The sequence below is a fragment of the Thermobia domestica genome, chromosome 7 (genome assembly GCF_964235325.1).
Source record: "Thermobia domestica chromosome 7, izTheDome1.hap1.1, whole genome shotgun sequence".
Classification (NCBI taxonomy): domain Eukaryota; kingdom Metazoa; phylum Arthropoda; class Insecta; order Zygentoma; family Lepismatidae; genus Thermobia; species Thermobia domestica.
In genome coordinates, this window is record NC_137460.1 from 155,529,737 (window position 1) to 155,673,915 (window position 144,179).

At 35.4% G+C, this 144,179-nt stretch overlaps 2 protein-coding genes across 2 annotated transcripts; one reads left to right on the forward strand and one right to left on the reverse strand.

The window, feature by feature from the left end:
* Positions 1-3,941: 3,941 nt before the first annotated feature.
* Mcm2 (DNA replication licensing factor Mcm2) lies at positions 3,942-63,907 on the reverse strand. The gene is made up of 14 exons (XM_081765470.1): positions 63,752-63,907; positions 56,832-57,082; positions 39,160-39,329; positions 36,375-36,463; positions 34,183-34,357; positions 30,546-30,765; positions 29,836-30,028; positions 25,632-26,067; positions 24,547-24,797; positions 21,908-22,072; positions 18,853-19,173; positions 12,779-12,961; positions 9,574-9,732; positions 3,942-5,663 (listed from the first exon to the last, which is right to left on the reverse strand). The coding sequence occupies exons 1-14, from the start codon at positions 63,755-63,757 to the stop codon at positions 5,529-5,531; spliced, it is 2,754 nt and encodes a 917-aa protein (XP_081621596.1). The 5' UTR covers positions 63,758-63,907; the 3' UTR covers positions 3,942-5,528.
* A 9,867-nt stretch (positions 63,908-73,774) lies between these two features.
* LOC145690516 (uncharacterized) lies at positions 73,775-99,821 on the forward strand. The gene is made up of 2 exons (XM_081765471.1): positions 73,775-74,039; positions 96,541-99,821. The coding sequence occupies exon 2, from the start codon at positions 96,575-96,577 to the stop codon at positions 98,114-98,116; it is 1,542 nt and encodes a 513-aa protein (XP_081621597.1). The 5' UTR covers positions 73,775-74,039; positions 96,541-96,574; the 3' UTR covers positions 98,117-99,821.
* The last annotated feature ends 44,358 nt before the right edge of the window (positions 99,822-144,179 follow it).

Genomic DNA, 144,179 nt, shown 5'->3' on the forward strand with positions numbered 1-144,179 from the left:
AACAGTCCAAACAGTTATTCTGGTCATTTTAGACATACTCGGTAGTTTCAATATTAAAACTATTACGTATAGCCGAAAATTCGAAACGAATTTCTTGTATTATTGAACTAGCTCGTATTGTAAAACTCAATTTAATCATTCTTTGTAACTTTACTTTAAAAAAATGAATTTGTAACAATTCAAATCTTCCTTTACAGGATACAAAGTGAAAATGCATTAAAATTTGTACAGAAACTAAGATATTTATAAAATAAGTTTTTTCTGTATGATATTTTGTTAATCGACGGGGGGAGGGGAGCGTTAAACGCTTTTGAGCCTAGGGGCGGAAAGCATTAAATCCGGTTCTGGTCGAACACTAAAATAAATCAATCATCGGTGTTTGTCCGAAAAGATTACATAAATGGTATAAGTTATCTCCATTTTGGATAAAATATAGCTTTAGGAATACACGTGAGTTAGATGCATCCTCCTAAGTTGTTCCGCTCTCTGAACAACGATTAAAGGATTGTACGAAAATGAGTTAAGTGGTCGAGGACTGGCACATTTACCCTAGTAATACAAAATATTTATTTATGGCTGTTCTGCGTAGTTATATTTATACAAAAACAATTACTTGCTAACTATATGAATTTTATTTCCAAGTCGGTGTATATGAAATTCTATATACTTATCAAGATGTAATAATGTCTCTCAAATACTCGCCCAGAAAATATGTAAATTCTATTTTCTATTTGGAGCAGGCAGGGGTGCCCACAGGCTGGTTTTAGGGCGTTGGTTGCACGCATTAGAATTTTTTTGGGGGGAGGGCATATTTTCTTTCAAAATGACAGAATCGCACTTTTTAATTATACTATAATTTTCCTTTTAAATGAAATGAAATGAAATCTTTAAGTTTTACGTCCCACGGTTATGCCGCTTAGGCTAAAGAAGACGGTGATGATGAGAGATGAGTGAAATGGTGGAATGAAAAAAGTGGGAGGAAACGGGACAACCCCGAGAAAACCCATGAGCACGGTGTTTGTCCACCACAAAGTCCACACGGTGCGAGCTGGGATCGAACCAGGGACCCCAAGCACCGGAGGTGAACGCTCTACCACTGAGCCACCGCGCCCCCAATCTTCCTTTTAAGAACGGCAACTGTGAAGGTGAATGAATGTATTCTCTGTGGCTTAAAAGGATAAAATTATGACACAAGGTGGAATAAAATACTGTATAGACTGATCCCATTTAGAAAGAATGGACAAGGGCTGCTAAGTGATGTAGCCTGCAATGTATTCGACATGCAAACCAGTATGGAAACTCATTGGGGAGCGGGAATCTCGCTAAGAATTTAAGCACTCTGTTTTGAGGGGGGCGAATAGTATATTCGGGGGGAAATTGCGCCCAAGTAGTTGGAGAGATGGGCTCCCCTCGGCCGAGGGCGGGGGAGGGCTGCAATTATGTGGTTAACTGATAGCCCAAGATTCAAGATTCCTCTCCCCTCTAGAAAATTCGTAAATAAAACACTGACTTATCCTACAAAATCCCTATTAAACAATGGCAAGCGAAATCACAAGAGAAAACTATAGTTAAAGGGACAAAGGAAAATATTCAAACCAGTTTTGGCGGTAATGTATCTTTAAAAATGTATTTGGTCTAGGAATTAATTCGTGCGGGTGGACAAGAGATGGCGCAACGAACGGAGCGTCCCACAGTTCCATGTATCCACACGTGTTGCAAACCCCTGTCATCGCGTATCGTTCGTAGTAAAGGGCAGTGGATTAAAGCGTCAACAACACCAGTTTGTAGTTAAGTGAACATGGCGCAATTTGTGCCTGATAAAGTGTTTTTGCGGGGTGTCCTGCTGCATTACTTTAACATGCAGAAAAGTGCGACTGAAAGTCATCGTATTTTGGTGGAAGTGTATGGTGACCATGCTCTAGCTGAGCGAACGTGTCAGAAGTGGTGATTTCGGCTTGGCAGACCAAGAGCGAGCTGGACAGTCAAAAAAATTTCAAGACGAAGAGTTGACAGCATTGCTCGAGCAGGATTCGTGACAAACGCAGGAACAACTTGCAGCAGCATTAGGCGTTGATCAAACAACAGTCTCCAAACGCTTGAAAGCCATGGGAATGATTCAAAAGATGTCACATTGGGTTCCACATGAATTGAAAGACAGAGACGTTGAAAGACGAAAAACCATTTGCGAATTGCTGCTTCAACGACAGAGCAGAAAGGGGTTTCTGCATCGAATTATTACGGGTGATGAGAAGTGGATCCATTACGAGAACCCTAAACGAAAAAAGGCCTGGGTGAAACCAGGTGAACCAGGTCCATCACAACCAAAACGAGATATTCACTGTGCAAAGGTTATGCTGTGCATATGGTGGGATATGAAAGGTGTGGTGTACTATGAGCTGCTGCAACCGGGTGAAACTATGAATGGAGAACGTTATCGACGACAATTAATGCGTTTGAAGCAAGCTCTGGCCAGAACACGACCAGAATGGGAGAACAGACATGATAAACTTATTGTTCAACATGATAACGCTCGCCCACATGTCGCAAAACCGGTTAAAACCTATTTAGAAAATGTCGGATGGGAAGTTTTACCCCACCCGCCGTATTCACCAGACGTTGCTCCTTCGGACTACTACTTGTTCGATTGCATAAACAACGATTTGATTGGACAGCGGTTTACTTCTTCAGAAGATATCGAAACATGGGTCTCTGACTGGATCGCTTCCAAGGATGAGGACTTCTTTCGCCACGGAATCCGTACATTGCCTGACAGATGGGCGAAAGTGGTGGCTAGCGATGGACAATATTTTTCTTCAGGTATTTATGAATTTTGTGTTTGTACTACAGCTTCAATGTGTGCGTACCAACCGCACGAATTAATTCCTAGACCAAATAGGTAAATACAAAACAATTTAATTTAATTGGTTATTTTATGATACTAAATGATGAATATTCTTGACCGGGTTTCGAGGTCAAATACTCCAGTGTGCCTGACAAAACATCGAGACATTCCATGATTATTTCCTACTTGCTTCTAAGAAATACCTGATCACAAAGACACTAAAACTTCTATCCCAAGTTGGCCAATGGAAAAAGGTAGCGGACCAAAGATACTCCCTGCTTACCTATGGTCGTTTCACAGCAGGTGTTATCTTCAGATAGAGAAAAAGAAGCTTTTGTGTAGAGAACAAAAAATCTATGTTTTCGAATTACAATATACTTCTCCCTGCTATTGGAAGAACCAGGTGTCTACTTTGATCCAACCTCACGCTCACAAGCTCATTTCGACCTCACACACATCAGTCTGACCTAACCTCACTCAACCCCACCGGTCTGACCTCACGCTCACTTCGTGAGGTTGAGGTCGAGTTAGCGTGAGTTCCGAACTCGTGAGCCTTTGGCTGTGGCGTTTGTAGAACAGAATATTAGTGGTGAGTTCTCGTTTAATACGTAAATTTGAAAAAATTAATAACATGACGTGGTGCTTTCAGTGGTAGAGCGCTCAGCTCTGGCGCTAGAGGTCCCTGGTTCGATTCCAGCTCCCGACAAGTGGGCCTTGTGGTAGGCGAACACCGTGTGCGTCGGTTTTCTCGGGGTTCTATTTCCCCCTACTGCCGTCATTTCAACGTTATCATCTATCTCCCCCCCCCCTCCTTAGTCTCGATTCATAATCATCGGACGTTAAAACTAAAAACATGATGTAAAGGCATTTTGAAAAAAAATACATTTTTTATCCAGCTTGGCACTGGCAACACCGTTATCTGCTGGTATAGCAGAGAATGTCAAACATTGTCTCCCTATCGGTATTTTCATCGTACACTTCAACATCTTTAATCTATTAGTTAAAAAAAATTATAAGGGCGTTTCAAGATAAATGGCCCGTCCGGGAGATATCTTTATTACAAATTATTCATAGGTTGTAAATAACGATCTAAGGAATATAGGTTTTTATTACTGGGTTTTATTAGTAATTTTATACATATATAAAAATATTTTATAAATATTTCATTTACAACTACTGCCTTCTCATAAACAGTACAACTAGCGACTTGTTGGACAGCACACAAGACACATTCATTTAAAAAGTTCATCTTCATACAATATGCACACATTCTTTCAAATAGATTGAATTCGAATTAGCATATACAATGCAGTGGTAAAAGATGCTTGTACAGATAAAAGTAGCAACGAAAAAGTGTATCTACGAAAACGTTAAAATCAATAGTTTAAAAACTATATCACTCGGGAAAGAACGTTTAAGTTTTTAAAGAATATCAAAGTACGGTATGTTCTGTTTACTCTTCTAAAGTGAGCACAAATTTTTGAAAATAGAAATCCGGACAACTTTCTTAACTTTGCACGAAAGATTCTACCGCTTCCCTTTGTCTTTCGTAATATTGCACCCGCGAACATCTCTTACGTTGAACAGAGGAATAGGTTTTTCGTTGGCAAAACATGTTTTGCTATTTATGAAACAACTGTCTGTTATTTAGTCACTATTTCCAGCGTCGAAAAAGAAGAAAAAATATGTTACTGTCAAATAGAATTGAGAAATATTTTCAACCTAGTAACTATGCTAGATATTGCAATGAAACTATTTCGTATAGATGTTAATATTTTTCAAATTCAGGTACTTGTAGTCGGAGCTGCTCCAGAGGGCACAAAATTTGCGAAAGGGATTTTTTGAAGAGAAATTTTCCGAATTATCTTCAATTTCACTTTTCTCGTACACCATACACGCATGAACATGGTATTAGTAATCTTGTTTTATTCTGAAGAGAAGGACGTACGAATAATGATGCTCGGATGAATTGGGTTGAAGCAACAGCTACTTAAAAATACTACTACTTAAACTCAGAAAAAATACGGAAAAATATTTTGTCAGAAATTACACAGGGAAGGCGTTAAAGCGTCTTCATGCAATATACAGAAAAACAAGAATGCGCCATAAAATAATGAAGCCTAAAGCTAATCTTAAAAGTTTTTGAGTTTTACCTTTTGTACAAAATCGGATGAAGTTATAACAGATGCAGTCACAGTCACGAAGAGCTAGGACTGTACAAATCTATGTAACGAAGTACAATTGATATTCACGAAATTTTCTGATAATATTCAATAGTATTAATATTCAAAATAATCATAAAAAGGTATTTAAAAATTCTTCATGCATCAGTTTACACGCATTAAAAAACTGTAATTACAGAAAAGCAACAAAATGTGGTAAATATTCTATACCCAAGAATATGCTTGTGACAGTTTGCAAAAACTGTACGCATACAGTTTCAAGGCCAATACCTTCGAAATGAATAAACTGATAAGTGTTGTTCTGTGAATTTGGTAAGTGCTGCTCTTAAACATTACTCTATAATTGGATCAATTCATTCAGTACACAGGATTTTTCACATTTTTATTATTTTATTTACCTATTAACTGTAACGAATGTGTCCCACATGCTTATTTTACGAAGCTATTTTCTTACTCCAACCGTTTTTTTTTTTTTTTTTTTTTTTTTTTAATATTAACTTTAATTATGGTTCATGTTCAGGACCTCGGGGAACTACTTGCGTTATTGTCCCATTTGCAGCATCATATGTGAATTTATTTTCCAGGAACAGCTTACTATCATAGAATGACTTCACATCATGAATGCCTACTCGTTTCGCCTAAAAAATAACAGAAAGTACTGATAACAGAAACTCAAGGAAGAAAATAAATTAATTTTAAATATTGCATTTCATTACAAGGTCGAAATACATACTTATTTTACTAGAATAATGACTGTGACAAATAATAACCTTTTATTTCAACGAGTTGTTGAACCACCATCATTCGGAACTCGATTAACAGATAAAGTACACTGAAAAAGTATTTGAAACATGCAACACACAACAAATAGACCAAACAACCATTATATATAATGTTACTGTTAGATTTTCACACACATCTTGCTCCTCCATTAGTCCATATTATTTCAGATTCCAATGAACATGGTGAAAGTTTCACTGAAACCAGTCTAGTAGCGAGTTAAAATACATACACATCTGTAGTTTGTTCGCGGCTCTTTCGCCAGGATTCGAACTACGGACTCGTAAACCAAAGATATATGCTTTAACTACTGGACTAGCGAGGAGGGCGACAGGGTAATATTAGTTGGCATTCAGGTAAAATATTTGATAGCACTGCAAGACTTTAACAAATCTAACATATGGTGCTGTTACATATGGGTGGTCTTAAAGAGCGGAAATACCGAAAAAAAATTGAGTGATGCACACTTCATTTGTAATAGGATCGAGTGGGTGACAATATTATAGGACATACGACGATTATGGCCGCCACCATGAAAATTTTAAATGCTGTTGAGGTACTGCAGCTCCAACGTTTAAGAATATCTCTGTGTATCAGCATGGTTCATTAAACTATCACGTTGTATTTGTTTTTAATAAAGACACAAGAGACTTTCCCTTTCTTTAGCTGCCCAACCAACAAGATCAAACACTTCTCTTTCCTATCAAACTGTCATTGCTCTACTACGGAAAATCACCTCATTTCCTATTTACTGATTGTACGATTTGATTCAATCACATGTGGAAGACACGTAAGGAACTCACGTGAAACTAAATAAAGCACCTGTCAAGGATTGCTTAAACACAAAACCGACAAAAGCGGTACACATAAAACCGATCTTCACATAGACAATTGCTGTTTGGAAGTGCTAACAAGACCACTATTGGAGAAAATTCCTGAACTGGCTTTGCCCGATCATCGGTTCTCCTGAGAACGTGGAGTTGTTCCATTTCATAGGGAGAGGCGCCTGGATTTCCATGCCGGAATAAAGAAAACCTGGCTCAGCCCTGGGTCGATTCCAGGAGGAACTAAAGGACTATACATCATTTGGTCGTCATGCACCTTTATAGTTGTCAACAACACGACTACGAGGTTCATAACTATACACTGGCAAATCATAGTAGAATTTTTCATTTACGCCTTATTGCTCTTGCCTCTTAGCACTTGCATCCCAACAGTGCAATCTTTATCTGTTTGGCATGTAGCCTTATCACGTCTATGTATGTTATATTGGTGTGTTTGCACAAAATGTTCGCAACTCTGCTCTTTTGGTAATTATTTCTTGGGAGGGAGTTGTTCTAATTCCCAAACTTACGAAGAATTGTCCACCTCATACGAAGTACGAACGATGCCACTGTTATTGGCCCACTGGTGGGGCCTACATTGTACGAGATTATTCAGCCGAGAGCAATTAAGGCAAGAGATGACCCTGCATGCTTTCCACTAATAATGAAACACGTCTGCATCCAGTAATTGGGTAGAAGAATATCAATGGGGCCAATTGAACACTTAGAACCATTAAGAAAAATTTTTGCCCCTTCCAGGCAATGTAATGCAGGGTGTATCGTAAATTGTATAATCTATATGCATCACTCTTGTGACCAAAACATTGTGTGTATATTTTCCTTATAAATCAATGTTTCTCCCAGGCCGCTAGTGTTTATTATACCAGCAGGCCGGGTAAATGAAACTACCATAACAAACTGGTAATCGATATGCACACACAGTGGGTAGCTCGGCCTAGCAGCTTGGGTATAGGTAGGCTGTCCGGCGTCCTGGTATAGGGGTAGCCTACGGTGTGGAAAATACGGCAGTCTAAATGTGAATGAAGGGTAGGTCCGCCAGTTTCAATCCTATCAAACGCGGCCACTGAGCATTAGGATAGGGTTTGTTTTGGGAGATCAGAGGTCACGTTCCCATTGCCTCAAAAATTTGAGTTTGGAACTGTAAGTTCACCAATACACTAAGGTTCTACCTCCGTTCTCATTATGCCTGAAATTATCATTGATGACTTGAATGTTTGTAGTCCAAGCTTTTGGGCGCAGTCCTCGATAATAGAGTCAAGCAGGGCTTTGAACGGATGAAGCACACCATTTCTTCCCTTCACTTTGACAACAGCAGTGCACAATAAACATGCGTCACATTTGCTTCGGAATCAATATGTAACACGATATTTGATTCCTGTGCCGATGATGCTGGGTTCGAAGTTGAGTCACTTTTCTTTAAATATATCATTGTGTGACTTTTCTTGTCACATTTGCGGCAATTACGGGATAAACAAGTGTGCGTGCGGAAAAACTTGCGCTCGCAATTTGAACACAAAGTTCCTCTGTTTCACAAAAGCGACACCAACCGCCACTCACTGCTTCACGAATTCGGAAGACTTGAGAGAAGAGTAACTGGAGTTCCACAGCTCACACGAATATTGTGCTACTTGTGCTGTCGTCACGGAAGGAAGCTACTTTTTTTTCTCGGTTTGTCACTGTCTCGCTACTCACCGGCTGACGAAATTTGTCACTCACCGAGACAGCCCGAGCGCGGGCTCTTTTGTCGAGAAAAGGCATCAACTGCAGGCTCTTTTGTCGACGAAACGCGTCAACTATCAAGAAAGCTGCTTATTGTTGTTAAGCGAAAAATCCAATTGTCTTCTCGATAGTGATATTGAAAGTGGCAACCCACTACGTTAAGTAGTTTTTTTTATTATTATTCAGCCACTGATATATGTTGAGTTGTGGCTTGGGTAGTGGAATTGGTGTATCTTGGAGAGACTTTTCATTACTAAAAAAATATTGAATTCAATAACGATTTTTTAAACCTGTTTAGAAATTTGACAGTTATTTAGTTTAATATTATTTAATAACAGTAAAAAAAATCTGCAAATAAAATACGAAAGAAAGTAATGACATTAATTTAAAAGTGAAATGTCTAACATAATGAAGGAAAATTGCTTATAGTACATTTCTCCTCATTTAAAACTGTCACACAAGTGAACTTTATATTATTTATATTAATATTGAAAAACTACTTCTAGCTGATATCTGATTTGTTCTATCGAATTATTTTCGGCATGTTACATTTCCTACATTATACAGCTAATATTGTGCTACTGTGTACTCACAAACAGAAATGATGTAATCCACATTACTGCACGTATACGAGAACAGCAGCAACTGTAAGGCTAAATATGTGGTGAGCAGAAATGAGATTTTACTGAAGTTTAAAGCAATTTCGCAGCTTAAAAACCATCTTTTCAAAAACCAAAGAAACACTGAAATTATACTACGTATTTCAATTAGCATAAGAATGTATTCCCAATCTGGACTTTCCATAGCTTCAATCATTTACAAGCGTAAAAAACACGGGGAGATGAGAGGGATACCTGTAGAATTGAAATGGGAATACTTCACTATGTGCTCTTTATCACTGGCTTTGGGCCCTTCGGGTGAATACTTTCCCTTCATAGGAAGAACGTAATTTTTTGCACATTTCCGAAAACTACAAGAATTGGTCAATCCATTCCGAAATCATTAATGAAAGAAAATCGGGAAGTGAAAAGCACTTTTGCTGGCCACTGTCCAACCTCTCACATTATAGGCTTAGTCGAAAGGTAATAGTTTAGTATGGATCGACATAACAGGTAATCTAATTCGGGACATCTCCATTACAATGTACAATAATCCTACGTAACTGGACCTCTTTTATACTGAGGAGTTGCTTCAAGACGCTTACCCTTTGTACGAATTCCTTCTCCTTCATAACAATCACGGTTTGATCCCGTCCAGCTGGTCTACATCGTATGAACAACAGGTGATCCATTGCCATCTGACGTAAGATGTAATAAAGAAGTTCATTGTTATCTTTCTTATATGTGAGGTACTTCTGGAATGTCTGTAAAAATAAATAAATATGCAGATAAAAAATAAATATGTACTTTTTGTCTTACAAATGCATTTCAACAAATAACAAATCATACACACGATATATATATATCTTGTAATATACATATTTATGTACTTTGCATAAACATATCCTTTATGGTAAGAATCCATTATATTCAAGTTCGCTTCACACTTAAACACAATACACATTCTTCACACAGGAAGAATGTTAATGGAAAATATTGAAAGATATATTTAATGTATTTCTACTAGTTTCAAAATACTTTTTGGTGCAAGTTCGATTTCACAGTTCGTAAATCTCCATTTTACCACCAGTTTAGAGAATGTGGGAAAAATTTATATAAAAATTTCATAGTTCTGTGCTGAGTAGTTCGGAGATCTGGAGAACGGCATAAAAACTTTCCCCTATTACCTGTTTAGCTTTTGTAAAATCGATATTGAATTCAAAATCCTGTTTTGTCTGAAGCCTTGAGTACAAGATTATTTCTACAAAATTCCAAAGTGCTACGTCTAATAGTTTAGGAATTTTGGTGAACGTCAAAAAAACTTTCCAGTCCCCCGCCCATGGGTAATACTTTGCAAAATCCCATCTTATCTGCAATATAGGGTTCTACACTGGTAGTTTCGGAAACACAGTGTTGACTGAAACAATTGGTTTACTCTTTTATATAAACTGTAATTAAATTTTGTGTTCGTTACAGTCTATTCTATATTGCTATAGCTTTACAAAATCAATCAAAATATATATCTTTATTACATAATCAGCTCTGAAGTTTCACTCTTGAGGAAATCAGCAGCTCATAAACGCTCGGCAATTTTAATAATAGTTTAAAATTCTAATAATAGTAACTAGTTCCCCTATGGCGGGAACAATCCTTCATTGATTTTTAACAAATCTTAATTAAAAATACATACTGCATTTACTTCCCTTAACAGGCTCTAAGTCCAAGCCCGAAACTTTATAGCCAATAGCTCGGGAACTCAAGGTCTCCACTTGACCAAAATTTTAATTATTAGACCACAACCACTTTAATATGTGAGCGAAATATCGTGGTATGCAGACATTTGGTTTTAATTCTTGAGTTATAAGTTATCAAACAGGGTAACTCCAGACAACTTCGGTCGCAAATAATTCGAGGACCAAAGATCTGTACAACATATTTCATATACGCGCTAAGTTAATGGAGATCTACCAATGTCAAATTCGGTCGAGATCTGATGAGTTCCATCACCAAATTTTAGTGAAATTTCTTTATTTCAATGAGTTCAAACCCAACTTCGATGGCCAATAACTTGGAAACTAAAGACCTGTACACAGTAATATTTCATACTAGACTTAAATGTGTACAAAGCTCGTCAATCTTTACTTACATACCAAGTTTGGTCACGATCGAATGGGTTTTATCGATCGTCATTTAGTGAAATTTATTTCACTAAGTCCAAACCCAAATTTGGTGTCAACTCGAGAATTAATGATCTGTATTCATTTATTGTTTTGCTAAAACGACTATCCCATATACACAATTAAACCATCATTAGTAAACATGATTATTATCTGACGAATTTTTGTATAATGTTGCGCTTCTCGATAACAACCCCGTACGCAGTAGTATCTCGAATTTCATAAAGATAATATTTTATTTTGACTTTCAGATTGATTGACAAATCAGAGTAAACGATGTGACTACATGCCATGAATGACTACGTAACATAACTTCAGATACTTATTCCTTGTACGAATGTTTTATTAACAAGAATTTCGATAATATGGAATGACATATTCAATCTTATAATATATGATATGATTAATCTTAAGCTTGGCACACGAAGGAAAAGCTCCTTCCCAGTTTTGAAATATATCGTCTTTCCAACAATAAAATTCTTAACTTTTGCAAAATGAAACTATATTATATCTGTTATAGCTGTTCATATTATTGTGTGCAATTTTTCACAACAAACAATAATGCTTCTCTTCTTTACAGATTTCCAAATCTGTTGTATCGTTCTGAATTGTAAAATAGTTGCACTTAATCCCTGGAGAAGTATTAAGTACAATTACGTTATATTTAGCTAACAGCAGAAAGAACTGAAAATAAGTCAACTATGGTTTGTTCTTTCTTGTCATAAATTGTATCTCAAAGAAATCTTATAGCGTGCGTCTGAGGATGCGGTGGCGCACTACAAATTTTTTAGAAAAAAAAAAAGATCTAACCAAAGTAAAAAATCATAACTTGTGCTAGTTTCGCCACTATATCATTCCTTGCCTTTATCTGATGTAAGCAGGTAAGATAATGATGTTATAACGCAATTAACTTAGCTATCATATTTTGCTTTGGTCAGAATTTGGATTTAGAACTAACGTTCAATTTATTGTGGAAGAAGTGTCAATAACTTTGTGGGAAAAAAAAAAGGAGTGGGGCTGAAATTTTAAAGAACCCAATAATAGGACGGGATTCCTTTCAAATGAAGGGAAAATGTTCTAGCCGAGGGTACACTCATCTTGGCTGGGATTTTCGGGCTGATATACAAATGGTATTAAAAACGGCACTTTCCCTCCCCTAACTTATATCGATCTCCACTAAAAACTTCCTCATTTAACAATACTATCACGTGACTTCTCATTTCGTAACATTTTCTCAGCTTACTAAATTTACTTTGAAGTAAATATGTAAATAATAAGCAAGAGGAATTATCTTCTGTTCATTTTTCTATTTTTCCCTTCTTTCGTACATCTATTTTATTTATTTATTTGGTATTTTTTGTGAAACTTAATGACAATTATAAGATAATGCACTAGAAAGGGACCGGCTTTGTAGATATAAGTATTAACACTCAGCAAAGACTAGCATCAAAAGTTATGTACAAGAACGTATTTATTTTTCTTTACTTCTTACTTTCTTCCAAATAAATACATTCGTATCATTACAATCGTTCTCATTTATGTAACCACTTCAGTAATCTCATATTAAGTTCTAGCACGAATAATACTATTTTGTACTTATCATAACACGAAACGAAATTAGAAGAACACTTACATTTCTCATTGCTTTCATTACACTGTATTTCTGAGTTTCAACGAAACTTTCGAGCATCATCCGGATCGCCATATTGACGTCATGCTCTAACACATGTTCTCGCAAGTGCATCTTGGCATGAGCTTCGGCCATTCTGATTACACTCTCAATATGACGAACTGTGATTGGCAAGCTTCCTGTAGCCTGTAGTAGCAAACACAAGACGTTAATTTATGAATAATGGAGATCAAATACAGAATAAAATATATTCACATACTTATCTGATCACTTCTTATTTTATAAACACTAATGCAAATTTAAAATTTGCATTTCAAATATTAAAAAAATCAATTAAACACAATTTCAGAAGAAATATGATCGAAAAGTGATTCAGCCACTTACGAATACTATATATTAGTGAGAAATTATAGTATACACAACTAAATCTGCACAATATTATTTAAATTTCTTGTCTCTGCAGTGCCTCTCCGAAATATGGTACCTTTACAAACATTAATAATTTCGATCATTGACAGTAGTCCTTTCTTCAAGTTCATGGTGAAGTTTTCAAGATACATTGTTTTCTACATGTTGATGAAATAATGGAGACTGTCGCATATTGAAACTTAATAAGCGTTTCTAAGAAATAATAAAAATTACGTTGATAATATTTACATCTTGTAATCACTGTGACTTAAAATTATCTGGACAAGGACAATTATCAATACAAACACTATAATGAACTATTATAAAATTAGTTCTTCATTGTAACATCAGGGGCTAAAAGAACATTTTTCGAAATTTTCCTGTTATGTAATTAATCATACAGTCTTTCCCATGTTAACTGAAAGACAAGATCAACAAAACATCATAACTATGATACCCACGTTGTATATTTATACCAGGATTGGCAAAAACCATGCTTTTATTGAAAAAAGCAAAAAAACAGTTTTTGTTGTTGTTTAAACCCGGTTTTTTTTTTTTTTTTGTTTAAATAATTTACTCTATGTATTTATATTAGATATGGACAGAAATTAGTTTATTTCGCCTTGGTGTTATTATGCAACAACAAGGTTATGCTGGAAAGGGTCACATAAGCTTAAAGCGGAATCCAAACCGCTTCTCGGCTTTATCCAAGAAAAATTGTCCATTTCGACACGAAACTGGGGATAATTGGTCACAAATGCGATTGCCGACTCACTCACGAAAGACTCCTGATAAAAGGCCCAGTTGTCAGGAGTCATTTCAGAAGGACAAAAAGATAAACAGTTACACAAGTGAAAACATTATACAATTATATATAAATCGGGAAACTCCCGCCTTAACCATTGAGAAAATCCTGTTATTACTTTGCATATATTTGTATATAAAATTTTAAGGTCAACGTATCATAATCACTACGCTAAAACTGAGATATTAAATTACAAATTTGATATGTAGATATCATTCAATAAAATTAATACAAAGTCAAATTCAAGCTGATGTTGGAAGCTGCGTAGGCAGTTGATAAATTTTGCCAATTTCTATCAATATATTTAAGCAACCTTGGCTTCTTTATAAAACAACAGGCATTCAGGCAAATAGAAATATATAATTTGGTTTCGTTTCGTATGTTTAGGCTTAACATCCTTATGAAATACCAAGATTTTTACGGAGAAGACTTTCGCTTAAAAGGACACCTCGAATCGCTACTTGGTTTACACTTGAAAGATGGGTTGTGGTTCGACCGAGAATTGAACACGGGACCCCTTGATTAAAAGGTGAAAAGTACATAAACGTAATCAGATGGTTTCAAATGTGGAGACGTCACCATGAAGTTCACACGATTTAAAACATTTTTCGTTCTTTTTTTTGTTTGGTTTAAACCAGCCAACCCTGATTTATACCTAATCAACTATAAAAATAAATACAACGTATCTTATTATGCGGCCCCAGGAGAAAGGTGTTAATAGGTGAGTGATCGGCTATTAACTAATAGACTGCTCCTCTTGAAGTCTTTCATAGGTCTCTTCTTGTACGGAAGTCCATGCAGGGAGATTTGGCCTTCTTCGTAGGTTTCTCCGTATTCTTCTTCGTGTCTTCCTGGAGGTGTGTTCTTTTTACGATACTTACTATTGTTTATTTACGAGCGTAAAACCATGTGCTCATAGTAGACACGTGATTACGATGTGTGGGGGAATGAAACCTCTCAATATATAAAACAGCAATATAGAAAGAGGACAGGGATCCCAAGATTCCCCCCCCCCCCACACACACACATTAAAAGTATGAAGTAAACATTAAAACAGGGATTGCATATAATGAAATTTCATTACATCCATCGAGTACTGGAAAAAAATAAATATTGTTTTACGATAATTTGATTCAGAAATTCTAACTTCCCTTTTCTATTTTCCTTTTACATTTCACTGCGAATTGATTAACAAAGAAGTCTACTTTTTCTTACGTATTTTTGATGAGGGTAGCTGGGAGGGAATGTGAAGCAATGAAACACGGCAAGTGGTAATGCCTGTGTTATTCAATCAAAAACAGCAGTGCCGTGAAGTAGAGGAGGAAACTGGAAGCGCCATAACAACATGTTTTGGAAAGACAAACAATGTGTATGGATCAAGATTGAAGTGAAGTGACATGAGGACACAGTGCGCAACAATGTTTTCAGGGACTTTGTGATGATCTTTTTCGCTAAATCGCGGGAAGCACTACGACACAAGAGGAGTCATCATCCGTGCCGCATGGCGGTCCCCGAGAGACATCGACAAAGACTGACATTTATTGTGCTTCAGTAAGTAGATATTATCATTATTTCATCAAGACGTGAAAAACAACGTACCTTAAAACTCCGTCCATATACAAGATAACGACGACTATAGGAGTGGAAATTATTGGTATCTTTTAAGACACCATAATTTTTTTGAGCACTTCAGAAGTAAGAAATTTAATTGTTAGAAAATATTCTCTGATCCTATACAGTGTGTACAATTATATTTACTACTTTTATTAGTTTACTTATTTTAGAACAATAAATGCCAACATATGTAAAATTCATCAACAATTGTTTGGATTTAACTTTCCTTTTAAAGTTCACTTAGAATTCTGATATTTCATCCGGTTTTTTTTTTAATTTTTATTTTATTTATTTACTTCTTTTAACTCGCATAGAACATACTCAAAGTACAGGTATAAGACATGGAAACTTCACGGAAGTGTATAGAACATACTCAAAGTACAGGTATAAGACATGGAAACTTCACGGAAGTGTAAACTATTTGCTCTATATTTGGACAATTCTGTACTCACCGAGTCTTTGAGTTCAACAGAACCAAGCTCCCCAGAGGATGTTTGAAGCATTATTACTCTATTACTTAAGAAAGCTAATCATCAAATCCTGATAATTGAGCATTGTAAAATATGCATTTCCAAATATTCATAACGCACTAATACGCCTAAACACTCCAAATTCTACAAGACACGAAAATCTTGACAAAGTGGTTAGAACTTTGAGATCTGTCAAAATGCAATATGTTAACAGAAAATGTGTTTTACCAAACTATTGGCGAGCATGTTCAAGAAAACAGTTCATGATAAATTAAACAGTTATCTTTAGAATGACCTGTACACAATTTGGGGTGAAGTGCTCCCTCATAGTGATGTGAGTAGCGTAAGCCATTTCAGTACGGAGAAATGAATTGATTAGGTGGGAGCTCATATCGTTTAGATCACACGTCAAGCCGCTGATCCGTGTCTCATATACGTCGGAGCTGACACACTGAACTTCAACCTGGGTCGCATTTTGGGAAATTTATATTTTATACATACATACATACATACATACATACATACATACATACATACATACATACATACATACATACATACATACATACATACATACATACATACATACATACATACATACATACATACATACATACATACATACATACATACATACATACATACATACATACATACATACATACATACATACATACATACATACATACATACATACATACATACATACATACATACATACATACATACATACATACATACATACATACATACATACATACATACATACATACATACATACATACATACATACATACATACATACATACATACATACATACATACATACATACATACATACATACATACATACATACATACATACATACATACATACATACATACATACATACATACATACATACATACATACATACATACATACATACATACATACATACATACATACATACATACATACATACATACATACATACATACATACATACATACATACATACATACATACATACATACATACATACATACATACATACATACATACATACATACATACATACATACATACATACATACATACATACATACATACATACATACATACATACATACATACATACATACATACATACATACATACATACATACATACATACATACATACATACATACATACATACATACATACATACATACATACATACATACATACATACATACATACATACATACATACATACATACATACATACATACATACATACATACATACATACATACATACATACATACATACATACATACATACATACATACATACATACATACATACATACATACATACATACATACATACATACATACATACATACATACATACATACATACATACATACATACATACATACATACATACATACATACATACATACATACATACATACATACATACATACATACATACATACATACATACATACATACATACATACATACATACATACATACATACATACATACATACATACATACATACATACATACATACATACATACATACATACATACATACATACATACATACATACATACATACATACATACATACATACATACATACATACATACATACATACATACATACATACATACATACATACATACATACATACATACATACATACATACATACATACATACATACATACATACATACATACATACATACATACATACATACATACATACATACATACATACATACATACATACATACATACATACATACATACATACATACATACATACATACATACATACATACATACATACATACATACATACATACATACATACATACATACATACATACATACATACATACATACATACATACATACATACATACATACATACATACATACATACATACATACATACATACATACATACATACATACATACATACATACATACATACATACATACATACATACATACATACATACATACATACATACATACATACATACATACATACATACATACATACATACATACATACATACATACATACATACATACATACATACATACATACATACATACATACATACATACATACATACATACATACATACATACATACATACATACATACATACATACATACATACATACATACATACATACATACATACATACATACATACATACATACATACATACATACATACATACATACATACATACATACATACATACATACATACATACATACATACATACATACATACATACATACATACATACATACATACATACATACATACATACATACATACATACATACATACATACATACATACATACATACATACATACATACATACATACATACATACATACATACATACATACATACATACATACATACATACATACATACATACATACATACATACATACATACATACATACATACATACATACAAGTATATGATATGATATTTTTGTTTGAAAGATGAAGTTCTTCATCATTCCAAACATCAAAAGTAATTTTAAATGATATACAAAGTATTGTCTTAAAACTGTCTCCTATATCCTTAAAGATTCTAGCAGTCAATTTTCTACTTTTTCAAAAAAATACTACTCAGTATCTTAAGCTCTATTAAGACACCAAAATTTTAAGTTTTTGTTTTAATAGGGATTTGGAGTACTCTCTTACTGTTCCTCGCTTAAACTAACAAATATTTGTTAATACTAATAAAATTACAAACCAGGGATTCTTGTCTTAGCTCGCTATACATTTTAGCTACTTTGTCTTGGTCTATATTTTCTAGCTTTGGGTGAATATTTTCTCGAGCGTACACAATGTACTTCTTCAACAGTTGCTGTGGTATTTTCTGAACATCCCCAAGAACGATTTCTACTGGCTCTTCCAGTAATTTTGGATCTTCATTTTGCTTCTTGAGTGGATGATGGCGAATATGGGAATTTACTACAAAGCGGGCCAGCTGTTGGTCCTGCATGTAGTCAACCTCATCTCTTACAACACACAAAATGTCAAAACGTGACAGGATGGGTTCAGAAAGATTCACCTAAAAAATAGGAAGCGATAATACGTGTAAAAATAAAAATACAACAATACTTTATACAATTATATATCAAAGCGTTCGACAAGCATGTCCCAAATTTCAGTACAGTATAAGATTATTTATTTTAATTACAATAGTTGAATTTTATACGCTAAAAGACGAATGGATACCAATTATGATTGTACAGCGGTGGACATTTCTAAATGGTACACCTTAGCCGTAAATCTCCATATGGCTGTATCATTTAGAAGTGTCCACCGCTGTACAGTGGCAAAGTGATGAAAAGTACGCACCCATTACATAGGTGGAATTCGAACCTGGAATTGATATGTTTTGTAGTAATTTTGCACTCTTTTAAGTTTGCGGTATTCAAAACTTAAGAAACGCGGAATCTCACAAGAATCAAGCTCGACCATACGCACAAAGGATGCATATTAACCACTCAGCTATCCAGGAACGAATAGGCGTGAGTCATATTTTAGTTTCGTAATTTCCACTCGCAATCATTCACCTTTGATTTTTCTCAGTCCCATTACGCAACTGCTTCCTATCACAAGCAGTGCAAGGAATTATCCAGGGACTTGAATAAGTTTAATCTTAATATCTGTTTCAGAATTAATGGTGGAACTTTCAAATGGTATGTACGGGTTGAATCCGACCCATGCGTTACTTATCTTTCGTGCCGTTTTGTAAATAAATTGGTGAGTGACAATAAATCAAGTGTTGCTTGCAATTCTGCATTTTTTTCCCGCAAAGGCTATATAGAAGATATCCCTAAGTTGATAAGTATCAATACTTCACACATTTCACAAAAGACATGAACGATAATTTTATAGATCTTTCAATTCAGGCAAATATTTCTTCTTTTTCTTAATTTCTCAGTACAGTGTGTGCCTTTCTTGGTTCAAAGGAATAAAAGTTTATTTCATGTATCAAGAATTACTAAAATATATACGTTCTCCTTAAAGTACTCTTTTTGTTTTCAGCAATTTTTCAGCCAAATTCAACCCAACCATACAGTCTATAACCTCACAATGCACTATATCAGGAGGGTTAATTTTAATCAGTTATGCTACTACCCATACACAGCATATTTTATCTTCAAAGGAAGTCTGTGATAAATGGAAACCAGTGTTCATCGTAGAAATTATTTAGTATCATTAAAAGGTACAAAAATAAGACTTCAATTTAAGAGTTCAACAGCAATTCCACTTAAGAAATAAAATCAATATAGTGGAATTACAAATTAAACCCACTTTTATCATCGGTAGCAGAACTGTTAAAATGGGACTAGTAACCACGCGTGGACTATCGTCGTATTGTGCCATCGTTGTAGAGTTAGTCGCTTTCTGCACATCTTGAAGTATTTATATAACAGAGAATGACTGCTCTTTCATCGAATAATATTAACCTTTCATATCTTGATTTTGAGTTTAAAAAGCTTTATGCGAACTATGTAATTGTTAAATACTAGCAATGCTTTGCGTTTATTAAAGTATACGCGTAGAGAAAACCAAAAATTCGGTCGCTGAATTTGCAGAGATTTGAATAAACATCTCTTTATTGATGCTGGTTGTTCTACAACTGAATCACTAGTGACATCAAATTTTCACACACTGTTCCTTCCATTGAATTACACTAAATAATTTACAATTTAAAACAGGAAACATTTAAATTTAAAATGTACTTGAGAGTAGTTCGATGCCTCTGCAAAAATAACTGCCACAAACTATAACTGAGGCTCGGTGAGTAGAAGACACAGAAAACTGCCCATATTGCTGGTAGCTACTGATGGAGACAACTTGACACGCGAAAAATACAGATTCGACTCCTTGTTTGCGTGTTTCCTAACATTGTCCTATACACATTGCACATGAAAAACAGGAATCCAGTCAATTTATGTTTAAGGGAACTCTGGATATTCTTAATTGAACTGATGTTTGAAACTAAGGTAGTGCTAATACACAGTCAACTTGATATAAGTAAGTTAAAAAGAGTAAATTATCCTTCGTGCAATTTTCGACAAAAATGAATATGTAATATAGCAGGGATATTAACGAAACCATTACAGTCATAAAAAATCGTTTAGCAAACTACACGCCTTGGGTTTTTTCAGATATATATTAATTGTACAACATAAAAGGATCATTAACGAAATATGAGCTAATCTCTACAGCCGTTTTCGAGACAACCGACCCAAGAAAGCTAACTGCATTTTATTTTTCTAAGAGAACTATTATTATCACTTTATTGGCTTATGTATGAAAAAGCTATTTTCAAAAACCATTCGGTTTTCCCATCCAATTAATTACTCTTTTGGGTGTAGAGAAAAGTAAGTCCCTCTCCTAACCCCGGAAAAAAATCAAAATTAAATTCTTAGGTTTAAAATTTGATGTCGATATGTTGAACAGTGTGGTAGCTTCGAACGAGCAACCAGCACGAAAAACTTTTTGTTCATGAATATGACTTTTTTCACTATCATCGCTAGAAAGTGTATTTCCTTTCCTAATTTCCGCATTTCACATACCTACTTAAAACTGACATAGAGAGATGCTTCACCTTATGAGACTTTTTGTTTAATATGCTGAAACTGAGTGTACCAATATATTATTGATCACTGACTTGTGCTATCGATGACAGGTACAATAACTTCTTTACAATCTGCAGCAGAATTAGCTCACACATTAATACTTGCTACTTTACTTCATTATTATTAATGACGTAATAGTTTACTTACATTTTCTGAAAACGTTAAACTTGGCCTATAACGGCCTCCTATCGGGTTAGCTGCGGCTATCACAGAACATCGAGCTTGCAGTGACGTAACAATGCCAGCTTTGGAAATAGAGATCGTCTGTTGTTCCATGGCTTCATGAATTGATACTCTATCCTGATCATTCATCTGAAAGTAATAATAAAGTAACAAATAACACACACATTACTTAATACTTGCTACTGAATGCAAAGACTACAATTAGTGGAAGAAATCTGATTTAATGTAGAGAGAGCTCCCGTATATCCACATGATGGTAGACGTAGTTTGAGCTCGATTTCCGGTCATGGCTCAGATAATTTACTGTTCTTCTAGCACGATCAGGCAATTGAGAAGCTACTTGAATTCAAGAGCAGTAAATTTCTGTACAAAAAGCAAGGCATTACAGAAGTGAAAGCCAATGTGTTGATTCATAAATAAGTGCAGGAACTTCGCTATTTATTTTTGTTGGCATCTGATTTAATAATTCGCTTCTACATTCTAACCGAACGAGCGGGAATGAACAATTAGCATTCTCGCTTCGAAATGGGTCTTGGGTCAGAGTACAGCGTGCAGTTATTATTGTTTCCAGTGTAAAATGGTTTTACAGCTGTATGTAACTCAAATAAATTTAAGAAATTCCATTTACACTGTAAAGCATCATTTAAAAAAAATACCTTATTTGTATTTCTTAGTTTTCAGTTTCTTCCCCTCAAGATGGAAAGAGAACTGTTCCAAAAATTATGAACCGTTGTAGCTGTTGACAGCTTATAAGGTAGACTACATATAATTTGTATAAACTAATTTTACACTGATTTAATTCAATATGTTCTAAACGGCTAATGATCCTGATTTCGATTTGCAGTGGATTCCAGAATAAATATTGTGAGGACAAGTGAATAAAACGAAACAACATCCTGATCGTATACACAGGACATATATCTCATTTATCGAACATATCCTTAATAGGCAGGAGAGTCACAACTAATAACATTCATTTATTTTGAAGCTTCAACCTACGTATCTCAAGTGCCGGAAATTACATTTTTGGAAAGTCAATTTGTATTTTATCTAATTTACATTTCTGTATTGCTCTTTCTCTACAGTCTTAACTTACAGGTACATGTGGGATTTCTCATTTCTACACCACTTCTTCAGCCGAAAGAGATCGGTGAAGAACTACACAACACTATGATAGAATACTTCAAATATAACTACAATAAATTCTGAGGAAACTTCAACTAAGATAGCTAATTAGGACTTGACGTAATTTAAATTCCTAGTATCACACATACCATTACGACAACTTAGTTCAAATACTCTCTATTTTACAGAATCATAGGCAGCAGTACTACGGTATTATTGTACAAAAATTTCAATTAGTGTTTTGTCGTAAAATAGCTAGTGAAAGTGTGTTAACAAATCGTATAAGGTGAAAAATGAAAGAATGGAATATTTGCAGATATTGAATGCATCCTCTTATTTAGAAGTAGAAAATTAACACTGAAGTCTCGAAGTGAAACCGTATAGCACATCTGCATCATTCAGGAAAGTTTGCAATAGTATCAAGAAAAGTTTCAGAGTGGTTCTGTGAAAGTTCACATTTTTAAGAGTACAATCTCTGTCACTGAAATATCGAGATATTTGTACACATTTTTATTAATAGAAGAAATATTTTTGTTCTGACATCACAAAGATGGATGAAATATATAATGAGTTCACTTATAAATGTTTTAAGACGCTGCTGAAGATCATGATATTTCCCATTGAAAATTTTGGCAATTACTAAATGACAGATGTATACTAAGTATTCGAAATGAATATTGGTAATCATGCATGTTTGAATTTTCATATTTTATGACTTACATTACACTAAGGTTAGGAAAGACAGAACCTACTATTAATGTGCGCTCCGAATTACGCCACATTAAGTAGCTTGAATTCAGTGTATATGGTGAATCTATAATCATGCAAGATCAACCCTCTCAATATTGGACATTTTTCATCACACTATCTCGCGTCAACGTATGAAGGTAATCGTAAGATTAGCACGAAAGGAATATTGTCACAATGCAGTAAAGTTCAGGGTACACAAAGGGCTAACAATAATAAGTATAGTTGCTTAAGTTTGCTGTTGAGTACATGATTCAAAACAGTAACATTCCATAAAAACGAGGCCAATTAACAGATTTTACTCTGAGGCTAATTACGTTACATTATGTGCAATTATAATGGAATTTATATACAGTTCTAAACTATAAAAGAAGTGGCCCAAGAATGTTACTAATGATCACACTTTCTTGAATATTCATTCCACTTCATTTGTCGAACAAAAATCCCACGGGCTAATCCAGCCATTCTACGCAAACGACAGTCACTTGACGAGTGAACTTCAGGAATATATAGAACACACACGGTGTTTCTGTACCACTTTTCGCCGGTTACTGAAAAAACTTTTTACTTTAGTGAACAAAAGTCAAGAAAGAAACAGCAGAAAACTTGGAGGTAGAAGGATTATTCAGGAACTAAAATTTAAGTCAGTGAGTGAGGTGACCATTGTGTCTTCCCAAAATTTTAAACAGATATCACTGATATCCAAACAGAGTACGAACTTCTTGTCTTACCTTATCGAACTCGTCAATTAAGCAAACTCCTTGGTCAGCCAAAACTAAAGCACCGGCTTCAATGGTCCAGTCTTTCGTTCCCTGGTTTCTTCTGACGAAAGCTGTCAAACCAACCGCTGATGCTCCTTGACCTGTAGTAAACACTGCACGAGGAGCAACTTTTTCAACGTGTTTTAAAAACTGAGATTTTGCGGTGCCAGGATCTCCACATATTAGAACGTTGATATCTCCTCGAACTTTATGCTTCTGACCTAGTGAAGAAAAACCGAATAGTTTATAGTCGAATCCTACTTAACATTATGCACATATCCGGAGTTTCGAATCATTTTCCTGATCAACAAAACAATTACCACGTGAAAACTTACTTAAATTATTATTATTTAAGATGCCATTCTTGACGTTCCAATATTCCATAACATGCTGCTTTTAGATTATCTCTACAAACTTGGACATTATAAGCAATTGATAAATACTTCAGATACATCTAAAGCTGAAATTATATACTCTACACTCGGGTTCCCTACCTACTACTGTATTACAATATTTGGGCAACATATAAAGCAGGTAGTTTTCGTAACGACAGAACACAAATGAAAACAGGCCAGGTATTAAAAATAACAGTTATATCATGCATTCATTTAACTAGACTACACAGACATTTGGCTTAAACTTACATTCGTGCTTTATAGAAATGCGTATATCTGATGTACGAGTATATCTGAAAGCGAACAAATGAGCCGTTAATGGCTTCCGTTTATTGTATGTTTTGTCCGTTAAAACGTATTAACTTCCGACACAGGCTGCTCCATTTTCAGGTTTCTGTGTCAATGTTGAATCTTTCATAAGCAGTTGACTTTAACAGCAAGTTAATAATCATTATTTAATATACATATCGCTGACTTATGTAATATAATTTACAATTCGTGATAATGATCGTAAGGATTACAGAAAAGGATAAACTGGTTTGTTGATAAAATTTGACACGATTCGTAAACACAACAAGTAGTACACCACAGAACACATACAGCCTAACCTGTATTTCGTTTTCTAGAAAAATAAGTGATACATTTTGGAACAACACTCACCTGGATTCTTGGGTTCTCCGCCGAACAGTGAAAGAGCAATAGCTCTTTTAATATAGTCATGTCCATAAATCGAAGGACCTATGCTGGCAACTATTCTATCTGCAATTCTGTGATCAGTACTCAATTTCGTGATAGCAGAAATATCATCTTCAGTCAAAGATTGGACGATCTGTTTGCAATCTTTAACAACTATGTAATTCGCTACAAGCACAGTGGAGAATACAGGAAATCCATGTTCGGTGTTCAGCGAAGACTCGAAGTTGCTTGTGTACACACCAGTGACATCTATTTCGTCACCAGGTTTACATCTATCACACAGATCTGCCAACAAAATACAGTCTTTGGCTCTAGGTATTCGTCCTGCAGGCATCTTGCCTGGTGACTCTTGAATAGTGATTTTCTGGTAATTCCTATACACGGTTTGCTCCATATTAACCTAAAGTAAAGAGAGATGACAGTAGAACATGTATAATTTTACAATTACGTTAATGTGATATTTATATAACACTATTCCCATCCAAGTAGTATCAACTGATCGTCCATCAGATGCCGTAAGAACTTACAGCAGATGGCCGTAATTTTGTAGTACAAATATGGGTAGGAAAGATTACCTCAATTTGTGTCAACCACTTTTAAGCCTTTTTTATACGCAACATAAAAAATATATACTCAAATTCATTTGCTGTCATTTGTGTATTATACAGCTAACGCATGTAAGTTTTAAGCATACAGTACTTACTCCGTTCATGGTTTAATAAAATTAGTAACTTATAGGTGATCTCGGATAATGCGTACTATTAATTGAGATAAGAATAATCGCGGCCTTAGTAAGCAACTTCTATCTTTATGAAATTTTCTCCAGAGGCTCTCCAACAAATATTTTCTATATGAGGAAAGCGCTCCTGACAATCTTATGGCATCTCGATCGAGTTATTCGCATACTATAGCTATAGTTACAAATCCTGAAACTTTATTTTTTTCTTTAGGATAGTTTTCTTTAATTTTTTTCTCGGAATCCTTCAGTCTATGTTTGCCCTTCGAGTTAGCACCTAGTCTTTGCAGAAACAATACAAGGAAGAAAATTATCCTTATGTTTTCAATTCTTCTTCTTTCTTCGCTACTAGGATTGCATCTACAAGTTTTTAATTTTGCTATTTCAAGAACTATACTGTAACGGAAGTTGAAATCTTGACTATTATTATATATTTGAATACGTTTTGAGATAGTTACTGTGTATATTTGCTTTTTTATATAATAAAATTGAACATATAGAAGAATGTTCATGTCTGCAATGTATCATGAGTTTTCTCGACTCATGGCTGAGAACGTGGCGCATTACTTGTAAATACTGTGGAAGCTGGACGAGAGAATGAGCTGATTAGGATCGACAAGAAGATAATATTAGAATTGGAGTACATAAATATCTCCCTCGACTAAGAATTGAAGTTAATGAATTAATAAGCATTAGCATTAATTTTTCCATTCTATTGGCAGTTAATCCCTACATTGTACAATGCCTGCACTGGAATTATATTCGAAACGAATACACACAATATATTTAGTTCGTTCAATAATGATTAGCACTCTCCCTATAACTGGTGCCAAGTAGCAGTTTGAAATGTTTGTTAATGTATGCATTAAGATGGACTATAATACTATCAAACCCCACTAAATGGCTTTGTTTCTTTCCGTAGGTAGCACATTGTAGCAGCAGTTGTTCCAACTTGCCAGGACGCTGGTGGACAGCGAAAATACAGCATGGAAGCAGACACACATGGGCAACGGTGGACAGTGTGGTTTCTCTGGAGGGAAGGAGTGAATACTTCAGACATTCACAACAGATTATTAGCCGTATGTAGGGACACAGCACCAAGTCGCAGATCCATGTTTCGTTGGGTATCCGAATTCAAAGAAGGCAAAGACAGTGCTGCAAAAAAACAAAAGCACTTGGGATCCTGCAACTGCACGCAGACCAAGCAATGCCGCGCGAGTGAATGATTTGATAATGCAGCACAGGAGAATCATGTTTGATGAACTAGACAAAGAAACAGGTCTATCACGGGATTCCCTCTACACTATCATTCATGAGGATTTGAAGCTGCACAAGGTGTGTGCACAATGGGTGCTTAATGACCTCACCGTTGCACAGAAACAAAAGCGTGTGGAGATTTGCCAGCAGTTGATGCAACAGTACAGTGAAAATCTGGCCGAGTTCTTTGAGCGTCTGGTCACCGTCGACGAAACTTGGTTCGAGACTCCAGAAAAGAAACACCACTCCATGGAATGGAGACATACTGGAAGCCCTCGTCCCAAGAAGGCACGGATGGGACTATTCGTGCGGAAACAAATGGCGACCGTTTTCTGGGATTAGGAAGGGATACTGCTGGTGGAATGTCTCCCTCCCAATACGTCCATCGACAGTGAGAGCTACTGCAGTTCACCGCATAGACTCCGCCGACAAGGAAAATGGGACCGTGGCGTTCTTCTCAAACACGACAATGCACGACCACATGTCAGTCGCCAGACAATTGCCACAGTGCATGAACTAGGGTTTAGTGTACTGCCACATCCTCCATATTCGCCGGATCTGGCTCCTAGCGACTATGCTTTATTCGACACAATAAAAGAGGGCATGAGAGGTAAAAGGTTCAACACAAATGATGAACTCCACGCATTTGTCCGCCAGTGGCAGAGAGATACCCCCAAAGAATGGTTTGCTACACAAATAAAGAAGCTTCCAGAACGCTGGCAAAGGTGCATACACATTGCCGGGGAATACCTCTAAAATAAACTGTAATCGTTTGTTCAACAAGTGGTTCCTGTGAAAACAAATTAATTGTAGTGCCAATTATTTCTGAACGCCCCAAGTAATTACATTCGAAAGAACATGAACTACACTTGGATAATTGAAAAACGTATGGACCTCGTCATACTCCTATGAGTTACTTGCAGAACTCTCCGATAATAAGCGGATGACTCTCGGTTAACAGGTTTTTTTTTTTTTTTTTTTTTTATTATTTTTATTCAACTTCATATACAGAGCTAGCAGAAGTCTTCGTTTCTAATAACAGTGGAAAAATGTATAATGTAATCCCTTTTTTCTATCCTTCTAGGTCAAATACCAAAAACAGCTGAAACACGTGTTTATTTATCTTAAATAAAAAGCCTAAATATGGAATTTCATCTTTCTAAACTTCAGGGGCTCCGAAATAGGTCAACATAAAACAATATCAACCTCTATTTTCTCTCCTTCCAAGTCGAATTCTCAAACATCCTTCCTCATTGGTACCTTATATCTCAAATTGTATTCAAATTTCAAATTTCAAGCTTACGCAGTTTAGTCTTGGCGTTCAGTCAAGACTTCTTTTATATGCAAGAAATCTCAACTACATTATTATCATTATTGAAAGTATTTATGAATCCTAGTTTCAGTTCGAACAAAAGACATTTAAAAATATCGTTAGATTAACAAAGTGGGATGAATGGTCTTTACTTTTAGTTGTACTATTTACTTAGGCTGGCAGTCAACTGTCATATTTGCCGACGCTCATGCGCTATATTCTCGATCTTGAGCGAAAAAAACGGTACAATTACATGTGTAATTGGGCTAAGTAAGGCTGTCCAAAATCCAGTCTTTCACCGCCCGTGGTACTGACTGTACATTCCAGAGAACGACGAATTTTGACACCTTTTCCGTCGGATATACCGTTAATAATATATTCGAATTCTGCATTATATACTGATTATGCCAATATTATTTGACTTACGAATAAAATATAAACGTAACAATGCCACATAACGGTTTCAAATTGGTTTTGGGCTCTATCAACGTACAGAGCTATCTAATGACCAGTTAAATAAATACAAGAACTACTCACTTTATTCGCTTCTACTGTTTTTCGAATTTATTGATCATCAATTTTCGCCGCCTCTATTGGCATTATTAAGATACAAATAACTTACATTAACGATGTATAATAAACTGATTATTCCAAAACAATTTTCTTCTGAATATATGTAAGATTCAAGTTATATTTAACCCTCCTTTCAAAATGTAACGTTAATAGGAAAACTAATAATAGTCTCTTGATGGAATATAAAAGTAGACAGAAATCTAAACACAAAGTAGCAAATATTTTTTTTTTAACTATCAGATTCAAAGCGGATACAATAATCCTAAAATTCATTCCACTGTTATACTTACCATGAAAGGTCCAGTACTTTGACATTCGGGACAAGAACCTGGTTTCACTTCTTTATCCATTGACTGAACATACGGACCCAAAACATAGCCACACTTATTACAATCGTACTTCACAATTGATAACTGTGGAAGCACACCTGTTGCTGCTGCAACAACACCCTGAGTACGAACTAACTGATTCAGATGAACATTCCTGTAAACAGACACGAAGTTAAGTGAAAAATGAGTCTCTTCATTACAGGTAACACTTATAAGCGTTAGTCGTGTACCTTTGCTTAAGTAATAAAAATAAGCAAAGGAATTGTTTCTTTCTCACAAACGAAGTTAATACAGTTTTGTCAGATTCGTTAAATGCAGAACGATATAAAACATGCATGTACAAAAATCAAAACTAAATTTGAACAACAAAATTATAAAAAGTGTAACGAAATAGAGTATTCAGAATTTTCGATATGTTATTTAATGCTAATGTCATGAATCATAATTAAAGATATCAACACAATTAGTCGCACTTCCCACCTTATCATCACCAAAATTTAACTAATGCACTTTCTAAAGTTCTAAACTGTAAAATCTTCTGAACTGTTATTTAATTGCTTATTTGATAATTACTTGTACTTCAAAATGAATTTAGTTGGAATTTTCCTAACGAATACTATTTATTGAAATCTGAAAAACTATTATAACCTACCACTCAATAAGGTACTTACCTGAAGTCACGTAGATCTTCAATAAGTGGAAAATCAGTCAATCTAACATGGATCTCATTAGTTACTCTCTTGTACTGAGGGAAAATGAGAACTGCCAAGTCCATTATAACTTCTCCAAAAATTTTCAATATCTCAAATGGAGCTGACGGTATAAAGAGACCCAGAACTTCATGCTTTAGAGCCAAATGTGTAAAGTCAACGAGAAAACTAATACCGTTTGCTGAAAATAAACGAATTGCAATGAAACGATATACATATTTAGAAATTAATTTCTTATCTTGAACATAATGTTAACTTTACTTGTTTAGATTAAAATTTGGAGGACATAGCAACCTGGAACGTAACTGAGTTATTCTTCAAAATAATCCAAAATACTCACTATTAAATACCAATGGTTCTTATGTGGTTAGTGTACGCATTTTTGGCGCGGGAGACCTGGTTCGATTCTCTCTGGCGCGGAAGCTCATGTGGTTAGGATCGCACGTTCAACTGTAGGTCCATGTGTCATATAGCCGACATTGAAAAGGATACAAAACTCCAACCCAATCAACCGACCAAACAGCATTTTGTCTAACTTTACAAGACCTTTTCCAAGTAACAAAGCTATAATTAAAAACAATGTGTATATATAAACATATAACTGAATGACGAATCAAAGATAATCTATCCAAGTTTACGAAATATTAGTATAATGTCACAGTATGCTAAGTGAAGTAAGGCTACTCATTTACATCCAGAAGGTGAGTTGGCATATCAAATTACAGTTTAGAGAAACTGATTTATTTTATTTGTCGTCTTTCCCGTTCACCAGTACGAAATTTGAATATAGTTTTAGATTTCTTATGTACAAAATTTGTCTTTCACTAATAAAAGAAATAAAGAAGTGATTTCAATTATAGTTGCACTTAATAGTAGCATGTCTAACTTTGTAAGTGTGCTGAGGAGAAAGTAATAGATTGGTGTAATTGAAATATCATTTTTACAAGTAGTGGCAAACCACTCTGTAACGCAACCAATGAATGAGCTGTTCGAACTTAGTATATGTTCAGAAAACAGGCTAGGATGCAAAATCATTAAGGAGGTAGTAAGTCCTTATAAAAGTGCATTACGGAGCGCGCACAATTATAAGTGATTTAGTGATTTCCGTAACTGGCGCATTCTGCACATCTGGCCGAGAAAAACAGCAATACTGAATCTGGCCAGGCATGGTGAATCAACTCCCATATGAAGTTGGTTTGTCCAATTTCATGCCAGTAGCACATTAAAAAAAATGAACCCAGCAGTTACAGACTAACATATTCTCATATTCTGAATTTCTCAGGGAACATCATGAGACTTTCGGAGAAAAGTATTCGTGCTATTGCAGACGAGTTTGCCATACAGCATACCATTGTCATTCGGCGGTTTCTCGCAATTGGCAAAGTAACACAGTTGGACTCATGGCTACCACAAGTTGAAACCAGAAAACCCGGTTCGCAGTCCTGAGTTGTACAATTCTCTGAGTGTACGGAATAACTGGTAATTTCCAGCAGTGGGCCGGCACTTCTGATGAAAAATGGTCTGTTATAACAATCGTAAACGATCACGATAGTAGTTCGATCGTAATCAAAGTCTAGGACATTTTCCAAAACTATCCACTCCACCTGCGCGTGGTGTTACTACTGGTAACGTGGTTGGTCTGTGGTAGGGGTGATTCGTGAAGTCATTCTCTGTTCAGGCGAAAACGTCACTGAGTATCGTTACAGGGTTGAAATCCATGGAGTGCATCGCAAACCTGTCCGTACGTATTCAGCAACGAAAAATACAGTACCCTTATGTTGTTACGACAATGTACTCCATGTCACTCAGAGGAGGATCTATAACCTCCACAATCTACAGTATGAAAATGTTCACCCACCCTCTTGTGATCTGTCTCCCACCGCTTCTTCATCTTTATCACTTTCGTAATCAAGAACTCCGATGACAGTAGTGCAACGTGCAGCTGAGGACTTTTCTGCATCACTGACTCCGAACTTCTTTTTTCTCAGTATCCAATCGTTCGCTGAGCTATGTCAAAACTGTAGCTATTTCACCAGTCAGGAACTGTAATTTTCACTTTTAGCTTTCAATGACGTATGTCAATCAGTCATTTCAATCGCACCAACCCAATGAAAATAACGACGAAGCTCTTACGAGACATGTAAAGGACTCAACCGAGCTGAGTTCAGACAGTTATCAGCCATACTGATCTTCACAGGCTAGCTTAACAATGAACTTTTAATGTCTTCATTACAAATATAATTAAACGTACTATCTGCAGTGATGCCTCAAAATAAATTAGGTCCCTTTATTTGAATTATCAGTAAGTACTTTCGTCTGATCACATAATCAAAAGAATGTTTTAGATAAGTATATTTGAAATGTGTAATTTATAATAATAATATTCTCTTCTACCCTGGGTAAATTTTAATTTTTACTAACACTTCCCGGACGAGCGACGAGCTATGGACGTCATGAAACTAATGTCCAGTAAAACGAACAAACCTGCCCATTGCTTCACATTGTTATTCGGAACGAACTATGGAGAATATCCACAATATGTTTTCTGTGTATATTTTATTGGCACCACTTCGTTCAAAGTAGAAGAGCTAGATAAAACGTTTTTTTTTGTTGTTGTTGTTGTTGTTGTTGTTGTCACACAGGAAGCTTACTTGAATACGTACAGTGCTCACGTTGATTAGATTTTGAAACTTCATTAGGATTCGGTTCTGATAATTTTCTACTGAATAAATACTGAAACAGGTTCAATTTTTAACTCTTTACATCAATTATCTCTACGATTGTTGCCAATATTTTTACAAGTTCTAGTAAATGTATTTTTTACCCACAAAAATGGTAACGAAAAATATTTCCAAATGTTTGAACAATTATTGTAAGTACAACAAGTTATATATCTTTTCAAAGAGCAAGCTTTGTAATTTCAGAAATGCTATAAAATAAAAACAACTTAGACTAATCACTTTCTACGAATTAAAAAACCTCCTATCTCTGCTGACGAAACTGTGATATTTTAAACTGTCATAAAGAGCTAAATTAATTTTTCTTAACTCTAACCTTTATTTTTTAAAGGTAAGCATACGGATGTGAAGAGCAGAGATTAGAAGGAAAACCCATACAAAGCGCAATTGCTGTCAGTTGTGTTATACAGTTGTTAAAATTGATAAGTAACTTGCAAAAGAACAATAAACGTCAGAAAAACTAGGTAAATGTTTGGTTTTGTTGAAAGTTCTAGTTCGAAAACCACAACAAAGTTTCCGTTTGGTAAATAGGACTTATTCTCATCTCTTACACAATAGGATCCAACGCGATCTTTCGTTTATAGGGAGAGAACTTTTGGTTTTTGATACCTAACTGTTAATTAAAATTGCAGCAAAAATATCCTATGCTCTTTGTCCCTTCAAGCTTTGCATGTAGATCTGCCAAAACATTCTACGTAAATAAAGAACTTTCGAATGATGTGAAAGTATAATGTTATGCTATTTAAACTGCACATATGACATGACTGCTTTTATTACCCATTCTTCCAAGCTATATTTCGACTTTGACAAAGTATATGATGGAAAATGAACATGTTTAGAACGGTATTTAATATACATACCCTGACACATCTGTCTGAGCCTTTCCTTGTAAATAAAGCGGCCTTTCGCATTTTGAAAGGTTTGAACGAAATTTCGGAATCGATTGGCTATTTCCTTCCGTGGTGCAATCATGGATACCCATTCTTTGATTGAATAGCCTTTTGTATCTTCCAAATCATCAATGGATTCAATTGCCTGTAATACAAATTAATCAGCTTCTAGTTTTAAGTAAAATAAACACTAAACTTTTAGTAATAATAATAATAATAATAATAATCGCATATTCATCAAGAAATTAAATTTGAAATTGTCGAAAAAATTACATCGAAACATTTAAAGCTCCGGGAAAAAATCATATAGAAATCGCACACCCGGTGGAAGAGTGTTACAACTCAAAAAATGGAAATATTGAGTTCTCATCGCTCAAAAGAGAACAGAGAAGAGAATACTACTTCTACCTGTGGTATTTTCACATAAACGTAACTAAACACATTAACCTCTACACACAGAAATATCAGTATTCCAGGTAGCGATTTTAGTACAATAACAAACTTGAAAAGTCATATTCCCACAAATGTGTAATTTTGACTTGTAAACAGTCTTCACCGGGTGTGCGAAATGTATATTACAACAAAAGTTGTATCTACTATAATTAGAAAAGTCATTACAAATATTCCGTTTCTACTACTTTGAAAAAAAAAAAAATTGCTGTATCAAATATGGAACGATATTTTAACAATGAAACAAATGCAAAATCGTAATGTGTTATTTATGTGGTTTTTATTAACTAGGTATTTTACAAATTAATAATTAGGTATCAAGAATTCATATGTTTGCGATTAATATGATGCAACACTTGTAAATAAGTAGTATGCTTTAAGCAAAGAAAGTGTAAAGTCATGTAGGGTTTCATGATTTAGTGATAATGGCATCCTATTAACTTTTGCCTTCTGTTGGTAAAACACGATTTCGTTGCCACAATACGGTGTACATCACACTTTAGCTTTTTAAAGAAACAATAAGTTTTGAGGCTGATACACAAAGAGAAGAAATGCATTATTTGATTGAAACTGAACCAAGGTCTCCAGCATACCGTGTCGATGCGTTAAGCAAAGCGCTACCAAATCCGCTCCATGAACTTTATCATTCTTGAAGTTAGTAGTCAATCGCTCAACACGGACTGTACTACAACTCTGTGCTTGGACAACCTAGTGTCAGGATATGTACAGTTCATATGGTTTAAATGCACAAGCATCGACTTCAAGAATGACAATGTATGGCTGGCTGTTTAGGAGAGCAGATTGAGTAGCGCAGTGGTTAATCAGGGTGTCTACTAAAATTACAAAATGAAATTTCGTGACCTTTTCTTTACCAAACTGTAAAATTACGTGACGTTCACAAGACCGAATTTCAGTGCGAATTAGACCGAATGTTCATGCAAGAAATAGAAGTGTTCTCTGCTTGCGATTTAGCAGCATCTAAATCCGACCATAGAAATTTTTGGTGAATTTTGATGTTTTATGGAACAAAATTAAGTGACCAACAACTAAATTTCTTGACTTTTATGACCGTTTCCTGATTTCGTGACTTTCGTGATTGATACGACACCCTGTTAATTCATGCATTTTTTTTCACTTGTGTATATCACTGAATTTGCACCTATAGAGGATCTGGTGTGTTATAAAATTGCTTATTCGCTACACTTTTTATATGAGATTTGAAGCAGTCGAACGAAAACATTATTGGAATTTTAATTTATAATTCCACTCCAGCTGATCATGTCGCTAAAACAGGTAAAGACGAAGAAGTTACTTAACCGTAGTGACTGGATGTTCTCTGTGCGGTATGTGACCTGGTTGTCATAACATAGTATTTACAACGTTGGTTAAATCTGACACACTTGATTCGAAAGTGAACAAGTATAGATATGTGGAAATAAGTCAGTGCACCATAGAAATAGTCATCAACAATTCCTCAACTATTTAACATGCTAGTGAACACATCGAGTAAAGAAACTGATACTTTATTGTTATCTTCAATACTTTAAAGGAGTTTTAAAAAAATAATTAAAATGCATGTATTAAACATATATTCCTATAATTTAATTAACGCTCCGTTTACGATTTCACGTATTACTTAAAAATTTGTGAATCTTTCATTTATAGTTTAGAGTCATTATGGTAAATGTTACTTTCAAAGTTGTGCTACTTACATCTGTATCATACAGCGTGCCAATCGCCTTTTCGGCTAACTCACGTTTCCTCTTTGTAAGGTCATCGATATCTTCCTCGTCACTTTCATCTGGAAAGACAGGGAACTATTATCAAATGAAAAACTGAACATCACTTTTAATAAGCTGTGGTATGGTTTAGTTGAAAGTTTATTAAAAATGGAAAAGTAACACTGGTCAAACTATATCTCAAGTATTCTGCCAGCTAAACAACAACACAGGACCCTCTGAAAACCAGAATATTGCGCCTTACACCATCAGTGTTGCTGCTATGTTTCACGGTTGGGCAGAAACATTGCGGATCACATACTTCTTTGGGAGCTCGCCACACAAACATGGCTCGTGACTTAGAAATAAGCTGAATGGTAACTTATCAGACCACACCACATTTCCAGTCATCAGCAGTGCCTGTTGCATGTTGGCCACACCACTGGGGTTATGCTAAAACGTGACAGTTCCTTATAAGCGGTTCCCCCGTGCAACCTCACCCCGAATATCCACGTCATGTAACAGTGGATCGTGTTCGTCAGCAGAGGCTTGAGCCCCTTCGTCACTTGCACCGCAGTCACATGACGGTTTTGAGTAACAATCCACTTTAACGTTCCGCAGGATCTGTCACTGAGGGTTTTCTTCCGACCACTGTTCCTGTTCGCTGATGTGGTTTTGCCATTTTGTAGGCCGTCATCACCTTGAATACAGTCCTTTCGCTACACCCCACACACCTGCCACTTTCGTTACGCTCGAACTACATAACTGAGTGCCAAGAAGAATTGTCCTCTTTGGAAATCAGAGACTGCCCATTTCACACTATCACAGTCTCTTCAGTTCTTTGCATACTGCCATTCTACTGCTCCCACGTAATACGAAGCTTGCTCTAATATTCCACCAGGGTGTCTACTAAAATTCCAAAATGAAATTTCGTGACCTTCTCTTCACAAACCAATAACATTTCGTAACATTTTTAAGAGGCCCCACCACGGCGAAATTAAAATACCGCTAATTTTACAGTAATTATGTGATATCTTCAAATAGATAAAAGATAATCAAAATGTGGAACAAGATCGCCCTAGACAATATTATTTTACATGAGATACCGATATCATGACTCACTTATCTGCTTCGATTTCCAATCATTTAGAAAATCGGCATTTATTTTCGCGTTTCTAAATGGCTGCAAATGGTAAGTTACTAGGGGACTCGTGATAACTGTACCTCATGCAAAATAATATTGCCTAGGGCGATCTTGTTCCACATTTTGATTATCTTTTATCTATCTGAAGATATCAGACAATTACTGTAAAATTAGCGGGTGCGAATTAGGCCGAATTTTCATGCATGCGATAGAAGTGTGCTTTGCTTGCGATTTGGTAGCATCTAAAGGCGACTATAGATATTTTTCATGGTGAATTTTGACGTTTTATAGAACAAAATTCTTCAGTCTGTACTAATATTCGTACTTTTTTTTTTTAAATCGTGACCCAAAAGCTAAATTTCTTGACTTTCACGACAGTTTTCTGACTTGATGACTTTTTCGTGACACTCGTGACAGATAGACATCCTGTCCATTATCAACAGCTTGACGCTGCGATCGCCGGCTGACTGTTGCCAGCCCAGACATTGACCTATTTCTTTGATTTGATTTGAAGATACACGTCACAATTAAACTGGTATTTGTATAGTTTCAAAGATTTAAAAATTCTGGCAGTTGATGGAATAAAAATGCACGGGATTCGCACAATAAGGACTGGGTGACGAATAGGATATTGTAGTAAAACAGAATACCTAAATATAAATAGAAACACACTAAGTTCAGACTGACTGCTTACGGGAAGTAGTTTCTTCGGTTAACTTTAGGTTAGAGAGGTATACGTGTAAGTACAAATCGAATACTGCGAGACTGCACAGAACCTGTAAAGGAAGAACACAAGTTATTCTGAATTTGTAATATATATAGTGACCATACATACCATATTGAGCCGAATATATTACGGTATTTTTACTATTCAAGTTTCGTTAAGGAAAAAAAAAAAAAAAAAAAAAAACTCGTATTATGATCGTACTCTACCCCTTTTTTACACACTAAAAAAATTGTCATTGTACCAGTCATCAGTCTTTTACAACTGTGCCATGCTGTTGCGTAACTCCCCAAGGTCCTACGTATACAGGAAACAGGTAATGGTAATGCGTCATACTACTATTGTACTTGACTGACACCAAACCTTACTAATGTACCTTCACTACCTACCACAAGGTATCCAAATCACAGTATAAATCGAGAGTAGTAAATACGGAGTGATAACCTCCAGAATATAATGATGCAACGAAGATTTGAATTGAAATCTTAAAAGAAAAACTAAATTAAATCTTTCAGCTTAACGTCATACAATTATGCCCTTTAGGCTAAGGGAGACAATGATAAAAGCAAGTGAATGATGGAATAATTAGTAGAATGAGATGGTGGGAGGAAATGAGAGTACCACGAAAAAAACCCACAGACACGATGTTGTCCACCATAAACTCACTTGGCCGGGAATCGAACCAGGGATCCCATACATTAGAGGTAAGCACTCTACCACTGAGCAACCGTGCCCCCCTCATATCTTCCAAGAGCTTCAAGTTTCCTATTATATAACATTCTGAAAGTGAGTACAGTATTTAAAGCTGGGCAAGTTTATTTTTCCATTAAAATAATCATAAAAACTTGAGGTCATATGATACTCGGGCCAATACCGTATTCTAAAGGTAGAAAGTGAGAAAAAATACGTACCATAGGCAAGATCTTGTGCATAGCGCCGAGCAATCAAATGATCTTCCTCTTCTCTATTTCTCATAGCTTTCTCAGCAGCTCTTCGCACTTCCGGTGCTAATTCCTCATATTCATCATCATCCAGTCCTGTTGCTTCGTAACGATCTAAAGCTGGAATGGCACGATAGTCCCTGTAAAATGACGATAAACAGTGTGAAAATACATTTCTCACATGTCACAGAAAAAGAGGCGAGATCATTACTGGACACTTGAAATTACAGACCATTACTTGACACTTGAAATTAAACGTCACTTTTAGCGGACTTAAGTTTAACCTTAATTTTATAAATAAGACTATCTGTTTTTACATTGACTATTTCGAAAATAAATGATCAAATACATTAAGTCGTGAACTTTTGCTCCTCTTAATTTTTTGTTGCTTGAAAGAGTATCAAGTCGCGAGTCACGCTCAAAACCTGGCACAAAGATTTTTATTTCAACACATTTTGGTACAGCAACATACGGTTATCGTTAGCTTTTTAAACAAAGTACTTTACTTCACGTCATCCTTCCATCTGAACTAAACCTACTATTGACATTAAACTTCTTCAAGTTTTTTTTTTTTTCTCTAGCGATAACGGCGTCGAAAACAGAAATAATAAAAACTAGAGGAAATTATGGTATAGGTATCTTCCATTTCAACTCAGGCAATAAATAAATAAATAAATAAATGAAAAATAAATAAATAAAATTGTACCATCACCATCTCAGATATTGTTGAAACTTTTTTTTATAGCAACTAGACATGTTTTTAAGGAACCTTTTTTTGTTTTTTGTTTTGTGGAATAAAAATTTTCCCGCCAAGTAATGGGCTATCAAAGACAGGGAGTACAATTTATGATATGTAGAAAACATGAAAAATAGTCAACTTCGGAGCTCCACTATTCAGCTACGGAGACAGAGTTAAAATTCTTGTTGTGGTATGTACTTCTATGAGCAAAATAAATGACGCGTCTCTTTATTTTGAAGTTTTTTGAAAATATCTCTGTTTTCTTTATATGTTCGAAATTTCGGAAGGTTTTCCCAGCAGGACAGGTTAATAACAAACCCGTTTTTAATATTTGTGTTAGATATTAGCTTAAAATAAATAAATTAGAAGCAAAAAACATTAAATCGACATAAATCTCGAGAATTACCAACTCTGCTAAAGTGGGAAATTTTCAAGAAGGCGAGGGAATTCTGCAGTTAAACACGAAGCAGTGAGATCTATGTTATTGAGAGAAATGTGGATTAAATCTACAGACGAAACTTTTAACGAAATATTTCTAATATGTCTTATTACGTGCATTATCTGCAAACTCCAAATATATGAATCTATGCCAAGTATTAACGTAAAGATAGAGCAAATAGTGGAAATTATCTATGGAAAAGGACGAATTGGTAGCGAGACCGTAATGAAAAATGGTCTTTACCGGAACAAGTTCAGTTCACGTAAGAAAACAAATAGCTCAGTTAATTAACGCAACGAGTCTGTATACCGAAGGTAGTGGGTTCGAATCTCCCTCGAAGTGTCGTTGTCATTTTTATTAGTATGGTTATTTATTTTTATTTTTTATGTGGGAAAGAATCAAATTGCAACATATGTGTAAAACTCATGACGATACCAAAAAAGATAAAGAAATGTCGTTGTCGCACTTGCATTAGCGTCCCTAATTTTGTTTGCAAACAGTTTCGTAATTATTTCCCCTGTGCTCACTGCTCACTATACGTTATGCTCCCTGGCGCATAACGAATGTTTCCCAGTAAATGTTAATTCTAATTTGGAGAATTTTATAAAGTTTCACAATATTTCTCACTAGATAGTCTTCTATCTACTTGTTTTGATATTTTGATAACAGATTTCCCTATTAAATGTTTAATTTTCCCTAGATTTTTAATTACGGAAAAGTTTTATAATGTATTTGTATTAAATTGAAATTGTTTTGAATTTACCACATGAGATAAGTAGCTCGAAGGAGGAAAACTCAAGTAATTGATATTCTACGTAAAAGCAACCTATTGTAGAATGATGATACTTCTTACCTTCAGCACATAATACTTACGTTAGAGAGTCAGGCAGAAAAAAATTCTGGTTTTTCCTCCCTATGACCACCCATCTTAAACCTCTACATTCCATTGTTCGTCTCACAAAATTTCGGTGCTTCAAAAACATTCATATAATAATAATAATAATAATAATAATAATAATAATAATAATAATAATAATAATAATAATAATAATAATAATAATAATAATAATAATAATAATCCTGAATATGTCATCCTTACATAATGTTAGGATATCTTAATTTCTTAGTTTAAATCTTAGATATCTTAGTTTAAAGTGCTTTCTTTAGTAATTATTTGAGCAAACATGTAGGAGGGGGTACGACTTTTTATTTTGCCCCTCTCGTTTTAGTATCCTTCTAACAGAAAGTAATTTCTGATAAGCAGGGCAGTCAAAATGAATAAGAAATATATTTACAGCATCCTCTCCCCTTTCATGATTGAATATCACGTAGCATTTTTTATTTTACCAAAGATGGCCCTGTGCGGTTAGAGGTAGGTAACTAAAGAAATACCTAATATATAGCGCCCCTTGATTGTAATATTACCGCTTCTTTATTTGTACGAGGGAGCCCTTACAAGGGTGGCAAAAAGAATAGGAAAAGTGTCTATTGATTCCAGTGGCGGATCCAGCACAAATTTCTGGGGGGAGAGTGAAAGATTCTTTTGATTATGTAAAGCTGTCACAAATTACCACTTAACTAAACTAAACATAATAGTGGGGTGAACCGGAACCCAGTCAGTTTAAATTGATGTAAAAGTTTAATTTTTGGCTTCATATTAAAGTTTTGGTTTCAAATGAGAATTTCAGTCCAAGTGGTCAATGATCAAATCTCGTGGGGCTCTTCAGTGTAGGCTAATACGTCCCCCTTATGAGAAAAGTCAATAATATTAAAATGTTTATAACTTTCGAATTTTTCGTCTATTTTAAAGAAATGTTGGGCTTCGTATTAAAGTGTTGGTTCCAAATCACAATTTCAGTCCGAGTGGACAATGATCAAATCCTGGGGGGAATCTTCAGTATAGGGGGCTACGGCTCCCTTATGGGAGAAGGCAAAAATATGAAAATGCTTATAACTTTCGAATTTTTCGCCTATTGTAAAGAAATTATTGGCTTCATATTAAAGTCTTGGCTTCAAATGACAATTTCAGTCCGTGTGGACAATGATCAAATTTCGGAGGGCTCTTCGGTGTAAGAGTTTCGGCTTCTTTATGGGACAAGATTCTCGTAGTTGATATTGCAAAATTGTTTTGTATACATGAGTGGAAACTTGCACCATTTGGTTAATTTTACCTCTTATATTTTGCAGATTCAAATTCCAAGCAATAGTTACTTCTCAAAGCTAAAAGAAGGCACATACTACATAGATTGATTAAAATGAAATGTCTTTTATGAGAGGTTGTCATGGTGCAGACGAACGAACAGGCACCCAAACATTGGTTGAGTCGGACGGTTGAAACTCGTTAAGCTCATTTCAATTATTATTATTATTATTAATAATAATAATAATAATAATAATAATAATAATAATAATAATAATAATAATAATAATAATAATAATAATAATAGAGCATTCGTCTTTGGTGCATGGGATCCGCGGCTCGATTCCGCTTCGCGCCAAGTGAAATTTGAGGTGGACAAATACCGTGTGCATGGGTATGGGTTTTCTTGGGATTTTCCATTCTCCTCCCACTTTCTTAATTTCACCATTTCATTCATCATCATTCTTCCTTAGCGTAGGTGCATAATCGTGCAACTAGATATTCAATTTAATTTTAATTTCAATAATAATAATAAAGAATTAATTCAACTGAAAGGACTGTAATTTATGTTGACGGCAATTATCATAAATATGCAACTATTATAAAAACAATTCTTTGAGTAGAAAGATAATCCTTTCCAAGTGTTAACGAATGCGCACGAGATAAGACATGTCTCGAGGAAGAGACGAGGCGCGCTTTGTGACATCCAAAATAAGACGTGACAAATGTTTTGGACACGAGATAGATTTTGTCTCGTGCCTCGTCTTGTCTGGAATGTCTCGAAAACAAAAGTCTAAGTTTTAAAATTATTTTTCAAGATCTATTCTCTCAAAAGTAGCTCTCTGCCTTAAAATTAAGGAAATAAATTCAACTCCAAGAATAAACTACTATTCATATATTTTTCAGGTCAATTGACTTAGGCCTATACCATGTTGCAAGGTTAAATATTTATTTATGAAGTGTGTACAAAATTTGCCAGTGTCTTTTCTGATAAAATCGTCGAGAAAAAGTCACCTCCAAGAATAAACTACCCCTCGTAAATTTTTCTAAGAGAAATATCTGATATTGCAATATAGGGTTGTTAATTAAATATTGATTAATGAAAAAATAAACAAAATAGTTAAAACCATTTTGGAGAAAATAGCTTTCTTCGATTTTCGGCTGTTAGTAAACCACACTTAGGCGGTAGGAAAAAATTGGAAAATCTCCTGTAGGAATACTGTGTAAACCCTAAGTTTAAAATTTGGTGTAGATACGTTGAACGGTATGGTCTCTAGGCGAGTGCACAGAAAAGTGTACCGAACGGACGGACCGGAAGGACGGGTATCGAAAAATTACATTTTCGGTACGTAGACGCTATGAAGTATGTAAATCTGTTGAAATCTGAATTTGATATACTATTTTCACAATCACCATATTTTCTTCTCTCTTTTGTCGCTCGAAAAAGAAAAGCCTGAGTTTACCACAAAAAGCTAGGAAGTTTACCAAAAAATATTCAATTACAGGGCCTCCGCACTAAACTTTTTCAATTCAATTTCTTAACTGTGTTAGGCCGCAGTTGTTACTGAAGTGTGTATTTGGATAATACGAATAAAATTATCGTATTATTCAAATACATCGAATGTCAGATTATCGAATAAAAATCTTCGATTGAAGAAAATCCACACTACAAAACTAAGTCACACTTTGAGAATATTTTCATTAGACATATAATAGAACAATTGATGCAATAATTGTTTATGAAATATGAAAAAATCAAATTAGTCATTTTTGAGAAATTCGTTCAAAAAGAACACGTCAGGAGCAACCTACCTCTTGTGAATTGTTTCGAACAATGAGTTAAGATATACTTTTGGTTATTAATGAAATATTTATTTGCGAAATTTGAACAAAATCGCCTGTCGTTCGAGAAAATTGTCGGGAAAAACCTTGACTCCCAAAATAAACAATCCGTCGTAATTGTTTTTCATAGAAATGACTTACACTAAAATATAGGGTTATTAATGAAATACTTATTTATGAATTATCAATAAAATTGTCCGAGTAATTTTTGATAATATCGTGAGGGAAAAATAACTCCCCGAATAAACTCTCTCTTGAGGATTCTTTCAGGGTAAGCGAGTTATTCCATATTATTAGGTTTTTAATGAAATATTTATTTCTGAGTACGAACAAAATTGCTTGACTCATTTTTGAGAAAACCGTGGAGGAAAAACACCCCCAAGAGTAAACTACCCCTCGCGTATTTTTTCAGGACAAACGAGTTTTGCCATATTGTTAGGTTATTAACGAAATATGTATTTTTGAAATATGAATAAACTCTTTTGAGTCGTTTTTGAGAAAATCGCCCAGACAACACACTCCACCCCTCGCATTTTTTTTTAGGACAAACGAGTTATGCCATATTGTTAAGTTATTAATGAAATATTTATTTATGAAATATGATCGAAAACACTTGAATCCATTTTAAGAAAATCACTTAGAAAAAACTCACTCCTAAGTATAAACTACCCCTTGTAGATTTTTCTCAGATAAATGCCTTATACCACAAAATAGGGTTGCTAATTAAATATTGATTTATAAAAAAAGAAAGAAAACAAGATCGTTAGAGCCAGTTATGAGAAAATATTTTTCTTCTATTTTCATCGTACAGGAAACTATCCTTGTTTCGGGAGTAGGAGGGAAATAAAAGAAACTATAGGTAATACTATGAAAATCTTAAACTAAAATTTGGTGCAGATAAGTTGAACGGTATGGCCTTTAGGCAAGTGCACAGAAAAGTGTAGCGAACGGAGGGACGAACCCCAGATGGACATGTATCGAAAAATAACTTTTTCGGTGTTAGGGGCTATAATACGTGTAAATTGGTTGAAATCTCAAATTTGATTTTTTTTTTCGAACACCATACTTTCTTCTCTCATTTGTCACTTCAAAGTAAAAGGAACTCAGAACTACGGATAAGAGACACCTACTTTTACACATAGACATTTATTGATTTAAAACTGTTTTAGTTTGTGTCATTTCACTTCCGATTGAAAGGTTTTACAATGACTAAACGGCATACCAATGACGAGACGGAAGTTTTCAGGAAGTAAATGCATTCAGAAGTCTAGACTGCATTACACCTATCAACCTGTTTTTACTTCTGCAGTTGTTGACAGCAGTAATTTCGTCCAAACGCTACATGAAATAATTCTTGGTTGACGTCATTGTATTACTATTTTAGTATGGTTCTCTTCAGACTTGGTTGAAGTTTTGTCTTAACGGATATACATTTTTTTCTTTCTTATTTCATCGTTACACATAAGAATAAAATGTTGTGGTGAGTGGATAGATTCGAACGTACGAACATTGAGTTTTCATTCTTCCAACACTTTACCAATGAACCAAGCTTTGTCTCCACGTTAACACATGGTTACAGGGTTTATTACGATTTAAATAAAATGGCTGGCTGTTAGAGTTTCCTGCTCACATATTTCGATAAAAAATTTTCATTGCTTCGTAGATACGTAGAGCAATGTTTAGATACACATTTTAGGAGAGTGCATTTTGATGTATATAATAATTTCATGCCAGATAAAAGCTAGATAAGTTTTGATAAAATGTTTCATATGTAGTTCTCAATAATAGACTTGCTGTTCGGGGTGAAGTTCCAAGGTTCAGCATTGACTAGCAGTTTTTGCTATTAATATCCCTTCTAACAATATTGGCAGTGGACAAAGGTTAGCCCGTGTTGAAGCTTTTTGCCCCTAATTTAATTATTTTACTTTATTATTTAACGAATATATTGAAAATTGTCAGCAGGCACGTATGCAGTAATTTATTTCGGGAGGGGTCCGACTTCAATATTAGGATAAATTATAATAAAATTTTAAAAAATAATCCCCAAAATTAGGCTAAATTTAGAGAAAAGTTGGGATTTCAGAGGGGGGTCCGGACCCCCTGGACCCACCCCTAAATGCATCCTTGTTTGACAGTAACGTTTCCTTATTTTGAAACCCTCAAAAACTTCGGATATATAAAGGAAAACAGTTATTTTCGATAAAATATCACTTCAAGGAGACGCGACAGTTTTATTGCACATTGTGGTATCCAACGTTCACAAGGGCAAGAATTCCTTCTCTTTGGTCTGTCATTGTGCTCTATCGAAAGGTTACGTTTGTAAAATATTACTCCAACGAACAAGCGTGATTGGCAGATAGGAATACTGAACAGAACTCCACAGAAATGCATGCTGAACTTACGTTTATAGCTACCTTTTGGTGATTTGTCCTCAAGGTCAATCGAGTGGTAATTCAGTTACGTCTCTGTTCTTAAGCCATGTTCGTATTACTTCGAACAGTTTTGAGAATGAAAAGCATGCTTCGTAATACAACAGATTTCTTTCGCGTAAGAAATCGAAACTCAGTTGGTCAGAGCAACTAGTCTGTACGAATTAAGTTGGTAGTTAGAGCCCAGTACGAGTAAGGGTTTTTATTACTATTGTTTTTATCTTTTTTATGTGAGGAAAAATCAAATTGTGACATCGCGATATCAAATGTATTTGGTTAGGTAACTGTCTTAGCTAAATATTAAATATCAGTAACCGTCGAAATTATTTCACTAACCGATCAGTCACTGAACATTTCAAACACGTCAAACCAGTGGCATAACATGAAGGTTAACCTCTCCTCCGCAGTCCTTAGATATGCGTCCGTACCAAGGGCCGGGCGACTTCCCGGGGCGCCAGAGAAAGAGGGCGCCAGAACGAGCCTCAAAAAGTAAATTTTATAGCGTGTTTTCTACTGACTTTTTTGTTTATATTCTTGTAAAGTAGTGGCAATTACATAACCATGGTACAGGAGAGTTTCATAGTACTAAGAGGGATGTATCGAAAATGGAGAGATGGCATGTAGAATAAAAAGTGGCAGGGGAGTAAGCATTGTTTGTCTGTTTGCTTGAGTTCAGCGTCCCACGGTTATGCCGGTTAGGCTAAAGGAGACAATGATGATGAGTAATGAATGAAATGGTGGAATGAAGAAAGTGGGAGGAAACGGGAGAACCCCGAGAAAACCCACGCACACTGTGTTAGGCCAAAGGAGATGTGGATACTAATTATAGTGGAATCCCAACCACTTTTATCGTTCAACAGTAATCCACCGGGAATTGGACCCGGTACCACAGAAGGCAGGCGTGCTAGCCGTAAGACCAAACGGGGGGGCGGAGTTCGTATTGTTTATAGCGGGCCATATCCTTTGTGAAGTTTTCCTAGGTAATGAATGTCTTTTTGAAAAATGGGTTTAAAATATTAAAAACACTATGGTAAAATGTAAAATATAGGCTAGTACCAGGGGGAGGGCGCCAAAAAGTCACTTTACCCTGGTGAAAATTTGGCCTGGTCCGCCCCTGCGTACTTTCTGTATATTTTTTGGCCTTGCAGCTTGTGCGGTCCCCACGCCACAGGGTTGCGGGGGCGGTATTTACGCCTATGCTTCGAACGTAATTCAACAACTGCTTAAGAAATTCTACCATCAGCGTGGAAACGGGAATATATATTTTTCTAATAGACCTATAGAACTTTCACTCAGAACGCTAGATGAAATTAAGTAGAAGGAGGATTGATGTTTCCTAAGTAAGTTCCTTTCAGAAAGTTTGCTATTTCTTTAACGGCGATGTAAATAAACATACCGGATACTCATCGTTATTAGACCGACACCAAACCATCCTGGACAAATCCCTCTAGAGCAATGATCGGCAAAAGTTTATTCTGCCTAATTTTATAAGCGACTCAAGGGTGAAACACTTGTTAACGAAAGCAATGCTGTGTATACACTTCCTTGTTTCTGACAAAATATAAAGTGCTTTGTAATCTTTAGACACCTTTCCTATTCTTTTTGTCACCCTTGGTTGTGTAGGGCGGCCTCGAACAAATAAAGAAGAGGTAATGTTACAGTCAAGGGGCGCAATAAATATATTAGATATTTCTTTTGTTACCTAACCATAACGGCCTACAGTCGTCTTCAGTAGAATAAAAAATGCTACGTGATATTCCATTCACGAAGGAGGAAAGGATACTCTAATTATATTTCTTATTCATTTTGTCTGCCCTGCTTCTCAGAAATTATATACTTTCTGTTGGGACGGTGCTGAAAAGAGAGGGGGGAAATAAAACGTCGTGCCTCCTCATACATCTTAAATTTTGTTACGTGGTTGCTCAAGTTATTACTAAAGAAAACACTTTAAACTAAGATGTCTAAAGTTACTACATTATGTAAGGGTGGCATATTCAGGAATAATAATAATAATAATAATAATAAATATGAATGTCTTTGGAGAGCCGAAATTATGTGACACGAATCATTACATGTAGAGCTTTAAGATGAGTGGTCATAGGAGAGGAAAAACAGGATTTTTCTCTGTATGACTCTCTAACATAAAGATTATGTGCTGAAGGTAAGACGCATAATCATTCTACAAAAGGTTGCTTTTACGTAGAATATCAGTTACTTCAGTTCTCCTCCTTCGGGCTACTTAACTCATGTGGTAAATTCAAAACAATTTCAATTTAAGACAAATACTTGTAAAACTTTTCCGTCCTAAAATACTTGTAAACTTGTAAAACTAACGTGAGCTGAACCTGTTCTACGGTAAAGAGAAATTTTCATTACGATTGTGCTAAGAATTCGTCTTTTTCCATAGGTAATTTCCACTATTTGCTCTATCTATACGGGAGTTCGCTGATAATGCATGTAGTAAGACATATTAGAAATGTGTCGTTAAAAGTTTCGTTTGTAGATCTAATCCACGTTTCTCTCAATGACATAGATGTCGCTGCTTCGTTTTGAACTGCAGAATTCCCTCGCGTTCTTGAAAATTTCCCACTTTAGCAGAGTTGGTAATTCTCGAGATTTCTGTCGATTTAATGTTTTTTGCTTCTAATTTATTTATTTTAAGCTAATATCTAATACAAATATTAAAAACGGGTTTGTTATTGACCTGTCCTGTTGAGTAAACCTTCCGAAATTTAGAACATATAAAGAAAACGGAGATATTTTCAAAAAACTTCAAAATAGACGCGTCATTTATTTTGCTCATAGTAGTACATAGGGATATAAATAAACTATACTTTATTATAGTTTGGTTTGCGTATGCGTATCGTTTGTACATAAATTAAGAAAGGAATGTCAATTTATCTGAAAAGTCGAAGTTCGCGATATTTCCGAGCACTGTTAGTAAGACCTAGTTACCCGCATTTCGAAGAAAGAAAAAAAATCGCTTGTGTGTGCAACAGTTTTGTTGCAAAAAAATAGAGAAACTGTAAAATTTTCCAAAATCGCCAGTTTTGGGCGCCATTTTCTCGAAAACACCATATTTTAAAATTCTGAAATTTTGTCAGATGGTTCAACTTTACATGAATAATAAACATACCAAATACCATTCTCGACCAATGCTTCATGAATTAACTACAGCCTTTTGAATTTAGCGAAGTTCCGTTAACTTTGATGTCACAGTTGGCACAAATGGAAACAATAAAAATGCAACAATTTGATTATGTTTGTGGTTCACACTCATTAAATAACGAACAAAAGATTTTTTCTGATTCTTTTTTTTATTATTTTGACCAAAAATGCTATTTGAAATAGCGAAATGAGCCTTTCCCTACTCCTCCGTTTTCTTAAACCGAAGCAATCTGAGATGGAAATTAAGATTACGAAACACACAAATTTTATGTTCACTTACTTAAAATGGTCTTCCGGAAACAAAATTTCAGTCCCCCCCCCCCACACACACAAAAAAAAAAAATCATTTGCTTGCTTAGTGTCTTCTTTGCTAATAGCATGTAACTGTGCCGATGCTCCAATAGGTGTTGGTGCACTCACAACTCGTACCGGTAGCACATTGTCGATAGTCACAAAACACTTATTTTCACCCCTCTTGTACTCCTCCGGAAACCTGTACCCTGCTGAAAGTCCATGTGAAAGCCTAACCAGCACTTCAACTTTACATAATTCATGATTTATTCATAATATTTCTGCTACCCACCACTGGTTATCATATATGTATGTAACAAAAGTTCCTTTTTGCGGACTTCTTAAATCTACACTTTGAACTGCAGAAGCTCGATTATGGGGAAAGCATGAAGTTAGTTCATGGTGACCGTTACTGCCATAAAAAGTTCGCCATTTTCCGAAAGCCAAAATTGACTTGGTTGAATAAGTTACCGGTCGCACACTTTCCCATTCTTGCTTTTTTTCGGAAATTATCGAATTCAGTTCCACGCAATAAAACGAGATTAATACCCGGAGTTTATATTTGCACTATACTCACGAATTCTTTTGCAGTTTTAATACTGTATATCTGTTTTTGCCTAAGGTTATGCCGCGTTGCCACGTTTTTATTTACAAACCCCCTTCCCCTTCAATACCATCGCAGAGACGCTTGCATGGCCGGTTACACTGAAAAAGCACCGCTTTATCGGACCTATCTACATCTCGAACATCTGAAAGCGGGATTTTAAAGTGGGATGCAGCACCATCGGAAATCACTAACACGGTTTGGGAAATTGTAGACACTTATTTTCACGTATTAGAATCTTGTTCTATAACATATATTTTCTCTTGTCTTCCAGTATTTTTAAAATCTTGTCTATGGCTATGAGTACTGTCAGTTGTTTCATAATATACCACTGTCGTAAAGATGGAAATTTTCTCGTTTTTCCGGCGATAACTGAATTTCACTTTGCAGAATAACAGTCCAGTTTTCAATGAAGTCCACAAGAAGTAAAATATAATTTATATTTTGAAATTGTATACGATGCTTTTCGGTAGCAATTAATTCTCTTTGGATTGTCTTGGTTGATGCAGTTATGAATTACAATTCTTACAATTAAACCAGCAACGTGTGATACGAAAACTGAAAGTGGCACAGTTTTTTTTTTTTTTTTAACGAGATCATAATTTTCCCATATGGCATCGGAACGCTTTCATTTTTATCAGCATCAATAATTAAAGACTCCACACTTATTCCTTCCACTCCAGGACATTCACCACATTCTTCAAGACAGCTATCATTTTCTACAGATCATACTATTAAAGAAAATAGGTCACTCATGACAGCTTCAATACAGGCTGCACCTTTGATTTGTTGCAACGCAGTAGCAGCAAACTTAAAATTTGCACAATACATACACTTTTTTGCAGGTTGCGGACTGACCCACTTTGGTCGAATACTAAAATTGCGAGTGACCCATTCTTATGCTGGGATTGTTCTGTTTAGAAAGTCCGTAAATTTCTTTGATGGAACGCGCAAGAAAGCGTTTCGATTTTTTAACTTTTTGTCCATTTTCGATCACTGTAATGACATCGCACAACTGACGCTGGAGCGTTGGAGAGCTGTCTGGAGCGTTCCAAATCATCACTTAGGTAATAGTTCAGCTTTTTATATATCATCAGAATTTATTGGATGGCCGTTTCCAGTAGACTTAAAATTTGTGTGTTTCGTAATCGTAATTTCCACCTCAGATTACTTCGGTTTAACAAAACGGAGGAGTAGGGAGAGGATTATTTTACTATTTTAAAGCAGGTATCAAAAAATAAAAAGCAGTCAGGAAAATCTTTTATTCTTCATTTAATGTGAACCAGAAACATCATCAAATCGTTACACTTTTATTGTTTCCAGTGTTGCCAACTGTGACATCAAAGTTAATGAAAGTTCGCTAAATTCAAAAGGCTGTAGTTAATTCATAAAGCATTGGTCGACAATGATATTTGGTGTATTTATTACTCATGTAAAGTTGAACCATCTGACAAAATTTCAAAATTTTAAAATATGACGTCTTCGAGAAAATGCCGCCCAAAACTGGCGATTTTTCAAAATTTTACAATTTCTCGAATTTTTTTGCGACAAAACGGTTGCGCACAGAAGCAATACATTTTTTTTTTTTTTTTTTTTTTGCGGAAAGCAGGTAACTAGGTCTTACGAACCGTAAAAACAGAATTTTAAAATTCGAACTGGAAGTGCTCGAAAAAAAGTCGCGAACTTCGCCTTTTCATATAAATTGACATTCATTTGTTAATTTATGTACAAAAACATACGCACGCGCAAAGCAAACTATAATAAAATACAGTTTATTTATATCACTATGTACACTCATGTCCAAAATTATTGTCGCATGTCTATAAATATGTTGTTGTAGTAATATAATGTGATAAGGAATTCGCCTGGTATTTCTTATAATGTTAGAATGTGTATAATCGCCAAAGACTTGTGTGTGGCAAATTTCATGTCAAAAGAGCAGCAAATGAGAACTATAGAACGAAAATATAACTTTCTTGTCCATTTAGCAACATTTTGTTTTACTCATTCTAATTTTTGTATTTATAAATCTTTTGCTATGAAATTTACCACAGATATACATTTCCCGATTATATACATAGTATCAGTATTAAAAGTACCCTGCAAAATCATTTACATATTATATTGTTACAAGAAGGAAGTTATAGATATGCGACAATCATTTTGGACATGAGTGTACATACCACAACAAGAAATATAACTCTACTTGTCTCCATAGCTGAATGGTGGGGCTCCGAAGTTAAACATTTTCCATGTCTTCTTCTACAATTCATAAATTGTACTCCCCGTCTTCGTTAGCCCATTACTTGGCAGGAATTTTTTTTTTTTTTTTTTGACAAAAGAAAAAAATATGGGTCTCTCAAAAACATGTCTAGTTGTTATAAAAAAGCTTCAACAATATGTGAGATGGTGATGGTACAGGCTCTGCCTGTGAAATAGAAGGCACCTATATACAGGGCGGACAATTTATCTTGAAAAGCACACGTAGCTTTTAAACTAAACTAATATACCATATATATATACATATAAACGCGCTCGAATTTCGTACGTACTGGGGGGATTGACATACTGCAATACATAAGCTTATGTTCAACATAAGCGCATGATTTATACGTGCCAGGATATTTTTAAATAGATTATATATTCATTCGTTAAAGAGAGGTAAAAATGAAATGAAATCTTGGAGTTTTACGTCCCACGGTTATGCCGGTTAGGCTAAAGGAGACGGTGATTATGAGAAATGAATGAAATGGTGGAATGAAGAATGTGGGAGGAAACGGGAGAACCCCGAGAAAACCCACGAGCACGGTGTTTGTCCACCACAAAGTCCACACGGCGCGAGCTGGGATCGAACCAAGGACTCCAAGCACCGGAGATGAACGCTCTACCACTGAGCCACCGCGTCCCCCACATTAAAGAGAGGTTCAGAAACAAAAATAGGAATTGTGTAAGCTACCCAGGAGCGGATGTAGACAGAGACAACTTAGTCCTGATGAAGAATGAGTTGAAATTGAAGAAGTTAGGAGAAAAGAACTAAATTAAAAGACCTGACACTGGCAAGGTAAAAAAACAAAGAAATTCAAGGAATCTCCGTGAGAAAAACAGTAGATAAGACAGGACAAGAACAAACGAAGGAAGAAGTTAACAAGGAATGGTCATAAAAACTGGACTGCAAGGAAATCGAAGAATCCCAACAATAATAAGCCTAAAACCCAGTATAAAAGAATAAAAAAATCAGTTCACTCGTAAATATAGACTTGCCAAGGAGTGGATAAGATAACAATGCGAAGAAATAGAAAGGGATATGAACACAAGAAGAGTACAAGGTCAAGATTAACTTCAAACCACGAAGACCAAAGACCAATACACTAGAAGATAAAGAAGGAAGATCTATGACTGAAGCTAGAGATAAAGTGAAAGCACGGAAGAAATTATTTAGAAAGGCTCTATGGAAGCGACAAGCAATTAGAAGAATTAGAAAACATGGAGGAAATAGAAGAGGCAAAAGCAGACTTCACACTCAGGTCCAAGTATGACAAAGCATTACAAGACTTAAAACATGGAAAAGCTCCAAGTGCAGATAAGATACCAGCAGAACACTTACAAACTGCGAAACAGGAAGTTCAAGACAGATTGCACAAATTAAGAACATTTATAAAGAAGGCTAGGTACCAACAAACTTCAGACCACAAAGAGCGGCAATACCGAAAATAATAGGTGCTGACAAATGCAAAAATCACTAAACGATAAGCCTGCTTACGCATGCTTCGAAGATTTTGACTAAAATAATCTATAGAAGAGTGGAATCCAAGATAGAAATACTAGCAGATGATCAGTTTGGATTCAAAAAGATAACAGGAACAAGGGAAGCAATACTTGCATTAGGAGGGTTACTAGAAGAAAGAATTCGAAGGAAGAAAGGAAGAGCAACTTACAGACTTGGAAAACATTTGATAATTTGAAATGGAATGAAATGTTCAAAATTCTTAATGAAGCAGGAATAAACTGTAAGGAGCGAAGAATAATATATAACTTGTACAAAGAACAGAAAATAACAATTGAAGGAGGAGAGAGAGAAGCAGGAATTCAGAAACGGGTTAGACAAGGATGCTCATTGTCACCAATTTTGTTTTATCTCTACCCTGAAGAATAATAAAAGAAATCAATGACTTTCCAGACGATATCATAATGGTGGCAGACAGCGAGAAAAAAATTAGAGACAGGTCTAAACGGTACATAAGAGCTACTTAGCAGCAAGTTCAACATAAAGAATAATAATAACAAGAATAAAATAAATCGCGGAAGAAGTGGAGGAATTCTGTTACTTAAGGAGGAAATTGTGGAGGCGTTAAAATATTAAATAATACTTTTGATAAAGTGGATACTTTCAAATATTTAGGATCAATATTAACAGACGAAAATCATATTCACGAAGAAATTAAATGTCGACTAAAAGCAGGGAATTCGTGTTACTATTCGGTTCAAAATCTCTTGTCGTCGCGAATTCTGTCGAGGAATTTGAAGCTTAAAATATATAAAACGATAATCATGCCTGTTGTTCTGTATGGTTGCGAAACATGGTCGCTTACTCTGAGGGAAGAACATAGACTGAAAGTATTTGAGAACAGGATCCTGAGAAGAATATTCGGACCCAAGAGGAACGAGAATGGGGAAGCTTCATAACGAGGAACTACATAGTTTATACGGTTTACCCAACATTGTTAGGGTCGTCAAGTCTAGGAGGCTTAGGTGGGCAGGTCATGTAGCTAGAATGGAAGAAAGTAGAAACGCTTTCAAAGTCTTGACTGGTAGACCCATAGGAAAACGACCATTAGGAAGACCTAGGCGCAGATGGGAGGATAATATTAAGATGGATCTCGCAGAGATAGGAATACAAAGTAGAAACTGGATCCAATTAGCTAAGGATAGAAGTCAGTGGAGAGCTTTTGTAAACGCGGCACTGAACCTCCGGGTTCCATAGGCCATAGAGTTAGTTAGTTAGTTAAGGAGTGAAAGTACGAGCGATAACACGTGCAAAAAAGAAGTTTCTGACCGGAAGCACCGGCACAGAACCGAAGAAAAGACTGATGAATATATATATATATCTATATGAATGTGGAATACATGAATGTGAGACATGGACACTAGAGGAGGAAAAGTGGTGAATGGAAGCCTTTGAAATGTAGTAATATAGAAGAATAATGAAAATTAAATGGACGGACAAGGCAGCAAATGAGAAAGCATTAAAAATGGTAAGGGAAAAAGGAGCTTACTGAATAATTCGAAAAAATGAGATAGATTTGACACTTGATGAGCCACGGACGAATCATGTTAGTAGCTATGGAGGGAATTACGGAAGGAAAAAAACGTAGGGACAGAACGCGATTAAAACATACTTACCAAACAATACAAGATATAGCGAAGAAAAGTTAACAAAGAAATGAAAAGTCTGAACCAGAATAGGGAAGGGTGGAAAGCTGCATCAAAGCAATCAAGAGACTGCTGTCCTGAGACAATTGATAAGCAACCTTAATGAACAAACTCCATGGCTCTGGATAAGTAGCTTAACAAATAAAACACAGTTCTGACCAGAGCAGAATGAAATATATTAAAACTATACTTGCAATGTGTTACAGTTTCAAGGACCTAACGTCCTCTTCATCAGACACAGACACCCTGAGAGTGTCTGTGTCTGATGAAGAGGACGTTAGGTCCTTGAAACTGTAACACATTGCAAGTATAGTTTTAATATATTTCATTCTTCTCTGGTCAGAACTGTGTTTTATTTGATGAGCAACCTTGTGAAGTATAATCATCTCCCTGTAATTGCCTTTCCGTCGAAAAACTACCAAATATAAAATTCTTCAAAGATAGATGGATGTTCTTTTTAAAACTCACTAAACATTTGATTAAACAATAATAAAATAAAAAGTGTAGTAAGGAACACGCACAATGGACTCAACTCTACACATCGTTCAATGTCAACTTACGCTTCCAAGTTGTCTCCAAACAATTCCTCTCCTTCGTCTTCATCCTCAGGAGCACTTGTTTGATCTCCCAGGAGATTAGACTCATCTTCAAATGGCTCGTCCGGAGGAGCTTCTGAACCTGGTCCCACTTCAGACGTGTCATTAGATACTCTTGAGCCTTCAGAAGCAGGTTCGCTTCCTCTGCGCCTCCTTCCTCTTCTTCCACCCCTAGGCACACCATTCTGCTGTTGGCTTTCAGACGACACTGGACTCTGTACAAGATAAAAACTGCCATTAATTATATACTTATAAACAAATTAGTGTGATTACATATTAGATTGCACTATGCGAATTTGTGCAGAACACACATCTTATGCATGTTTGTTAATAATAATTGAATTTAATAGAAAAGGCACGTTAAGCTTTGAAGTTTAAACGAGATGAGTTATCACTTCGCGTAACTAATGAAGAATCAAAGGGATAGAAAAACAGAAAATCCATTAGAGAGCTGCTTACCGAATATTTACATACCATAGGGGGCGATTCAACGGGTCTTCACATCAGAGGTGAAGGTTTTATCATTATACCAGTGTTACCTCAAATTTTCAGAAAAACATCCTTTCTTCTATATTATTAATTTATTGTTCATTGTACCTAAAGAATAACAGAATCTTCCCTTAACAATTACCTGAATTGTACACACTAGAGGTGTGACGACCCTAACCACGAAATTTGAGCGTCCTCGAATCTAAAGAGTAATAGTGTGTTTTGTTGATACAGAAGCGACCTGAACAGCACAGTAGTTAACGTACCAGATCGTAAGCAGAGATCAAAGTCGCGTACAGTCTTTCAACTCTGAAATGAATATCCTCTCCTTGTGTTGAATGAGTCGTAGGTACTGCGCTGTGGCTTTACCACGTTTAGATACACTGTTGCATTATAATCAAACATCTGTGATAACTGTGGTTCTAAGTTTCTTTTTTCTTATTGTGTGTGTGTGTGTAGCAGCTGAAAACATTTATCTGCTTTCCCATCTTCTTCCTTGAAAAAGGGTCTAGACGTCTGAATAAACTTCAAGCCACATCATTTTTATCGAGTATTTTCAGTTTCAACATTACTTAATCCGCAAAAGATGATACATGTTGCTCGGGGATTATTGGAAATCTACTTCTCGAATGGATTTAAGATAAATATCTGCAAAATATATGAGGCCGAGCTCAGTCCGATTTGAAGTGCTCGAATAGTAATACCCAACTGCTGTTACAGCCAGATCTCGTGCCTGTAATGGAAATCGTTCTTCTTTCCCTCAGAAAACAGTGTCAAAATAAATGGATGATTTACCTTGACCGTTCAGAGTGCATTATGAGGAAACAAGCCTTTCTTGAATTCGTCCTTATTACCGTAGCGCTTCACATTCATGCCGTGGGGAAGGTTCTAGAACACAGGTCTTCTCCATAAAGGTTAGAAGCAAAGTTGGTTTCTTTTTGTACCAAAGTTTAATATTTACTTCACGTAATATAGCCGAACGAGCGTAAGAGGGTGAAGGCGGGTTAGAGTCCCGCAGGGCACGTTGTTTTCTGCCTTTATTACAGCTCAATGGGAAAGGACACCTGTTCTAGAACCTTGCCCATGTCGTGAATTGTTTTCATTCACCTAAAATGTAAACTTTAAACACCCAAACATTAAATGAATATGACGCACTTATTAAACAAATCGTCAAAATTACTCAACTTTGATCCAATGTGGCATACACTTTTCTTCGAGGCTTCTCCATAATAATCATCCCCACCAAGTTTCAACCTTGAACAAGATACAATGGAAAGTCTCAAGGAAATATGTTGTTTTTAATAAAATAATTTTTAATAGAAACTTACAATTAAACTTTTATTTCTTATTTCGTTTTTAAAGTGGGAGTAAATTCACCCCCCTCAACGCTAATTTCAACTTCAAGTGAAAGAAGTCTCAAATGAATAAATTCAGCTTCACGTAATTCGGATGATTCTCACATGATCTGATTTGATTTCACTTGATTTTCAGTTTACCGTTCTTTTCAGCAGCGAGGTTATATGAGTCGTGGGCCTACAGCTTAGCGTCGAATCCGAACATGAAATGAAATGAAATCTTTCAGTTTAACTTCCCACGGTTATGCTACAGACGGTGATGATGAGAAATGAATGGAATGGTGGAATGAGGATACTGGTAGAACCCAGAGAAACCCCACGCACAAGGTGTTTGTCCACCACAAAGTTCACTTGACGCGAGCTGGGATCGAACCAGGAAACCAATGCACCAGAGGTGTAACAATCTACCACTGAGCCACCGCGGCCCACCGAACCACGAGCTAAGGCCAGGAATCGAACCTAGGTCCTCTACGACAAGGGCACGTACGCTTACCGTTTAGCCACGAGGAAACTCTGAGCCTCACACGAAAGTTATAAATTCACTCTTTATTCGTGCCCGAATTCCACCCCGTAGATGATGGAGGAGACTTAGGTAAAATAAAAGCTATATTGCATCGAAGAAGAATAATTTTTATGAAAGTTACCATGAAATTACTGTTTTGTTACCATCATATGTACTGTACATATCGGAATTTTCAACAGTTTGGACTTACTTTGCTATTTATTCTTTGCACTATTTCCTAAACTTCGAGCAAAGCAAACGTTAAATTTCATTACGTAAGAAAACTTTTGTTACAGAAATTCTCGTGGAACAGATCCACAATCACACAAACAGTACTGACTCAATTGGTAGGAGCTCACTTTCGAACATGTCTTTTCCTGAAATTTAGAACTCATTACGGGCAATTTGCACATTCTTTAACGTTTTAGCACGAATCGATCAATGTTCTTCGTTTCTCATCTATGAGTAAAATATTGTTGCATACTGTATAAAAGCAAGTCAATTTCTTCTGTTGTTTTAGAGGGTGGTGTATTTCAACCCCAAGAAATAAAAGTAAATTTTAAAGCTCAAAATTGTTCTCAGTTCACTGATTACTTGCGAATTCAATCTCTTGATCCTGATTTCAAGTCAAGAAATCCCATCAGAAATCCTCAAAGAGAAAAGTTATGTTTCGCGAAAATTTGCTGTTAGGAAAATATAAAATGATTGAATTCAGCACCTCGTTTCTCGAAGAAATTGGGGATAATTCTTAATCTCACAGAAAACACATACTACGTTTTATACAAACTTCACAATTATTACAAAATTAATGGAGAAACTCTTTTTAAAATGCGGTAAAAAAAAGAAAAGTTTACTTATGTATCAAAATTAAATAATTTACGAAAACTAACATGGATTATTATTTTATAGCATCGTGGATTTAAACTTGACGCATTCGGCATACCTTCCAAGCTTCAAGGTAAATACACATAAGTTTTCATTAAATCAAATGGATTTTACACTAGTTATCGCGGAACATACAGATATGTCCTTCTTGCACGAACTTCGCTTGAATATTCACATGAAGCTTGCGAGTGCAAATTTGGACATCCCTGATACTGACAGCTCTGTCGTGTCAATTAGTTTCGATGCCAGGCTCAAAAAGGTCGAAGACAAGAGTATAAAAACGTAGCTGCTGCAACAGTCGAAACATGCTCTAGTACGGTATATATGTAACTGAAGCTTACTTTTACACCTTACAAATGCCTTCAAAAAATCGGGTTAACTTGAAGTCCGCTCCATACACAAGCAATGGCACTACTTTTAAAACCAGTCCTGTCCAGCAAATGTCTTCCTTTATGCGTATATTCGCCTTCGCTTTGGCCCTTGCTCCCCAATTAACAAAGAAAGACAATCCATAGATCTAATGTTAGCCAGAAATATGTTCCAAAGAACACAATTATTACTCCAGGCACAGGTCAAATTTTAAAAGCTCTGTCTTACTGGTATAGTCCGCGAAAAAAAAAAAATGTAAATTTATTGTGAAACTATGCCTAACAGCCCAGGGAATCAACATAACGTTTAAGTGCCACGAATCATGCAGGAGAAAGCTCGGCGTCCTCCCCTGCACACTTATTTTGGAGCAAAAGACTTCGTCGTTTCACAATCAACTTACATACTCATGTTGCAGGTTTTTTCCTGCGAACTGTACCATTTAAGCCAAGACATGCTGATATCCAACAACAGGGTGCCATGAGGATACTAGTTCCCCGTATTGAAAGGTAGCAGTTCTAAATGACATTTCCATTTTCAGTTTTGTAACAACGAAACGAGTTATTAAAATTGAACAGAAAGGGTAGTAGGGCGATCTTAAAAGGGTAAGGTTCAAGAACACAGGTTCCATGTGAACATTGAAATGAAATGAAATTTGAGTTTTACGTCCCACGGCTATGCCGGTTAGGCTAAAGGAGACGGTGATAATGAGTAATGAATGAAATGGTGGAATGAAGAAAGTGGGAGGAAACGGGAGAACCCCGAGAAAACCCACGCACACGGTGTTTGTCCACCACAAAGTCCATGTGAACATTGTAGCATTGGTGTGAAATATATCATTTTAACAATTTTTTTGGCATCCTAATTTACGCATATATCCACCGTCACTAACACTCCTACCTTCCTACAGATGCTCCCCCCGCCGCCCTAACAGCTTCTCCCTGCCCTGACTGTTAGTATTCGTGCTTTGTAGTAGCCACCTAGCACAGGATGATTTGTCTTTTAGACTGTAAACTTTCTGGGGTATACTCGGACGCAGTATTTGCAAAAACGGCGTACAGCCCTCGACAAGGATATAGAACACAGGTCCCCGTTTCAACTGAGCTGTAACAAAGAAAGAAAACAACGCGCCCTACGGAGCCTTGTCCCGCCTTCACTCACTAACGCTCGCACGGTAATATGTGAATTAAACTTTGGGGATGGCATTTAGTATCTCCTCCAACTGGTCTCATGATTCCAGAACCGAGAACCTTGTTTTTGTCTAAACTGCGATAAAGGTAGAAGTACAAGGGCCCTGCGGGCTTCTAACTCCCTTCGCTACCTGTTCCTAGCTCAGCTATATTTTCTAAAATAAGGAAAACACTGTAAATCTTATATATGCGAGATTGGGGAGATACTGGGTTAACTGCTGTATCGCCGGACAAATTTTAGCAAATTTACCGGGTCAATTGGAGAATTTAAGTTTGTGAGGAAGAATGAGTGAAAGTCAGGTAAGGGGAACAGTAAAAGTTAAGAAAATTGTTGTATTTTTTGGTTGATTTTGATGTTATAAGCTGCACTGTATGTGCAGGCGGATGGACTATTTCGCGGAGAGGTACACTTGTTTTACTATACGGATCCATAGACTGTAAAAGGGGCAAGAAAAATTTGGGCAAGTCTTTAATTGAGCATGTCGAAACTCCTGTGGGGCTTCTAACCCGTTCTTATTACTACTACTTATATTATGGATCCGTATAGTAAAACTACACGCCTAATAACGTAATCTAACGTAACGTAATGTAATCCAACCAAATATAACCGAATACAGTACATTTTGGTACTTTTTTCGGGCTAAGTTTAGAGTTACCCCTCAGTTTTTTATAAAAATCAGGAAAATTTACAGGAGAAATGAGGTAAGAAATGATAATTCAAAGCTTTTATTTGATGTTTAGGAATGTAAGTTCGGCAGGAGAGTTATGTTTAATGCGAGAAAAGATATGTGGAAGTTAGTACTATTTACCGGATGCGCAAAAATAATGAAGATAACCTTTTAAATTTTTGTGAAGCCCACGGAGTACTGAAGTTACGTAAAATGTAACAATTTTTAATACTTTAATCATTGTTTTTTGTATGTTGAAAAGTACAAGGGCACCTTCAGACTGGAGGGGCAACTCTAAACTTAAGCCCTTTTTTCGATTTTCAAATTGGTCCGGCGATACAGCAGTAATGCCGAGATACTAAATACTAGCCAACTTTGGTACAGCAATAAACCAACCTAACTACTACCCTATATCGGGGGACCTGTATTCTAAAACTTTCCCTAAGCGCTCCTGAAGTGAATCAACACCAATTTTGAAAAACCTTTTTTAAGGCAATGAGAGTGAATTTTCTGATAAATGACCAAATTTTAACGCGGTAATAGTATACAACAGTGCCTCATGATCTGTGCGCGTGGATACTTCCTACTGTTGCACTACGTATAAAAATGATTTTATTACATTTAGAAGTAGTAAGAAGCGTCCACGTGCACGTGACATGCGTTGTGTGTTTCAAATCCCCCACATATACTCATACACTACGTACAAGGGCACACTATTATTCTTCGCATACCATAAAACACAACGAAACGAAACGCAAACCGACGTACATTTTATTTTATATTACTCAGTAATTAAATGAAAGTCGCATTTTTACCTCATTTTCAAGTTCCTATATCCTCAATGAATATTCCTTAAAAGACTGCACTTAGTGAGTCCTCGCTAAATGATGAGGCACTCTCGTATACTATATCCTTTAACGCTTTTAACCTAGAACATTTGGACCTATGCTACGGCACGAAGATTAATAATAATAATAATAAATCTGTATACTTTTCAATAACTATCCTAAGAAATGGATTCTTTTAAACGAATTAGCTCAATATTATTGTTTCCTTCATTCCGGTATGAAGTACTGTATGTAATGCTAACATTGAGAGGATTTTATGGATTGTAGAATTGACCATCAATATAAGACTAATATAAGATGCAAGCTTAATACGTACAGAAAAAAGAACATTTACTTATACGCCTCAAAATTAGTAGTAAATAAGTTAACGTTACTTATATTAAAAAAAAAATAATAATAATAAATAATTATATGAAATACGCTCACACTTAACGCACGAATTCTGAGTTTAATGTGCTAGACAATATTAACAACATAGCTCTAAATTGATATACATCGTGTAACCAACACGTAACTAACATTTTCATGTTACTATAAAGAAAATTAAGTAAATGGAAGGGTGTAAAATATAATAATCTTACCGACATGCTTAACACAACAAATCAGCTAGTACACACAAAACGCGGGAACTAAAGAAAACGCGCGAAAATGACGATTACTGATCCAGTGTTGCCAAGATTCCATCCAAAACACAATATCCGATTCCGGTGGGAAAAAACTATGGGCCTTACGAAGAATAATTTTAAATTATGATTAGAGTCACACTAAAAATCTGATTACTGCAGGAAAAATATGTTATTCGAACTCTCTAGTATGCACTAGCCACGCGACAGAACGACTCTGCATAAGGCCCACCATGATAGGCACATTTCATAATGGTTACCAACGACACAAACCAAAATATCTCAATTCGCATAGCAATTAAAATGTATTTTGCATTTTTTTTCGTCGTTAAGTTGCTGTACACAGAAGTTGGCGATGACTGGTACGAAATAACCTCCAGCGTCCTTATAAGTATCAGTTATGTCCAAGGGTACACCTTCATACACTTTCTCAATAGAACTACGCAGGCAGAATCGTTTTTGACGCATAATTTGCTACATAATTTGACGCGTACTAGAATTTCACTAAAGCATTGTTCTCAGAAGTGATGCAGAATCTCTGATTAGTACGTAGTAGTTTACTAAGTCAATCACATGTTACTAATTAATTAAGGTACCCTGGTATAGCCATAATAAACTTACATACAAGAGCAATTAATTTCCTGTCTTTCTAAAATTTCACCCAATCAGGTGAACTAACTAGCAGAACTGTTTCTTAAAGTGAACAGTGAGACATAAGTAAAAAATCTCCAGTTTTCTGAGTGGATATATACAACGGATCGATAAATCATCTTCCCTCATAATACAAATAATCCTTCTATTGATCTACTTAAAATCGCTAATATTAATTGGCTTCTACTTATTTCCCCCTCCACCATAAATACATCCCTCAGAAATGAATACGTTAATTATAATGCTGCTTCGTAACTATTTATTAGCAGGGGCGTCATTTAGGGGGGCAGGGAGGGGCATTTGCCCCCCCCCTGAGTTTGAGATGTATATAGATTTTATCAATATAATAATAGTAAATCAGTGATAAACGCGAAATTTTACTTATATCAAGGGGTCTTTCCCCCCCCAAGCAAAATCTCAAATGACGCTCCTGTTTATTAGTCACTGTGGTGTCGAACTAAGAAGAAGACATTTCGAATTTCTTATTTCATATATTTTCATTTTTACAGGCTACGCATGCACACACCTAGATTTCCTTAGTTGCCGCATTAATATTTCTCACTCGAGGTGTTGAGATTATATTACGATTGTACTTTGCAGCTACCTCGTATCTTCAAAGAAAGAAAGAAAGAAAGAAAAAAGAAACTTTACAGGAGAAGAAAAAATGTTTGAAAAAGTTGGAAGTTAGTTAAAAGTCACTGACTCATCAAATCTCCAAGTTTTCAAAACTTTTGTTCTTCTGTAAAGTTGTGTTTTGTTTTACCGTCGTACCAAATCAATTCATTAGCTAAACTCGTTAGTACAGAACTAATACGACACTAACTAATCGCGCTATTATAGGGGAATTAACGAATTCTAAATTCCGCCTTACTTGTTCAACAAAGAAATGATTTATGTAGCATGAAAATATGATCCTATATTTCATTCATCTGTACTCTTTCTCTAATAAAAACAAACTAGTTCTATATTTTTTTTCTGAAAATATAGGTGGAAGTATTTTACAACTACTTATGACCTTTACGGGTGCAGAATTATACCCGTTCAATACTACATATACGTAGTAGCTTGTATACCCCTGAAACCTTGGACTAGTCCCAACAAAAACTTCTGGATGTGCACCTGGTTGCGCCAATGCAGCGTATAGTTTCCGATAACCGGCATAGCATCCATAAAAGCTTGTTGCAAGTTTTACGATACGTTGCGATCTTCAATTTTGCGAAGACTGATGCATACTAAGCCCAAACAAGAAACAATTCTTATCTTGAATTTCACTTAATAAAAGAAAATATTCAAATAGATTCTTCCTACATCACGAAGGTGGTATTTATATACATGCGGGGCTCATTCCGTAACGGTCAACATAACGCTAAATTTCCTTTTTAAAAATGAAATCTTTCGGTTTAACTTTTCATGATTATGTCCTCTACGAAAGAGGATGATTAAGGCAAGTGAATGATGATGTCTGAATTTGGTGGAATGAGAATGTGGGAGGAAATGGGGTTACCCCAAGATAACCACGGACATCAGATTTCCACCACATACTTAGTTGACCATGAATCGAACTAAGCACTCCATGCAACAGAGGTAAACGCTATATGAATGAGCCACCGTGCTACCAATTTACATTTTAGGTCGCGATAATCAGCAGGTGTTAAAATTCCATATTGTATTATTTTTCAATCTGCAAAATTTTCGAAAACCTATGCGAATGATTTTCCCTCGGCGCAGGTACAAACAGGAGTTGCAATGTGAATCAGTATTTTGCGTAAAATCAACACGCAATACCTAACAACAAAACAAACCTCTTATTTTATCAGCTTGGTTGGATTTGAGTTTAGGGTTCATTTAGAGTAGGGTGGCCAAATCGTCAACTAGAAAAAAAAAACTGAACACCTTTTATTTTTGGATAGGTTGCTTCCCTCCTAAATATATTGTTTAGCCTCTCTGTTCTGTTATTTCTTAGGGTATCTCACAGAAAAGGGCAAATTTACATCTTTTCGTTTTAAAAACCTATTGAAAAGGTTGTGGAATTAATTAAATAATAAGTAGGGCCTAACTATCAGCAGCTAACAAAAAATGAAAATATAAAGTAATGCAATATTTGAAAACATTACTTAAAATATATAAAACATTAGCAATTATTAAAATAAAAACATGAAATCCTATATATTCATGAGAATAATTTAATGCAAAACGTGAGTTCATGAGATAGATTCATGAGAATATACCTAGGTGTTGTCCTAGCTATCTTTAAAACTTCCTTCTTTTCCAGTACAAAGGTATAAAAGTTACAGCAGTCGATTTTGAAATTGTATAGGCCCAGTACTTCAAGAATTGCAGAAAGGGTCTCCACCTCCACCTCTTTTTTTTTTTTTTTTTTTTTTTTTTTTTTTTTGTCTGTCTATTGAATGTTTCTGAACGAAAATGTTCTTTCAGTATTGCCATTATGGGCAGGCATAGAAACACATATTGCCATATCTTTAAAAATTCACTGCCTTATGCAGTCGTTTTGACGTATGATTAGCGTCATACTAAAGGTCTGACAACTGCAGGAAACATGTTAATTAAACTCTTTAGTATGCCACTAATCACGCGTCTGCATAAGGCCCTCAATGTTTTCCAGACCTAGTATGGGTTTTGAATAAATAAACTGGAGGGTTTTATGTCTTCCTTGCACCACTCCTTTATATTATTTCCAACAAAATCCTTCAACGAAGCCATTTGATCGAAAAGTAAGGATAATTTATTTCAATATCTTTCTCCTTGAAGTAAGCAACACTCTTTTCAACCTGTTCCCAACTGGGGATGTCTTCCAACACCATCCATTTGAATATTGAAAAAGTAGAGAACGATACAGTCAATTTCCTTAGATGTTCAATGCAGGTTTCAGAAAACTCATTAACTTCATTTTTGAAATTGATTTTATCTGGTTACGTAATTTCATTTATTTTAAAAACGGATTTTGCGTCAAATAAAAAATGTTCCTCTTTTCTTTTAGACATAACTTTAAGCATGCCTTCCAATACATCACTAACCTCCATAACACTTCTTGCACTCCCTTTAATTTTCTGAATTTCGTGATGGAAAGTACTAAGCTGCCGATGCGTAAACCATAGGAATGCTTCGCTTAAAGGATTTATTTTAAGACGTAAGCAAAATGATTGGAACTTTTTCCTCGCTTAAGAAGAAGTCCTTTAAGGCATCGAACAGTTTTAAAACTCGTTCTACTCAAGCATCAAAGACAACCAATTAGTTTTGGAATGTGACAAAATAGTACCAAACTCAAATTCAACCATTCCACAAAAAATCTTTTAGCCACTGTTCGTACTGTGTATTATTATTATTATTATTATTATTATTATTATTATTATTATTATTATTATTATTATTATTATTATTATTAAGTATTCTGTCTTTCGGCAGATCCTCGGACTAATGAGGTCTTTATGTTTGTTTTTCAATTTTAGATTTACGCTTGGAAATGTTTCTTCCAAGTTTTTCGATCTTTACCTACCTCTTTTAACTCCCAATATTTTCTTCTGTTTCTCAAATCATCGATCAGTTGTGTTCTTCCTATTCCTCTCTTACCTTAGTTTCATTTTCTGCTTTGATCAACTGCAATACAGCCATAATACAGATGGTAATCAGAAAAATGGAAATACCTGTAGTTGGCAACACGTCAGATGTATGGGTTGGCAGTGGTGTCGTGGCGCCCGCAGCGCCGGACCGCTGGTGGTGGTGTGTTAGGTCGGTCTCCATACTACGTCAGGCGCAGTGGAACAGCAGTGTCCAGTGGCTGCAGCAGACGGAGGTAGTGTAAAATGGGAGACCTCTCAGAGTTTCAAAAAGGGCAAATTGTTGGTGCGCGGTCATGTGGAGTGAGTGTGACGGCAGTGGCTACTGTGTTAGGTGTGTCGCGTGGGACAGTGTCGAAGGTGATGACGGCCTACACAACCCACGAAAAAACCACATCGGGGAAGCGGAACAGTGGGCGGAAGAAAATCATGAGTGACAGGTCACGCCGGGTATTAAAGTGCATTGTCACGCAGAACCGTCGTGCCATTGCGGAGCAAGTGACGGAGGAACTCAATCAACACTTCCCCCACCTTGTTTCGACAATCACAGTCCGCCGTGAATTACATGACATGAACTTACGGGGTCGTGTTGCACGGGCCAAACCGCTCCTCAGGAACCATAACGCTTTCGCACGCTGCAAATAGTGCCGCGACGATGCAACTTGGACCGTTGAGGACTGGAAACGTGTGATATGGTCGGATGAGTCATCCTTCACCCTATTCCCAACCACGGACTGTGTTTATGTGTGAGAACGCCCAAAGAAGCTTATGATCTGCAGTGTCTCCGCCCAACTATGAAAGATGGCGGCGGCTTGGTGATGCTGAGGGCCGCCGTATCATGGTTTGCATTGGGTCCTGTGGTCACACTTAGCGGACGAACAATTATGTCGCAATTTTAGGAGACCACTTGCATCCTATGTTCCGGGTGTTGTTCCCGGACAATGACGCCATCTTCCAGGATGATAATGCACCCATTCACACAGCTGGCGTTGTTGCAGCGTGGTTTGAGGAACATCGGGAAGAAGTTCAACACCTCCCCTGGCCCACCCAATGCCCAGATCGCAACATAATTGAACATCTGTGGTCCGTCTTGGAAACACGACTCCGGCGACGATTTCCACCTCCATCCTCTCTCACAGAACTGGCCGATGCCCTGCACGAGGAATGGTGTAAAATTCCACTTGCTACCATTCACGACCTCTATGCCTCCATCCCACGTCGCATCAAGGCTGTTCTGAAGGCGAAAGGTGGCCCGACACCATATTAATTTGGTAAGTTGCAATTTCGTTCAGGTGTTTCGATTTTTCTGATCACCATCTGTATATGTGGTTCAACACTTTTTCGAATTTCTCAATATGGTTAGTCATAAATACCTAGTCTAGCCATAAATTCTGTCACACACTTTTTTGTGAATATATGAAATACGGTTTGAGATTTTTCAATCTGCTTTTAATATGTCATAACCACATATATTCTTTACAATTGGCACCTATCAAACTTCAAAATGTCCACCATTGGCACGCACACAGGCTCTGAGTCTCTTGGGCCAGTCATCTATTGCAGTACGGAGAGTATCAATCGGAAAATCCGCCACTGCTGCCACCAAGGAACGCTTCAAACTTTTAATTGAAGGGTCTTTTCTTGCAGACCATGTCTTCTAACACTGCCCACAGTTTGTAGTCCAGAGGGTTTAAATCGGGGCTACCAGAAGGCCACTCAGCACTGAAGATGAAATCTGATACATTGGCCTCCAACCACTGTTGTGTCATCCTTGCTTTATGAGTTGGCACAGAATCCTGCTGGAAGATCCAGTGATCATTGTTAAACATGGTGTCACTCAAGTCCTTCACAATAAGCTCAGAACAATTTCCAAATATATTCTGGCACTTGTTTTTACACCTTGCTCACAAAAGTGAAGTCTGGTGTGGTCTTCTTACAATATTAAATAATAGTAATAATAAGATCGGGAAACAGACGGTAAAAAACTGTTTTTTTTTTACCCAAAATTTCCGGTTTTCTTCCAGACTTTTACAACACTAACTAGGACAATTACCAAATCTTTAAAAATATTACTTCATCTGAATTTTATTTGAGAGAATAGATTTATAATGATTGTTACACTGCATATGTATACACTGCTATGATTGACAGTGAGAGTTCTGAAAAGAAGTAATTACTTAAATCCTAATCACATTTCGATTACAGTTTCGATTTCGATTACAATTACCCTTTCGTGTAATGTACGTATATACTACGGAAAAACTCATTGCATTCACACAAATTTTGAAATACATTAAATTCAACTCAGACCCGTAACCGAAGAGGCGTATCAATTCCATTTAGTTTAACAATTAACTTACTGTAATCAAGTAAAATAAACTTACTATTTCAAATGTTTGTTGACTTCCAGATGCTAAGTTAGCAGTAAGTGACAACTACTTCAACATTTGTATGATTATCACTTTCAAAATTTTCTCCAACCCCCCAAAAAACTCCAAACCCCAAACTTTTTAGAGCATTCGCTTCACTCACATCTTCTTTCAAGTTTAATGGCTTTCATTTCCGATAAAGGGGGCGCGGTGGCTCAGTGGTAGAGCTTTCACCTCCGGTGCTTGGGATCCCTGGTTTGATCCCAGCTCGCGCCGCGTGGACTTTGTGGTGGACAAACACCGTGCTCGTGGGTTTTCTCGGGGCTCTCCTGTTTCCTCCCACTTTCTTCATTCCATAATTTCATTCATTTCTCATCATCACCGTCTCCTTTAGTCTAACCGGCATAAGTATGAGACGTAAAACTCAAAGATTTCATTTTCATTTTTCATTTCCGATAAAATGCTCCACTTGGTTTCTTATCGTCGGTCATTACTATTACAGGAAAAAGAAGTTCTGTTGAAAAGTGAAAATGAATATCAATATAAAAATTTAAAAAAAAAAAGACGACTGAGGATAGAAACAAAAATGTTAACCAATGACAAATGGACTAATAGACATTAACAAAGTGAACATTAAGTAGTGGGCAGCGATTGTGAGCCAGTGATATTAGAATCTTAACTAAAATTTCCTTTAGAAATGATCAAAAATTCCATTTCTACTGTCCATCTGCTCTTAGTATTCGCCCCCACTCTGGAACAATGGACAACAAAAGTCTAAAAAATGAAAATAAAATGAAATCTTTAAGTTTTACGTCCCACGATTATGCCGGTTAGGCTAAAGGAGACGGTGATTATGAGAGATGAGTGAAATGAAGAAAGTGGGAGGAAACAGGAGAACCCTATGAAAACCCACGAGCACGGTGTTTGTCAACCACAAAGTCCACACGGCGCGAGCTGGGATCGAACCAGGGACCCCAAGCACCGGAGATGAACACTCTACCACTGAGCCACCGCGCCCCCACAACAAAAGTGTGGTCGCTTAAACTTCGATATGTGCATTTCACTTACACTGACCTTTCTCAACCCTTGCCTTAACTATGGTCATTAAAGCGAAGCACTTTGCAGGGACACTGTTTATGACAAGGCGAAGCACCCTTGAAGATATTTCTTTCTACTGTGTTAATGCATCCCAATCGATAAGCAGAGCGTGCAGTTGTCTTCCTTTCGTTTGTTGATTTATTCCCATTTCAAAGATGTTTGGTAATGATATTCTCTAGCAAGGTCGCACAAGGGTTGTTGAGAGAGGAATGAAGGATCTGTTACATTTAGGGGAGACCGGGGCTGGTTGACGAACTGCATATAACTCCTTCATTAATTAACATAATGAGCTGTTGCTGCTGTCATAAAAGAGCGACCTATGGATACAGCTGCCACCTTCATATGGAATTTGTAACTTGCAGATAATGCCGTCTATTAGATAAAGAATGTTTTTGCCAGTCTGAAGTATTTTTTTCAGTTCTCAGCACAGAATCGTCATTACTTGGAGTACAGACGTGAGTAATATAGCATTAGTTAGATCTGAACTTTATTTTTATGGATATTCAAACAATAAATCGTAAATGCCAAAGAACAGCTGAGTAATTACGACTTTGTTGCACAACATGGGCTTGGGATTGGTTGGCACAACATGGGCATGGGCTTATAGCATTTGGGGTTGGTTGGCGAACCAACCCTGTGTGGAATTTTATTTTATTTTACTTTTATTGTTACATTGTTTGTTTTACTGTTTTGTTGTTTACAGTTCTATCAATCTTTACTTCAATGTTATAGAACATCATGCACGTATTGGATTACTGTCAAAATTTAGAAGCCTAGATAAGACTGGATGTTGGACTCTGAATTTTCTGAATAGGCCTAATTCTCAGGATCAAGAATATTTTGTATGTGGTCTTTTGTTACAAAAATATAGGCCTAGCTATTGCTTTTTCTTTCTTTGTGAAAAGTAGGAAATAAACTACGTTTCTCGATAATTCACATAAAACATATCTTAGTTTCTCTTAGCTACTTTGAGAACATCAGGAAATAAATTGCGTTTCTCGAGAGTTCATTTATTTTTATTACATTTTGAAATAATATGAAGAATTAGCCTACATCATATTCTATTAAAACTGATGTGGTTTGATAATCTTGTAGCTTTCGATGTCATGACAACCAAGTTAGAGTGAAAGAAAGAAGTTTTCATATTTCATAATGCTGATTCTTTTAAATGTTGTGAATAAAAGTCATTTCAAACTTCAAATAGCCTACTTCATTGCAATATATATAATAGAATTTAGAAAAATCACGTTTATTACTAATAAATCCAATTTTTGTTTGTGATTTGCTACATTTAAAAAGTATACCAACTAGTCTCACAATATCTGGCAACCAGCCCCTTACTAGGGGTCGGTTGGCATACTCTATTTTAAAAGAAAGAAAAATTTATTTCTCGAAAACAGTAAGCAACAAAACAAAAATAAAAATTGAATTTATTAGAGGAAACATTGGTCTGTCCATACGCATCCATTACATTGCAATACAGTGCACTATCTGCTTATAAAAAAAAAAAAAAAGTATGAAAATTTCGCCAACCAGCCCCGGCCTCCCCTATATTTTATGCATATCAAGGGATTGTAGAAATAATTCCTTTCTTTTTTGTCCTACTGGCCTAGTGCTTAATATAACATTTATTGAAAAGCTAAATTTCCCTACATTTTATCTCATAATTGTTAAATATCCATTTCCCCTCTTTAAAAAGTCTTTCCAAAATCTTCCTGCGCGGGAAATTTTCCTCGAACTAGCATCACTTGTGAGTGTGGCACTAGCGCCAATTAATGTATGAGTCAATTTCCATTTGAATTGTAAAGCGATGCTTTACAGCCAACTACGCAAAGATTAGACTTTATTGTCTTTTTGATGTATTTTGTCTGTCTCAGTCTGTACAATATTTTTGAAGCTATTAGGAAAAGTTTTCGTCATAACATTTTCTCAAAAAAAATATTCACATATAAAATACAAAATTCCTTTTCTAGTTTGGCGCCTCCTGCGAGCGCGTAGTTCGCAGGTGTAATTAGATATATGGTTATACAATGGTGATTTTTTCCTGCAATATTTATACCTAATAAAGGAATTTAAAGAATGTCTCCAAAGTAAAACATCACTGAGGAGGGGATGCAAGTCCAGTATCACCGCATTTTATTTCAAATTTTGCTCTGGATTTTCCTCTGGATTCATTCCGTAATGATTTGCGTCAACGCAACATAAATCCGTGATAATCGGCATAAAAGTTGGAAGGAAAAAATACTTGCACTGGTAATTCTGAATTTTTGTTTCTCACTTGTCTTCCAGTTGTATGAGAAATTTCGTTGGTCATTTGTTTGTTGTAAATTTGTTGTGGAAAGTGTTTAATTGTTTATTTTGTAATAATGAGACTTATTGGTATTTTAGAGGGGGTATTAACGAATGTAAATAAGATATAAAAACCAGTTTCATAAATGCTAGAATAAGTTAATGTGTTGTTCGTACGTATTTCTTTGCAAAGGAGTGTTATGTTTTGCTTGAGATGGAACAGATTCTGAAATAACACTACACAAGACATTTCTGTAAGATTTGGTAAGTGCGGAATATTAACATCTTGCAAGATAATAACCTGCTATCCTATTTTATGGGGCCATACTTACATTCTTAAATGTTAATTTATCTTAACAGGAAATGCACTCTCACTGCCTTAGATAGCGTTTCCTAAGGAAGAAAATGCCTAAAAGGGTGCAGATTCTCTTTAGGAGGACTGAGTATAAAGCACGAACAAACTTAAAAAATAAAAAAATAACCTGCTCGGTGGCCAGTGAAAAGCACAAATGCTATCTAACCGAGTCAGAACGGGAGAGGAGCAGAGATCCGAGCGTAGCGAGGGGGTGCGTCCGTAGGGAGCACATGGTGGGTATGCGCTTAAACTACACATGACAACACAGCTAATGTACCTTCCACTGGAATTTTCAACAATCATTTCTTTCTCTGCACCTTCTTACTACAATTTTCGGCAAAATTTTACTTTCATTAGGATAGTGACTTAATTAGTTCTTATAGGTTCAGTCACTTCCTGGAATTGCATTTATTCCAAAGTTCCTCGTCTGCCCTTTTTTATTTTATTTTTATTTTATTTTTTTTTTTTTTTGCTAAAAGCGTAATAATTGGTTTCTTTCTATACCAAAGTTTCATATTTAATACACACAGTATTGCCGAGCTAGCGTTAGCGAGTGAAGGACGGTAAGAGAACCGCAGGACACGTTGTTTTCTGTCTTCCCAGCTAAATGGGAAGGGGAACTTGTGTTTAAAACCTTGCTGCCATGTTGATTATTCTATTTACCATTACATTCAAAAGTATAACTTTCTCCACGTTTCTTTACAATTATTTGCTTATTACATTTTCTACAATTTATTTTTAGATTTATTAAGCCATTACATTTACTTTTAATGATTATCACCTTATTGCTTTACAAATTGTAATAATGTTAACTCATATCCAGGGCTGCGTGTCTGTATATCTGCAGCCATGTTTACAAAACAAATGCCCATTACATTCTCACAATCCTACCAGTAACCTTGCGCCAAGTAGTTCCCTTCGCTTGCCAAATAGTTTCATGTTTAGAACCGCTTATATATGAAAATAAACACAACTTTCGCTCTCCTTATACATTATCAAGCACACAAACAAGCAAATTATTCATTTCTTCCAGGGTTTCAAAATTTTGCTAGAAACGGACGACCAACTTTGGAACTTAACCCCCTCGAACTGTTTGTGCCTCAGTCACTTGTTGCACTGTTTGTACCTTTGGTGCGATATCCTTGGTTGTAAGATAGATTGATGGTAGTTCATATTTTTTCCACTAGGTGTCTGTCTATAGTCATATGGTAGTTTGCTACTGTGATGTCACCTGTTCTTGTACTTCTAGTCGGTGTGTGTCAGGTCTTTGCGCTTGCGAAACCGGGAAAGCGCGTAATTCAGTTTTCCGTGATATGGATAATTTAGAGGTAGCAAATGAGATTGAAAAACCTTTTAATGAATTTGATACAAAGAATTTGAACTTGTCTTTTTAAAAATAAGTTTGTGTTAAATTCGGATATTAATTCCTGTCGCTTTGCAGTATTGTGTGATTTAATAAAGTTAGAGTAAACCTGGGATGGTTGTAGTCGGAGGCTGAAGCTATTTCCGACGTATGGTAAAAGTGGGCGTTTATTGGTTTTTCTTGTTTTTAATAATAGGAAGTGTGCTCGCTTTAATAAATATGCGTCTGTGCGGAAAGGAACGTCTTTCAGCAATGTGAACTTGAGTATTCGGCAAGTGTTCTTGTTATCTTATTTTTTCGTATGTGGAATCAATAATTATGAGTGTTCTGATATGGCGAAAACTTTAAGTACTAAAACTGTCTCCGATTGGCTAACGTTTTGTCGGGAGGTCTGCTTAGAAATTTTAGTTAAAAAATCAGGTTGTTTAATAGGTGGGGCTGGTTTGCATGTAGAGGTCAATGAATCGTTGTTTGGCTGCCGTAAGTTTAATGTTGGGCGGATGAGACGTCAGCAAAGTTGGACTGTTGATGGGATTTGTAGAGAGACTGAAGATATTTTCTTGAGTGAATGTGAATGTAATTCGTGTTCTGCGGAAAGTTTATTTCATATTATTTCATCACATGTGCATCCGTAATGTATTGTAATTACTGATTGCTGGAAAGTAAATAAAATTTTTGAGTTTTACGTTCCACGGTTGTGCCGGCTAGGCTAAAGCAGACGGTGATGAGAAATGAATGAAATGGTGGAATGAAGAAATTGAGAAGAAACGGGAGAACCCCGAAGAAACCCACGCACACGGTGTTTGTCCACCACAAAGTTCATTTGGCGCTAGCTGGGATTGAACTCCATGCACCGGAGGTACACGCTCTACCACTGAGCCACCGCGGCCCCTTGATTGCTGGAAAGGATACAGCGCTTTGGATAAACAGTACTGGCAACATTTAACTGTGAATCATTCCTTAAAATTTGTAGCTCCCAATACTGGTGCCAATACTCAGAATATTGAAAAAAGTGTGTGGAAAAAAATAACTAATTTAGTTCGTGCTCAGTCAAATTCGCTGTAACGGTGTTTAACTCTAATCTGAAGAAAGAAAAAAAAAAAAAGAAAAGATTACGTTCTCTTCGCGTACTAGTGCATATAAATAATAAAATGCCTTCTATGTGTCAGTTAATTAGAAATCGAAAATGCTTCACTTAAAAGCGATTTTCCAACACTACTTTTGGATGATTTCATACATAGAAAGGAAAAAGAATTGCATTAAAAAAGAAATAAAATTTTCTCTTATGATAATTACATATGTACAAATCAGATTTTTTTTTTTTTTTTTTTTTTTGTAATACCATAGTTTGAATCAAATGAACCAAATGTTTCACTTAGAAAAAAGAAAATAGTAGAGATCTACCTCTATTTTCTCAACACTACACTTGGAAATTACACACATGAAAACGAAAAATAGCTGCATTAAAAAGATGGGAAAATTTCCGAATTCTAGCGTATCTGGTGAAATATGTGACATATAGTATGACTATCAAATGTCAAATATAGTATTTTAAGTCCTTTAATCGTAAAATTTAGTGCAAGAAAGCAAATTAACAACTGAAAATGAGATTTTAAAAAGATTCCATTTCGTTTTTTCCCATTTTTAAAATTCAGTTAACCCCTTTTAGACTCTTCCATTTTTAAAGGCAAATGTTGATCATCCGAAAACCATTTTTCATACGTCATTCTCCCGGGCATTTTGTAATCAGGGTTCACTGGGGCTCGAACTCACTATCTTGAATGAGGCACGCGCTCACCGGTCTCAATGATGCTCAAGCTACCAAGTAGGGAACCCTTTTCTGAGCGAGACTTGCGCTATATCGATTCATTAATCTCATTGGGGCTCACTGAGCCTGCTCTGTGGGAGACACTATATGGGACACTATATGGTCTTTAAACGCGAAAAAATAAAATGTCAGCTAACTATTCCCTTCACACGTGGTAATTACAATTGTGTACATTAAATTGTTTTCCTTGTTAGCTTCAACTCTTTTAAATTTCTTAATTTCTGGAGGATGGTTCATACGTTTATTCTTTTCAGAATGAAACAAGCGCATGTGAAACCATGCGCATATCTGCGTGATGTAAAAGAGAAGGGAAAATTGTGGTAAAATTGAAGAATTTCCCTCGTAAAAAATTCCTTTTTTAAAAAAAAGTTTTGTGCCTTCTGAAGCGGGCTCGGCTACAGGTATCCGAACATAATTCACCTTGAAAAATATTATGGTCCGCATGTAATACTTGTGCAAATTTTTTGCAATATCTAGAATAGGTACGAGAGAAGTATTTCTCAATCATTAATATTATTATGTAGGCGCATGAGAGGATGATTCAAATCTGTCAATCTTGTCTGACTATAGGAAATTTCTTATATAAATAGAAAAAAATATGATATATATAAAATGACTTTTCAAATACAGTACTATTCATCCAAGTATCATGGCTTATACGTCATTCTCTTCAGAGTAAAACAGGGTTTCAAATGGTAACATGTGTATGTCTTCATAACATACAAGGTAATAATAATAATAATAAATAAAAAATAAAATCCTCCAAAAATTTATTTTTGAAAATCTGTTGCTCTCTGGAATGGTCCTGGCTACAGGTACCCGAGTATAATGGACCTTAAAAATACCATGGCCTATACGTAATGCATATGCCCAGTTTCGTAACAAAATCTAGAATAGTTACGCGAGTTAAAATATTTATAAGTTCTTCTTGACAGTACAAATAAGAGACGGACCGTTTTTTTTTTTTTTTTTTTTTCTGAAAGGAGTAGTAGCAGTAGTAGGTGTAGTATCACAGGCAAATCACAATGGATCCGACAACGGTCGGTAATGAAATTCCTGTTAAAAACCGGGGATGAGTCAGCCACATCATTTCACAGAAAGTGCTTCCAGTTTATGGGAATCACACATTGGGCCGCGCTAGTATCCAGGGTTAGTTGCATTGGTTTAAAAAACCTAGACTTTTGAGATCAGGGAAGAATATTATGGCCTCCTTGTTTTTATAGTCTTCTTGGAAAACATGGCTCCACAATTAACAAGGAGTGTTATTGTTTGTCACTGGATAAGGTACGACGTGCTCTCCAAACCAAGAGACTTGACCTGCAATGTAAGGCCATCAAACTTCATCATGACAATGCCAAGCGTCACACAATCATGGTCACACAGCAGAAAATCATGAAAATGGAATGGAAAATCTTTTCTCAACCTCTCTATAGTCCGAACTTGGCTCCTTCGGATTTCTTTCTGTTTGGTCGTCTGAACGCCTACCTGCGAGTCAAAACATTCGTCAGTGACGTCGTCCTCATTTCTTGTGTAAAACAATTGTGTATAGGTCAGCCACCTGAATTTTACCAAAGTGCATTCAAGGGATGGAAAGAACGTTTGGGTGCCTTCCATCTCAATTTAGGCAGAGCATGTACCATCACTATCTCAGATATTGTTGAAACTTCTTTTAGCAACTAGACAAGTTTTTAAGAGACCCATATTTTTTGTTTTGTCGAAAACAATTTTCCCGCCAAATAATGGGCCATCAAAGACGGAGAGTACAATTTACATATGAAGTGTAGAAGACATGGAAAATGGTCAACTTCGGAGCCCCACCATTCAGCTATGGAGACAGGTAGAGTTATAATTCTTGTTGTGGTATATACATAAGGATATAAATAAACTATATTTTATTATAGTTTGGTTTGCGCATGCATATCTTTTTGTAGATAAATTAACAAATGAACGTCAGTTTGTCTGGAAAGTCGAAGTTTGCGAATTTTTTTCGAGCACTTCCGGTTCGAATTTTAAAATTCTGTTTTCAGGGTTGGTAAGACCTAGTTACCTGTTTCCTGTCCCCCCCCCAAAAAAAAAATTGTATCGCTTCTGTGTGCAACTGTTTTGTCGCAAAAAAAAATGAGAAATTGTAAAATTTTCAAAAATCGCAATTTTTGGGCGCCATTTTCTCGAAAACACCGTCTTTTAAAATGCTGAAATTTTGTGAGATGGTTCAACTTTACGTGAATAATAAACACACCAAGTACCAATGCATCATGAATTAACTACAGTTTCGAAGTTTCGTTAACTTTGATGTCACAGTTAGCAACACTGGAAACAATAAAAGTGCAATGATTTGATGATGTTTGTGGTTCACATTAATTAAATGAAGAATAAAAGGTTTTCCTGACTGTTTTTTTTTATTATTTGACCAAAAAGCTCTCTGGAATAATAAAATGAGCCTCCACGTACTCCTCCGTTTTCTCAAACCAAAGTAATCTGAGATGGAAATTGCGATTTCGAAACACACAAATTTTAAGTTTACTTAAAATGGCCATCCAATAAATTCTGATGATCTATAAAAATCCTGAACTATTACCTCAGTGATGATTTGGAATGCTCCAGGCAAAGTCTCAATTAAGTGCGATGTCATTACAGTGATCAAAAATTGACAAAAAGTTAAAAAAAACGAAACATTTTTTTACACGTTTCATCAAAGAAATTTACTGACTTTTTAAACAGAACAATCCCAACATAAGAATGGGTCACTCGGAATTTTATACTATTCGACTAAAGTGGGTCAGTCCGCAACCTGCGAGGGAAGTTTGTGTGTGTGTGTGTGTGTATTGTGCAAATTTTAAGTTAGCTGGTAATGCGTTGCAACAAATCAAAGGTGCAACTTGTATTGAAGTTGTCATGAGTGACCTATTTCTTTTAGTAGTATGATCCGTAGAAAATGACAGCTGTCTTCTTCAAGAACGTGGTGAATGTCCTGGAGTGGAAGGAATAAGTGTGGTCTTTAATTATTGATCCTGATGAAAGTGAAAGTGTTACGTATGCCATATGGGAAAACAATGATCTCGTTAAAAAAAACTGTGCCACTTTCTGTTTTCGTATCGTATATTGCTGGTTTAAGTGTAAGAATTGTAATTCATGACTACATCAAGAAAATCCAAAGAGAATTACGTGCTCCCGAAAAGCAACGTATAAAATTTCAAGATATAAATTCTATTTTACTTCATGTGAACTTCGTTGAAAACTGGACTGTTATTCTGCAAAGTGAAATTCAGAGTTATCACCGGAATATGAAACAACTGACAGTTTTGTTGTAATAAGCGACGACAAAACAGACGATTAGGCTCATGTATTCATAGCCATGAACAAGATTCTAAAAATACTCGAAGAAAAGCGAAAATGTATGTTACAGAAAAAGGTTCGAATACGTGAAAATAAGTGTCTACAATTTCCCAAACCGTGTCAGTGATTTCTGATGGTGCTGCATCCCACTTTAAAAATCGCTTTCAGATGTTCGAGATACAGACAGGTCCGATAAAGCAGTGGTATTGCAGTGAAACCGGCCATGCTAGGGTCTCTGCGATGGTATTGGCGGGAAGGGGGGGGGGTTGTAAAGAATGTGGCAACGCGGCATAACCTTAGGCAAAAACAGATACACAGTATTAAAACCGCAGAAGAATTCATGAGTATAGTGCAAGTACAACCTCTGGGTATTACTCTCGTTTTGATAGCTGGAACTGAATTCGACAACTTCCGTAAAAAAAGAAGCAAGAATGGGAAAGTATGCGACCGGTAACTGATATTCAACGAAGTCACCTTTGGCTTTCGGGAAATGGCGAAGTTTTTATGGCAGTAACGGGTCACCATAAACTAACTTCATGCTTCCCCCAAAATCGAGCTTCTGCAATTGAAAGTGTAGATTTAAGAAGTCTGCAAAAGGGAACTTTTGTTACATACATATGCGCAAAGGCGCCGATTTTTCTGTAAATGGTGGGGGGGGGGGGATTCAGATGCAGAAGATATATATATATATATATATATATATATGAGGATTTTTAAGACAAATTGCATTCAAATTATGCCAAATATTGTGTATTCATAAAGACAGTACGGGACCCACGTTAGCTTTGGGGGACCCCCCCCCCCCCAGGATCGGCGCCCTTGCATATACGTATGATAACCAGTGGTGCATAGCAGAATTATCAATAAATCATGAATTACGTAAAGTTGAAGTGCTGTTTATGCTTCCACATGGACCTTCAGCAGGGTACAGGTTTCCAGAAAAGCATAAGAGAAGTGAAAATAAGTGTTTTGTGATTATCGACAATGTGCTACGCAGTGGCGGATCCAGGACGGACTTCTGGGGGGGGGGGGAATGTAATACAGCTACTTAGAGCTATATTTAAGAGCTCCAAACTCTAGGATGGGTTTTATTTAGATATAAAATAAAAGTTTCTTCTTCTGGGAGGGCGATCGCCTCGCTGGATCCACCTCTGGACGAGTTGTGAATGTACCAACACCTATCGGAGCATCTGCACGGTTACATGCTATTAGCGAAGAAGACAGCAAGCAAGCAAACGATTGGACCACGTGAAAAAAAATCAGTGAAATTTTGTTTCCGAAGACCATTTTAAGTAAGTGAACTTAAAATTTGTGTTTTTTGTAATCGTAATTTCCATCTCAGATTACTTAGTAAAAAAAAAAAAAAAAAAAAAAAAAAAAAAAAAAAAACCGGAGGAGAAGGGGGAAAGGCTCATTTTACTATTCCAGAGGGCTTTTTGGTCAAGATAATAAAAAAACAGTCAGGAAAACCTTTTATTCTTCATTTAATTAATGTGAACCACAAACATTATCAAATCATTGCACTTTTATTGTTTTCAGTGTTGCTAACTGGGACATCAAACTAATGAAACTTCCCTACCTTCAAAAGGCTGTAGTTAAATCATGAAGCATTGGTCGAGAATGGTACTTGGTGTGTGTATTATTTATGTAAAGTTGAAACATCTGACAAAATTTCAGAATTTTAAAAGGTGGTATTTTCGAGACTAGTGTGCGTGGAGAAAAGGTGATACACACCGCAGAACCGTATATTCCAGAACCCAACCGAATAGAAGTGGAAACCGCTATAAAGAAATTAAAGAAACACAAATCTCCGGGTGTAGATGAAATTCCGGCTGAGTTAATTTTAGCTGGAGGCGAAAAATTGTGGAACAAGATACACAAACTCATTCTCCTTATCTGGAACAAGAAAGAATTGCCACAAGAGTGGAAAGAATCAATCATTGTTCCAATTCACAAGAAGGGCGACAAAACTGACTGTAATAATTATCAAGGCATTTCTCTTCTGTCAACATCCTATAAAATCCTTTCAAATATTCTGTTAGCAAGACTGACTCCATACGCAGATGAAATTATTGGAGATTATCAGTGCGGATTTAGAAGAAATCGATCAACTATTGACCAAATATTTACCATTCGCCAAATACTCGAAAAAAAGTGGGAATACAATACCCCGGTACATCAACTATTTATTGATTTTAGAAAGGCGTACGACTCAGTTAGGAGAGAGACATTATACAACGTTCTTACAGAGCTTGGAATACCGAGAAAGCTAATTAGATTAATTAAGATATGTTGAAATGAATCCCAAAGTAAAGTACGGGTAGGAAAATTTTTGTCCACGAGCTTTCACGTCGAGAATGGCCTGAAACAAGGAGATGCGTTGTCGCCATTATTATTTAATTTTGTGCTGGAATACGCTATAAGGAAAATCAAAGATAGCAACCAGGGCCTAGAGTTGAACGGTATTCACCAGGTTATGGCATATGCTGATGATATAAATTTAATAGGGGATTATAGGAGAACAATAGAAAGAAATGCAGAGATCTTTTTAAACGCTTGCAGGGACATGGGCTTAGAAGTAAATGCAGAGAAAACTAAATACATGGAAGTGAGTCGGGACCGGAATACAGCAAATTATGGATGCGTTAAAATATTAAATAATTCTTTTGATAAAGTGGATACTTTCAAATATCTAGGATCAATATTAACAGAGAAAAATCATATCCACGAAGAAATTAAATGTCGACTAAAAGCAGGGAATTCGTGTTATTATTCAGTTCAAAATCTCTTCTCGTCGCGAATTCTGTCAAGGAATTTGAAACTTAAAATATATAAAACGATAATCATGCTTGTTGTTCTGTATGGTTGCGAAACATGGTCGTTTACTCTGTGGGAAGAACATAGACTGAAAGTATAGAAGTCAGTGAAGAGCTTTTGTGAACGCGGCATTGAACCTCCGGGTTCCATAGGCCATAGAGTTAGTTAGTTAGTTAGTTAGGTATTTTCGAGAAAATAGCACCCAAAAATTGCGATATTTGAAAATTTTACGATTTCTCGATTATTATTATTATTATTATTATTATTATTATTATTATTATTATTATTATTATTATTATTATTATTATTATTATTATTATTATTATTTTGTGACAAAACAGTTGCACACAGAAGCGATACAATTTTTTTTTTTTTTTTCGGAAAGCGGGTAACTAGGTCTTACCAACCGTGAAAACAGAATTTTAAAATTGGAACCGGAAGTGCTCGAAAAAATTCGCAAACTTCGACTTTTCAGATAAACTGACGTTCATTTGTTAATTTATGTACAAAAAGATACGCATGCGCAAACCAAACTATAATAAAATAGAGTTTATTTATATCCTTATGTATATACCACAACAAGAATTATAACTCTACCTGTGAGCTCCTCCGTGGCTAAGCGGTTAGCGTACGCGCCTTTGGCGTTGGAGGCCCGGCTTCGATTCCCGGCGGGAGCTCATGTGGTTCGGATTCCACGTTAATCAGTAGGTCCACGTCTCATATAGCCTCGCTGCTGAACGGGACGTTAAACTCAAAATCAACTCTACCTGTCTCCATAGCTGAATAGTGGGGCTCCGAAGTTGACCATTTTCCATGTCTTTTATAATTCATAAATTGTACTCCCCGTCTTTGATGGCCCATTTCTTGGCGGGAAAAGTTTTTCGACAAAACAAAAAATATGGGTCTCTTAAAAACATGTCAAGTTGCTATAAAAAAAAGTTTCCACAATATCTGAGATGGTGATGGTACAATTTTACTTTTTTTTTTTTTTTGGTCTGAGTTGAAATGGAAGGCACCTTGGACGAGATGAGTCACATCAGATGGAGGCTACGTTGAGTGAGATAGTCTTGTAGCCAAATGATCAAAGTATGTTTACCTAAAATTTCAAATTTCATCATCTTATTACAACTAATAACAATATTATAACCATCTTTGCAAAAATTATTGCACGCCCTTTGTACTATCGGAGAATCAAAAACAGTGACAACACTCAGTCTTCTAATATATTACGCATTGCACTGAAATTATACCACCCAATCACCATTCGTTAATATAAATGCATGCAAATAGAAGCTAAAACAACACCTACTTCCCTTGTTTGCTTTAAAGATAATCCATATAAAGTTCCCTGGATGTAAGGAAGGGAATGGAGAGAGAAGAAGAGGTGAAATACCATAATTTTCATATCTTAACATACAGGGTGCGTTCACAAAGTTTAAAGACTGGTCTCAGAATAACAAATGTATTACACATTTTTGTACAGCGAACTAAAAGTCTTTGAAATATGACCCTTGGGCATCAACACACCGCTACCAGCATGTTTTCCATTGTTCATAGGCTCCCTGAAAGTCTTCGCGCGCATGGACAGCTGGAAATCGCTTCCCTTTCAGGTTTTTCTTGATTCGGGGGAACAAAACAAAGTCATTGGGAGCGAGGTCAGGGCTGTAGGATGGATGCGACAGTGTTGCCAAGACCTGAAAGGGAAGCGATTCCACACGATTCCAGCGGTCCACGCGGCTTCGACAAGGTCTCTTCACAGCCTTGCGCGCGATAACTTTCAGGGAGCCTATAAACAATGGAAAATACCACGCGGCAGCGGTGAGTTGATGCACAAGGGTCATATTTCAAAGTCTTTCAGTTTGCTCTACAAAAATGTGTAATTCATTTGTTATTCTGAGACCAGTCTTCAAACTTTGTGAACGCGCCCTGTATATTTTTATGAACTGTGGACCTAAAGTACCGACAAAAAGTACTGATAAACTTCCTTTTCCTTCTACTTTTGCTAAGCAAAGACAGAAATATTCCCATGCTTCCTCAAAGTGCATAGCTTCATTTCAAGCCTAAACTTGAAGGGGCGTCATCACCTTATATATTGTCGAATGTAAACAGTGCAACATGCACTTTGTTATAACATCATACTCTCTGGACATAAGAAGAACTAAAATCACTTTGAAACAAGCATACAGGTTAAAGGAATAGTTGATGATACGTGTGTGTGACAAATCGTTTGTGTCAAAAGGGGAAATATAAAGCCACTTTCTTCCACCTCTAGCTCCTGATTTGAGGACTGGCTCGTAGTTGCCTGGCATGTTTTGAGGAAAGTGAAAGAAATCTCCAGTTAGGACGGCTGCTTCTGAATCCTGAGTGTAATAGAGGATTTTATTCTTATTCTATATTACGGCATATAGAATTGCTCTACCTCATTGTCTACTTCTCCCTTTCTAGAACTTGAAATATAAGTGAATGCCAAGTGCGAAATTCGTCCCACAAAACGTGGATGGCTCTTCACGAATTCTCTTTATGCGACAAGGGAATTCCAATTTCATTTGAAATATATACAATAGAACATGAGTACTTAAGTGATATTTTAAGTAGAAATAAACTTTAAATGTAGAAATTATAAAATTTATTAAATTTATAAAATTTATTAAAACCCAATTTTACCCACTGGGGTGGGCTTTTTTTTTTTTTTTTTTTTTAAAAAAAAAAGAAGTGAGTATTTCACAACCCTGCTTACAACACTGCCTATTATCGCTTCCATGTTTAACAGTGCGTTCTTATGTGCTTACAAGTACAGATGTTATATTAGATTTTTTCATGTTTTACGCATGCTACAGGTAAGATCCACATATATTCCGATTGTTTATATGTTCAGCTTTCGTAATCGGAATTCAGATTTCTTTCGTAAATTTTATAAAACTTTGTCCCATAAAATAGGATAGCACCAATAATAGTAAGCACTATCATATAACTTGAGTGTAGAATCACTAACAGGAACATAGAAATTAGGTAATGTATAAATTTTTCCATTTAACAAATTTTCACTGTAACACTACGTTGAGAAGCGTAACCCTCGTTGTCCTAGTGACTAGCGTTGGGTTCAGTTATCGGTGGGAGAGCTTCAAATCTAATTTAAACTGTTCCCTCACTGCTGAGAAAGAGACTGGACTTACTTCAAGTGGGATATACTAAACACTCTCATCAGAATGTGCGTAAACTCGTAAGAATACGACGCCACGCTAACTTAATAAATGGAAGAGACAAAAATTTGGGGGATAGCTTTCTCTATACCGAACGGAATAGTTAAGTATATTACTGAACTCACATTACAACATTCTGAAAGGAAGGCTTTCGCCCCCCTCGGACGTGGTCAGTCCCACGTAATACAAATGATCGAAGATTATCATACCTAAACATTGCATGGTACAGATTAAGAATGTGAAGCGACTTTAAAACAATACAAGTGAAAGCTGTTAATTCACAAAGGAAAACTAGTATGTAGATGCCAAGTATGTAAGTCATCTGTGACATGCGTTCCAGAATATGGTTCATAATAGTGCAATTGTAATAGGATGCTACTTGTAGCAACCACTCGATACTGATTCGTTTGTATTTTTCTCAGTTGTCTTATGCGTGCACACCCGCTGTCGCTAACACATTCAAAAAATAGCCGTTTTTCGGCATCTAATTTGCACATATAGTATAAACCTATATGCAGTTCGATTGCCAACACCAAGAAAATAAGAGTAAAATACGTTAGAATATTTTTCCCGCGAACAAACATGACGTTGAAGTGTGTTATCAGTCTCCGCACCAGTTTCATTTGTTTCTAAAGCACGTTTACAGGAATAAAGTTTTCTCAGTCATGCGCTTATGACTTACTGCTTTTGGGTTAAAATGTGATCGTTCAGGACTGACTGAAAGTTGTTTGATGTAAGGACTATTTATGCGTGCGAATATTTGTTTCTAATGTAATTCCCCCAGCCTCAAAATTCTCTTCAAAATATACTGTTGCAAAGATAGTTTCGATGCCTTCGGCAGTGTAGACTTCATGGGTCTTAGGAAAATTAGAAAAAAGCGTCAGTGAAAAAGCAAGATTCGATTTCTTCAACATCAAAATCACCTTTATCTTCTTCTTCTTATTATTATTATTAAAAATCTTACGATGGCTAAAATTTCAGTATTTGGATAATGAAACTTATTAATAATCTTAAGTACCATGAATCGTGAAAAGATTGGTAGAATGAAGTATTAGTTTGTGGCAAGATTGGCAAACATATTTTTTATTTAAAAAAAAACAAGATTCTTTTGGTTTGAACCATATTTTTTGGTTTGAATTATTTTTTTTAAATAATTTATTTATATTCCATATGGGTAGAAATAAGTTAGTTTGGCCTTAACGTCGTTGTGCAGCAACGGGTTTACGAAGGACGGAATCTACGACATAAATAGTGTTCCTGTAAGTACTGCGTTTTTCTCGCACGTTTTACGTTATACGTTTTTATTTTCCCCGTAAAATGCTTTTGCGTTTTTTAATAATAAAGGAAATCATAGTCTTGGACATTTTAAAAAATATTTTTATACGATTTTATTTAGTCCGATATATATTTTTTTTAAAAGAAATTAAAGAACTGATTTGTCACATTGTTAACAACGTAACCCAATGATGTAGCTGAGTATTCAGAGAGAAATATAACAAGTTCCGTGTTTACCTCCTATCTAGCCGGCAGCCCAACGTTATGATTAAGAAGAATTTGATTTTAGGATTTTAGCCTTCGCCTGTCAACATAGTCTCGATCACATCACAGTTTCAATCGATCGATTGATTTATTATCAAGAATGGAAGTTTATGTGAACGTATTAAAGCAGAACTCCAAGGGCTTATGAGCTTCGATATCCTACAAGTATTTTTTTAAACATAAACAAAGGTTGAGAAATGGATTTTTCATTAAAATATAACACAAGGCAAGAAAGATTTGTGTAATATACTTAGTTAGTTGGATTCAAGTGTAGTATCTCTTTCAGCAGCGAGGTTGTAAGAAACGAGAACCTACGGCTTAACGTGGAGTTCGAGTCACATGATCTCCCACCGGAAATTGTAATATACTTTTCTTGTGTCGCAATTGTTTTTATTTATTTATTTATAAATATTGTAGATACAGATTTGTGTCTATTTTACACTGAAACAATGTAACAAGGTGTATAAGAAACAACAACAACAACAACAAAAAAAAAGTGTAACATTTACAGAGACTTTAGTTTGTTTGTAAAATGATTTTCAGAGTAAAAAACATCAATATCTGACAATAAACTATTATACAATAAAGCCAGCCTGAAGTATAAAGAACGCTGTATAATTGATAATCTGGGTGTTACCATATATTAGTAACGTATGGCTGCGAATAAGACGAGAAGGTACACTAAAATTAAGAACAGAAACCAAACAGAAATTCGGAGCCAATTTTTCCTTTGGTAATTTTATGGAGAAGCAGCAAGTTTACCATTTTGCGTCGAGTAGGTGGAGGCTGTATATTAAGTTTGTTTAGGAGCTGTATTTTATTAACCCTTTCGGACCCAGGTGGCCAAAGTGGCACACACGGGTGTGTCACTTTTTTAATCCGCTCCTGTCTGGACACTAATTAAGATATCGGGATAATTTTTTTGGCCAAATATGGTTGGACCAAAGTTTGTTATATTAGTTTCTTTTTATTCTGGGTGTAGAATTTCCTTCTCAAATTTCAAGCCAAAGTAAAAACTTCGAGAATTTTCGAATTTCAAATTTTCTTTTTTCCCTGTAGCTTCCTTCGTTGTAGCGAGATCTCCTTAAGACTTGTCAGGTAGATACCAGGGATGGATATCAATTGTTGACATCAATTGGACCGGACCGCGCCCAGTGTTGCCAACTAGGGAAATTGAAACTTCCCTAAATGTGGGCAAAAATTCGAAATTTTTGTTTATAAATCCGTACCTGTACGTCCGAGCGCAAGTCAACTTACACCAGTCGAACATTGGTCCATACTGAACAAAAGCGGATATAGCTAATTACAATAGGGTAATTAGGGGACGCACGAAAAATTCGTATTTAGGTTCTAACTCTTGATTTTTCTAGTTTTTCCCTAATTTTCTGTTTACCATAATCTATTTTTTGTAATTAGAAGCTTTGTTTCTTAAATATCGCCATGATACTTGTAGGATATATTAGTGGTGTACCAATATTTATTTTAAGGTAGTTTGCGTCTATCTGGTAGCAGTGTTCTCAGCCACAGAACGTTTTAATTCCCTATTTTATTTTGAAAATTTTGAAATATACCTTTTCCTCTCTTGGTTACATTTTCCTGTTGTTGACAACATGGGAACAAATGTATTAGTATCTGAAAGCGTCCTCTTTGACCTACACAACGCACCATACAAAGTCTCATTTGGATAATTAAAGGAAGTACAGTTGAGGTTTACAGTAGACCTTGTTCTCTAAGTGGATAGATAATTATTATTTTTTATGGGTAGAATGAGATTTTTTTAAAATGACGTGCTTACTTTTATTAGATATCGTAACGATACTTGTAGGATATATTAATGGGATACAAAAATTTATTTTAAGATAGTTTGTGTCTGTCTGGTGACAGTGTTTCCAGCTACAGAAAACTTTTAGGTGAAAATTTCGAAATATTTCCATTTTTCCCCTTAATTATTTCCCTCTCGCTGGCTACAATGGAACAAACGTACCAGTATCTAAAAGCCTCCTCTTTGGCCTACCGAACGCACCATGAAAAGTCTCAATAGGATAATTAGGGAAGCTGTAGCCCCGGCATATCTGTTGATTTTTGCTTCTGAGACATAAAAAGAGTCAAAATTTAATGTTATGATGAAAGAGAATTTTTTCTCTTTCTCTCTCTGTGTTAGCCAGCGACTTAAGGTTTTCACTGTATCTTGTCAATACACCAAAGAATTTTTTAGGTGACTTGGACCTAAACACACAGGCAACAGTGGTGCCAGCTACAAAAAATCTTGAAATTCGGTTAGGGATTTTTTTTTTTTTTTTTTTGTAAATTTTCATCTCTACATTTCCCTCAATTATTTTCCTCCCGTTGACAACACTGCAATGTAACTTACACCAAAAGATAGTCACACCCCTCTTCTAAAAAGCAAGGCGTTAATCATATCAATCTGCTAAATAGTTTTTGAGCAGTAAGTCACTAACTGAAAATGTAGGAAAACACCAAAAATGATCTGGGTCCGAAAGGGTTAAGCCTACGCACTGAAGGAATTCTTTGTTTGACAATGGCGGGAAAATAGTTAAGAACAGAATCAAAACGGAATAAGTGTAAAGTACAGACCATTTTAATGAAAATGACCCCATTTTCAATCAAAATTATTAGCATGTAAAACCATTTATTTTGTTATATGTAAGTTCTCAATATCACATTTCTACTCCCCCCCCCCCCTAAAGATAGTAAGGTCGTTCTTTTTCTCTTTGAAAGATTTGGTAACAGTAAGCTTATAGTGGAATCCAAACCACTACTCTGATTGCACCCAAGAGAAATTGTCCTTTATCTGGACTCGAAGGTGAGATCCCTTGGTTACAAAATGGATGAGTCTATTGACTCGTCCACGGAGGACAACCGATATAAATACGTTGTACTGATCTTTCTTACTTGTTAATATTTTAAGAGTAGACAAAAAGACACACAACTGTACACGTGAAATCACTGCACAGTTACACACATTATTAAAAGAAATGGAGAATTTCAAAATACTACAGAGTGTAGAGGATCTGATTTTGTCCAAGTTAGTGCTCTGAATCAGAAATACAGCTACTTAATTCAATTTGCGTATCAATAAAAGGAGTGAATAAAGATATGAATCATTTGAGTTCACTCTAACTCTGAATCATTCGTACATACACATATGCAGAAAATACTTTAGATTTCAATAAATCACGTTCATGTTTCCTGGATTGTTAATGTATGAAAGAAGATCATTAAGATGATTTGTGATATAAGGAAACATTACCATGATGTTCACATGAATTATGGTATTGTTGCTTTTATTTATTTATTTTAACAAAAGAGACACTGACCAAAGCTTAAAACTTTACTTTATTTTAAATTATAATTTGTAACTGTTTCGATCGTGTCTGAAGAAGGATATGCTAGATATCCGAAACAGTTACAAATTATAATTTAAAATAAAGTAAAGTTTTAAGCTTTGGTCAGTGTCTCTTTTGTTAAAACAATTAATCCAAAGCCATGAATAGTCTTATTATTTATTTTGTTTATACCATTTTTTTCTTTATCAACATCTGGTTTGTGGATATTTGCGACAAGCCCATAGACCAGCGTTTCCCAACCGGTATGCCGCGAATGTGTCGCGAGGAAATGAAAAAATTATTAATTATATAGGAACCTAATTGCAAGACAGGAAATATGTGTATTTAAATTTCACATTACTATGAACCTCTACAATGAAAAAATACTGTAATTGTAATATATTATTGTACATACATTACTACTACATAGATTGTATTTCGAAAACAGAATTTTATTAAACTTTAAAATTGTGACGTATATTAACCATGTTAATAAATTATAAGTTTCACACTGTGTTACTTATCTGTTCATTTTTAATGTTGAAAAAAGTATTAATTATCATTGTTATGACCATTATTGTTTATTGTTACAGATTATTTCGTAACTTGAAATTTTAAAATCTCATTCTATCCTTTCGACAAAGCAAACACTCATACAAATTACCGCAATTCTGTTTTAAAAGTACAAGAGATTTGTTTATTCGTTCGTAATTTAGTGATCTTCCTTGTGAAAGGTTGGATACATTCTTCGAAAAAGAAAGTGTATTTTTTAAAAGACTGAGTTCTATATTTCATTGGAATTGTTTTCTATTTTTTTAATTTGAATGAAAAGTAAGTATAATGATTTACGATGGAGGAAAACCAGTGATCGAGCTTTATTCTGTGTGAGAAGGAGGTCAGTAATGAAAGAAAACAAATACGACGGGATTTTCTATTTACAAATAATAATAATAATACCAATGAGTGTGCCGCGCGCGAGAATTCAAGTTAGACCCGTAGTGTGCCGCAAGTTGAAAAAGGTTGGGAAACGCTGCCATAGACAGTAGAAAATATATTGAATACATCACGTTACTTACAAGACGAAGATTGGAATATCAAGAGAGGTTTCATAATAGTAATTTTTTCAAGATGTTTATTATTTTTTAAAAAGGAAAAAAAAGGAGAAAATAGCTTTTGTTGCTGATAATATCGAGCTATTTGTACATATTTTTATTACTAGAAGAAATGTTTTCGTTTTAATACTTCTGTACCTCAACAATCGATCCCGTGGAAGTGACCAATTTGCTGTTGATATTTTAAGAAATAGCCACTGAGGAAGATGAGAGTTCCCATTGAAAATTTCGTCAATTACTATATGACGGTCGTATACCAAGATTAGTCTAACGCGTAGATTATGATTGTGCGTCAGTTTATTTCCGTATGTTGTTAACAACATATTTCCATTAATTGAAAAAAGTTCCAAATGATTATCATAACACAAATTGTATTTTGTGTATGCTGATTCATAATGAATCTATTAGGTGTAACGGATCATACGGTTCAAATACGTCAAGTGGTCCTGAGCTTGAATTCAAGGAAACTCCAGCTAAATGGAGAGGCCAACGAAAGCACCTTTCGGCGTGTCGAATACATCGGGTAACAGCCGTGAGGATTGGTATCTGGTTAACCGAAAATTCCGGACACTAATGGTCACATCGTAGTTTTCGACAAAGTACTTCCCATGTTTCATTTGCTATTTCCTTCATTACATTTTGTCTACAAAGCATAATTATTGGATTAACAGCCACTGATTGTTTAATGTTCCTCAGGAATAGGGAGGATAGAAAATATCAAAAGTTGTCCAATTAAATAGCACTAGGTGTCAAAAGTTGTGTATTGACTAGTATAACATTCGTGATTTTTTTTTCACAATTTTTGTATTTCATCTTCATTCCCCACAAGGGCTTCAAAATTTTGCAATTTTTATGAAAATTTGAATTTTTTTTGAAAATATTGATTTTTTTTAAAGCTACCCAATCGAACTAGGTGTCAAAAGTTTTGTATTGGCTAGTATTACATTCGTGAATTTTCTTCATAATTTTTGTACTTCATCTTCATTCCCTACAAGGGCCTCAAAATTTTGCAATTTTTATGAAAATTTGAATTTTTTAAAAATATTATTTTTTTTTAAAGCTGCCCAATGAAATCGAACTAGATGACAAAAGTTGCATTACTATATTGACTACACCATTCATTATTTTAAAAATAATTTGCATTCCCCGCAAGAGTCTGAAATTAGCAGTTTTCAGTTTTTTAGCAGTTTTTTGAAATTCAACTTAAAATATTAAAATCCGCCAAATCACTTCACACTTGATTAAGAAAGATTTGTGTTCGCCACCATAACACCTATGGTTTTGAAATAATTTTTGTGCTTTATCTTATTACCTGCAGAGGCCTTAATTTTTTTGGAATTTATACAATAAATCTCAAAATTCATTAAAGACACTGACAATTTTCAAGAATTGTCAATAATATCCTATTAGATTTTAAGCCTTATGCATGACCAGCATAATTTCGATGATTTTTAAAAATATTTTTCCTTCATCGTCATTACCTTCAACAAGTTTTAAAGTGCAGTTTTATAGTAATATCTAAAAACACATTGAGCATAATATTAAGATACTTTATGTAAATTTAATAATTTTGCATTGAAATTATTTTTGATATGCACCTCTGCTGATTACCAGAAACATCCAGAACACAGCACGAGGAGGTGGCTGCATATAGATTTCCGCCCTTCCTCCCATCCCATCCACCCTACTTTTGGAAATTATCTCTTTAACTCGTTGGGTTTCGAATGTGGGCACAATTGGAATATCCAAAAGTCTTGCTCTAATAAATTCATCTCGAGCTAAGACACCACACATTTTAGACGAAGCTTCGGTAACAGTTTTAATGCATCTCGCTTGGGTATGATACGGCAAGTGGAAAACAGGCAGAAGGACAGATGAACCTTCTGTTACACATGTCTATAGATCCTTCTCCGACAAATGTCTCATGAGGAGTGGCTCAGTTACTTCGTACTCCTGCCAGTTGATTAGGTCAATGTAATCATGAGCAAGAAAGTGTATTGCTGGAATATTGAACTTGCCTACAGGATGTGTTTGGTTTGAGCTTTTGACCTTGCGTCAAGGATTCTACGCATAACGAGTTCTCGAATATGCTTTCGATAATGGCGAGCATAGATACCAATAAATTCTCCGGATGCGCGAAGAAACCATTGGCTGAATTGTCCTATCTACAGTGAGCCTCAGTTCATTGTTTAAGTACCGTGAAAAGGCTATAATACGATATAAGTTCACAGGAACATCTTTGATAGTAGGGTTACGTTTAATGTAAAATCGCATCAGAGCATACACTTTCATGATGATTGTAAGAAGCTCTTTCAAGTTCGAAGATGGGTCAGTAGTGCTTATGTACACTCTTAAGCACTACGTTAGTAGTAGTGATCCATCTTGCATGAGATACTTTTCCAGGACTTGGTGAACACTCGCCATCAGAGATTGCTTTGCAAATATCCCACATATATCTTTGGTCTATGCTACGGTTTTTGACGTCTTTTTCTTCCATGGCCGGGAAAGTTCCTTCATTCGCTTGAAAATTAACGATTGGTAAATCCTTACAATTGGCTAAATTTTTTCCTATAGTTCCGAGAATTTTTGAGGACCCACTGTTGCGCCATCTAATTGCTGTAGAATATGCCTTAGAATATACCATAAAAACTCCAAAATTTCAGGCCCTTGCGGAGATTGAAGATGCAAATTATTTTTAAAATCATGAATGGTGTAGCCAATATAGTAATTATGCAACTTTTGTCACCTAGTTCGATTTCATTAGGCAGCTTTTTTTTTTAAAAAAAAACAATATTTTTTAAGAAATTCAAATTTTCATAAAAATTGCAAAATTTTAAGGCTATTGCGGGGAATGAAGATGAAGTACAAAAATTATGAAAAAATACACGAATATTACACTAGTCAATATAAAACTTTTTGACACCTAGTTCGATTTCATTGGGCAGCTTTAAAAAAATTCAATATTTTCAAAAAATTCAAATATTCATAAAAATTGCAAAATTTTGAGGCCCTTGCGGGGAATGAGGATAACGTAGAAAAATTATGAAAAAATACACGAATATTACACTAGTCAATACACAACTTTTGACACCTAGTGCTATTTAATTGGACAACTTTTGATTTTTTCGATCCATCCTACTCAGGAATCCTAATTGTATAATTACTTTATGATTTCATCAGCTTGTCCTGTTCCATCAACTGTTAGACAGGAATCGAAGAATGTAGGTTCCATTCAAGACGTTCGGATTTATTTATTTATTTTTTTTTTAAAAATCTGTGCTGATCACACACACACAATAGGTAAAATCTTTGGAGATAACAGTTACATATAAATAAAATAATTATGTATAACGGTTACCTCCAGATTTTGAGCTAATGTGTATGTAGGTGATCTACAACAGTGGAGAAAGTAATTGCTGATGTTAGTAGTTTCTTTGGAAAGGCCTAAGTTAAATAACGTGTACTAGTCTTCGTGAAGCCTACGTTGTTCAGTTAGAGTCTGGCAGTCAATGGTAGCAAGATTGGATACCGAATTTATACTTTAAAAAATCGATCATCCAATTAGATTTCCAGTGTACATATGAAAAAATGGATCTTTGTTCAAGTGTAATAGTTGTTGGACGTTAAACTCACGCTATCATTTTGAAGAGTTTTCAGGTAATTTCTGTGCTCTTATACCAAGCCTATATATTGGTATGTTTTTGAAGTTGTTTCTTGTAGTTGTGACTACGTAAGATTTTGCAAAACAGTATTCCCGTACTCGAACAAGAGGATTTTCATTACTACTAAACATAATGAAGGTGCTAGTACTATGTTCACATTATGCTTAGTATTTACTGTAATTTTTGTTTTTATTGTTCATTTTCAGGTGATGCTACCAAGTGAAAGGCCTAATTTTCTCAATGCCTCCTCATAAGTTACCGAAGTCATTGTTTTCCCTCACACTTCACCTGACAGAAGCCTTAGTGGATTTGGCATGTGAGAATATTGAATTGTGGTATGGAACCTATGATAAGGAAGAATGCCAATGCCAGGTCAAATTACTACAGGACTACTTGCTTACCAACATTCCAGGTATTGTTATGGACGAGTTGTGTGAGGAAAGAAAAGAAAGTGCAGTTCGTATAATGAGTTTTCGTGATGTGCGAATAAAGCTTGCAGTGTACATGCATCAAAATATGAGAAAGTTTTCAGTTGATTCTGCTACATATGAGTGTAAACTACCATTAGAAGACACGTTTTGGACAACACAATTAGCAAAGCTCCATCGTATTGTGGTACTTGATCTGCATCTTATTTGTACAGATGAAATATTGGAAGTAGTAGGGAAAAACTGTCTAAAACTTGAAGAAATAAATATTGTCTCACGGCTGGAGCAAGATATTTCTGGTCGTGGTGGATGTGGTATGTTCAATGCTTTAAAATTAAGGTTTTTTGTGTCGGATAAAGGATTAGGGTACCTAGCAAATTGTAAGTGTTTAAGAAAATTGACCACAAACAAGATTTTGCGGAGCCAGGTTGGAGGTCGGATGATGACTGATAATGGTATCAGAATGTTAGTGAAATCCCTTCCGAATCTTGAGTATATCAGCTATGGTGATATGGGTTCAGTAATAGCTCATGATATGGATGATATAGAAAAGCTTAACCTAACGTTCCTGAGTGATCTTCACCCAAAACCTAACCACATAATATCTGCTTCAAGGCTGTGTCCTAATCTACAACACTTGAGTTTGTGTATGCCTATGCGCGAGGAGGAAGAAGAAGCTGAAAGTGCCACGTATGTACTGCAAACACTGGTGGAGTGTGATTTGAAGTTGTCCGTGTTAGAGCTTCAACACTTTCCCTTTAATGATACATTGGTTCAGTTTCTTGAGAGGAAGGGTAGATTCCTTTCAAGCCTATTGTTACATTCAACCAATCCGATAAATTCGTCCCACATCCTTCTCATTGGAGATTTGTGTCCTGGTATTAAAAATCTTCACCTGAAAGAAGTTGGCCCAGAAACTGACAAGAAAACCTTCAGAGGAATTGATTACGAGCTACCTTCAACAACGAGATGTCCTGTATTTGCGAAACTGCAGTGTTTGTATTTGTCAGGTCGTAGTTGGTATCCTGAAGTAGTGTTGCCCTTATGCATTAGTAATGCGAAGGATCTTTCGACATTAAGTTTATTGAACCTGAGTCAGCAGACGCCTTTAGATGATGCCGTGGCTCTAGTATTAAAAGAAAATCCATTAAAGGAACTGAAATCGTTATTTTTGTTTTGTGGGTGTCTTTTGTCGATTGCTATCATTAGGCATTTCTTTGAAAACTGTCCTAAACTTACACAATTAACGTTTTGGGAACACTCGGGCCTTCAGACGGAGGATGTGAAGTTATTGCATGAGGAAATTGCGCGAAACAACTTGGATATTAAAATCTGTTCGCTGGAAGTTGATTAACAGATTGATTGGCAGAGCCATCTTTTCTTGTAACATTTCTGGAAGTTGTGACTCAGAATATTTTTCATTGTTTATTTTATAAGTATACATTATGAATTACCTTGTATTATGTATTAACAATATGGCGAAATCACAGGCTGTAGTTCCATTATCATTTTTCATCATCGGAGAGTGCAAGATATATGAAATTAAATTACTAACAATAGGTTGTTGACCACAATATTGTAATACGGTACTATTTTTCTTAAACTGTAATACTTATTTCATATTATATTCATATATGAACATTTATGTTCCATAGTTGTAACTACAGTTTCCATACTGATTACGTATATGGCATGTTTAAACATAGTTACTTTTTTTTTAATAAGCCTTATTTCTGTCTCATCATTTCTTTCTTTAAGGTAAATTTTATTTAATTATAAAATATTAATGTTATATGTTTCCTAGTTGAGTACGTATCTTATGTATAGTCTACATTCTAACTTAAATCGTAATGTGTGAATAAGTATATATATACATATATCGTGTTTTACTAATGTAATTAAAAGCAATAGTTACGTGGACATTTGGCCAGAAATTGCTTTACTTCCAACCGACATCACAAATTTCAAAGAGATTCATTTAAGAATTTAGAAGAAAATATATCTTCCAAAATGTACGATCAGCGTGTTATATATAATGTTTTTACTCTTAATAGTAAAAGACCAGAAAATTGAGATATAAAGGTTAATTCTAATTCTGACTGCACTGAATAAAAGTATTTCCATGTATAATTATTATCTTACTATAGTCAAAATACCTGTAAGATATGTTAATACGTAATCAAGAAACAAGGTTTCCATGTGGTAACGTCCTATTAAATTCAAAACTGTAAGCACATCTATTAAGATTTATTATGACATTCCGTTTTATGTGGTTTTTCAGTGTTATTATTCAGTATTAGTGCCTCGGAATCATATATTCATTCCAGCTAAGCGTTTCAGGTACAGATTTATCTTTATGTGTAATTATAAGTATGTATGACGGAATAATACTCCGTGCCAATTTCTTGCATGAAGTATCCGTTACTTATTATTTAATATTAATACAGATCATCTGTTGACTCTGCCAATAATTTTATACCTGATAGTGATCGTTTTCCGCTTTCCTTTCAGCAATCGAACGAAGCAATAGCGAATTGCTGTGCATTATTATACATGCATCTTGACCGAAAATGTATATAAATATGTACAGTGTTATCCTCGATTGTGGTCATCTATTTTCAGGGAAAAGAAGAGAACTTAAACTCGATTGTGCATTCCAAAATCTGACTATGTATTTTGTGTACCATCAACCACTGTCTTTTAAGCTCTCACTATTCACATTCATGTGCAAGTACTTAAGCATGTGTTTGACACGTATTTTCCAAACTGACGATAGTTTATTGTTTCTAAAAGAAAGTGTGTGAACGGATTTTTTGCAAGATTGTATGTAGTGAATATTTCCTTGGCAACAGTTATCTTAATCTACAAAGTTGTTATAACGTAAATACATAAACTGTGTATCCCTCTGGCATGGGTAGTTGTGAAATATAAATTCAGAACTTGATCGAGTACTAAATTGCACCTTACCTTAGTGTTTTTTCTTTCTTCCCAAAGCGTTTCTGAGAAAATTGGATTTGATTAATTTTCAGAAAAATAAAGTTCTACAGAATACTGCTAAATACGTTTATTTGCTCGCAACCTGGCCATTTTAAGTACTTAAGTAATGTAAGAAGGATGACTTGTGGTTGATCTTTTAACAAAGAATGCGTCATCACGTGGATTTTACAAATTGATTATCAAACATAGAAGAAAGCTAGTATGGGGAAGAGTTGTGAACTGATAATTTGGATGTAATTTTAGCTGCAGTTCGTTAGCTATGGCATACACAATTAATATTAAGCTCTTGGTACTTTTTTTTTTTTCTTTCTTTTTTTTAAAAATTTGGTTGTGAATGTGAGATGTGGATCTTCGGTTTAGTGAAGTCCAAACTACAATAAATTTAAAATTTGCTCGCTGTATTGGAGGCTGCGGTGGTTCAGCGGTAGAGTATTCACCTCTGGTGCGTGGGAACCCTGGTTTCTCGGGGTTCTTCCGTTTCCTCCCACTTTAGTCATTACACCATTGCATTCATTTCTCATAATCACCGTCTCCTCTAGCTTAGCCGGCATAACTGTGGGATGTAAAACTCAAAGGTTTCATTTTTCATTTCGGTCGCTGTATCATACTATTTCTTCACTTTTTCAATGAACTGTTCGAGGCTTGAAAGCTAAGCATGTCGATTTAATGCTTTCGTTCTAACCAGTCACATAGGTACCTTTTATTTTGATTTTTGTAACTAACGTGTTGCTTCTTCACCAAACAATCAAGTGCGATTAAAGAGAATATTTATAACGTAAGTCGTCCGTCTTGTTTTGGTTCCGGAAACACGCTCTTGCGAGTTCCAATTCATTGGAGTTCCAGATTCGTTCCTCCTTGTATGGAAAAACTAGATTCATTCAATTTCAATATGATCCTTAACTACATTTTTTCTCTTAGTTAATGAAATGAGTTTTTCTTCCTGTCAAGTTATTCTTACAAAGAACATCGACTTAGGTATTCAAGCCGATTTAGATAAAATTTGACAGGTAGATACTACACACGAAATAAACGAATATTATTTTTTTTTTTTTCTATGGAAAAGCTGTTCTTGGGACAAAAGTCCCCACCAAAAAATTTATTATTCGATGCAAGAGCGCAGGAGAAAAGAAAAGTGTTGATGTAATTGGTTATAACTGATTGCGCGTAGCTTCTAAAATGCTGAGCAAAGCAACGTTTATTTATAAAATAAATGTGTGACAGTTTCGTCAATTAACTGAACATATTGGCTTCATCAGACACTGTAGAAACAAGAGAGAGTTGCATCTAAATATAACAGAATCCCAGACCATATGGAGGAAAAGTTTCTGCGTTATAGGAGAGAGGTTAGCAAGGATCAAGGAGGGCCTGAGCATAGGATCGAGAATGAGTCCTGTATTGGTGGAGATAGTGATGAACAGGTGGGAAAAGGAAGCCAAAAGCAAAGGAGGTGACAAGCTTATGTTTTTCAGCAGGTATGTCGATGATTAGTTCAATGGATATGGAAAGGTACTCGGAGGCAACTTACTAAAGATCAAGAGAAAAGCATAGAACTGGATTTGGAAATAGAAGAGGAAGGGGGCATTATGTTTCTAGATATGAAAATAAGCAGGCAGGGTGACAAGTTGGTCACAGAATGGTTCCAGAAGTGTGCATCAGGGAACTTCTGTCATAAAAGGAGCGATGTTGATCGATCAACAAAGAGAAATCTCATAGAAAATATGGAGGAGAGGATCATGTGGATTAGTAGTGACAAAAGGAAGACTGAGGAAGATATAGAGAAATTTCACAACCAATTGGAGACCAACGGATATGATGAAAGAAAGCTAAGGATTGACAAGATAAGAAGAAAGGACCAGAATAGTAAGAAGGAACATAAGAAAGAAGATGGAGGGGAGGAAAAGAAGCCATAGTGGGGAATAGAAAGTATAGGGGAAGAATCAAGAGAGCTCTAAAGAAAATAGAGAACGTTCCGACGTACACTAAAGGGAATAGGAGACTATTGGACGTGTTACGCATGAAGAAAAGGAAGAAAGGAGGAGGAGGAAAGCCGAGAGGAGCTGATGGAAAGAAGCGTGGTTTATAAGATAAGGTGCAGTGATTGTAATAGTTGTTATATTGGTGAAACGAGGGAAAAAAAACTAAAAGAACGGTTAAAACAACACGAAGATGATGTGAGATCGGAAAAAGGAAGAAATGCCATTTTTAAAGACGTGAGGGACACGGGGCATATATATTAATTGGTGCGAGATTGAATTGTTAGCATGCGAACAAAGGACGTTAATAAGAAAGTGGGAGGAGTCCAGGTTCATTGAAAAAGTGAAAATCTGTGTTATGAATTGGAATACAGGACTTAAAATTAACAATTGACTAACAGTGGGGCAAATGATTGGAAAGTCTTAATTTGTAGCGTAGTTTTCCACTGGACCAGGGAGAGAAATGGATTTGCGGTGTTTAGTTTCGTTTTTGTCAACTTTCTTTACCTGAATCTATTTTGATCGACCAATCAGCGTTCAGAACCATTTTTCTGGGATTCCGTTATATTTAGATGCAACTCACTCTTGTTTCTACAGTGTCTATGATGTGATGTTTCGCCAGTCGCCTTATATAAAGGGCGCACTATACCCTTCACAGGTTCTTTACCAACAGTAACTGTATGTATTTATTGTACAGAACTGGTGTATACGGTGTACAGAAGAATAGGTAAAACTGCTTATCTTTGTTGTGGTTTCTCAAGGGCCCCGTGTTTAAAGTGCGCACTGTACCTTTCATGAGTTCTTCAGCAATAACAACTGTAAGAAGATGTTATGGAAGGCGTTCCATCAGATCGTCCGCTTGAACTCTAGGCTTTCCGCTACGTTCATCATAGAACATTTGATACTCTTCCCAAAACTGCAAGATTGCCTGATCTTCCCTTCCCTTATTACTGTCTGCCCGTAATTAGCACACAAGATGGATGATGTCTGTATTCTGTCCTTTGGCGTTCAGGAATCGTATGACACCTATCTCACTTCATATTTGGCGGAATTTTGTATTACAGCAGCCATTTCACCTTATTACTGTTCGTACGTACGCAACTCCACTTGGACGATTCTATCTCTGTTGTAAGCAAACAATACTAGAAATGTGCTCAACTTCATCAGTGTAACCAACCCCGCGTAAAAAAATATGGGACTTTTTTTTTTAACTGCACCTCGTAATATCCAACGTTGATAATGGAAAAACCAAAAGAAGGAGAGAAGCGAAACTTTGCATGAAGCTACTATAAGGAATGAAAACCCTTCGCACGTATTAGGCAGCAACATCCAATGAACAATGTTGTCAACCCAACAAAGTTTTTTTTTTTTTTTTTTTTTAATGGCACTATGTCAGATTATTATATATTTCATATCTACATGTTAAACATTTTTTTAAAAATAATTTATTATTTAACATTGCAAACTAAGGACGCTACAGTATTGCAAACATCCAAAGTTTGGAAACTTCTATCACACTTACATTACAACGGAAATGGACGGGGCGATGCACACTCGAAGTACCTTAGCGTTGGGTACCATGGTCCTGATATGACATGAAGGGGTGGAAATTTTTCGAAAATTTATTTCGAAACAATGCTTAAATAAGTATCTTATCTACATACTTTTATAGTTTGCAATGAACGAACAAATTATTTTGCCGTTTATAGCATTTAGATATCTCAATCCGTTTCGGAGATATGATAAAAATTGACAAAGTTCTCCACACTGCTTAAAATGGCATATTTGTGAAGAATATTTAAAAGGATTGTTGTTTTACTTTCCTTTTATAAGATTGTTGTTTTACTTTCCTTTTATAAGATTGTTGTTTAGTTTCCTTTTATAATATTACAGCAATAGCTTGTGGAATTTGTAATTAAGAAGTTCTTACAATTACATAAAAGCAGTGTTGCAAACTTCAGCAATGTTTATCATATATTTGGAGCGGTTTGAGATATCGAAGTAATGTAAACAGGAAAGTTATTTGTTCGTCAATTGCAAGCCAGGCATTTAGATATACAGGATGGACCATTTATCTAGATATGTTGTAACTTCTAAATTAATAGGTATGGTGCTCCGCAAAAAGAAAAAAAAAAGTTTGCGTATACTGTAACTTCGATATTTCCATTAATAAGTCAGTTATTTCATATATAATTGCTTCTTTGTGCTTTCTTTAACAAAGTAGTGAAGTAATGAATAAATGTCTAAAATTTTTGAGAAAAAATAATACAAAAAAAATTATAAGCAAAAAAAAAAAAAAAAACTTTATTGTTATGAAACCTTACTTAGTCAAATAATTACGCAAAGAATATTCTGGGGGAAATTAGAGGGAAAATGACTCGACACACTGCACAGGTATTCGGAACATTCACAAAAATATATGCGAAGTGTAAAGAGGATTAGATCAAACTGCGTATTTCTGCGATCAACATACAATTCACACTACAGTTCCAATATGCAAAATCAATCAATATCTTTAGTTTAAATTACTGAAAATGACAAAAGATCCTTATTTAAAACTCCAAGTGTAAACATGCACTTCAAGCGATTCTATTACGAATATTGCAATACACACTTTCAGAGCATAAATACCAATGCAATACGTTATTGGCGTCTTTCGTGAGTTATTTCCATAGTCATATATATATGGCAACGAAAATTCACTTTTGGATTTTTGTCTCAGGGTCAAATTTTATTTCTTTTTATCTCAAATGTTTACTACAAAAATTTGTAAGCAATTGCACAATATTTAGGGGTCGCTCAACGCATCAATAAATTCGCTTAAAACCACTAATATGTGAAAATTCACATATAAATACTATGAAATTCAAAAATATGTTTGAAAACATCCTTTAGTAATATTTGTGTTGTACGGATGTATATTTGTTCAATATTTAAGTTTGCGAAAGTATATTCAGTACAACAAACAAAAATACTTCGATTCAGAATGAAATTACTTCGGGTGAGGAAATTTTTTTTTGTTCTGCTCTACAACTTGGAGAAGAAATTGGGCTTGATCTTCCTGATCGGTCAGTTTTCCATTGAATTTTTGAATCAATGCAATTCCTCGTTCTGCCAGATCATTTACAACGTGCAGAGCTTTCGAGCCTGAAGGAAAGTATTGTTCGCTTCTCATATTTCAGGGTTTTCTAATAAAAAAATCCGTGGAGATCTCCAGTGCTTCAATCAGCTTTGTGGTATTCTGAAAACGAAGTCTCTAAGGGCTTTATCTTCGTGGTCTCCTCATATCTTAAGAGCATGAGTTCTTCTCCTTCACTTCCATCCCTAAATAACACTGTAACTGTCTCTCTTCATTGCTGCATGGACTTCAGGATCAAAGAAATTGAGACCAGTAAGTGGTTTGCTCAAATACCACAAATGTCGTGAGAAACTGTGCATTGCTGCTTCTGCAATTTTTGCATTAACATTCTTGTAGAACTGAATGCGTCTTAAGAGATTCATGTCATTCCTTGGAGTTTAAAGTGGAAGAGGAGAGAAATACCATGCCTTCAAATACACTGATATCTTCAGGCAATAAATCAATTTCGCTAGCCATCGTGCACGATGGTAGGCTTCAGGAACATAGAATGTGATACTTCCTGGAATAAGTACTTCGATAAGAAAATATGAGAGCAAGTTGTAAAAGATCTCTGTAATCATCTCTGGGTTGATAGTGCGTCAGTTGCTGCTTGAAGAAAGATATCAGTTCATACTTTACTAGGATCAAAACCTCGTCCTGGATTCCGATGTCGACATTGGCGTAACTAGAATATTTTCCTAGGGGGGAATGGCCCCGTAATTCTGAAAATTAGAAGAATCTTTTAGAAGACCTTGTTATTATATATATATATATATATATATATATATATATATATATATACAGGGTGGTTCAGTAATGTTGGACAGCCCTGAATAAATCGGAAACCAGAAGAGATATTAACAAGAGTGTAGTGGATCCAGATACTTGTTGAAGGGGGACGTCTTTTGAGGTACAATATAATGTTACCAGGTCAACAGTGTTGCCAGCACAGTACAAAGTTGTATTTTTTAAATGGAACATATAGAAGTTTATGCCATCGAAAGAATTAGTACAGAATGTGAATACCAACAAGCGAAACCGCACCTGTCAGTGTTGCCAAATAAGGAAGTTATAAAGCTTCAAAGATCAAGAAATTAGTGTCCGTAGAGCAAACCTAGCAAAAAAGCAAGAAAAATAATACAACAAAATGGAAAGGAGTAACCGAAAGAGTTAACCAGAGAACGCACAACATCCATTGAGTAACAGGGTTGCCACAGCAAAGGGGGAAAAAATTGAAAATTTTGCAGTTGCCATAGGACGAAAAGTGCCCATATGACGTAATGCTGGAAACACCATAGAAAGCCTATGTAAGGTTCAAGAATCCTAATAGCGTTTGTTCGGAAACGATATCTCTAACCGTTCCCGAGATACACCAAAGGTGTGCGGGGTTTGCAACACTGCATAATAATTCCCTCGCCCTCCAAACTATAGGAACGAATAATGAAAATGACACGCCCAACAAAATGTAAGAACTAGACGGGTCTAATCGTCAAATAGAAGGCAATGACACCTTTATGTTTACAAGAGCATATGATGAAGTGTGGGATTTTCCCCGTAACTCTTATGGGACACGGAAACATCATTGTCACGCAACGTCCGTGACAATATACACATTATGGTACACTAATACTATACTCTATCCTTTAGATCCTCTAAAAATTAAAAATATTCACTTTTGGCAAAAATAAAAAATTCCAACTTTAGAGTGGTTTTATAGGGAAATGAAAAATCTTTCCCATGTTATTTATATGGAACACCTTTTACACCCCCAAATTATTGGGCACTTCCTGTAGGGTTACAATGCTTAAATTTGACATGATTGTAGCTTTTCGGGACTAACCGACAGAAAAATTGCCAAATTGAATATTTTTAATTTTTAGGGGATCTAAAGGAGAGGTGAAGAAATTAACCATGTTATTTAAATGGGCCTTTTTTTGGACCTATAATCTCATATTTTAGGTACTTGGAATTGAAATAAAAACTTAAAATTCGGTATGCTTATACATTTTCGTTAGCGTTAACTAAGTAATTCGCTAAAAATAAAAATTTCCAAATGTAAAGTGGTTCTATGGAAAACTGAAAAATCTTCGCCATGTTATTTATATGGGACATCTTCTACACCCCAAAATGTTTAGAGACTTCAGGAAGGACTAGAACGATGAAATTTCGTAAGAGTGTAGCCTTCCGGGACTAACGTACAGGAAAATTGCCAAAAGTGAATATTTTTAGTTTTTAATGGGTCTAAAGGGGGGATGAAGAAATTCCCATGTTATTTAAATGGGCGTTTTCTTAGGATAAAAAATCTTCTTTTAGATAGTTGAAATAGGAAAAAAAAACTTGAAATTTGGTAGAATTGTGGATTTAAGAGATGCGAGACCGTAGGCCGAGTAAACATGAGGATCAGAGGGCGAAGCCCCCAGCTGTGCCAAATTCAGGAAATGTAATTAAAGCGCAAATGCACAAAATTCACTCTTGATGCAAAGGCTGATACCTAAGAGATGGAGGCCGTAGGCCGAGCAAAAGCGGGGGCCTGGGGGAGTATACTAATACAAAATCATTACATAAATTTCATCTTTTGGACAAAACAGACTCTAAGTACGCTCAAAAATGGTGTTTTATAAGCGTAGTTGCAATCCTTGGTGTAAAACATATCTCTAGAAATTTCATCGTTTTCTGGTTAAAGTGCAACTCAATTTGCATTTAGAGGAAAATTATATCATTTCTATGTAATAGTTTCTTACAAAACGGCAGTTAAACTTTATACATTTATTTATAACCAGATGTCTCTACAGTGCAGATTAAGGATACGTGCACAAATACAAAATCATTACCTCGATAGATAGGACAATTCTTTTCACTTCAATTCTCCAAGTGTTTTGCAAGTACTTGCTTTTGCACCATGATTGCTGTACTTCATATATCACATGATCTTCAACAATAACAAGCTCAAGTATGAATTCTCTAATTCTTGTTTATAGTGGCATATATTCAAAACAATTTCACGCTATCTTTCAGTACTGGTTCATACTTGATACTGTGCACACCTGAAGATAATAACAGTTCCGAATAAGAACACTTTTATCCAGAAACAATCGCAGGATTTTTCCAAGGGCGGGGAAGGGGCAAAAGACCGACATACATTGATGCGCATAACGCATAATGCAAAACAATTATTATTGAGGCTTATTGCATAACTTTGTGGACTACATTAAATAGGTCTATATTAAATATTCTAGTAGGTGTAACCAAATATAATGTGCCTTCACGTGTGTTTCTGGATAAAAGCGTTTTGAAACAACCAAATATCTTTCGAAAATGCAAGGTAAAGCGATTGTACCCTTGCCTCCGCTGCGGACGCTCATGGCCTTATCGTTGACAGAGGATATTGCTTTGCTCAATGATGTCATTCTCCTAGTTCGCCCGAACCGGTTATTAAATTTCTCAGGTTCTTGGAACCAGTTGTTAAAATTATATCTCCACTTCCATATCCGGTAGTTACAGAAACAACAATTTTCTAATGTTACGAGGTGTCAAAAAACCTTTAAAACTTTTTTTTTTTTTAAAAAAAAGAGTGAGTATGGAACCAGGCGGTAGCCAGCCCAAAAACACCGTCTTCCACAATGAATACTATCATGTCCATGGGTTTTCTCGAGGTACTGCTGTTTCCTCCCTTCTTCTCATTCCATCAATTCTTCCATTACCATTTATTTGCCTTAATCATCGTCTTCCTTAGCTTAAAGCGTATAATCATCGGATGTTAAACTGAAATATTTAATTTTTTCCACAATGCGCAGAAGCCTGCTGGGTTGGAAGTCCTGTTGAAGTTAGTTCCGCAGCTAAGTGTTTCGGAGACAAATGTCATTGTTTAATGTTTAGGTGGCCACACGGGAAAGTGACACTTGAATGGCAAGACAGTTGCTTTCAAATAAATTTTATTAGCCTATTTACCCGGTGTGCCAAATAGGATGCAATTTGCAAGTTGAAAGACGCCATTACTCTTCAACCCTTCCCCAATAAGTTTCCGTATCTTCCAAAATGCGTACGTGTTGACCTTACCATTTTGTCGAGCACCCAAGAAAACACCCCAGTACCAAAAATGAAGCGTGTATCTCAAAAAATGGTTTCTTCAAACTTTTTTCAAAATCTCTTCAATTTTGAACTTTTAATGCTCATAATTCGAACAAGCTTGCGATCGAGGATTTCTCCGGTTGCCTAATTTTTCATATGTAAAAAGGAGTCGACTGAGCATAGTATGAATATGAAGTCAGAGTAACACCCCACAACCTTCCCTAATAAGTGAAATTAATTAGTATTTTCCACTAACGGATTCAGGCAACTATTCGTGATTTAATGAAAGCTCAAAAACATAAATAGATTATTTTCAAGAAGATATATTTTACCTAAGCAAATTAAGTTTCACCAAAAATAAAGAAAGAAAGGAACGAAAAGAAGAAAAAAGAAATAACACGTATTAGGCTACATATTTAACGTTTAAAATGATCGTCATAATAAACTACCTTTGTATTTCACGTGTGTATAATATTTACGTGAAAAAAAATGTAAAACATAACACGAAAAACGGTAATATAATATTCATATTCCGTAATGAGACAACTACTTGTAAAATAATTTATGCTTGTAAGTAAAAATTTCATAAAACTGAGCACAGGAGTAGCAAAATCTAACAGCAAGCGCCATCTTGCATACTCATCTTAAAACTGATTAAGTTTTCCTCTTATATGTTACAAGGTAGGTTTTACATCATTTCTCTTGCCTTTATCTAACAATGATTCACACATTTATTGTTCATACAGTCTCTCATATTCTGTTCTCACAGTTTCTCATACAGTCTCTCATATTGCTCTGTATTCATACAGTATGACAGCTTGGCAAGGTTGGCAGTCACTTGCTTTCAGCTTGTCGGACTTCATGTTGTGAGAACCATCAACAAGCATGATATGAGCTTGTTGAAACAACATTATTGATGATTGCTATAACTGGCCTATTCCAGCGTTCAGTAAAAAGTATTATTATTATTATTATTATTATTATTATTATTATTATTATTATTATTATTATTATTATTATTATTCAAAACTACACACTGCTACAACCATGTAATTATTATTCTTTCTAGATTTGGAATTCTTATGTGTGCAACCGACTACATCTTAACGCGAAGCCAAGGAACATTAGTAAAACGTTTCATAGTAAATCACCTCTATCTAACGTAATTATAGTGCTTGTTGAAAGAACAACAACAGTACCCAGATAGCAAAAATGACTTGCAACAAACTTGCAGTAGATTTGCAATTCAAGTCTGGCAAATTTGTAGCAGACTTGTGATGCAAGTTTGCAAGTTTGATGCAAGTTGAATGCAAACTTCCTAGTTGACGCTCTTCGAACTTGCAGCACGCCTGCAGTGCAAGTGTATGGTAAGTTTGCAAAGCAAGTTTCTGCAAGAGGTTTACTTGCAAAGCAAGCCTACTGCAAGTTTCCACTTTTACTGCAAGTGCACAGCAAGTCGGCAGCAAGTAAGTACAGATTTGATGCAAGTCTCTCCAAGGATATCACTTACACTGCAAGTCTACAGCAAGTTTTCTGCAAATATATACTAGCATTGCAAGTCTACAGCAGGTCTTCAGCAAGTGAATGTAGTAAGTCTTCTGCAGGTATATACTTGAATTGCATGTCTTTTACATACCGAACATTTACTGTATACGAATAATCACATAGTTTATTTTTCTCAACAACTTCGTCAAACAATACACTTTTAAAATATAAATTATCTCTACATACTGGATACTTACGTAATTATCTTAATTATCCACTTGTTTTAATGCTTCACACTCTTCGCACCTACTACAAATGGCGGCCTGGTGAGGAGATATTTAAGATTAGACTTTTGTGCCATCTGTTGGTAGAATCTAGAACTGACACACTTGCTACAAAGTTGCAGCAAGTCTCCGAGGCAAGTAAAATCTAGTAAGTGAAAATCAAATTACTACATTTGCGGGTAGCTCTTTCAAAACGCCTGCAGCAGCTATACAGTGCACTGAAAGTCTAGCAAGTTAAAATCAAATATAGTGAAAGACTTGCTGCAAACCAACATGCTATTAGGGGTAGCCCTGAATGGGATAGAACCAACGACCTACGTCGTAGCCCGAATCGTTAACCACATCACAAGAACACCTGATCTGGTTTGTGTACCATAATGTGTATATTGTCACGGGCGTTGCGTGACAATGATGTTTCCGTGTCCCATAAGAGTTACGGGGAAAATCCCACACTTCATCATATGTTCTTGTAAACATAAATGTATCATTGCCTTCTATTTGACGATTAGACCCGTCTACTCGCTTTTTCACGTACCTTTGCACCCTTCAAAAACAAACCGCGTAACTCAATTTGTATCACTCCGCGCACGAGTATTCAGTGATTGGTGCAGGAGAAAATGCTTCGTCTGTTTCCCGCAATATTTCTGCTTTTGCACGTGCATGTAATCCTTCACTGGTAACCTTCCTGCCTGCATGACCATCATCAACTATAGCGCGCGCTCTGCATATTTGTCAGTGGTTGTGGCTGTTTTCTTGTTAAATTTAATATTTTTGTGTAAGATATCAATCCACATGTAGAGATGTGCTTTTAATTGAAACTAAAATGTTCTTAGTGTGATTTAAAAATACAATAATTGCTACCTAGGTTGAACAAGTGGAATTTCTTGGGGACTATTTTCTTATGGAAGAATAATGGTCATTTGGCTCATTGTCAGTGTTGCTCACTTCTGATTATATTTCTTTTTTCTTTTTTTAATCGTAGTCAGACTGTTTAGTCAGTTTCAGTTAACTGGGCTGCAAATGTCCATTATGTTACCCAAAAGAAAAACTGAGCCCTTGTACTAAATTTCTATTTTATATATTAAATGCATTATACTTCGGATATTTGGATATAAAAAGTTGTAGGCCTATTATTTTAAAGATAAATAAGAAAGAAAAAGTTATTTCACCGATTCGAAGTAGCGTAACGTCTAATGTTAATTCTGTATGTTATAATCAGGGGTAAAGGTGGATCTGAAAAGGTAGGGGGACGGTAGCAAGCGGCATGACGTCACGCCGTCCCCCACCTATCCTTGCCCATTTTAATTTTTTAGGAACTGGGGGACGCCGTACATATCTTTCCGAGGTCGGGGATGGCGTTCTCCCGCGTTCCCCCACACTTTTACCCCTGGTTATAATTCGCATATCGATTAAAAGAAACGAACGGGTTTAACCCTTAACATATCCTCTAGGGACCCCAGAGAGTGATATTTGGTGATACTGCTGCAACTATAAGAATCAATTTATTCTCGATTTTTATGTGTGTCCTGCATCCGTTTGGAATATACTATCTATTACATAATTAGATCAACGATGCTTTCGTTAAAAAATATACAAAAAATAAAAACATACTTGAAAATGTAAAAGCTCCATTGTTAAACTTGTATTTCAGATTTACGAACACAAAAGTATAAAATTGTACGAAAAACTGAACATTGTTCAAGTAAACATAATATTTGATGTCAACAATGCTCATTTAAATTAGGTAAACTTTTAAACATCAATAATAATAATAATAATAATAATAATAATAATAATAATAATAATAATAATAATAATAATAATAATAATAATAATAATAATAATAATAATAATAATTTGAGTTGCAATACTATGTTGAGAAATTAAAATAATACTTGGGGTCGCCAGAAGATCCCAGCTTTGTAAACAACGTTGACGAGTTAGGCTTGGTACGTTAAGGGTTAAATGAACATTTAAGAGTCGCAAGAATGATTGTCCGTTCTCAGGAGTAACAAAATATCTGAAAAAATCTTCAAGGGATACTAAAATTGTAATATATTCAATAAATAAACTAATTTGCTTTTTTTTAAAATGAACAATTATTTGATCCACATGTTCTCTTGCCTCTACTTGAGAGTTACGTAGTGATCCGAAACAGTCTTGAAATGGACAAGAGTAAAGAGCATATGTTTTCGTAGATCTGCTAGTCAAACTAATAAACATAGTAAGACAACAGAGACTAGAGAACATAGTAAGATCCAATAGCTCTGATTCTAATTTTCCATGTTATCCCTTGACGCTATGGGCAGGCTAAATAAAATTTAGTAGTGATAGATTGAATATTTTGAACCATTAATGCAAACTCCCTGATATCAAAGGACGAGGATTTATCGTCAACCACGACTAGCCATGATTTGCAGTTACAGGGAAAATTTAAGAGATTGTTCAGCCGGCTTCCAGGCATGGACATCCGCAGGACTTTTTCAAGGGGGTAAAATACCGATTCCAGGGGAGGACAAAAGACCGACACACAATCTCAGTCGCGAATACACAATATTTTGATACACGAGGGCACATAATACATCAAGTAAAACAATAGTTATTTACGCGCGTATGCTTTTTAACTATAGTAAATAATCTATAATACCAGATACTATAGTATTTAATATGAATATATTAAGTGTTACAACATTTAAGTAAGCAAATTAGTATGTCTTGACACGCACTTCCAAAACAAAGGGAGCAACATTCCCTTTCCCCCTTCCTCACTGCGGGTAGCCATGCTTCCTAGTGTTCTGTATCTATATTTATATGCTACTTCAAAGATTCAGGAGAAAGAAAATGCATCTTGGTAATATATCAGAAGTCCATGCCATTTCATTTTCAATCTCCCGCTCTTCGGTTTGTTTCTTAACTGGTTAGCTTGAGGTTTTCTATAAACTTTTTAGTCTGTTAGTTGGCAACATTTACACACTGTCGTCTGCATTGTTTACAAGGGCTGCAAAGCTTCGTGAAAAAGCGAGTAGTTCTTACATTTTGTTGGGCGTGTCATTTTCATTACTCGTTCCTGTAGTTTGGAGGGCGAGGGAATTATTATGCAGTGTTGCAAACCCCGCACACCATTGGTGTACCTCGGGAACGGTTAGAGATATCGCTTTCGAACAAACGCTATTAGGATTCTTGAATCTTACATAGGCTTTCTATGATGTTTCCAGCATTACGTCATATGGGCACTTTTCGTCCTATGGCAACTGCAAAATTTTCAATTTTTTCCTCCTTTGCTGTGGCAACCCTGTTATTCACTGGATGCTGTGCATTTTCTGGTTTATTCTTTCGGTTACTCCTTTTTATTTCGTAGTATTATTTTTCTCGCTTTTTTGCTAGTTTTGCTCTACGGACACTAATTTCTTGATCTTTGAAGCTTTATAACTTCCTTATTTGGCAACACTGACAGGTGCGGTTTCGCTTGTTAGTATTCACATTCTGTACTAATTCTTTCGATGGCATAAACTTCTATATGTTCCATTTAAAAAAAAATATACCTTTGTACTGTGCTGGCAACACTGTTGACCTGGTAACATTCTATTGTACTTCAAAAGACGTCCCCCTTCCACAAGTATCTGGATCCACTACACTCTTGCTAATATCTCTTCTGGTTTCCGATTTATTCAGGGCTGTCCAACATTATTGAACCACCCTGTATATATATATATATATATATATATATATATATATATATATATATATATATATATATACAGTGGCGTATTTACGATTTTGTTTCGGGAGGGGGGGCTTTGCCCGGAAATGTGAACATTCTGCAAGATATTTCATTTACTTTACTATACTAAGCAAGATTTAGGGGGTGGGCTTAAGCCCGGAAGCCACCCCTAAATACGACACTGTATATATATATATATATATATATATATATATATATATAATATCCTTATCCTTCTGAGTTCTCCTAACACGAGACTGTCATGTAATACTACATTGAAAATCTATTAACTCATAAAATTGCTTAAAATTTATATTTCCTATGTTCAGTTGCTGCTAAATAACTACCTAAAATCTCTATGAAAATTATAATTTTCTATTACTGTTTTACTCGTACAATTCTGAGCAAAAGTACATTATTTGTATCATGTTCTCAGTTTACTCTTACATCTAATAGAAACGCAAATAAATATACAAGTAATGACAATTTAAAATTATAACTTTCTAAATATCAGTCATGAGCTAATATTATTCATTTCTATATTTAAAGTAAAGTGTAAAATCTTTTCATTTCAAGTTTTGCAATAAATTGTCGTTTACTAGAGTTGCAGGTTAGTTACAAAAAACATTGCGAACAAAGGGATACAATCATTTTTTATACACAAAACATTTTTCTAATAATAATAATAATAATAATAATAATAATAATAATAATAATAATAATAATAATAATAATAATAATAATAATAATAATAATAATGGTATGTAAAACTACCGAATCGGAGAAATATAGTTGGCTAACTTCCCGTACAACTTAAATATTTAAAAAAAATGTAATTAGAAGAGAAGCAGGTCAACAATACGGGAGAAAACTTGTAGATGGACTTGAGGGACAGCAATAGCAATCAAACTAAATTTGTAGTGAAAACATCACGTTTATCAAATGCAACATCTCTACGATGGTAGTAAGTACAAATTCCTATTAGTTACAATATACTAAAAGTTTACATGCTTTATATAAACAAAGTCAAAATTAATATTAGTTCTTTTAAAGATTCTAAGTGGATGTTGCCTACAAACTCACAATGTAAAAATAATTAACTACCGGTATATAAAATCTAAGCTACGCATTCATGTAATGCAATATTTTTAAATATTAATATAGCCTAATTGATAAAAAAATTGCAGTTAGCATCACATTTTTGTGATTTTATAAGCAATATATTCAACGTTTTGCAACATATATAAGACAACTCTAGTACACTGCTCCACAAAACTTAAGCAACTCGAAGAAAGTGACAGAAAATAAAACGACACGAACACTGAACCAAGTATAATGAACAAGCAGAGGGTCCAGATGCACATTGCAACACAAGTGAAGACGAGCAATACAGTTAGGATGTACAGAGTGACCAAAAAGTTCAGCACAACGATACCTCAACAGGTGAAGCTGGATTGTGCGAGGGCATAGGCAGTCAATATGGCGTGTGACCACCACGAACAGCTATAAAGGCACGACATCTGGCCTCCAAGCTGCAAATCAGTGTTGATCAAGTCTTGCGCCAGATGGCGCCACTCCTCGAGGAGAGCTGTTTGCAGATCAGGGAGAGTGCGTGCTGGTGGACTGCGCTGCGCCATTCGCCGCCTAAGAGCATCCCACACATGCTCGATGGGTTTCAAGTCCGGCGAATATGCAGTCCATGCAATACGCGTAATGTTTTCGCACTCCAGATACTCGGTCACAAGATGTGCACGGTGTGGGCGGGCATTGTCATCAATGAATAGGAAGTCTGGGCCAAATGCTCCGCGGAAATTGCGCACATGTGTATTGAGAATTTCATCCCGGTACCGTTGTGCTGTCAAAGTGCCATGTTACACAATATGGAGGTCCGTTTTCCCATCCAGCATAATTCCACTCCACACCATAATGGAACCACCGCCATAGGACGGCCGTTCAGCAATGAAGTTTGGATGATAGCGTGTTCGTGGCTCTCTCCACACTGAAGTCCGACCAGAATAAGACGACAGGCTGAACCTCGACTCATCGGAGAACATGACACGCCCCCACTGGTGTTCCCCCAAGCAACGTGTTCCTGACACCATGTGTAACGCGCACGTTTGTGCTCCAGTTTCAATGGCACACACAGCACAGGGCTTCTTGCATACAGTCCTGCTCTATTGAGCCGCCAACGAAGAGTTTCACGACTCACGCGTTGTCCTGTAGCCTGAAACAACTCATTGGCCAGTTGAGAGCACGAAGCTTGACGGTTACGTTTGGCAGCAATTGTGAGAAATTGGTCATCGACGGCCGACGTCTTCTTCGGACGGCCTCTTCCATGACGTGTATTGACTTCACCTCCATTTTGGAAGCGACTCCACAGCCTCGACACAATTTTTTGTTCACGTTGAATTCCTGCGCCATTTCCACTTGCGATCGGCCCAATTCCAACCGACCAACTATTCGCCCGCGGTCAAAGACACTCAAATGTCGTCTACCAGCCATTGCAAGGTGTGTACCCCACACAAGAACCACTAACTCAATGCTTGGAGCCTCGGACACTACTGGGCTGTGGTGTACGCCTCATGGCATAATTTGTTCACCGCGCTTGCAACGGTGCTGATTATGATATAGAGTGGGTGTTCGCCTTGCTTGTGGGCCTCTGTGTATGTGCATGTCACTAACCAGTGTTGAATGGGCCCCACACGTCACTTATACCACGTTCTCTCGGGTTGCTTAAGTTTTGTGGAGCAGTGTATATTCCTGAATTGCATATGAGCATCTTAGCGTATTGTTGTAGTTGCATCGTTAGTAGTTAGTTAGTTATAAGTAGGGGAAGTAAGAAAATATGGTTACAGCCAGGGGTCACCCACGGAGAGGTCCACCGGATCCTAAAAAAAATCTTATTTTTTAAAAAATGATTTTGTTTTATCTGTACTAGAGCGCACTCATGAAAGTCCATCCGATCTGGACCGCATGCAATCTTAGTAACTTAACAGACATTTGTGTACTTTCTTAATAAAACTATACTTTCTTTAACAGTTAAATTATTAATGTGACTTAAAGATTTGAACTTACATTATATCTGTATTCTTTCCTTTCTTATAAAAAGAATCTAGGCCTTTAAATTTTTCTGTGAATATAGATAAAGTAGGGGAAGTCGTGCGTTGCAGGGGCACAATGTGCGTTCCAGGGATATAATGTTCCAGGGGACATAACACCTACAGCTTTCCTGAATTTCGTACCAATTTTGCCTTCCTGTCACTGAATTAAGTTTTTTATACTTCATTTGGCCAACATAAAATAATTGCTTATAGAGAGAAGGAAGTGAACTGGGAAATAATATATGTTTTTCGTATATCAAATATTTCCTTTTTTCCTGCTGACATTTGGGGAGTTTTTCTTGCTGGCACATAAATGGAAGTAACAAGTAAATGCTCCACCATATTTAAGATACTATATTCTGATCACTTTAATTTATTATGTACTCCTTTCGTTAAATTTACTTTAATTTATAAATTGGGCGATCCAAGTACCAAGGGACACGAATTTTTATGTACAAAGGGACAATACTTTGCATATGATGATAGCTATATGGGGTAGCCCTAATAAACTTATGAATTTGTATTTTTAAAAAACAATATGCCTAGATAAATACTCACTGCATGCGATTTCAGCAAACAATGTGATAAAACTGTAATATTATTTATTTTATATAGCATTATATTCCTTGTATTTAGAAAGTTACTTGACAATCTAAAAATTCCCATTCTATTGAGAATGTGGAAGCAAGCTGTGGTTTCTGTATTGTACTTATAATTGTTTAACAAATAAATTAGTTGGTAATAATCGATTTAGATTGCCCGTAGGTAGAATAATTTAAGTCTCTTGGTACATGCCCCCTCCCCCAGTACCAAGAGACGAGATGACTTGCTCAGTTAAAATTGCTCTGGCTCTTGTTATCGTTGTGATACTCATGTAACTTTTACAATATGAAGCTAAATTCAGATTATCAGGAACATATTTTTTCATTAGCATATAGCACAAATATACTCTCTTTTCAAAAGCGAAATGTAAAAAGTGTTCCTGGGGCGCACAACTTTCGAACTTTCGATACTTGGAAATTTTTATTGTTTACTCGTGTGCAGAGTGACGTCGTGTCTGTGTCTTGTGATATTGTACCCCTTCCAACTTTCGACACCCTGCACAAAAATTTCCGGGTGCGCGCCTGGTTATAGTTTATATCTTAAGAATTAAGCACAAACTTCATACTTACTTACAACATGTGACCACTAACATTTCATGGTCAGAATATCAACATATAATTCAAAATCGAATTACTCAAGATCATAATACTTCAGAAATATTTAAATTGATAAAAACTACGGTTTCTACTTTGAATAATGAAATTAAAAATTCAGAAGTAAAATTTAGACAATCATTTGAGAGGCAACATCAATAACCCATCTGATGGAATACACTATGTCAAAAGTATGTGAATCAAACTATTCAAACCTTCAAAATATTTCTATCGACACGTACACCAAAAGCTTTTTTTTCAAATATCAACAACAAAGAGCTCAAACGAAAAGTATCATTAATCAAACTAAACGTTCAAGATGGCAAGAGTTCTTTACTACTCTGTCTGATCGTACTCCACCTTATAAAATATGGAACTTCTGGAAAAAAACTTCAACAATATCACTCCACACATGATAATCAAATTTATTTTCATAATTTAGAGTGGATACCTAATTTCCATCTAAAACTAACTCCATGCACTGTTAAGAATGATCGGCGTTTATTATCCAAATTTTTATTCTCTAATACGAATTTCGAATTGGATAAGAATTTTACCGTGTCTGAACTAGAAACTGTATTAAAAAATATACGCAAAAATAGTACACCGGGCATTGATGGCATCAGTTATTTACATTATAAAACTCTACCAACCAAATAATTGCAGATGTTACTAAATTATTATAATCACATTTGGAATACAGGACAAATACCATTAAACTGGAAAAGTTTTAATATTACCTATCCCAAAAATGCTACAGATTCAAATGTAGCAAACAACTTCCGACCAATTTCCTTATTATCTTGTTCATACAAAATTTTCGAAAATTTGATATTAAACAGATGAAATTGTTTTTTAGAAAATTCACCAACATTCTCCTTCAATAGAACTGGTTTTAGAAAAGAATTTTCAATATATGATGCATTAACGATATTAATACTTGACATTTATAAAACTTTCATTTCAAGAGGAGCTCTATTGGTTACATCATTTGATATAAAAGAAGCATATCATCATGTGATATTAAATATTCTAGTGAAAAAATGTATAAACTTCATATCCCTGGAAAGAAGATTAGAATCATACATAATACTTTGATTAACAGGCAAGTATATATAAAAGTGAAGAATTCCTATTCAGCACCGAGAATAACTTCATTAGGCTTGTTACAAGGGAGTAAATTAAGTCCGATTTTATTCAATATTTATATTGCTGATTTAATAAACTCAACATGGGATAATACCAGGATTACTTGTTTTGCTGACGATCTTCAGATACGCTCTTATACAGCACACGTTGAAAGTTCAATACCAAGCATGGAGAAAAACTTAGATATCATTAATAATTGTATGAATAATAATTGATTAGAATTAAACTGGAACAAAACCAAATTCATTATTTTTTTTCCAGGAAAAGGAACTTACAACAATACCAATTGACATACCATGATAATAATTAAAATCATAAAAACATAAAATATTTGGGTTATACTATTAGACCGTAAATTAAATTGGAAATTACAACTATAATCACTGAGTAAAGAAAATATAAAATACTTAAATTTAATTAAATGTCTATCCTCCAAGCAATGGGGAGTCAACTCATTTACTTTATTGCCAATACTACATCAAGGATATATTTCGAAAATTTCATATGGTAGTATACTTTATAACAAGTCTGGTTTATATTATAACTGTTTAGAACAATCAACATATAATTTAACGGAAATAATATTTTCACAACCATCATTCTGCCCAAAGATGGCTTTATTAAAGGAATCAAAGTACACTCCATTACCAATATTATTTTCTATGTTGGCATCAAAATTTATATTAAAAGCATTTGGCAAATCCAAATCTCCTATTATTATCAAACTTCAACAGTTAGAACTATTACTCAAGAAACGGAATGTTTCTTACACTCGTAATTATCCATGGATAGTCCAAGCATATCTTAATTTTAAAATGTTAAACACGATGATACATAAAGTTCCATCGCTTCCATGCTTTGTCTGGAATTATAAGGTTAATACGACACAAATAATAGTGATGAAACCTACTTATATCTCGGTATCAAATGAAGATCTAAAAGAAAAAAAATATCAACACCTATGGAAAGAATTTAAACAAAGATTTGATGAAGATGCTACATTCATCTATACAGATGCATCAAAATTTAATAATATCAATGTAGGAGCAGCATTATATATTCCATCTAGAACAACAACACTTAAGTATAAGTTACCCATCAATACCAAAATATTTGAAGGAGAAGCATTTGCCATCGGGCAAGCATTATTATACATAAAAATATAAAATAAAAAAATCTGTTATATGCTCAGATTCATTAAGTGTGCTAACCGCATTGAACTCTATCACTGGAGCAACTCTACAACCTGGAGCATTCTAAACATTAAATATTTATATCTCAACATGACGGAAAATAATTATAAAATTTATTTCACTTTTATTAAGGCTCATGTTAATATTGAAACAAATAGTAATATTATAGATAATGCTGCGAAAACAGCATGTCTAGAAGGAAAACCAATGCATATAAACTTATCACCTAGAAATTATTTTAATCTTATTAAAGCATATTATAAGGAAGAATTAAACAAATGGTATGATAAACAACAAGCACTTCCTGGTGAATTTTATTGGTTAATTTCTACTCCTCTTCAAAATTCAATGAAACAAATCACTAAAACATGGATTCGTCGAGAAATTATAATTTATTACCGCCTTATTTTTGGAACAGCGTTATCACCTTTAAAATTATTTCAAATGAGTAAAAAACCCCATCTATCATTGTTGGTATGACAAAGGAATAGGAATTCAACCATATTATTTTTGAATGTGAATTGTTTCAATCTCTACGTTCTCAGTTACTAAATCAATTATATTCTTATCTTGAATATGCACCGTTTTCTTATAAATACATATTGGCAACTAACAATTTTCTTCCAATCAAAGCACTAGTACATTTTTTCATAAAATCTGGTATAAATATTTAAAAAAATCTACTACATAATATTTCCTAATGGACTATATGGAATATAGTGAAGTAATATACAACAATAGGAATACTAGAAAACCTTTTTATTAATGCTTTTACCAAACCAGAAAACAATCTCGACTTAGGAAATTTTGATAAACATTTCATTCACAGTGAAAATAGATTAACAGAAACATTACTTCAGAATGGGAAATATATTACTTTCTTGGAAATGTATGCAATTTGTTGTTTATAATTACTATTTGGAAAATGAATAACAATTTTCTTTCACATTTATAACACATACTGGTGAAAAACCTGGTGCGCCCGTAGAACACTAATAATATGTAGAAGACAAGACAAGAGACTTAGGTATTATTGATAAGAGGTATATAAAAAGTCTTTAGGTAAATATGGAGAATTGGTTTCAAAGTTCTTTTACTGCAAGGTACGAAGCACATATCCCTTACATATACAATATTATCGATACCATCAGTTGCGATAGGAGGTGTACCGAATACCAAAGTAAGGACAGTAAGGGTAATACTATATGGAGCTTCAAGTTCGACGAAGAAGTAATCATAAAATATTTCATATTTACTTTGCGAGCTTATGCCGTCTTCTGGATTTCTCCACAAGAAATGTCTGTGAGTAGAATACTTCCTTGTGTTAGTATTCGATCTGACTTGAGATCTTTTGTTGAAATACATAGAGTGGATGCCAGTGACGACTGTTTTGCTTTACACTCCAATAAATCTTCGAGCTCGTTAATTACAGATGAAGCAGGTGACGAAGTTGGAAAAAAATGATGAATTACCTTCGAACAACACCTTCTTATACTTTCTGCACATTTCTTAACTCTTTTACCACCCTTGACTCAGACGATAGCAGAACTGTAACAAATGAAGGTAGCTTTCTAGATGATATTCCAGAATGAGAACTAGACGAAATAATCTTCGATACAAGTTCAGACACGTCAGAAAATAAAGTCATGGTGGAGCTATATTTTCTGCTGCTTCAATGGCTATTTCTAATCAAAGATTAGTGTGTTTAATGAATTCTAGCAAAAACACAGCCTCCGACAAGGATTGAAATTCCTCTGGAGCGTAGTTTGAAGACAGTTCGTGACAGAGCTTAGTGTTGTCGAAAAAACTGTAAATTGAACACACTTAATTGACAGTTTCTCTCGGAAAACTTACAGCATACTCTGGAAACATATCTCGGGAAACATTGCTGCCATAAGATGTCCTATGAATTTAAACTGGGTGTTAGCTTCGCAAATTATAACATCACATACTTCCCCTAACAGCACAAGATGTGCTAGGCATGTGCCATTTAAGTGTCCCAGCTACTTTTTAGGTACCCGACACTTGGTACATATCGTATTCATGTGTTAAGTATGTACTTCAGCTACTCAAAGTTTTAGGTGCTTGTTATATCTAATTGATATTTGCGACTGTGTACCACAAATTTAGAATTTATATACCTGGCTTAGTTTCGCACTGTGATAGTAATTTGTTTTTATGTCGTCACTTGGGACATATATCTTTCATGTTCGAGTTACTTTAGGTGCATACTTTTTCAGATACTTATAACACATAATTGATATCTGCAGCAACGCACGAATGACAGTCAGCTGTTTGCATTTGCTCATGCGCAGTAACGTGGAACTGTTTCTTGCGCTTTCTTCTCAACTTTCTGTCCTAGTACCCGATCGCTTAGAAAAAAAGAAGCATCAAATTTGGGAGGTGAATTTAGAACAAAGGAATGATTTAACTGATGAATAAAAATTAGGATGAAATGTTCATACATTTGTGAACAGTTAATTATTTATGCAGTCGGGAATAAAGAATTGTATTTTTTAGATGCCAACTGTCGCCGATCAGTTGGAAGGGAATATGGAAGAACTACGATATAAAGTAAAGAGACGCGCGTCAGTGTGTTATAAAATTACATGGCGAGTGGATTTTATCTGATCCCAAATGGTTATCGTCGAATACATAGGGTTACAAGAGTACTCTGATTAGCGAAATTAAAAAGACCCCAACGATTTACCCCTCTACAAGCGATGTTTCATTCATCGCCTTCGCGGGCAAGTCGGAAGAGCACGCGCCTAGTAATCAAAGGGTTGGTGGTTCGCGCCCACCCGCGGGTAGTGTTTTAAAGTGTTTTTACACTCATCTTAATGTAAACAAATTACGCATTAAGGCGATTTAACATATTTTGGGGGAGTAATTTTCGGTTATGGCATGGGGAAGAACATACTAGGTATGTTCCTCAGGTACATGTCAGGCATGTGCCTAGGGGCGGACATGGACTGTGACTATCACTTGCCATCCATGTGATTTCTCTTTCATAGGTACAAAGGCGCATACTAGGCACATTCCCATGTACCTGAGGGAACATGATAGGCATATGCTTTGCCTACTATGTAATTGTGCTGTTAGGGTCTTTAGCTTTTCTATTCCATTCTGTGCTGTCACTCTTCCTTTCTTGATTCTCTCTCTGTAGATTCTATTTCCTTGTTCCTGTCCGTATGAATTTATTTCTTATTGTATTAATGTTTTCAAAGTTTAAAATCGCCTGTTACGCAGAAGAAAGGTCATTTTTTCCCTTTTGAAGCTGCCCAAACAAAATTTCTACAAATGGCATTATTTTGCTGAAGAAAGGTAACAAAAAATTGAAGTGGTGACTCGAACCGAACTTGTCCCGACTCATCGGTGACTCATTGTCGTTTATTGGCGTCACGACATTGTTGTTTCCTTGCTGTTACCGATGTCCGCTTTAGTGGTTCGTCATCTTTTGAAATGTTTCTTTCGTTGTGCCAGTGGCGGCTAATGTTAGAGTTGCAGTGTTGCGCAACGACCAAAGTTTTCCAATAAAAATTATTACTAACGGTAGTAGTAAAAAATGAAAAATTTTGCTTTCTCTTACTCTCATATATATTTTAAATAACATACTTTTTACTTCTATAACTCTAAAATCCATTAATCCGTTTTCAAAAACAAGAAAACAGCCTATCAATTATATCTAATTTATATCCAATTTATATCTATTTTATCTCTAATTTATATTGCGTTGCAGAAAGCATACAATGACCAGATTTCTACAGCTCGGCAATTGGAGCGAATGTTAAGTCCCCTTTTCCCTACCTCAGAAGTTAAAGGCTTTGGTCGTTGCAGTGCTCCTGCAAGGTGGCATGGGTTTTAGTGAACGAAAAGGCTTTTCGCACTAGGAAACATTTCTGAATTTTATTACACTATGAAGTAGCAAACGGAATTCATTTTAATGCTTTCATATATTTAAATTACGGGACTGTGCTGAAGCAAACCAATTAACGGTACGTTTTTAAAAAAGTAATCGCAGAATTACAAAATAAGTACAACAATACGTAGTAGATTAGAAAGCAAATGAAAGTAAGCATGTATTTACAAATTAATTATTAAATTATGTCGATAATGAAAGATTCTTGTAGAATAATTTATAAGTTGAGTTGATTTTGAATTTAACGTCAGCAGAGAGGCAAATTTTAATACACCAATGTAAAGAATCATACTTCAAGAATTACTATCTGATTTCTTAATTTCCGAACACAACGAAATTCGTTTAACTAGCAACCATACATGCTTTTGTTTCTGTCAAGAATTTCAAATCAAGAAAAAAGGACCTGATAGGCCTTAGAGCCTGAGTTAATGTAATGAAAAATCACATTTGTGCTTTCCAAAAATATTATCCCACCAGACGTTAACCTTAAAAATTGTAAAGCATCTCCCCCTCTGTGGATAGTACTTTAGTATATACATATTTCTTTCATAAAATAAATGTATTTTATATTCCTGTCGACTATCCGTATAAAACTGTCTGATGGGAAACGCTACAGTGCATTTGGGATTGGTTAGCAATGCTGTTTGTTTTGGCGTTCTTTTACTTGTGGCTTCTGTTAATGCTAACCCTACATTTGACAGGTTCAGAGTTTGCTTTCCAGAACGTATAACATTAATAAGCATTGTTTAGCCTCATGTACAAGCAACGTTGTATATTCCATTCATAGTGCAGTGCTTACAACCAAGACTGATGATTTGGAATGTTTTCCTTTCACGCATATGTGTGGGTGTATATGTGGAATTTCTGATTCAATACCTCTCGAGTATGTTTCGGATTTTAGTGATTGTGTTGGGTATGTGTTCTAATTCTGTAAATGATTTACAGTTCTGAATCAATTCTATACAATGAATTCTGTAAATAATTTATAAAAGAAGTTATTTTCGCAGCTCTCGGCTGAGGAGAAACTTGCGATTAAAGAACTTGGAAGGCCATTGCCAGACTTAGACATAGTGAAGAGCATCAAAACAGGTAAAAGGCAATTCAGGAAAGTGTTCAAAAAGATATATACAATAATAATAATTGGATGTGTGGGTGCGAAGTAAAGAATGCACTATTGTACTTTCCGTGTTTGTTGTTTGGTGGTGAAGAGTGTTGAATAAAATCAGGCGTAACAGATTTAAATCATTTATGTTCAAACGCGAAAAAAATCTTCGGCTTCACATTTGAAAAGTGTTTTAAAATTCACATTTTTTGGAAAACTAAATATTGCTTCGCAATTGGACAGTGCTTATAGGAGAAAACAGCAGAACACAATGAAAAAGTCAAAACATAACAGGTACGTACAGAATATTATCATAAATTGTGTTTGTTTTGTGGCGTTTTTGAAATTGCTTTAAGGGGGCACGATGAAACTGACTCCTCCTACAATCCGGGAGTATTTCGAGGAATAATAGGTTTCAGCTCAGAGTTAGACGTTGCTTTGAGAAACCATTTAGAAAAAGCTAGTGTTTAGAGGGACGTCGAAAATGATCCAAAATGAGCTCCTACAAGTAATGTTTGAAGTTCATCAGGAGGAAATAACACATGAAATTAAAGAAACTGATTTCCTGGCTATTATAGCCAATGAAACAAGTGACATCTCAAATATATTTCAAATGGTTATCGTGTTTCGGTGCGTAGTAAAGGGTAAACCAGTAGAACGTTTTTGGAACTTTATTTCACCACTAAAACATGATGCTAAAACATTGGCTTCTTGTTTGCTTGCAGAATTGAAAAACCAAAGGTTAGGTCTTCATGAAAATTCACGCAAATTAATTGCATAAACCTATGACGGTGCCTCTGTTATGTCTGGTTCTTCTGGGAGGAGGATACAAGCAATAGTTAAAGTAAATATTCCTAGTGCCGAATATATACATTGTTACGCTCATAAAATTAATTTGGTTATGAACAAAGCTGCTTCCGTAAATAGAAATGTAAGAATTTTCTTTTCTAATTTACAAGGTATTTACACATTTTTTTGGTAGCCAACAAAGAACCTCAGTTTTGGATTCAATAGTTCAGAAACAGTACCTCAGGTAACTAATACTCGGAATTTTATGTCTAGAAGTGTGAATACCGTATTTGATCATAAAAAAGACATCAGTGCATGAATAAGATACTAACGATGAATGAGATAAAAATGCACATACAATCCACCAGGTTGATGGCCTAAAAAATGCTTATCAGTCACCACTTCAATTTTTGGTTACCTTTCTTCAGCAAAATAATGCCACTTGTAGAAATTTTGTTTGGGCAGCTTCAAAAGGGAAAAAATGACCTTTCTTCTGCGTAACAGGCGATTTTAAACTTTGAAAACATTAATACAATAAGAAATAAATTCATAACGACAGGAACAAGGGAATAGAATCTACAAAGAGAGAATCAAGAAAGGAAGAGTGACAGCACAGAATGGAATAGAAAAGCTAAAGACCCTAACAGCACAATTACATAGTAGGCAAAGCATATGCCTATCATGTTCCCCCAGGTACATGGGAATGTGCCTAGTATGCGCCTTTGTACCTATGAAAGAGAAATCACATGGATGGCAAGTGATAGTCACAGTTCATGTCCGCCCCTAGGCACATGCCTGACATGTACCTGAGGAACATACCTAGTATGTTCTTCCCCATGCCATAACCGAAAATTACTCCCCCAAAATATGTTAAATCGCCTTAATGCGTAATTTGTTTACATTAAGGTGAATGTAAAAACACTTTAAAACACTACCCGCGGGTGGGCGCGAACCATCAACCCTTTTATTACTAGGCGCGTGCTCTTCCGACTTGCCCGCGAAGGCGATGAATGAAACATCGCTTGTAGAGGGGTAAATCGTTGGGGTCTTTTTAATTTCGCTAATCAGAGTACTCTTGTAACCCTATGTATTCGACGATAACCATTTGGGATCAGATAAAATCCACTCGCCATGTAATTTTATAACACACTGACGCGCGTCTCTTTACTTTATATCGTAGTTCTTCCATATTCCCTTCCAACTGATCGGCGACAGTTGGCATCTAAAAAATACAATTCTTTATTCCCGACTGCATAAATAATTAACTGTTCACAAATGTATGAACATTTCATCTTAATTTTTATTCATCAGTTAAATCATTCCTTTGTTCTAAATTCACCTCCCAAATTTGATGCTTCTTTTTTTCTAAGCGATCGGGTATTAGGACAGAAAGTTGAGAAGAAAGCGCAAGAAACAGTTCCACGTTACTGCGCATGAGCAAATGCAAACAGCTGACTGTCATTCGTGCGTTGCTGCAGATATCAATTATGTGTTATAAGTATCTGAAAAAGTATGCACCTAAAGTAACTCGAACATGAAAGATATATGTCCCAAGTGACGACATAAAAACAAATTACTATCACAGTGCGAAACTAAGCCAGGTATTTAAATTCTAAATTTGTGGTACACAGTCGCAAATATCAATTAGATATAACAAGCACCTAAAACTTTGAGTAGCTGAAGTACATACTTAACACATGAATACGATATGTACCAAGTGTCGGGTACCTAAAAAGTAGCTGGGACACTTAAATGGCACATGCCTAGCACATCTTGTGCTGTTAGGGGAAGTATGTGATGTTATAATTTGCGAAGCTAACACCCAGTTTAAATTCATAGGACATCTTATGGCAGCAATGTTTCCCGAGATATGTTTCCAGAGTATGCTGTAAGTTTTCCGAGAGAAACTGTCAATTAAGTGTGTTCAATTTACAGTTTTTTCGACAACACTAAGCTCTGTCACGAACTGTCTTCAAACTACGCTCCAGAGAAATTTCAATCCTTGTCGGAGGCTGTGTTTTTGCTAGAATTCATTAAACACACTAATCTTTGATTAGAAATAGCCATTGAAGCAGCAGAAAATATAGCTCCACCATGACTTTATTTTCTGACGTGTCTGAACTTGTATCGAAGATTATTTCGTCTAGTTCTCATTCTGGAATATCATCTAGAAAGCTACCTTCATTTGTTACAGTTCTGCTATCGTCTGAGTCAAGGGTGGTAAAAGAGTTAAGAAATGTGCAGAAAGTATAAGAAGGTGTTGTTCGAAGGTAATTCATCATTTTTTCCAACTTCGTCACCTGCTTCATCTGTAATTAACGAGCTCGAAGATTTATTGGAGTGTAAAGCAAAACAGTCGTCACTGGCATCCACTCTATGTATTTCAACAAAAGATCTCAAGTCAGATCGAATACTAACACAAGGAATTATTCTACTCACAGACATTTCTTGTGGAGAAATCCAGAAGACGGCATACGCTCGCAAAGTGAATATGAAATATTTTGTGACTACCTCTTCATCGAACTTGAAGCTCCATATAGTATTACCCTTACTGTCCTTACTTTGGTATTCGGTACACCTCCTATCGCAACTGATGGTATCGATAATATTGTATATGTAAGGGATATGTGCTTCGTACCTTGCAGTAAAAGAACTTTGAAACCAATTCTCCATATTTACCTAAAGACTTTTTATATACCTCTTATCAATAATACCTAAGTTTCTTGTCTTGTCTTCTACATATTATTAGTGTTCTACGGGCGCACCAGGTTTTTCACCAGTATGTGTTATAAATGTGAAAGAAAATTGTTATTCATTTTCCAAATAGTAATTATAAACAACAAATTGCATACATTTCCAAGAAAGTAATATATTTCCCATTCTGAAGTAATGTTTCTGTTAATCTATTTTCACTGTGAATGAAATGTTTATCAAAATTTCCTAAGTCGAGATTGTTTTCTGGTTTGGTAAAAGCATTAATAAAAAGGTTTTCTAGTATTCCTATTGTTGTATATTACTTCACTATATTCCATATAGTCCATTAGGAAATATTATGTAGTAGATTTTTTAAAATATTTTTACCAGATTTTATGAAAAAATGTACTAGTGCTTTGATTGGAAGCCAATTGTTAGTTGCCAATATGTATTTATAAGAAAACGGTGCATATCCAAGATAAGAATATAATTGATTTAGTAACTGAGAACGTAGAGATTGAAACAATTCACATTCAAAAATAATATGGTTGAGTTCCTATTCCTTTGTCACACCAACAATGATAGATGGGGTTTTTTCCTCATTTGAAATAATTTTAAAGGTGATAACGCTGTTCCAAAAATAAGGCGGTAATATTTGGTCTAGGAATTAATTCGTGCGGTTGGTACGCACACATTGAAGCTGTAGTACAAACACAAAATACATAAATACCTTAAGAAAAATATTGTCCATCGCTAGCCACCACTTTCGCCCATCTGTCAGGCAATGTACGGATTCCGTGGCGAAAGAAGTCCTCATCCTTGGAAGCGATCCAGTCAGAGACCCATGTTTCGATATCTTCTGAAGAAGTAAACCGCTGTCCAATCAAATCGTTGTTCATGCAATCGAACAAGTAGTAGTCCGAAGGAACAACGTCTGGTGAATACGGCGGGTGGGGTAAAACTTCCCATCCGACATTTTCTAAATAGGTTTTGACCGGTTTTGCGACATGTGGTCGAGCGTTATCATGTTGAACAATAAGTTTATCATGTCTGTTCTCCCATTCTGGTCGTGTTCTGGCCAGAGCTTGCTTCAAACGCATTAATTGTCGTCGATAACGTTCTCCATTCATAGTTTCACCCGGTTGCAGCAGCTCATAGTACACCACACCTTTCATATCCCACCATATGCACAGCATAACCTTTGCACAGTGAATATCTCGTTTTGATTGTGATGGACCTGGTTCACCTGGTTTCACCCAGGCCTTTTTTCGTTTAGGGTTCTCGTAATGGATCCACTTCTCATCACCCGTAATAATTCGATGCAGAAACCCCTTTCTGCGCTGTCGTTGAAGCAGCAATTCGCAAATGGTTTTTCGTCTTTCAACGTCTCTGCCTTTCAATTCATGTGGAAACCAATGTGATATCTTTTGAATCATTCCCATGGCTTTCAAGCGTTTGGAGACTGTTGTTTGATCAACGCCTAATGCTGCTGCAAGTTGTTCCTGCGTTTGACACGAATCCTGCTCGAGCAATGCTGTCAATTCTTCGTCTTGAAATTTTTTTGGCTGTCCAGCTCGCTCTTGGTCTGCCAAGCCGAAATCACCGCTTCTAAATCGTGCAAACCACTTCTGACACGTTCGCTCAGCTAGAGCATGGTCATCATACACTTCCACCAAAATACGATGACTTTCAGTCGCACTTTTCTGCATGTTAAAGTAATGCAGCAGGACACCCCGCAAAAACACTTTATCAGGCACAAATTGCGCCATGTTCACTTAACTACAAACTGGTGTTGTTGACGCTTTAATCCACTGCCGTATACTAGGAACGATACGCGATGACAGGGGTTTGCAACACATGTGTGGATACACGGAACTGTGGGACGCTCCGTTCGTTGCGTCATCTCTTGTCCACCCGCACGAATTAATTCCTAGACCAAATAAATTATAATTTCTCGACGAATCCATGTTTTAGTGATTTGTTTCATTGAATTTTGAAGAGGAGTAGAAATTAACCAATAAAATTCACCAGGAAGTGCTTGTTGTTTATCATACCATTTGTTTAATTCTTCCTTATAATATGCTTTAATAAGATTAAAATAATTTCTAGGTGATAATTTTATATGCATTGGTTTTCCTTCTAGACATGCTGTTTTCGCAGCATTATCTATAATATTACTATTTGTTTCAATATTAACATGAGCCTTAATAAAAGTGAAATAAATTTTATAATTATTTTCCGTCATGTTGAGATATAAATATTTAATGTTTAGAATGCTCCAGGTTGTAGAGTTGCTCCAGTGATAGAGTTCAATGCGGTTAGCACACTTAATGAATCTGAGCATATAACAGATTTTTTTATTTTATATTTTTATGTATAATAATGCTTGCCCGATGGCAAATGCTTCTCCTTCAAATATTTTGGTATTGATGGGTAACTTATACTTAAGTGTTGTTGTTCTAGATGGAATATATACTGCTGCTCCTACATTGATATTATTAAATTTTGATGCATCTGTATAGATGAATGTAGCATCTTCATCAAATCTTTGTTTAAATTCTTTCCATAGGTGTTGATATTTTTTTTCTTTTAGATCTTCATTTGATACCGACATATAAGTAGGTTTCATCACTATTATTTGTGTCGTATTAACCTTATAATTCCAGACAAAGCATGGAAGCGATGGAACTTTTTGTATCATCGTGTTTAACATTTTAAAATTAAGATATGCTTGGACTATCCATGGATAATTACGAGTGTAAGAAACATTCCGTTTCTTGAGTAATAGTTCTAACTGTTGAAGTTTGATAATAATAGGAGATTTGGATTTGCCAAATGCTTTTAATATAAATTTTGATGCAAACATAGAAAATAATATTGGTAATGGAGTGTACTTTGATTCCTTTAATAAAGCCATTTTTGGGCAGAATGATGGTTGTGAAAATATTATTTCCGTTAAATTATATGTTGATTGTTCTAAACAGTTATAATATAAACCAGACTTGTTATAAAGTATACTACCATATGAAATTTTCGAAATATATCCTTAATGTAGTATTGGCAATAGAGTAAATGAGTTGACTCCCCATTGCTTGGAGGATAGACATTTAATTAAATTTAAGTATTTTATATTTTCTTTACTCAGTGATTATAGTTGTAATTTCCAATTTAATTTACGGTCTAATAGTATAACCCAAATATTTTATGTTTTTATGATTTTAATTTATTATCATGGTATGTCAATTGGTATTGTTGTAAGTTCCTTTTCCTGGAAAAAATAATGAATTTGGTTTTGTTCCAGTTTAATTCTAATCAATTATTATTCATCCAATTATTAATGATATCTAAGTTTTTCTCCATGCTTGGTATTGAACTTTCAACGTGTGCTGTATAAGAGCGTATCTGAAGATCGTCACCAAACAAGCAATGCTGGTATTATCCCATGTTGAGTTTATTAAATCAACAATATAAATATTGAATAAAATCGGACTTAATTAGTCCCTTGTAACAAGCCTAATGAAGTTATTCTCGGTGCTGAATAGGAATTCTTCACTTTTATATATACTTGCCTGTTAATCAAAGTATTATGTATGATTCTAATCATCTTTCCACGGATATGAAGTTTATACATTTTTTCACTAGAATATCTAATATCACATGATGATATGCTTCTTTTATATCAAATGATGTAACCAATAGAGCTCCTCTTGAAATGAAAGTTTTATAAATGTCAAGTATTAATATCGTTAATGCATCATATATTGAAAATTCTTTCTAAAACCAGTTCTATTGAAGGAGAATGTTGGTGAATTTTCTAAAAAACAATTTCATCTGTTTAATATCAAATTTTCGAAAATTTTGTATGAACAAGATAATAAGGAAATTGGTCGGAAGTTGTTTGCTACATTTGAATCTGTAGCATTTTTGGGATAGGTAATATTAAAACTTTTCTAGTTTAATGGTATTTGTCCTGTATTCCAAATGTGATTATAATAATTTAGTAACATCTGCAATTATTTGGTTGGTAGAGTTTTATAATGTAAATAACTGATGCCATCAATGCCCGGTGTACTATTTTTGCGTATATTTTTTAATACAGTTTCTAGTTCAGACACGGTAAAATTCTTATCCAATTCGAAATTCGTATTAGAGAATAAAAATTTGGATAATAAACGCCGATCATTCTTAACAGTGCATGAAGTTAATTTTAGATGGAAATTAAGTATCCACTCTAAATTATGAAAATAAATTTGATTATCATGTGTGGAGTGATATTGTTGAAGTTTTTTCCAGAAGTTCCATATTTTATAAGGTGGAGTACGATCAGACAGAGTAGTAAAGAACTCTTGCCATCTTGAACGTTTAGTTTGATTAATGATACTTTTCGTTTGAGCTCTTTGTTGTTGATATTTGAAAAAAAGCTTTTGGTGTACGTGTCGATAGAAATATTTTGAAGGTTTGAATAGTTTGATTCACATACTTTTGACATAGTGTATTCCATCAGATGGGTTTTTGATGTTGCCTCTCAAATGATTGTCTAAATTTTACTTCTGAATTTTTAATTTCATTATTCAAAGTAGAAACCGTAGTTTTTATCAATTTAAATATTTCTGAAGTATTATGATCTTGAGTAATTCGATTTTGAATTATATGTTGATATTCTGACCATGAAATGTTAGTGGTCACACGTTGTAAGTAAGTATGAAGTTTGTGCTTAATTCTTAAGATATAAACTATAACCAGGCGCGCACCCGGAAATTTTTGTGCAGGGTGTCGAAAGTTGGAAGGGGTACAATATCACAAGACACAGACACGACGTCACTCTGCACACGAGTAAACAATAAAAATTTCCAAGTATCGAAAGTTCGAAAGTTGTGCGCCCCAGGAACACTTTTTACATTTCGCTTTTGAAAAGAGAGTATATTTGTGCTATATGCTAAAGAAAAAATATGTTCCTGATAATCTGAATTTAGCTTCATATTGTAAAAGTTACATGAGTACCACAACGATAACAAGAGCCAGAGCAATTTTAACTGAGCAAGTCATTTCGTCTCGTGGTACTGGGGGAGGGGGCATGTACCAAGAGACTTAAATTATTCTACCTACGGGCAACCTAAATCGATTATTACCAACTAATTTATTTGTTAAACAATTATAAGTACAATACAGAAACCACAGCTTGCTTCCACATTCTCAATAGAATGGGAATTTTTAGATTGTCAAGTAACTTTCTAAATACAAGGAATATAATGCTATATAAAATAAATAATATTACAGTTTTATCACATTGTTTGCTGAAATCGCATGCAGTGAGTATTTATCTAGGCATATTGTTTTTTTTAAAAATACAAATTCATAAGTTTATTAGGGCTACCCCATATAGCTATCATCATATGCAAAGTATTGTCCCTTTGTACATAAAAATTCGTGTCCCTTGGTACTTGGATCGCCCAATTTATAAATTAAAGTAAATTTAACGAAAGGAGTACATAATAAATTAAAGTGATCAGAATATAGTATCTTAAATATGGTGGAGCATTTACTTGTTACTTCCATTTATGTGCCAACAAGAAAAACTCCCCAAATGTCAGCAGGAAAAAAGGAAATATTTGATATACGAAGAACATATATTGTTTCCCAGTTCACTTCCTTCTCTCTATATGCAATTATTTTATGTTGGCCAAATGAAGTATAAAAAACTTAATTCAGTGACAGGAAGGCAAAATTGGTACAAAATTCAGGAAAGCTGTAGGTGTTATGTCCCCTGGAACATTATATCCCTGGAACGCACATTGTGTCCCTGCAACGCACGACTTCCCCTACTTTATCTATATTCACAGAAAAATTTAAAGGCCTAGATTCTTTTTATAAGAAAGGAAAGAATACAGATATAATGTAAGTTCAAATCTTTAAGTCACATTAATAATTTAACTGTTAAAGAAAGTATAGTTTTATTAAGAAAGTACACAAATGTCTGTTAAGTTACTAAGATTGCATGCGGTCCAGATCGGATGGACTTTCATGAGCGCGCTCTAGTACAGATAAAACAAAATCATTTTTTAAAAAATAAGATTTTTTTTAGGATCCGGTGGACCTCTCCGTGGGTGACCCCTGGCTGTAACCATATTTTCTTACTTCCCCTACTTATAACTAACTAACTACTAACGATGCAACTACAGCAATACGCTAAGATGCTCATATGCAATTCAGGAATATACTAGAGTTGTCTTATATATGTTGCAAAACGTTGAATATATTGCTTATAAAATCACAAAAATGTGATGCTAACTGCAATTTTTTTTATCAATTAGGCTATATTAATATTTAAAAATATTGCAGTGTATGAATGCGTAGCTTAGATTTTATATACCGGTAGTTAATTATTTTTACATTGTGAGTTTGTAGGCAACATCCACTTAGAATCTAAAAGAACTAATATTAATTTTGACTTTGTTTATATAAAGCATGTAAACTTTTAGTATATTGTAACTAATAGGAATTTGTACTTACTACCATCGTAGAGATGTTGCATTTGATAAACGTGATGTTTTCACTACAAATTTAGTTTGATTGCTATTGCTGTCCCTTAAGTCCATCTACAAGTTTTCTCCCGTATTGTTGACCTGCTTCTCTTCTAATTACCTTTTTTTTAAAATATTTAAGTTGTACGGGAAGTTAGCCAACTATATTTCTCCGATTCGGTAGTTTTACATACCATTATTATTATTATTATTATTATTATTATTATTATTATTATTATTATTATTATTATTATTATTATTATTATTATTAGAAAAATGTTTTGTGTATAAAAAATGATTGTATCCCTTTGTTCGCAATGTTTTTTGTAACTAACCTGCAACTCTAGTAAACGACAATTTATTGTAAAACTTGAAATGAAAAGATTTTACACTTTACTTTAAATATAGAAATGAATAATATTAGCTCATGACTGATATTTAGAAAGTTATAATTTTAAATTGTCATTACTTGTATATTTATTTGCGTTTCTATTAGATGTAAGAGTAAACTGAGAACATGATACAAATAATGTACTTTTGCTCAGAATTGTACGAGTAAAACAGTAATAGAAAATTATAATTTTCATAGAGATTTTAGGTAGTTATTTAGCAGCAACTGAACATAGGAAATATAAATTTTAATCAATTTTATGAGTTAATAGATTTTCAATGAAGTGTTACATGACAGTCTCGTGTTAGGGAAACTCAGAAGGATAAGGATATTATATATATATATATATATATATATATATATATATATATATATATATATATATATATATATATATATATACAGTGTCGTATTTTGGGGTGGCTTACGGACTTAAGCCTCCACCCCGAAATCTTACTTAGTATAATAAAGTAAATGAAATATCTTGGAGAATGTTCACATTTTCAGGCAAAGCCCTCCCGAAAGTTAGCAAAGCCCCTCCCAAAACAAATCGTAAATACGCCGCTGTATATATATATATATATATATATATATATATATATATATATATATATATATAATATATATATATATATATATATATATATATATATATATATATATATAAACAAGGTCTTCTAAAAGATTCTTCCAATTTTCAGAACTACTGGGCCATTCCCCCCCTAGGAAGATATCCTAGTTGCGCCAATGTCGACATCGGAATCCAGGGCGAGGTTTTGATCTTAGTAAAGTATGAACTGATATCTTTCTTCAAGCAGCAACTGACGCACTATCAACCGAGAGATGATTACAGAGATCTTTTACAACTTGCTCTCATATTTTCTTATCGAAGTACTTATTCCAGGAAGTATCACATTCTATGTTCCTGAAGCCTACCATCGTGCACGATGGCTAGCGAAATTGATTTATTGCCTGAAGATATCAGTGTATTTGAAGGCATAGTATTTCTCTCCTCTTCCACTTTAAACTCCAAGGAATGACATGAATTTCTTAAGACGCATTCAGTTCTACAAGAATGTTAATGCAAAAATTGCAGAAGCAGCAATGCACAGTTTCTCATGACATTTGTGGTATTTGAGCAAACCACTGACTGGTCTCAATTTCTTTGATCCTGAAGTCCATGCAGCAATGAAGAGAGACAGTTACAGTGTTATTTAGGGATGGAAGTGAAGGAGAAGAACTCATGCTCTTAAGATATGAGGAGACCACGAAGATAAAGCCCTTAGAGACTTCGTTTTTAGAATACCACAAAGCTGATTGAAGCACTGGAGATGTCCACGTTTTTTTTTTTTTTTTTTTTTATTAGAAAGGCCTGAAATATGAGAAGCGAACAATACTTTCCTTCAGGCTCGAAAGCTCTGCACGTTGTAAATGATCTGGCAGAACGAGGAATTGCATTGATTCAAAAATTCAATGGAAAACTGACCAATCAGGAAGATCAAGCCCAATTTCTTCTCCAAGTTGTAGAGCAGAACAAAAAAAAAAAAAATTTCCTCACCCGAAGTAATTTCATTCTGAATCGAAGTATTTTTGTTTGTTGTACTGAATATACTTTCGCAAACTTAAATATTGAACAAATATACATCCGTACAACACAAATATTACTAAAGGATGTTTTCAAACATATTTTTGAATTTCATAGTATTTATATGTGAATTTTCACATATTAGTGGTTTTAAGCGAATTTATTGATGCGTTGAGCGACCCCTAAATATTGTGCAATAGCTTACAAATTTTTGTAGTAAACATTTGAGATAAAAAGAAATAAAATTTGACCCTGAGACAAAAATCCAAAAGTGAATTTTCGTTGCCATATATATATGACTACGGAAATAACTCACGAAAGACGCCAATAACGTATTGTAGAGGATATCAAGCTTAGCGCCTATTTTGAATTCTCCCTGTATGTTGTTATTTTGTTTTTCAAACAAGAAATTGTAATTATTAAATAATAAAGAAGAGACTTCCCTATGTTGTCACCTCATCCCAATACAAATTCATGCTTACCATTCTCTTCCTAGTTTCCGTAACTTTACCAAAACAAGTTCAGCCACGCCGTTTCAGCAATTAAACTTCCCTATTAACCAAGATAATTGTGATGAGCTAGTCATCCACGTGCGGAGCACCAGGAAGAAGCGAAAGCTAGGAAGTAGAACAAAACCAGGGGACACGGAACCCTCCAGGTGAGAAGTGTAACAGAAGCCGCCAGATACACACTTTGGACCCCTATTCAGAAGAGTCGTGCTAGCAGCAATTGAGAGACGGTCGACACGCCTGGGCCCTCACCATCCATTGCATGACAGAGGTGTCATTCCAAAGAGGCCAGGACATCTGGGAGTTGTTGCCCTGAGGTCGAGAGGTTCTTCGCTCTCGAACGTGAGGTCCAAGATCGATACCAGACGGAACCACTCAACGGATTGGAGGATAAGGCTTCACCCAATATTTGAAGAGGCTCATCACATCGAAATGGCTGAGGTACAGTAAACGTTTTCCTTTCCTAACCTTTGCGTTTCTGTGATTTCTTCTATTAGAAAACATGCATTTCATTTCATTCATCCCCAATTAATTACTTCAGCGCTGTACTGCTCAGATCCCCACGTACTTTCTCTCTTGCCATGCGAAGTGCTATCCCCACATTCTTTGAGTAAAGAACTGATAATTGAGCAAATAACTGTGGTTGTAACCCCGCAGTACAGTACAGCAAGAGTATTGCATTGGTATTTATGCTCTGAAAGTGTGCATTGCAATATTCGTAATAGAATCGCTTGAAGTGCATGTTCACACTTGGAGTTTTAAATAAGAATTTTTTGCCATTTTCAGTAATTTAAACTAAAGATATTGATTGATTTTGCATATTGGAACTGTAGTGTGAATTGTATGTTGATCGCAGAAATACGCAGTTTGATCTAATCCTCTTTACACTTCGCATATATTTTTGTGAATGTTCCGAATACCTGTGCAGTGTGTCGAGTCATTTTCCCTCTAATTTCCCCCAGAATATTCTTTGCGTAATTATTTGACTAAGTAAGGTTTCATAACAATAAATTTTTTTTGCTTATAATTTTTTTGTATTATTTTTTCTCAAAAATTTTAGACATTTATTCATTACTTCACTACTTTGTTAAAGAAAGCACAAAGAAGCAATTATATATGAAATAACTGACTTATTAATGGAAATATCGAAGTTACAGTATACGCAAACTTTTTTTTTCTTTTTGCGGAGCACCGTACCTATTAATTTAGAAGTTACAACATATCTAGATAAATGGTCCATCCTGTATATCTAAATGCCTGGCTTGCAATTGACGAACAAATAACTTTCCTGTTTACATTATTTCGATATCTCAAACCGCTCCAAATATATGATAAACATTGCTGAAGTTTGCAACACTGCTTTTATGTAATAGCAAGAACTTCTTAATTACAAATTCCACAAGCTATTGCTGTAATATTATAAAAGGAAACTAAACAACAATCTTATAAAAGGAAAGTAAAACAACAATCTTATAAAAGGAAAGTAAAACAACAATCTTTTTAAATATTCTTCACAAATATGCCATTTTAAGCAGTGTGGAGAACTTTGTCAATTTTTATCATATCTCCGAAACGGATTGAGATATCTAAATGCTATAAACGGCAAAATAATTTGTTCGTTCATTGCAAACTATAAAAGTATGTAGATAAGATACTTATTTAAGCATTGTTTCGAAATAAAACTTTTCGAAAAATTTCCACTCCTTCATGTCATATCAGGACCATGGTACCCAACGCTAAGGTACTTCGAGTGTGCATCGCCCCGTCAATCTCCGTTGTAATGTAAGTGTGGTAGAAGTTTCCAAACTTTGGATGTTTGCAATACTATAGCGTCCTTAGTTTGCAATCCTAAATAATAAATTATTTTTTAAAAAAATGTTTAACATGTAGATATGAAATATATAATAATCTGATTACAGTGCTATTTAAAAAAAGAAAAAAAAGAAACTTTGTTGGGCTGGAAACATTGTTCATGGGATGTTGCTCCCTAATACGTGCGAAGGGCTTTCATTCCTTATAGTAGCTTCATGCAAAGTTTCGCTTCTCTCCTTTTGCTTCTCCATTTTCAAGGTTGGACATTACGAGTTTTTTTTAAAGTCCCATATTATTTTACGCGGGGTTGGTTATACTGATAAATTTGAGCACGTTTCTAGTATTGTTTGCTTACAACAGAGATAGAATCGTCCGAGTGGAGTTGCGTACGTACTAACAGCAATAAGGTGAAATGGCTGCTGTAATACAAAATTCCGCCAAATATGAAGTGAGATAGGTGTCATACGATTCCTGAACGCCAAAGGACAGAATACAGACATCATCCATCTTGTGTGCTAATTACGGGCAGACAGTAATAAGGGAAGGGAAGATCAGGCAATCTTGCAGTTTTGGGAAGAGTATCAAATGTTCTACGATGAACGTAGCAGAAGGCCTAGAGTTCAAGCGGACGATCTGATGGAACGCGTTGACGAGAAAGTGCAATCCATCACCCGTTCAAAATAGCTGAACTCGCCAAAGAGTTTCCACCAAGTATTTTCGAAAACGGTGAATCGAATTGTAACTGGCAGGCTAGGTTATCACAAACTATTTACGAGATGGGTGCCAAAAATGCTAACAGACGCTTGGCCCGCTAAGGCTGGATGGGGTTGACCTCTTTTCTCATACAGTAACAGAGGATGAAACCTGAATACCGTACTCCATTGGGGAGTCGAAGCAGCAGTCAATGCAATGGCGGCACTCTGGTTCTCCTAAAGCGAAGAAATTCAAATACATACTTCACAAAATCGCATACAAAAGGGTGCGATTCTTGTAAAATTCTTGGAACCAGGATGAACAAGGACAATAGATGGGTATTGCCAAACACTAAAGAATCTGCGACGTGCCATCCAAAATCAATGAAGCAAAATGTTATGCTCCCTCCCACACACACAAACAGCTGCTCGTATTGTTGAGAATATTCAACGATATCGATAGGAACTATTCAATAATTCAGCTTAAATCTCCAACCGTGTCCCCGTGAGTTCTTTCTTTTTCTTCACTTGAAAAACTAGCCTGCATCGAAGCGTTTCAACGACAATGAAGTGCTTAAGATTAGATCATGGGCTGGTCCACCGGGACATGTCTCGGTACGCCCTCCATAACACCACCTTACAGTTGTTATTGCTGAAGAACTCATGAAAGGTACAGTGCGGACTTTAAACACGAGGCCCTTGAGAAACCACATCAAAGATAAGCAGTTTTACCTATTCTTCTGTACACCGTATACACCAGTTCTGTACAGTAAATACATACAGTTACTGTTGATAAAAAACCTGTGAAGGGTATAGTGTGCCCCTTTTATAAGGTGACTGGCGAAACATCACATCATAGATAAATTTTATTATTATTTTTATTTTCTGTATATCAGTTTTGTATTATAAATTCATATAGTTGCTACTGGCAGAAAACAGGTAAAGAATACAATTACTTTTTTAAAAAAATACATATAAAGTTATGTATCTATAAAACAAAACATGTATAGTAGAGCTAGTAAACCACTTAACATGTAGGGATATATTGGTAAAATGAAATAAAAGTTACTACCTGCTACTGGTCATTTATTTTCAAAGAAAAAAATTACATACTAACTGATTCATACTAGCTTTGCTATATTGAATAACTTACACTAAAAAAAATCGCTGGGCAAAACAACGTTTATTTATAAAATACTAATGTGTGACAGTTTCGCCAACTTACTGAACATAATGGCTTCATCAGACACTGTAGAAACAAGAGTGAGTTGCATCTAAATATAACGGAATCCCAGAAAAATGGTTCTGAACGCTGGTTGGTCGATCAAAATAGATTCAGATAACGAAAGTTGACAAAAATGAAACTAAACACCGCAAATCCATTTCTCTCCCTGGTCCAATGGAAAACTACGCTACAAATTAAGACTTTCCAATCATTTGCCCCACTGTTAGTCAATTGTCAATTTTAAGTCCTATATTCCAATTCATAACACAGCTTTTCACTTTTTCAATAAACCTGGCCTCCTCCCACTTTCTTATTAACGCCCTTTGTTTCCATGCTAACAATTCAATCTCGCACCAATTAATATATATGCCCCGTGTCCCTCACGTGTTTAAAAATGGCATTTCTTCCTTTTTCCGATCTCACATCATCTTCGTGTTGTTTTAACCGTTCTTTTAGTTTTTTTTCCCCCGTTTCACCAATATAACAACTATTACAATCACTGCACCTTATCTTATAAACCACGCTTCTTTCCATCAGCTCCTCTGGGCTTTCCTCCTCCTCCTTTCTTCCTTTTCTTCATGCGTAACACGTCCAATAGTCTCCTATTCCCTTTAGTGTACGTCGGAACGTTCTCTATTTTCTTTAGAGCTCTCTTGATTATCTCAGTATCTTCCCCTATACTTTCTATTCCCCACCACGGCTTCTTTTCCTCCCCTCCATCTTCTTTCTTATGTTCCTTCTTACTATTCTGGTCCTTTCTTCTTATCTTGTCAATCCTTAGCTTTATTTCATCATATTCATTGGTCTCCAATTGGTTATGAAATTTCTCTATATCTTCCTCAGTCTTCCTTTCGTCACTACTAATCCACATGATCCTCTCCTCCATATTTTCTATGAGATTTCTCTTTGTTGATCGATCAACATCGCTCCTTTTATGATAGAAGTTCCCTGATGCACACTTCTTCTGGAACCATTCTGTGACCAACTTGTCACCCTGCCTGCTTATTTTCATATCTAGAAACACAATGGCCCCTTCCTCTTCTATTTCCAAATCCAGTTCTATGCCCTTCTCTTGATCTTTAGTAAGTTGCCTCTGAATACCTTTCCATATCCATTGAAGTAATCATCAACATACCTGCTGAAAAACATAAGCTTGTCACCTCCTTTCCTTTTAGCTTCCTTTTCCCACCTGTTCATCACTATCTCCACCAATATAGGACTCATTCTCGATCCTATGCTCAGGCCCTCCTTGATCCTTGCTAACTTCTCTCCTATAACGCAGAAACTTTTCCTCCATATGGTCTGGGATTCTGTTATATTTAGATGCAACTCTCTCTGGTTTCTACAGTGTCTGATGAAGCCAATATGTTCAGTTAATTGACGAAACTGTCACACATTTATTTTATAAATAAACGTTGCTTTGCTCAGCATTTTAGAAGCTAAGCGCAATCAGTTATAATCAATTAAATCAACTCTTTTCTTTTCTCCTGCGCTCTTGCGTCGAATAATAAATTTTTTGGTGGGGACTTTTGTCCCAAGAACCGCTTTTCCGTAGGAAAAAAAACACATTCGTTTATTTCATGTGTAGTATCTACCTGTCTAATTTTATCGAAATCGGCTTGAATACCTAAGTCGATGTTCTTTGTAAGAGTAACTTGAAAGGAAGAAGTCGTAATAGTTGTTCCAGCGTACTAAAATGAGGTCGAAAACTGGCTAAAATGAGGCTTGGTGAATAGGAAGTAGGTTATGAGTTGCAAGGTGAGCGTGCATGCGGCGGACTAGAATTCGTTCCAAAATTTTACAGAGACAACTAGTGAGGTGAATAGGACGATAAGACTGGACGTCAGACGGAGGTTTCTTAGGTTTCGGGAAGAGAAGAACTTTTGAGTATTT

Bases quoted from the DNA above. Each gene is read 5' to 3' on its own strand.
- Mcm2 (XM_081765470.1), bottom strand. The intron at 30,029-30,545 runs GTAAGTACCTTA...GTCTGTTTACAG, and splicing joins GAAGATCTACGTGACTTCAG to GAATGTTCATCTGAATCAGT. The intron at 22,073-24,546 runs GTAAGACAAGAA...TATTACTTTCAG, and splicing joins TAATTGACGAGTTCGATAAG to ATGAATGATCAGGATAGAGT.
- LOC145690516 (XM_081765471.1), top strand. From the start codon at position 96,575: ATGCCTCCTCATAAGTTACCGAAGTCATTGTTTTCCCTCACACTTCAC.